Source organism: Puma concolor, chromosome C1, assembly GCF_028749965.1.
Source record: "Puma concolor isolate L17-30 chromosome C1, mPumCon1.1.hap2, whole genome shotgun sequence".
NCBI lineage: Eukaryota > Metazoa > Chordata > Mammalia > Carnivora > Felidae > Puma > Puma concolor.
The window spans coordinates 105,369,171-105,490,777 of record NC_141674.1 but is presented as its reverse complement, the minus strand read 5'-3'; the positions used below and the strand labels follow the sequence as shown (position 1 = coordinate 105,490,777).

The window sequence follows — 121,607 nt, the reverse complement described above, 5'->3', positions numbered from 1 at the left end:
AGAGAGACAGCACAAGCAGGGGAGGGGCAGAGAGACAGGGAGACACAGAATCCGAAGCAGGTTCCAGGCTCCGAGCTGTCAGCACAGAGCCCGATGTGGGGCTCGAACTCATGAAATGCGAGATCATAACCTGAGCCGAAGTTGGACGCTCAACTGACTGAGCCACCCAGGCGCCCCAAAAGGAATGTATTTAAAACAGTAATAGTAAAAGGAATAGTAAAATAATGTATTTAAAATAGGAATAGTAAAGGAAATGTATTTAAAAGGAAAAGAGCTGGCACAAAAACAGACACATAGACCAATGGAATAGAATAGAAACCCCAGAACTAGACCCACAAACGTATGGCCAACTAATCTTTGACAAAGCAGGAAAGAACATCCAATGGAAAAAAGACAGTCTCTTTAACAAATGGTGCTGGGAGAACTGGACAGCAACATGCAGAAGGTTGAAACTAGACCGCTTTCTTACACTATTCACAAAAATAAACTCAAAATGGATAAAGGACCTGAATGTGAGACAGGAACTCATCAAAACCCTAGAGGAGAAAGCAGGAAAAGACCTCTCTGACCTCAGCCGTAGCAATCTCTTACTTGACACATCCCCAAAGGCAAGGGAATTAAAAGCAAAAATGAATTACTGGGACCTTATGAAGATAAAAAGCTTCTGCACAGCAAAGGAAACAACCAACAAAACTAAAAGGCAACCAACGGAATGGGAAAAGATATTTGCAAATGACATATCGGACAAAGGGCTAGTATCCAAAATCTATAAAGAGCTCACCAAACTCCACACCCGAAAAACAAATAACCCAGTGAAGAAATGGGCAGAAAACATGAACAGACACTTCTCTAAAGAAGACATCCGGATGGCCAACAGGCACATGAAAAGATGCTCAACGTTGCTCCTTATCAGGGAAATACAAATCAAAACCACACTCAGATGTCACCTCACACCAGTCAGAGTGGCCAAAATGAACAAATCAGGAGACTATAGATGCTGGCGAGGATGTGGAGGAACGGGAACCCTCTTGCACTGTTGGTGGGAATGCAAATTGGTGCAGGCACTCTGGAAAACAGTGTGGAGGTTCCTCAAAAAATTAAAAATAGACCTACCCTATGACCCAGCAATAGCACTGCTAGGAATTTACCCAAGGGATACAGGAGTACTGATGCATAGGGGCACTTGTACCCCAATGTTTATAGCAGCACTCTCAACAATAGCCAAATTATGGAAAGAGCCTAAATGTCCATCAACTGATGAATAGATAAAGAAATTGTGGTTTATACACACAATGGAGTACTACATGGCAATGAGAAAGAACGAAATATGGCCCTTTGTAGCAACGTGGATGGAACTGGAGAGTGTGATGCTAAGTGAAATAAGCCATACAGAGAAAGACAGATACCATATGTTTTCACTCTTATGTGGATCCTGAGAAACTTAACGGAAACCCATGGGGGAGGGGAAGGAAAAAAAAAAAAAAGAGGTTAGAGTGGGAGAGAGCCAAAGCATAAGAGACTCTTAAAAACTGAGAACAAACTGAGGGTTGATGGGGGGTGGGAGGGAGGGGAGGGTGGGTGATGGGTATTGAGGAGGGCACCTTTTGGGATGAGCACTGGGTGTTGTATGGAAACCAATTTGACAATAAATTTCATATATTGAAAAAAAAATAAAAGGAAAAGAGCACAATGAGTTGTACACTTAAAGATGGTTGCGATGGTAAGTTTTACTTACATATTTTTTTACTGCAATTGAAAAAAAATTTTTAAGGGAGAAGAAAAGACCTTAGCTCTTAAGGGTTTTATGTGCAAGTTATAGAAAACGTTTAAGAAAGAGACAAATTAGGGGCGCCTGGGTGGCGCAGTCGGTTAAGCGTCCGACTTCAGCCAGGTCATGATCTCGCGGTCCGTGAGTTTGAGCCCCGCGTCGGGCTCTGGGCTGATGGCTCAGAGCCTGGAGCCTGTTTCAGATTCTGTGTCTCCCTCTCTCTCTGCCCCTCCCCCGTTCATGCTCTGTCTCTCTCTGTCCCAAAAATAAATAAACGTTGAAAAAAAAAATTTTAGAAAGAGACAAATTCATTTGTTACTTACACATCCTTATAACATGGAAGATAATGAAATACTTGCAATATATTTCTTAGGTTAACCTAACCAAGACAAGGAAAGGAAAAAGTACAACACAAAAAAGAAAAACTCATGTCAATCTCACTTATAAATACCAAAATAAAAATTCTAAAGCAAATATAAGCAAGTTAAGTTCAGCAGTGGATTAAAAAGAAAATAGATCGTAGACATCTGCTAGACCATAAAGCTCCAGGAGGAATCTGCCGGGTCCCTAATACATGCCAAATGCTTGACATATATTACGTACACACATTTTTGTTGAACCGAGTGAATTGAATTAACCAAATAGGTTTAATTCCAGGAATGCAATGTGAAATGTATGGTTGACATTAAGGAAGATGTTCATTATACTGAAAGAAATAAAGAATAAGAAGATAATCTTGTAAGACGCTGAAAATTCTTTTGATAAATCTCAACTCCCCTTCCGGATAAAAGCTAGTCTAAGCTAGGAAAAGGAAGTTGCCTTAATTGAGGGCCATCTGTTAAAAAGCTTAATTAAACATCGCACTTTATTATGAAACATTAGAAGCCTTTCATGAATAAGACGAAAATGGCTGCCATACCTACTGCTGTTCGACAGTGATCTAGAGGTTTTAGCCAATGTAAAAAAAATAAACAAAAGAAATAAGTGCTAGAAAGGAGACAAAAATTATTATATGCAGGCAATATGATTGCCTATTTAGATAATCTAAGGCAACGAATGAAACACTAATTAGAATTAATAACAGTGAGGTAAAATGGCTCCATATAAGATAAATCAACATCTTCCTGTATGCCAGCAATAACTAATGAAAAAAATGTAATGGGAAAAATATCCCATTTATAAGAATAATAAGAATATACACCCAATAAGAAATATTGACTTATATGAAAAATATTGTACATATTTCCTGAAAGACAATTTAAAACATTTTGAATAAATAAAGGGATAATGTAATCTTGGATGGGAAAATTCAATATTACAATGATGTCAGTCTTTCCTATTAATCTGTAAATTCAATGTAATCTCAATCAAAACCTCAGTGGGAATTTTTTTGGGGGGGTAAGGATTTGACATATGAAGAGAGAATATAGAGAGGGATAGACAATTAAGAAAAATTACTTTCAGAGAGCAATGGGTAGCAGATGAAGTTGCCAGGACTTGCCGTGTCAAATGTCAGACTGTCAAGAATAATTAAGATAGTTTGGTAATGCCAAAGGTAAGATGAATAGATTAGAATAGAGTAGAATGCACAGAAACAGACCCATGTTTAAATGGAAAGGTACTCTATGATAAAGGTTATATTTTATTTTATTTATTTATTTAAAAATGTTTAATGTTTATTCTTCAGAGAGAGAGAGAGAGAAAGAGAGAAAGAGAGAACATGAGTGGGGGGGGGGGGGCAGAGAGAGAGGGAGACAGAATCTGAAGCAGTTTCCAGACTTTGAGCTGTCGGCACAGAGCCTGATGCGGGGTTCAAAACCATGAACCGTGAGATCATGACCTGAGGTAAAGTCGGACGCTTAACCAACTGAGCCACCCAGGCACCCCAGTTCACTATTATTTTCAAAGGCCTGGACAGAACTGTTTATGTTGCTTCCATTTAAATCTTACCTAATGAATAATTCAATTCTAGGAAGGAACTAAAGACATATTAGCTCAAATTCTTCAGTTCTGTGGGTATTGTTAAATTGTTGTGGGACAAATATTTGTTAAGTAAGATGAGTTAACGATTGTAATCAGTATGAAAATCACTTTAAGCATACCTTAATTTCATATTTTTCTTTCTGGATTCACTCCCTCGTGAATCATTCCATTAAAACAATTTTTCTCATATTCACCACAGCTTTTTTTAGGATCATAAAAATGTCAGCAATACAAAAATGATTGATTCCATAATGATGGCTTCATTCTTGAGAATATTGAACAGTCTCAAAAGTTATAACGATGAAGAACATAGAAACATGGTAAATTCTCTCAAAAGAACAATAGATGAGCAAATATCAGGCATGGATGTTTCATGGGGGAGGCGGTGTGATGTCATGAAAAGACACTAACTTTGAACCCAAAGCAACCAAGGTCTCAATCTCAGTTTTACTCTAGCACCAGCTGTGTGTGGCTTGACTTCCTAGACTTTAGCGTCCCCATCTGTCCAATGGGTATATTGTTAGCTACTCTGCAAGTTTGTTTCAAGATGTGAATTAAACCTCTACCTAGCACAGCCCCTGGTACACAAGGCACGTTAATTGAGCACCTACCACTATTGCAACCATGAAGCAGACTTAAACCTTACAGGAAGACAGTAGAAGAATACACATATGGTAGCCCCAGTGCTAAGGGTATGGTTGGCATGTGGGTTTTCTCTTTTCTAGAAACTGGAGCCCAGTTGGCTAACAGTTCTGTGTTAGAGGCTACAGGGGATGTTCTACTAGATGTCGCTGTATTTTGTAAGTGAGGGTGCCTGTGTCACTCACACTTGCACACTGTGTTCTTCTCCCTGAGGCCCAGGCTACCTTTTTCTCCCCAGATGCTGCACCTTTGGGTTCAATCTCTCCCAAGCCTGGCTTTGACTGGAATACTGTGTCTCTGATTGCTCATTCCTCCCAGGCCTTTTGCATTTTAGGAATTTATTTATTTATTTTTTTAGAGAGAGAGAGTGCAAGTGAGCAAGGGGCAGAGAAAGAGAAAGAGAGAGGGAGAGAGAGGGGAAGAGAGAGAAGTGGGGGTCACCCAATGCAGGGCTTGAACCCACTTAATACAGGGCTTGAGCTCACCGGGTGTGGGACTCGAACTCATGAACTGTGAGATCATGACCTGAGCCCAAGTCAGATGCTTAACAACTGAGCCACTCAGGCGCCCTTAAGAATGTTATTATAGGGACTCCTGGGTGGCTCAGTTGGTTAAACGTGTAACTTCAGCTTAGGTCATGATCTTACAGTCTGTGAGTTTGAGCCCCATGTCTGGCTCTGTGCTGACAGTTCAGAGCCTGGCACCTGTTTTGGATTCTGTGTTTCCCTCTCTCTCTCTCTCTCTCTGCCCCTCCCCCACTTGCATTCTGTCTCTGTCTCTCTCAAAAATAAATAAACATGAAAGAAAAATTAAAAAAACAAAAGAATGTTATTATGAACCACTATGGGGAGTTACAAAGAACAGGCACTGAGAAATTACAAAGCACATGAAGGTCTTATAGAAGTGATCTTTGGAATTAATTTTGACATAGTAACTCTAGGGTGAAGCTCCCTGTGATAAGCAGAATGATGCCCCCCTCCCAAAAGATGTCTACATTAGGATTAGGATCCTTGGAACCTGTGAATATGTTGTGTTAGATGGCAAAGGAGAATTAAGATTATAGATGTCATTAAGATTGCTAATCAGCTGAACTTAAGATGGAAAAGATTATCGGTGACTATAGTTAACAATACTGTATTATATATTTGATAGTTGCTAAGCAGTGGATCTTAAGGGTTCTCACTACAAGAAAAAAATGTAACTATATGAAGTGATGGATGTTAACTAAACTTATTACTTGACTTATATTGTGGTAATCACTTTATAATATGTATATATATCAAATCACTATTTTGTACACCTGAAACTAATACAATGTTGTCTGTCAACTATATCAATGAAATTGGAAAACATAAAAATAAAATGTTTGCAGTTCAAAAAAGATATCAAGAATACTATCTGGGGGGGCCCAATCTAATCACAAGGGTCTTTAAAAGTGGCTATTTAAGGAAAATATTCCAATTATTAGAAACGATTTTAGGAATGACTGATTCTGATAAAATAGTTCTGATGACAACCAAAAAGTTAGTATGTGTTGAGTTAGTATGTGATTTGTTAAGCAAAATCCTTTTGAACTAAGCCGTAAACGGGGCAATGCTCCTTGAGACCCTTTAAGGAGAGTTACGAGTTTAAAAATTATTTTCAAAAAGTTTTCAGGTGAGTGGGGGGAAGGATTAAATGGCTGATGGGTATTAAGGAGGGCACTTGTGTTGAGCACTGGGTGTTATAGGTAAGTGATGAATCCCTAGTCTACTCCTGAAAACAATATAACACTATATGTTAACTAACTAGAATTTAAATAAAAATTTGAAAAAAACCCCACAACCCCCCCCCCCAAATTTTTAGACATGATATGCCTTTCCCCCCCACTCTGTTGATATTATACTGATGGTGCAAAAGCAATGGTAGGTAAAACCACTAGTCTCTTAGCACAGATTAAGCGCCAAACTATACCATGCAGTGGTCATTGTATTCTTTAGCAGAAACAAAGGGCGGGGAGGAGAGACAAAGAAGGAAGGAAGGAAAGGAAGAAAAGGAAAGAAAGAAAGAAGGGAAGAAGGAAGGAAGAAAATGAAAGAAAGAAAGGCCAGTTTCACTTAAGACTGATCTTGATGAAGCAGGAGAAACTATTTTATTAAATGTTGACCCCTGAGGTAGGTGTGTTTTTGACATTCTGGGGCATGAAATAAGAATGCAAACACTTCTGTTGTATACCAAAGTGTGATGATTGTCTTGTGGAAGAGCCTTTGTGCAATTGCTTGAATTGTGAGCTGAACTAGCTACATTTTTGGCCATGGATGCTATTTTTACTTGAAAGAACACCTGATGGGACTATGGCTGAGACAGGTATATGGTGGACATTTCTTGAAAATGAACACAGTGAGCCTATCACTTCAAGGTAAACAACTGACCAAATCTGTTGCCAATGATAAAATCTGAGCTTTCAAATATAACAATTTTGGAAAAATTGTATCTGCCATTGTGAACTTGAGACCTTCCTGATTCTCAAAGATTTTCTAATCAGGGGCACCTGCGTGGCTCAGTCGGTTAGATGTCAGACTTCAGCTCAGGTCATGATCTCATGGTCTGTGAATTCGAGCCCTGTGTCGGGCTCTGTGCTGACAGCTCAGAGCCTGGAGCCTGCTTCAGATTCCGTGTCTTCCTCTCTGTCCCTCCCCTACTCGCACTCTGTCTCTGTCTCTCAAAAATAAAAACAAGTTTTTTAATTAAAAAAAAAGATTTTCTAATCAGATCATATTCATAAACGAATTATCTTGCTATTATACAATGAAATGTGTTAACATTTGGAAGATCTGCATAATTCAGCGACCCAATATTTTTGACAGGACCAATGCATGATGTTACAAAATAAGCATGACTAAAAGATCTATATTCAAAGAGCAAGATGGACTCATGGGTTTTAATGTAACAGTGTGAAAAGTTCACAATACATGCTTTCAGATTCCACATTGCAACTAACCTTTTAAAAACTACTACTTGTTGGGGCGCCTGGGTGGCTTGGTCGGTTAAGCGTCCGACTTCAGCTCAGGTCATGATCTCACGGTCCGTGAGTTCGAGCCCCGCGTCGGGCTCTGTGCTGACAGCTCAGAGCCTGGAGCCTGTTTCAGATTCTGTGTCTCCCTCTCTCTCTGCTCCTCCCCTGTTCATGCTCTGTCTCTCTCTGTCTCAAAAATAAATAACGTTAAAAAAAAAAAAATTTAAAAAAAAACTACTACTTGTTGAGTTTTGGGGTAGTATCAAAGAAGAATACTCAACCTTTTCCAACAACATATCACAACAAATTGATTGTAGAAGTGGATATGAGAGAGAATCCAGATATTGTCCGCTAAGCCATGTATTAAAGAGATTTGCAAAAATGTAAAATAATGCCATTCTCTAACTAATTTTTTATTTTGGAAAATATAGTTATTTTTCTTAAAATATGTTATCCATTTTAGGCTCCTGTGTGGCTCAGTCAGTTAAGCTTCCGACTTCAGCTCAGGTCACGATCTCACAGTTTGTGAGTTCGAGCCCTGAATTGGGCTCTGTGCTGACAGCTCAGAGCCTGGAGTCTGCTTCAGATTCGTGTCTCCCTTTCTCTCTGCCTCTCCCCAACTTGCACTCTGTCTCTCTCTCTTTCAAAAATAAATAAACATTTGGGGCGCCTGGGTGGCGCAGTCGGTTAAGCGTCCGACTTCAGCCAGGTCACGATCTCGCGGTCCGTGGGTTCGAGCCCCGCGTCGGGCTCTGGGCTGATGGCTCAGAGCCTGGAGCCTGTTTCCGATTCTGTGTCTCTCTCTCTGCCCCTCCCCCGTTCATGCTGTGTCTCTCTCTGTCCCAAAAATAAAATAAACGTTGAAAAAAAAAATTTAAAAAAATAAAATAAAATAAATAAATAAACATTAAAAATTAAAAAAAAATGTTATCTATGTTAACATATAATGAATTTATTTTAAATGAATTAATAGTTTAAAAATATCTCAGTTTTAATTTTTAATATGGTAAATATCAATAGTTATAACCCACATAATCAAAAACTCTTTGAGGTCCTCAATAATTTTTTTAAAAAGATTATTTATTTATTTTGAGAGAGAGAGAGAGAGTGGGAGAGGGGCAGAGAGAAAGGAAGAAAGAGAGAATCCCAAGCAGTCTCCCCACTGTCATGGTGGAGCCCGATGCAGGGCTCAGATTCATAAACCATGAGATCATGACCTGAGCCAAAATCAAGAGTCAGATGCTCAGCTGACTGAGCTACCCAGGCACCCCTGCATGCTGATCTTATGATGAAAGTTGCTAAAATTAATTACATAATGAACACTATTAGTACTTTAAATCATGGTGACATTTTTTAAAGGCAGTTAAGTAAATATAAAACAGTGAAACCGCAGTATTCAAAATATGCTACTGCAAAGAAGTCAAAGTCTACATTTATATTTATATTTTTGGCCTGATCTAATGCCGTAACAACACCATAAACATACAAAAAACTCAAGAGGTTGCATTCAAGCATTGGAACACAGATTTCTAGATTATTCTGACAGAGTCCAATTATGCTAAAAGCCAGAGGGATGAGCCGCTTCAAATGTTGGCAGAAATGATTTCTTTTTTTAAAGTAGCTCTGTCAGCCGAAGAACAGAAAAAGGACAAACTTGCTGAATGAGGATGGGTTGGTATAGGCCAGAATTCCTGTCTTAATTCTGTACTTGGCATTTCTGCTGTAGCTCAGAGAGGCCTAAGTATGTGGGAGATCTATAGGCCTGTCATCTTCATCAAACCCAAAGTGCTTATGTGAACAATTTTTAAGTTCTAACTGCAAGTATGGTATGGGTTAGGACCTTAATGGATAGCAAAGGAAATGTAAGATTTTGGGTTTATTATTATATTTCAACAGACTGCTTTGGTTACCTAATCTATGAATTGATCATAATACCTCCTCATCAAATCCCATAGACATATGATCATCAGTGCCAAACTATGTATATGAAAACCTTTTGAGAAATGAAAAGTGTTAAATGAAAGATTTATTATTAATAATAATATGCTTAGAGACATTTTGGTATTGTGGCTTTGGAGTTAGACTGGTCAAGGCTTAAATTCTGGCTTTACCACTGAGAATCGTGTAAAGAAACTTGAAATAAATTTCTTTAGCCTGTGTGACCCTCAGTTTTGTCCAGTAGAGTATATATAATACTATTTACCTCATGGACTACTGTGAGGATTAATAAAGTAAAGTGCTTATTACATAATAAGTGTGCCTAACCATAATAAAGTTTTCTGTTATCAACAGCTACGATAATAATTATCCTAATGTTAATTTTATACCATAATGATAGGGGTTAGCAGAGACTAAAGATACCTCATATCCTGCCCTGTTATTTACCACAAGCCAGTTCTTTGAGGCATAGAGCCACTTGGGTGATACTGAATATCATTTGAGGACACAGCTAGGATTCTTATCTTCCCCCAACTATTTCACTTACTTGTCTGGACAGCAGGGAAAAGAATGAGGTTTGATGGCTGGAGGAAAAAATAGTTTGTCCTCAAAAAGGCCCTATATAAAATATGCATAGTATTGATTAGTAGACCTTTTCTGGGCAAAAGTTTAAAAGGTGGTAGGGAGAGAGAATCTTAAGCAGGTTTCATGCCCAGTGCGTAGCCGGACATGGGGCTGGGACTCGCAACTGAGGTCATGACGTGAGCCAAAGTCAAGAGTTGGACACACGCACACACACCCACACACACAAAAAAAGAGTTGGACACATAACCAGCTGAGCCACCCAGGTGTCCCACACATGTACATGTTGACTCACTGTTGTACACCTGAAACGAATGTAACTGTGTGCCAGTACCAGTAACTGTTTAAGGAAATGGGCTGGTGGAAAACGCAAAATTGTGTTTATGGGTGTTCTTCACAGCATTATTTATAATAGTGAGATAGAAACAGCAAGTTAAATATGTAACAATAGAAATTGCTTAAATAAAATATGGCCTAGTCATAGAATGTAAGAATATGCAACTACTAAAAGTCATACTGGAGGTAAAAAACTCAAAAGTCTTCAGGTGCTTAGCCAGCAAACTAAATGTGCAGTGCATCTGAGTATAAGGCCGCTAGTGAGTGGTCTGTGTTTAACCGGACAGTTACTGCTCCACCTGATGGCACTAAAATTCAAATTATAAAACAATACTATTCTGGTTGACAAAAGGCAAAGTCTGAATTCTGCCCACAGGCTTATCAGCTTGAAACATCTACTGGTGGGGAATATTAAAGTGTGGGAAAATATACATGGTATACTTTTTTTTTTTATTTAAAAAAATTTTTTTATGTTTCTTTTTGAGAGAGAGAGAGAGACAGAGTGTGAGTGCGGGAGGGGCGGAGAGAGAAGGAGACACAGAATCTGAAGCAGGCTCCAGCCTCTGAGCTGTCAGCACAGAGCCCGACGCAGGGCATGAACCCACAAACTGTGAGATCATGACCTGAGCCGAAGTCAGAGCTTAACCGACTGAGCCACCCCAGGGGCCCCTACATGGTATACTTCTAAGTGACAAAAGAAAATAAGAGAAGGACAGGTAAAGGATGATTTCAATATATTTTTTGAAAGTATGTGTGTTTATAGACATATCCCTCTCTCGTCTGTTGGTTGGTCTGTCTTATCTATCTGGAAGCATATTTGTCAAAACAATAATAGCAAACATTTACATAGACCTTACTACATGCCGGGGATTGTTTTAAGCACCTTACACACGTTAACTCATTTAATCCTCAGAACAATAATAGATACTATCACTACTTCCATTTTACAGATGCTAAAGCTGAGGCACAGAGAGGTTAAGTAATTTGCCCAAGTTTACACAGCTTGAAAGTAGTAGGGGTGGGATTCAAAGTGAGGCAGTAGAGTCTGAGCTCTTAACTACTATGCTATGTTAAAACCAAAAAGGTTTGACTTGTTTGAGGGTTTTTTTTTTTTTTTTTGGCATAGTTATTATTTTCTTTATGTGGTCTTTTTTTTTTTTGGTGGTTAAATTTTTTCTATAATAACCATGTATTTTATAATCAGAAAAAGCACCATGTTTTATGAAAAGTGTACACTTATTGCCTAGGCTGGTGTTCCCTTTGGCTTCTCCAATTACTGTTCTCTATTAATGAAAATTAGTTTGTCTGATCTGCTACCTGAAACCTTATGCCCTGAGGAAATAAAAAAAAAATAGGACAGATACATTTTATGGAGGTGGAAGGAAGATCACATCAGTAAAGGCTCTGTGGGACATCAGAAGAGCATTGAGCTAGAAACAGTAAGACTAGGTTAATGACCGCAAAGTGGTGGCTGTCCCTGCAGATAAGTTTTGTTTGGACCTGGCCCTATACCTCATTTAAAATATGGTAATATTATTTAATGTATCACGTTCATGTCACTTGACATTTTCTTTATTTAATAAATATTCATTAGATCCCTCTTTGCTAGGCACAAACAAATGTGCAATGAAAAAATCATATAAGGAACCTGTAACTTAGTAAGGGAAATAAGGGAATACTAGAATATGATCATTACCAGTGGGGAGAGCTTAATGATTTTTTTCCAGCTTTATTGAGATATAATTGATATACAACATTATGTAAATTTAAGGTGTACCAGGTGATGATTTCATACACGTGTATGTTGCAAAATGTTTACCACCATAGGGTTAGTTAACATTTCTGTCACCTTACACAATTACCATTTGTATGTGTGTGTGGTGAGAATATTTAAGATCTACTCTCTTGACAGAGTCTGACTGTATAATATAGTACTGTTGACTATAGTCCCCGTGCTATACATTAGATCTCCAGGGAGAACTTCATTTATCCGAAAAGTTTTGACCCCCTGCCAGTGATTAACATGTTCCAGGTACCGGGAAGATAGCAAATAATGAAACAAATAGTCTCTGTCCTCAGAGAGTTTACATTCCAACATTGAAGACAGAAAAGTAATTACAAAGCAGTCTCTCATAAAGGCACAGAAAAAGGAAGAAAATGCTCCAGCTCAGATTATAATCTGGCAAAGCCAGGATACCAAAAACCATACTAATTAGCACCAGAAAAGAACATCATAGGGCATTCTTAACTTGTGAACACATGTGCAAAATATGAAATATTAGCAAAGAGAACCAGCAATGTATTAAAAGACCAGGCAGGACTTATTCAAGTTTATAGAATGTTTCAATATTAGAAAGTCTATCCATAGAATTTAGAATATTAATATACTAAAGAGGGAAAGATCATTTTAAGAGTTGGATAAAAAAGATTTGAGAAAACGCAATGCCATTCCTGAATAAATAATAAAAATTTTTAGCAAAAAAAAAAAAAAAAATAGAAAATTTCTTTAAAAAAATTAAAAAAAATTTTTTTTAATGTTTTATTTATTTTTGAGACAGAAAGAGACAGAGCATGAATGGGGGGAGGGTCAGAGAGAGAGAGGGAGACACAGAATCCGAAGCAGGCTCCAGGCTCTGAGCTGTCAGCACAGAGCCTGACGTGGGGCTTGAACTCACAGACCACGAGATCATGACCTGAGCTGAAGTCGGACGCTCAACCAACTGAGCCACCCAGGTGCCCCTAAAAAAATTTTTAAATGTTTATTTATTTTTGAGAGAGAGGGAGAGAGTGGGAGTGGGGGAGGGGCAGAGAGAGAGAGATTGGGAGACACAGAATACGAAGCAGGCTGCGAGTTGTCGGCACAGAGCCAGAAGCAGGGCTCAACTCACAAACCATGAGATCATGACCTGAAGTCAGACGCTTAACCAGCTGAGCCACCCAGGACCCAGGCACCCCAGAAATATAATATTTCTTAACTTGATTTGAGTTCTTAATGTATACTCAGACATTATACTTAATGGTGCAACTTCAGAAGAATTTCCAGACAAGAAAATTCATCACCACTAATTCAACGTTTCTTAGAAATCAAACCAATGCAATAATGTGAGAACAATAAGAGGTATACAGACTGGAAAAAGAAAATGTGTTTATTTGAAGATGGCATGATGATCTACATAGAAAAGAAAAGAAATGGGCAAACTATTGAGCCCCGCAAAAGGCCTCACACAGATAGTACGCAGCCTGCTTGGGATTCTCTCTCTCCTTCTCTCTCTGCCCCTCCCCTACTTGTGCTCTGTCTCTCAAAATAAATAAGTTAACTTAGAAAAAAAAAGAAATTATTAAGTGAGCAGTAAGCACTATGTTCCCTACAAAAAAAAAAAAAAAAAATCACATAGCAGGGCCTGGGTGGCTCAGTCAGTTGAGCTTCCGACTTTGGCTCAGGTCAGGATCTCACTCACAGCTTGTGAGTTTGAGACCCCTGTCGGGCTCTGTGCTGACAGCTCAGAGTCTGGAGCCTGCTTCGGATTCTGTGTCACTCTCTCACTCTGCCCCTCTCTCATGCTCTGTCTGTCTCTCTCTCTCTCAAAAGTAAAGAAAACATGAAAATGATTTAACTTTTTTTTTTTTTTTTTGAGACAGGGAGAGACAGAGCATGAACAGGAGAGGGTCAGAGAGAGGGAGACACAGAATCTGAAACAGGCTCCAGGCTCTGAGCTGTCAGCCCAGAGCCCGATGCGGGGCTCAAACTCACAGGCCATGAAATCATGACCTGAGCCGAAGTCGGCCGCTCAACCGACTGAGCCACCCAGGCACGCCATATGAGAACAATTTAAAAAGACCCACATAGGGGCGCCTGGGTGGCTCAGTCGGTTAAGCCTCTGACTTCGGCTCAGGTCATGATCTCACAGCTTGTGAGTTTGAGCCCCACATCGGGCTCTGTGCTGACAGCTCGCAGCCTGGAGCCTGCTTCAGATTCTGTGTCTCCCTCTCTCTCTGCCCCTCCCCTGCTCACGCTGTCTCTCTCTCCTTCAAAAATAAATAAACATTTAAATAAATAAATAAAAAATAAAAAGACCCACATAGATTAGCCATAGTAAGCATCAAAAGGTATCAATTACAGATACTGCAGATACTGGCGGCCTTTTGCAAGAGCAGTTTCCATGTACTGGTGGGAAGGGAAGTCAAATGGAAGCAGGCTGCCAGTGAATGGAAGGTGAAGAAGGAGAGAACAAGAGATGGGGTGTTACACTTTGAGAGAGGCTTGCCTGTGAGGGAGATGCAGGGTCCAGAGAATGTTTTATGGGGCTGGGTTTTGTTTTGTTTGCTTTTAGATGAGGGTGATACGGGCTGAATGGAAGGATCCAGGAGAGATAGAGTAATGAAAGATACAGAAGAAAGAAGAGAAAGGGAATACTAATGATAAGAGTTCCCTGAGGAGGCAGCAGGGGATGGGACTTTGTACAAAATGGGGTGGGGGGGTGGGAGGGGTGAGGATTAGGGGGATTAACCTTGAATAGAAGAGGCATTTCCTTTAAGCCCCAAAGGAAAGGCGTTTAACCAGAAACTTGTCTAAGATGAGGATTTATTCAGCTGTGCATTGTTTTGTGAGTTCAGGGTCTGGAGGTGAGGGAAATGCCTTCCACTCACACCAAGGCCTCAGTTAGTTTTCTCTGTGAAGTGGGCAGTTTGGTCATCTTCTGAGAAGGAGCAAGGTGACAGTTATAAAGGGAAGATGGTGGTGAGTGTTGGGCATAGTGACTGAAGGAATCAGAGAAAAGTTCTAAATTTTAAGTTGATACTTAAATCTTTACATGGTCCACAGGTATAATTTTCTTCTCTCTGTTTTTTAATGTTTATTTATTTTTGAGAGAGAGAGAGAAAGTGCAAGAGGGTGCCCAAGCAGGGGAGGGGCAGAGAGAGGGGGGCAGAGGATCCGAAATGGGCTCTGTGCTGACAGCAGAGAGCCCAATGTGGGGCTCGAACTCATGAACCATGAGCTCATGACCTGGGCTGAAGTTGGATGCTCAACCAACTGAGCCACTCAGGTGCCCCGCACAGGTTTAATTTTATCCCTTTATGCTTAACATGTAGTAGCAGAGAAACTAGCTTTTGGGGATTACATATAAAATAGGGATAAGAGAGAGCCACGGTACCAATGGTTTCATTATGGAACCCAGGGTCCTTGGAGGGAAAGTGTTGCTAAGAAAGTTCAGGTGGACTCAGAGCAGAAGAAGACATGTAAGAATGTAAGACTGTTCTGGTGGCAAAGGACAGGTGTGGAGAGTATGGGAGCGGGACAGCTGGAGGGGTAAGAGATTGCTGCAGGTTGTGGATTACTAGACTTTAAGACTTCAGAGACGACAGTGTGGTGCAGTAAAAAGAGCACAGGCTTTGGAGAACCCATTGTGGCTTCCTTGCTATATGGTTTAGGAGAAGTTACTTAAATCTCTCCGACCCTCTTTCTTTATATGAAAAATGGGAAGGCAGGACAGTGCTACAACCAAATTGCTTGTCCCCAGAGACTGTGCAGCCTGAAAGAATGAACGACCTCTGCTGTAGGCAGCTGCAAATAAATATATTCCTAGATTTTCTTTGGGTTAAACTCCCAAAACTTCTGGAATCTTCAGTAAGCTCATTCTTGAGCTATTGGTAGTGCAAATCTAAAACAACTTTGAGTTATAGGATCATATCTGCAGTCATTTGTTGCATTTACTTATCTGCTGGAGATAAGATTTTAGAATTTTGAGAACAACCTCACTCGAGTTACAATGCAAGTGTAGACATGATCGTTAGCATTCCAGAGCCTGCCAGTGTCAGAACCAGGGGAAATGGGTTTGTTTAATCAATCAATTGACAATTTGTGAGTGGATGGTCACCCTCTCAACATGCCACAGAATTTATTTTATCAATGAAAGCTTCTTGTTCAACTTGTTACAATTTTGATAAAAATGATGATTTAATGATCTGCCTAAACAAATACATTTCCCCCATATCTTGATGAGACTTGGGAAGAAAGCTGGGTTTCCTAACTCATCATTAATTATTCATGATATTTATTGACTAAAACTGATACTAGAGATTACTAATACATAATTTTAATTCATAAAAACAGTACAATCCTTAATTTTTCTTTTACCTAGTATTTTCTCCTAATCTGGTTTTGCCCAGGTCCTCCTGGGAATCACAAAACCTTGTATCAGGCCAAATAATCTTGGTAGAATTTAATCCAGTAGTTAGTATAGTTTAAACAGGGCTCTCTAGAGCTTGTAATGCCTGCTTGTGTTTCATTTTATGGTGTCTATTATATCAAGGATATCATTGACAACTGCATCCTTGCCAAACTTGTTTGATTTAAAACAATTAACTCTTTGGGGGCAGAACGGTTACGTATAGTGGATTTAGTGAAAACACGAATGCTATTGAATATTATCTACTATCTAATAAATTAATAGATGTTTCTATCTAAGGGCATTCCATGTCAAGTTATGGTTTTGTGATTTGGGTATTGATCTATTACTTTGGCTGCTTCAGAAAGCTGCTTATTTTTTTCCTAGTATTTTCTGTCCATACAGGAAATTGTATGGAAATGTGTCTGAGAAATTCTTTTGCTAGTTAACATCTCAATAATTTGAACTTACCAAATTAGTTGAAGAAGTTTCTTTACTTTTCGACTTGAAATCTTCCATGATAGAATAGAACAGAATTTATATATTTTGTAGGGAAGTAATAAAGAAAAGAAATATTTCCAATTTGGAATTTTAAGAAAATGCACTTTTTCTTGGCACTCTTCTTTTAGCACTAAAGAATACTAGTCGAGTAGCCATTTATTATAGGGAAACTTCTGTGGTAAATGAAACTGGTAATGTTGAGCTGATCCCTTTACATTTTGTGCCATGGCTTACCTATTACATATCTCTATGGTATTGTGATTATTTATTTCCTCTCTGCCTCCCCTTCAGAGGATGAGCACCTTAAAGTTAGGGATAATAGATGAGGTTTTGTGGTGATGGTAGGGTTTGGAGCTGACGGCCAAAAAGAATTCTTGAAGATGCCTTTAGTGCAAAAAGGTGATTTTACTAAAGCATAGGGACAGGACCCATGGGCAGAAAGAGCTGCCCTGGGACCCTGAAGAGAGACTGATTATATACTTGGGGGTCAGGGAGGTAAAGTCAAGAGCAAATTTCCAAAGGGATTTTCATATGCTAAAGAAGAGTGCCCCAGGATACTGGAGGCCTAGCTATTGTCAGGCTAAGGCTATTTCCCTCTAGCAAAGTGTTAGCATTAAGACAGTAAGGAGTTCCTGGAGAAATGTTTTACTCTGCCTGCCTCAAACAAGTATTTGTCGATGGGCTGCAGGTTATAAGGAAGTTTAATTTTACCTGCCATTTCCTTCAGCCTTTGTTCCCCACATCACTATGGAGGGGAGGGTGATATTAGGGCTCCAGGAAACTGAGTCTATAGGTTTCTGGAGATTGGGCTATTGATAAGATTGCCTTTTTCTTGCAATTTACTAAGATATTTGTAAATGTGTCCTGCAGGACTTGTTATCTCTATCAGTGAACCATTTGTTTTCTTTCCCTCCTTTTGTTTGTGGGCAGCCAGGAGTGCCTGAGGATTATCACACATACCCCACCTGGGGGGGGGGGGGGGTGCTAGCTTGTACTTTGCCCTCAGACTGCCTTATGCTCCCTCCTCAACAATGACCTAATCTTGTACCCCTAGAACCTAGCTAATGGGGTGCCTATCACATATAAAAAGCACTCAATATGATATGTTTGATTTACAATACATTTGATTTATGTTATCTGAAGACTGAAAGTCAAAGATTATTTAAGCAGAAGCACATATGATTAATGGCATACATTGGTTGTACATATTGCATAGGTTTGAAATAATGATATAATCTAGAAATTTAAAAATGTTTATCTTAAATAAAAAATTTTCAAATATAAATATATTTTCGATTGCATATTACAGAAATCCAGCCCCCCCCCCCCCCCCCCCCGGGTGGCTCAGTTGGTTAAACATCCGACTCTTGGTTTCGGCTCAGATCATGGTCTCACAGTTCATGAGATCGAGCCCTACATGAGGCTCTGCACTGATGGTGCAGAGCCTGCTTGGGATTCTCTCTCTCTTTCCCTCTCTTTTCTGTCCCTCCCCTGCTCTCACTGTCTCAAAATAAGTAAATAAGCTTAAAAAAAATTACAGAAATCCCAATGGAATGAATTTAAGCAAAAAAGGGAGATGTATTGGCTCATAATGCCAAACTATGGAAAGGGCAGTAGTAGAGTTGTTCTCATTGATCATTGGCTGCAAGAACTTTGGTATCATTTCTTTCTCTTCACTTCTCACCTCTGCTTCTCTCCGTGTTGGCTTTAATCTTTTAAGTTGCTCTGAACATATTTCAACCATAGCCTTAAGTAGCTCTGAGCTTATACCCTTAAGACCTCATAACCTGAGAAAAATCCAGTTAGAAAATCCCAGGAAGGGGCTCTGATAGGTCAAATTTGGGTTATGTGTCATCTTTGTGCTAATCACTGAGGTCAAGGTAGATGAGATATTATGTTTAAAACATGGGGCGCCTGGGTGGCGCAGTCGGTTAAGCGTCCGACTTCAGCCAGGTCACGATCTTGCGGTCCGTGAGTTCGAGCCCCGCGTCAGGCTCTGGGCTGATGGCTCAGAGCCTGGAGCCTGTTTCTGATTCTGTGTCTCCCTCTCTCTCTGCCCCTCCCCCGTTCATGCTCTCTCTCTGTCCCAAAAATAAATAAAAACGTTGAAAAAAAAAATTAAAAAAAAATAAATAAAACAATCTCGGTCAGGATCTCATCTCTGTGACATTGGAAGTGGAACACTGTTATTGGCAAGTCCCTCCAAAATCACAGGGTTGCAGTAGGAAAGAGACATTTCCCCAAAGTAAACAAGTACTGTTATAGCCAGAAAAAACAATAAATATTCATTGCATGGCCTATGACACATATTTCTAGTTTTTCTCTACTATTTGTTCTGCCTTTCTTCCCTACTAAAATAATCTCTCATTTTAACTTGGCAAATGGCCACCCAGAATAAACAATACATTTATAAGCTTTCTTTCTTTGCAGCTGAATGTGGTCATGTGACCAAGTTCTGGCCAATGGTGAAAAACAGAAATATTGTGTGCAACTTCAAGGGAATGTTCTAAAAGGAAGGAACATGTACTTCATTCCTTCTTTTTCCCTTTGAAGAACGCTGGAAAGCTCTTACTCAAGGCCTCACTCAAGGCCACTCTTGCTTCAGATCTCTCCAGATCCCTTTGCAGCCCTGTAACTAGACTCTCCCAGCTCTGCTTCCCTTCTGCTGTTTTGTCCCAAGTATGAACACAAGCCCTTGACCACATCTCCTTCTCCAACCATGTAATTTTTATGGAAGCTTCCATGTTCTTATATAACTCCATTTTCCCACCACAGTGGTTTCTAGGCCTGGACACCTGACCTAAACATAATATGTCACCATCCCCCACACTGGACAGATTTCATTGCTCTGGCAATGGTCACCTGACCCAATATGGTCCAATCAGAGCCCTTCCTCCAGATTTTTAACTTAGACATGGAAAGCTGGTCTCAGGGATTCTCTGGTGGAGAGCATTGGGAGATGTGAGGCTCTGGAGTTGTTATTACCTCTTGTGTGAAAGAAGCCAGTGTGTATTGTGTGAGAATAAAGCTCAAAAGTAGAAAGAAGTCATGATGAAGCCTGGGAGAATTCTGGAAACATTTCAGTCCTTGGTTTCAGTCAGTCCCTTCTTCTTGAGGTCACTCGTATGTACAGATTTATATCCCTCTACTACAGAAATTTGTTCTGTATATTTTTACAACTCTTGTCACATAATGTCATTCAAGCTAAATTCCTAAAAGATCAAGAATAATTTTTCTAGCTTTTGTGAAAACCAGGGAAAACAGCAGATAGATCAATGTCTTTAACTCTCTTTAGTGTTCTTCATCATGCCATCTGTTCCTAGGTTTTATCACCTTGTACTCAAAACCCTTATCCTCTTTATTGTTCTCTTCCTATTTAAGCTAATGTCCCCTCATAAGCCTGTGAGATCCTTTATTCCCCGGAGTGTAGAGGCAATAATCAGGGACAAGCTCCTGCCAGAAAAATTGTTACCTCAGGCATTATAACTTGACCTGGTCTCATCATTTTCTTTTTATTTCTTTTAAAAATTTTTTCATGTCTATTTTTGAGAGAAAGAGGCAGAGAGTGAGGGGGGAGGGGCAAAGAGAGAGGGACACACAGAATCTGAAGCAGGCTCCAGGCTCTGAGCTAACAGCACAGACACCTCAGTGGGGCTCGAACTCATGAACCATGAGATCATGACCTGAGCCAAAGTCGGATGCTTAACCAACTAAGCCGCCCACATGCCCCTGCCCTGGTCTCATCCTTAACAACAGAAATGAAAATGGCTCTAATTGAAGGGTCTTAGAAAAGCTAAGCAAGGACTAGATTTAATTTGTAGAATGGAGTATTTATTCCATTGCTCAAAAAATGCTTTTGTGAGGTGCGTGGCTGAGTCAGTTGAACGTCCGACTTTGTCTTGGGTCATGATCTCACAGTTCGTGGGTTCAAGCCCTGCATCGTGCTCTCTGCTGACAGCTCAGACCCTGGATCCTGCTTCAGATTCTCTGTCTCCCTCTCTCTCTGCCCTTCCCCTGCTCACACTCTGTCTCTCTCTCTCTCTCAAAAATAAAATAAAACATTAAAAAGATTTTAAAAAGTGCTTTTGTTAATATGCTACATAATGGCGCTCCATTGAGAGATGAATGCCTTTCATATCCCTGGCACTGGGCAGTAACTGATGTGTCAAAGTTAGGAAGGAATAGAAACTAATATAACATTGCATGTCAACTAACACTTCAATTAAAAAAAAAAATCTGGGAAGGAATAGTATTGCTCTCAGCTAAAGGAGTTAAATTCTGTCTTCACTCGCTAATGTGGAGGAGGAAGTAGGAAATGTTGATGTCACTCGGTCAGGTCTTCTATACCATTTAGTATTTAAAGTCAGTACTTTCTGCTTCTGCTTTTAGAACATAGACCAGGAAAGAGGAGTCTCTCTGTCTTTTCTAATTCCCCACTGCCAGCTACCATCTAATTTGTGATAAACCTTGTGCCACAACAAAGGCAAACAATAAAATCTTATTAGACGCCTGTGTTCTTAGCTGCAGCTCGTGCTGTTGCTGCTGCTACTGATGAGAATGTTCTGATCTTTCTGATAAGAGACTCCTCAAACTCTTCAGTAACAGACCATCTTGAGATGTCTCTTTTTTCTTTTGGGTTCTTAAAAATACATACCATTGGACATAAGATCATCTAGCGAGATATCATAGAGCTGAATAAAACTGAGGGTAAATGGAGAGGGACTCCTGGCTTGCCCAGCAGAGAGACTCCCATCCCTCGTTAGTGGTTTGCAGAGTCTGTTCTAGAGCGCTGGCGATAAGACGTCATTGCATGGCCTGTGGTTTCTCTCTCTCTCTCTCCCTCTCTATCTCCCTCTCTCTCTCTCTCTCTCTCTCTCTTTCTCTCTCTCTTTTTGTTGTTTATTTATTTTTGAGAGAGAGACAGAACGTGAGTGGGGGGAGGGGCAGAGAGAGAGGGAGACACAGAATCCAAATCAGGCTCCAGGCTCTCAGCTGTCAGCACAGAGCTAGACTCGGGGCTTGAACTCAGGAGCTGTGAGATGTTGACCTGAGCTGAAGTCAGACTGAGCCCGCCAGCCGCCCTGACCTGTGGCGTCGCTTTATGCCCATAAGTCTACTGTCTGCATTTCCAATGAGCTTCGAGGTAATGTACTGTTGCTGGTCTGAGAACCAATGAAGTACATGCTCTGCTCATGTGAGCCCATGTGGATGCGGCTTTTCTAGACCATCCTAGTTACCAAGGACTGGAATTGTTCCCTCAGCCAGATCGGTTGTTTTTCAGACTCAGGCATATGATTTTATAGGATTTGTCATAGGTGAAGACTGTGGACTAACCCTGACTCATCACTTCCATTCTGAATTCTAGACTCAGTCTGGGAAGCAGGAAGAAAAGTAAAGAGAGAGGAGGGGTGGGTGGTGCGGGGTAGAGAGAGAGGCCAGATTTTTCTTCATTTTTGAGTAAGAAACTGTTGTTGCTGCAAAATGACTGTTAGATGGTGTATTTGGTGGCAAAAGAAAGTCTAGAGGAACCACTGTGTTTGTAATGATGAATTTTAAATGTCCACATTTAAATTAAAATTTAAACGTCTTTCCCTTCTGCCTCTCTTGAGGAAAGCTGAGTTTGCTGGCAATATGCATGTTTTAATAATCTTACATGTTTTTCATTAATATTGTCGACTAATTAATAGATTGATTTCATCATCTGGAAAGTATTCATTGAGCACCAGAGTCTGAATTCCACCAGGCTGGTGCCGTCATGGAGCACCAGCAGGTTGCTGCTCTTTCGCTAAACCTGAAAGGTTAGTGGGCTTAGCCCATGTTTGCTCATCCCATAAAAAGGCCTCTGGCGCAATGATTAAACTCCAGCGCAATGATTAAGGCAGGTATGAGGTGAAAGGGTCCACTGCTACAGAATGAAATAGACTGAGTTCCTGACCTTTGATGTCATCTTCTATTTTTGGCTCTGAATTTGACCCTTGGACTTCATGACAAGATTTTGCTTCTCTAGATTAATACTTAACCCCTGCCACACCTCCCCCAAATATAGTTTTACACTCACCCTCCGGCTTCATTCCTTGCAGCTGCTGTGAGTATATACCTTACTCAGGTCTTCCTGGCCCCTAGGACCTGAGCCCAGCCTGCCTTCCTCCCCATTGGAAAAAAAAATCAGACATTAAAAGCCTTAACAATACACTATTTGATACAACAAAATGGAACATATTTCCTGTTAAAGTATATAAGCCAATAGGGGAAAAAATCTGAGCCACTTAAAAAAAATGATTAGGGTTTTTTGTTTTTTTTTTTTTCCTTTTGAGAGAAAGGAATATAAGAGTCAACTCATTTGCTATTGAATAAAACACCTTTTAAACTATGTACTTAAAAAGTACATTACTTTTGACTTACCAGAGGCTGGTCAATGGAAATGGGAGGAGGGAGATTGAGGCCAAGGTGAGGGGAGGAGGATGGGAGGAGCAGCCCCAGCAGAGACCAGAGCTTCACTAGACAAGGCCAACTAGAGGCCAGCATCCACACCCCTGTTTGGAAACTAGGAAATCAACAAGTGCCAGTAACTATTTTGCTACACCAAGCATTGTTAGGAAAAGTGTGATCTTTAGATACAGATCATCATTTGACAGGGGCCTACTTGGTTTTAGAGAAAATTTTCTAGGTAAGTCAGTAGCTGTAAATAAAAATCTAGGTTTATAGTCAAAGTTTTAATCAATAGCAGAGAAGAATATTTTGTCTTTTTAAAAAAATGTTTATTTATTTATGTTGAGAGAGAGAGGAGGAGCAGAGAGGAGGAACACTTGGGAGGAGGAGAGACAGAGAGAGACAGAGGGAAAGAGAGAATCCTAAACAGGCTTTGTGCTGTCCGTGCAGAGCCTGACATGGGGTTCAATCTCATGAACCACGAGAGATCATGACCGGAGCCGAAATCAAGAGTCAGACGCTCAACTGACTGAACCACCTAGGTGCCCTTGTCATTTTTTTTTTTTAATTTGAAAGTTGAATTGGTTTTATTAAGTGATTCACGAATTGGACAGCATCCCACCTAGCAAGTAGAGGGGCTCTCCATCATATTTTCCCTTAAATATATGGTTCTCTAAACCCAAGAACTTTTTATTTTAAATAGGCCCACCTCTGACATTTGTGGGGCCTGGGGCAAGAGTATAAGTAGAGACACATATACTATATATCTAAATATTTAAAAACTAACACCTTGTTAGATAAAATTTTTTTGAGTTTATTTATTTTGAGAGAGAATGAAAGCATGAGTGGGGGAAGGGCAGAGAGAGAGAGAATCGCAAGCAGGCTTCGAGCTGTCGGTGCAGAGCCTGATGCAGGGCTTGAACTTATGAACCATGAGATCATGACTGAGCTTCAATCAAGAGTTGGATGTTTGACTGAGCCACCTAGGCGCTCTGGGGTTATGGCCAGGAATATGGCAGCGTAAGGTGAGCTGGCCCATTGCTGATAAAATTTACCCTTAGGACTCTGGACCTAGGGAAGAGGCCCTCATAGGCCCTGGAAGCTGGCTCAGAATATTGGGACTGAGAATTCCAGACTCCCAGGCACCCAGAGGGTGCTGCTCTAGAAAGGGTTTCTGGCCTCCAGATGTGCCTGTCTCCAGATTCTGTGGACATCTCAACCTATAGGAAGAGATAATGGCCAGGGGAAGGTCAGAATGATGCCTTTTCAAGTTCAGGGCTCAGAGCAGAGATGCCCCTTGTGTGGGCCCGAGTGGTATGATTTGTCACCTGGGAATCACCCTTTATAATTTCTACTCTATTACTAATACCCTGTCCTTGTCTTTTGCCTCTTTTCTTGTCTACTGTCTCCCCTTAGAACACACAGAAGTTACCTATTCTTCCGCTCAGATACTAGTTTTACAAAATAGGACACAAGAATGGTGTCTTCCATTATTTCTCTGTTTGATTCCAATTCCCTCCACTAATTATCTGGGACCTTTCTTATTAGCAAAGTTTACCCATGGGAGGCCTGTCACGGAAGAAAGAGTGTGCGTGTCAATAAGTCTTGGGCAGAGACATAGTGTTTTCTTTTTACTGAGGAGAAGGCCTTTGGAACTGTTCTCAGGGTTGATGGCAGATTCTACCCCTTGGGTAGAGGGGCGGTGGCCCCAGAAGCATTCACACAGGAAGAGGAGAATCCTGCCTGCTGGCCACAGCTGGAGGACCAGAAAATGCATGATGGACCAGGCCTCTAAGCAGACCATTTTATTTTATTTTATTTTATTTTATTTTATTTATTCATTCATTTATTTTTTTAAATATTTATTTTTGAGACAGAGAGAGACAGATGATGGGAGGGGCAGAGAGAGAGGGAGACACAGAATGTGAAGCAGGCTCCAGATTCTGAGCTGTCAGCACAGAGCCCGATGTGGGGCTGGAATTCATGAACCTCCAGATCATGACCTGAGCCAAAGTCTGACGCTTAACTGACTGAGACACCCAGACGCCTGTATTTTATTTTTTAAAGTTATGTATTTATTTTGAGGTGGGGGGCCATCAGAGAGAGAGGGAGAGACAGTATCCCAAGTGGGCTCTGCGCTGTCAGCATAGAACCCAACTTGGGGCTTGATCTCATGAACTGTGAGATCATGACCTGAGCTGAAATCAGAGTCGGATGCTTAACTGACTGAGCTACCCAGGCGCCCCTGAGCAGACCACTTTACAATGAAAGGAAAATGAGTGGTGCCTGGGTGGCTCAATTGGTTGAGTCTCTGACTCTGAGTTCTGCTCAAGTCATGATCTCACAGCTTTGTGGGTTCAAGCTCTGCATTAGGCTCTGTGCTGACCAGAGCCTGCTTGGGATCCTCTCTCTCTCCCTCTCTCTCTCTACCGCCCCCCCCCCCACGCTGTCTCTGTCTCTCTCAAAATAAACTTAAAAAAATAAAGTTTATTAAAAAATGAAAGGAAAATGAAAAATGAACGTCAATACCATCACCACATATGTATTTATTTAGTACTCATATAGTGGGCACAGAGTACCACACAGGGCCCCTGTCATACTCACAGGGTGAGAGAGTAAAAAGGGAATACACACGTTTCACCGAATTGTAACCCATGTTGGTGTGAAGGTTACAGTGAGATTCAAAGGAAACTGCCTGAAACCCATTCTCCAGTAGGGTTAAGAGCCCCCTCCCCGACTCCAGGGATTCTGGGGGTAGGGGGTGTCCCTTATGCTTTTCCTTGTTACTGATTGGTTCAATGGATGTATCATTTTATTATCTCTAGTGTGCTGTTGCTGTTTTACATCACATTGTCCCAAGATGCAAATCAACTTCTTTAATTTTCCCCAGAAAATACTCCTCACACAGGATATTAGTGTATGTGTTAGGCTTTGCTGAAGATTTGGAGGCAATGGGGAAGTTTTAAATGTTTATTTATTTTGAGAGAGAGAGAGAGAGAGAGAGAGAGAGAGAGTGTGTGTGTGTGTGTGTGTGTGTGTGTGTGTGTGTGTGTGCAAACAGGGGAGGGGCAGAGAGAGGAAAGAGAGAATCCCAAGCAAGCTCTGCACAGAGCCCGATGCAGGGCTCAATCTTACAAACTGTGGGATCACGACCTGAGCTGAAATAAAAAATCAGACGCTTAACCGACTGAGCCACCCACTTGTCCTGGGGAAGTTTTATATTGCTGTATTACTTGGTCTTTTCTCTTCCGTTAAAGACTTCTCATTTTCCTGACCGTGGGGCTTCCCTTTTATAATTTGATTTTCCTTATTGTATTATAGCCAAGGACCCACTGATGTGTCCTTCTGAATTATGGATCTTCTGTTTTAGTTCCCATCCTGAGACTCAGAAGAACTGACAGAGGCTTACAATGGCCACCTCTCCCTTATTTCAACTCTGTGAGGGGAAGGAGGCAGCGTGAGGAATGTTTCCTTTGCTATATAAATTACATCATCTCCTTTAAAAGGCAGCATCTATAGTCAGTTTGGGTTTAACATTTTTTTTAATGTTTATTTTTGAGAGAGAGAGACCTACTGAGAGAGAGGAAGACACAGCATCTGAAGCAGGATCCAGGCTCTGAGCTGGCAGCACGGAGCATGACACGGGGCTTGAATCCACAGACTGGGAGATCATGATCTGAGCCAAAGTTGGATGCTTAACCAACTGAGCCACCCAGGTGCCTCAGTTTGGACTTTAAATGACAGTATTTTCTTTCTCAGTTTACACAATGGTCCTAAAGGAATGTGTAATCTCTCTAAACTCTTTTAGTCCCTCAGGGGTATTTAGGGCCAACCACATTTAAAATAATAATAATAATAATACTTATTACCATAAACATATTACAATACATAAGTGTAATTATAATTATATAATATTTTATTTTATATTATCAGGCACTTATAATAGTAATAATTATGACAATAATTATTATTGGCAGTAGATAAATTTTTCTTCAAGGACAGGACAATTGAAGGCTTTTGAGCAAGGGAACGATTGACCAGACCATAGTTTTTAGGTAGGGCCTGAAGGGTGGTAAGAGAAGAGAGAGATTAAAGGCAAGAGAACAGTTGAGGAGTTATTTTACAGTACTTTCGGTCAGAGGTAATGAGCTAAGACCGTGGTTGTGGAGAATAGATGTAATGACTCAACACAGAGGTATTAACAAATGGATTCAGACATTAAAAAACAAAAAACAAAAAGCACCTAGCCTAAGTTTAAGCAGGGACACTAGTGACAAGCTGAGTCTGCATGGTAATCTAACTGTAGTTTTGTTATTTGTCCAGTGGGTAGGGTACCCACCGGAATAGGCCAGAGCAACGCCAGCCCACTGGGCTGTGCTTTGGTGTTAAGTAACCATCATACCTTCTGAGTGTTAGAAGCTACTTGCTGCATAAGGGCCGGTAAACACTAATCATCTAGTGAAGGAGGGGAGGAAGAAACTAAAAATCAAAAGGAAAGTCTTGCAGGAAGCAGGAAATCAACAACAAAGTGTACTGTAATGGGCAGTAATAATTGGCCCTTTCAGCTGCTTTCAGGAATGAATGTCTGTAGTCAAAGGTCACATTGTCTTTTTATAGTCTACATCACCTTCCATCTTTCTTCCTGTATAAGGTAAAGGACATGTGTCAAGCAGAGAATGATTTGGATTACTAATGTCTAGTCTTGCTCATGAAAGCTCCCTAAGGGCAATGATTGTATCTTTGCATGCCTTACACATGGCGGGGGCTTAAAAATATCAACAGAATTCCCTGAATTGTATTAATTCCCATTTTGTTGAGCTTTTGTCCCTCCTGTGGAGGATCTAGACAAGGAGGCCAGCAGTCTGGTGCTTTATTCAGTATCCTTTACTGGCAAGTAAGAGCAGAGCTCTCCTGTGGGGAGCTAGCCCACTTAGAAATTATGGCAGGGCCAGCATCCCTGATTAGTGCTTGTGACCTTTGTCTAACTGGGTCTCGTTATTCAGCCCTTCAATTTTGCCTTCCTTTCTCTTCCCATAGCCAATGCTTTCTTTTGAAATGTCCCTTGGGTCTTACACTTTTCTCTTGGGTGCGTCTATAGTACTTTACTCATTTATAGATCCCTCCTGAGTTCTTGGTCTTGTTCTACCAATTTTTTCTGCCTTTAGGGCTTCATCTCATCCTCAACTGAGAAGGTTCCCTAACACATGAGGGTAAGTGTAACCCAAGGTAACCTAAGTTGTGGCGACACTTTTCAATTCCAGATTTTTTTCCAGCTGAAAAAACTATCATCTGTTTACTTCTCTGTGGGGAGTTGCTATGATCCGCAGGCTTGTTCATAGACCATAAGTAATGTGGGAACTAATGCTGATCAGCTTGGTAACCTGGAGAGTGACAGAGGGCACATCACTGAGGAAGATTCTAGTAGATGCCAATTAGATATAGTCATTCAACCACAGAGTTCTCTCAGGCAGGAATAAAAGCATATATGTATAATTTAGAAAAAAAAAATGTAGCATGCAGTACCTAAAGAGCTCAATGTGCACTGTGAATCACATAAAAAGGGGCAGTTTGGTGCAGTTTCAACATCTTCTATCCCCTGAATGCTCTGTCAGTTTCCAGTAGCCTGAATTTGGCCTGCCTCCCAGTGCTGACCTAGTCAGGGGACACAGTGACTTAGTCACTCCATTCCCCGGCCTCTCCTCATTGCCTCAGCCAATGTTTTGGCTGTCTAATTATTTGCTTTTCCTCCAAACCTGAGGGTGTGTCACCTGTGAAGTGGAGATGAAGCTGACCCACCTGGCTGGCATTCTGATCAGGTAAGGTTGCATCTGCTCTCTTCAAAGCCTCAGGAACTGGCTTCTCTTCCTTACCTACCTATTGGTAGGCCTCTGAGGGCTACACGAAGCCCATTCTTACATCCTCAGGGGATTTGTCAGGACCAGAATAGGAACATACCCAATCTTGCCAAGAGCCCTTTAGATAACGTCCTAACACAGCTCTCCTGGGAACCAGCACTCACAATAATTGAGAGCTGATAAATCCTATTTAACAACAAAGTACCTCCAGTGATCTTTGGTGCTCAGAGGGCCTGGCAGCAGGGACTTTCTAGCAGAAAGTTCTCCTAATGCCTAATGCTAGGAACCCTTTAAAAACAGTGTCACTGAACTCTTCTCTCTGGCTATTTTATTATTCCTAGGTTTTTTCATTAATTGATTAAATAGCTGACTTATTGGTAAATACCTGTGAAAACTAACAATTCAACCCAACTCTCAGATTCCAATTGGTGAAGACATTCACAGCTTAGGATTTTATAGGAAGTCTTTAAAAGGAGATTATACGGGTTGGGCCTTGAACTCTAGGGAGAACATTTATGGACCGAAGAGAGAAAGTTGAGTGGTAACATGGTTGTGTGTTCTTACTGGCTTGCACTTGATCGCACATCTCTTGTCCAATTCTGTGTTCAGTGACATCACATTAGTAGCATGAAATTGTCAGGGGCAGGAATATTTACACCATGGAAATTGGTAAATGTTCTAACTCAGGATTTTTTCCTTCTGGAAAGCTGGTCGTTAGTATTTACCAGCACACCAGTGGTGCTAAAGGATGTAGAACACGAATGTAGAGACGGAAATTAGCAAGCCATACTCTGGAGTTAGGATTAGTCTGGGGTCAGGTTGTGTAGGATCTTACAGGGCTGACAAAGGAATTTTGACTTCATCCTATAGATATTGAGGAGCTGTTGATGGGTTTTTATTAGTTGAGATGCTTTCGGTTACAAGTGATAGAAAAACTAAATTCAAAATGGCTTAAACAATAAGGAAGATCTATTATCTCATATAATAAATATTTCAAGGAAGACCACTCAGGATTGGCTAAATCAGCAGTTTGCCCAAGACCCAAATTCCTTTCATCTTTTTGCTCAGCCATCCTTAGTATGTCAGCTTGTCCCTTAACTGGAACAGCCATTCCAGATTCAACAAGATTCAGCGGCAGAAGAGAATCTTTTCTTATTTCTCTGAGTCTCTTTTTAAGATTGAGAAGGTCAAGCAGATTTCCTTGAATCTCACATTGGTCAGAACTTTATCACCTGCCTAAACCAAGCACTGACAAGGGGAATGGAACCTCACAATTGGCTTAGATCTATCAGTGTTTCCCCATCTCCTTCCCACTCAGCCTCTAGTCCTCCACTGGAGCGAATCTCCCCTTGAAGCCCATGATTATGTACTGAAGGGTGGCTACTTGAACATAATCAGGGTTCTATAAGCCAGGAGGAAAAAGGGGGGATGGAAAATATCAATGAAATATTTTAGGAAGCATAATCTAGCAACGATGCACAGATAGAGGGCCTAGGAATACAGAGACCCAGGTATATATTATGAGTCTGGATGTGACTCTATAAAAGGAGTCTGATATGTGCTCCCAAAGCAGCGGCTCTCAACTGTCCATTCATTTATTCATTCACTCAATATTTAATGAATGGCTACCATGGGTCAAGCACTGTGCTACATACTAAGATAAAATGGTGAACTTATAGAGCTTCACAATCTAATGGATGAAGCAAATATCAATAAAATAATCCACAAGTAAATGTAAATTTATAACCTGGTCAAGTGTTACAAAGGAAGCCAGGATATTTGTTTTCTCTTTTTAAAGTTGAGATAAAATTCACAGATTTTAAGTATATAATTTGATGTACATGTGTACATTGTAACAACAAGATATAGCACATTTCCATCATGCTAGAAAGTTCCTCTGTGCCCTCTTACTATTCAATACCCACACCCCACAAAGGCAACCATGGTTTGATTTCTAGTATTTCTATTATCATGGTATTATTTTTATTATTATCTATTACTTTTGCCTATCCTCAAATTTCATATAAATGGCTTCTTCTGGTCAACAAATGATTTGAGATTTATCTATGTTGTTGTGTTTACAGGGAGTTCATTTTTTTAACTTGTGTTCCATTCCTTGATCAATTTATTTGCCTCTTTTTTCTGTTGGTAGACATTTGAGATGTTTCTAGTTTGGGTCTGTTATGAATAAAGTGGTTTTGAATATTCATGTATAAGCTTTTTTGGGATATATGTTTTAATTTCCATTGGGTAAATACCCGGTAGAATTGCTGGATAATAGGGTAGAAATGTGTTTAACTTTATAAGAACCATGCACGTTAGAACTAACAAAATGAATTCAGTAAAGTTGCAAGATACAAAATCAATATACAAAAATCTGCTGCATTTCTATGCATTAACAATGAACACTCAGAAAAAGAAATTAAGAAAACATTCCCATTTACAACTGCATCAAAAAGAATAAAATACTAGGAATGAACTTAATCAAGGAGGTGAAATACCTGTACACTGAAAACTATAAGACATTGAAGAAGACACAAACAGAAAGATATTCCATGCTCATGGGGTAGAAGAATTAATATTGCAAAATGTCTGTACTTACCCAAAGCAATCTATAAATTCAATGCAATCCTGTCAAAACTCCAGTGGCATTTTTCACAGGAATAGAAAAACAATCCTAATATTTGTGTAGAACCACAAAAGACCCTGAAGAGAGCTAAAGCAATCTCAAGAAAGAAGAACAAGGCTAGAGGCATCACACTCCTTGACTTCAAACTATATTACAAAACTGTTGTAATCAAAACAGTAAGGTATTGGCATAAAAACAGACACATAGATCAATGGAACAGAATAGAGAGCCCAGAAAGGCAACCATACATCCATGGATAATTAATATATGACAAAGGAGGCAAGAACATGGAATGGGGGCAAGGACAGTCTCTTCAATAAATGTTGGGATGGGCGCCTGGGTGGCTCAGTTAGTTGACCATCCGAGGTCACAATCTTGGGGTTGTCAGATCAAGCACCACACCAGACTCCACATTGAGTGTGGAGCCTGCTTAAGATTCTCTCTCTCTCTCTCTCTCTCTCTCTCTCTCTCTCTCTGCTCCTCTTCCCCACTTGTGTCTCTCTCTCTCTCTCTCTCTCTCTCTCTCTCTCAAAAAAAAAAAAAAATGTTGGGAAAACTGAACACCCACATGCAAAAGGATGAAACTAGATCACTATTTTATGCCATACACAAAAATGAACTCAAAATGAATTAAAGACTAGAATTTAAGACTTGAAACCATAAAACTCCTGCAAGAAAACATAAGTAATAAGCTCCTTGACATCGGTCTTAATGATTTTTTGGGTCTGACTCCAAACAAAAAAATAAACACTAAAAAGCTTCAGCATAGCAAAGGAAATCAAAATGAAAAGGCAACCTACTAAGTGGGAGAAAATATCTGCAAATCATCTATCCAATAAGGAATTAATGTCCAAGACATATGAAGAACTCCTACAACTAAATAGCAAAAAAAAAATTACCTGATTAGTTAGCGGGCAGAGGATTTGAACAGACATTTTTTCCAAAGAAGAAATACAGATGGCCAACAGACACATGAATAAATACTCAACATCAGTAATCAGGGAAATGCAAATCAAAATCACAATGAGCTATCCCCTCACGTTTTAGAACGATTACCATCAAAAAGAAAAGATAACAAGTGTTGGCCAGGATGTGGAGAAAAGAGAACCCTTGGGAACTGTTGGTGGGAATTTGAATTTGTGGAGCCAGTATGGAAAACAGTATGGAGGTTCCTCAAAAAATTATAAATAGAACTATATCCAGCAATTCCATTTCTCAGTATTTATCTGAAGAAAATGAAAACACTAATTCAAAAAGATATATGAACCTTATGTTCATTGCAGCACTATTTACGACAGCCAAGACATGGAAACAACCTTAAGTGTCCAGCGATAGCTGAATGGATAAAAAAATTATGGTATATGGGATGCCCGGGTAACTCAGTGGGTTAAGCATCTGACTTCAGCTCAGGTCATGTTCTTTAGGTTTGCAAGTTCGAGCCCCGCATTGGGCTCTCTGCTGTCAGCGTGGAGCCCGCTTCAGATCTTCTGTCCCCTTCTCTCTCTGTCCCTCCCTTGCTCGTGCGCTCTCTCAAAAATACATAAACATTTAAAAAATAAAAAAAACCTGTGGCATACATACATACATGTATATATATGCAAATCTCTGTTATATATATATATATATATATATATAGATATAGATATAGATATAGATATAGATATAGATATAGATATATATAGATATAGGAACACTGTTCAGCCATAAAAAAAAAATGGAATCTTTCCATTTGTGACAACATAGATGGACCTTGAGGTCATTATGCTAAGTGAAATAAGTCAGACAAAGACAAGACAAATATGATATGATTTCACTTATATGTGGAATCAAAAAAAAAAAGAAAAGAAAAGAAAACCACCACCAAAACAAACGAAACAAAACAAAGAAAAAAGTTGAGCTCATAGATACAGAGAATAGATTGGTGGTTGCCAGAGGAGAGGGGAATGTTGGGATGGGTGAAAAGGGTGAAGGAGGTCACAAGGTACAAACTTTCAGTTAAAAAACAAGTTACAGGACTGTATATAAAGCATGGCAACTACAGTTAATAATACCATATTGCATATTTGAAAGTTGCTAAGAGAGTAAATCTTAAAAGTTCTCATCGCAAGAAAAAACATGTAACTACGTGTGTTGATGATGTTTAGTAGACTTCATGTGATCATTTTACAACATACACAGATATTGAATCATTATGTTGTTAACCGAAGCTGCTATAATGTTGTATGACAATTATATCTAAAAAAAAAAAAAGAAAGAACTGTGGATATTTAAAAAATATTCAGTTTCATGGTTTTCAGTCCCCGAAATTCTGAGTTAGACTGTCTGAGGTTCCTAGGCATATACTGTGCGTTGTTTTGAAACTCCACAGAATCACTGGTCTAAATTATGGTGGTGGTAGTGGAACGGAAGTTATTTTGGTTTGGTTTTCTGTTCCACCACAAAAGCATTTAAATGCAAACAACTGCTGTTTTTTTTTTTTCCTGGTGAGCTGCAAAATAGCTTTCTCTGAACATTACCCTCCCCCCCCCCCCCCCCCCCCCATCCATTAGCCACAGTATTGAAACAGTCTCTTCCTTTTAGTTTCTCCGGTGAAATGCAAAGCTCTATATTTTCAGTTCTTGCTTAAAGTGAAGTGAAAGCTCAGGGAACTCCTTGGAGCAGCTCTGTGAATTGCTAAGATGAGTAAATAAAAACATGCCCTTAGGATGGAAGAGAACTTGGTACTAAATGGCAGATGAGGGTGTGTGGCTGGTACACTGGTAGGATTTTCTCTGCCGCTTTTACCTTCATCTTTTTCCTATTCTTTTACCTGGCAGCAAAAAATAATCTGCTGTGTTCTGGCAGCTGACAGTGATATCAGACAGTTGCTTCTGAATATTCAGCTTACTGACGGCCCAAATGGCTGCATATCACTACAGAAGAGGTGAGGACCTGACACGTGGGAATAGGAAGAGAGTCACTTAATGGCTTAGGGGCTGGCTGAGCTGGGACCAGAACCCAGGTGGCTTGGCTCCCATCCTGGCTGACCACACCGCTACCCACACAGCCTGGGCTGACCCAAAACAAGCAGCCCATTGAGCAATCGCACAAACAACAATGAGTGATGGACGGTCAGAGCAAGAAACAGGCACAGAGCAACTGCAACCCCATCACTTCCTGGCCCCTAAATTTCCAGGCAAGCCTGTAAAAAGTGTGGTTACTTAATTGAGTTTGGCCCAGCTTTCAAATTTGGAAACTTTCTGTGGTCACTGCCAAGTAAAGGCCTGCCTTGTAATGAGGGTGGAGAGTGCCTTTGAACTCCGTACCTGGTTCTAATAACGCAGTGGTAGTGGAATTAAGACTGGAAAGAAATAGTTAACAGATGAGCATAACCTCGTCCTGGGAGGACTTTGGTGAAACAAAACCGCTTTAGCTTTTTGAGGCTGCTCCTTTGTGACTCTGTTCTCCTACCTCAGATTTAGCCAGCAAGTGGTGGCCGTGATCAGTGGAGTTCAGTTAGAATCAACTTAGATGACCAAGTCTCATTCTACCCTCCTCCTCAAATTTGCCACTGAACAGCAGCCAAAATTCGTAGTCCCCGCACGTTTGAAGCCCAGGCCAAATGGCTCTGCTTGCCAACTTGTACTGTTGGTCCTGGGTGTGCCTCCTGCAAGGCACTCTGACCTGCTTGGCCTTGGTATGGCCTTAGGCCCAGCCCTGAATCAACTCTAAACCCTGGGTGTCCTCAGGAGATAGAGCTGCCTGTCTGGGCAGTTTCCTGTTTCAGATGTCCATTTTCTAGTCCGGAGCTGGATAATTCCAACAGGTCTATGCTCCACCCCTCCCATTTAGAAACTGAGGACTTCAGGAAGTACTGAGGGGGAAAGTCGAGTATAATACAGTGTTTGTTTTTAAATAGGCCTAATGGGCGCAATTTAGACAATAAACATTTTTAATATGCAGATCAGGTGCCACAATGTTAGGAATCTGAATTAAAATTCAGGATTTCTTTGGTCAGATTACAGCTGGGGCTGGCCTCATTTTGTGTTTGTCATAAAGAGGTATTGATTCAATGGCTCTGCTCTCCTAATATTTAGTTATACATTCAACAAATATGGAAGGTCTGCTTCTATATTTTGAAGAACAAAGCTCTTATAGCCATAGCCTATTATAACTCACAGAGCACACATGTGAGTTCTGTTTCATAAAACATAGTTGCATGTGTTTTACTAAAGTGTAAGAAAGATCCTTGGTGCCTGGAATTATATCTTTAAAATTTTTTTTAATATTTATTTATTTATTTAAAAAAAATTTTTTTTAACGTTTATTTATTTTTGAGACAGAGAGAGACAGAGCCTGAGCAGGGGAGGGTCAGAGAGAGAGGGAGACACAGAATCTGAAACGGGCTCCAGGCTCTGAGCTGTCAGCACAGAGCCCGACGCGGGGCTCGAACTCACGGACCGTGAGATTAGACCTGAGCTGAAGTCGGCCGCTTAACCGACTGAGCCACCCAGGCACCCCTAATATTTATTTTTGAGAGAGAGAGAGTACAAGCAGGGAAGGCAGAGAGACAGACAGACAGACAGACACACACACACACCCTACACACACGTTTCAAAGCAGGCTCCAGGCTCTGAGCTGTCAGCACAGAGCCCCACGGCGGGTTCAAACTAACAAACAGTGAGATCACTACAAGAGCCCAAGTCGGAATGCCATGCCTAATCGACTGAGCTACCCTGGCGCCCCTGGAATTATGTCTTCTTATACATTTTTGTGTCCCCAATATCAACACAGTATCTTGCACATAGTAGGGACTCAGTAAGTATTTGTTAAATTGAATTATGCTGGAATGCTGTTAAAGGGCATTATCAAGAACAGCGATACTCGACTTCTTTCCATCAGGCTAACAGTCGGAGGCGGACATGCCCACAGGGAAGGGTATGTTCACTTCACGAGTGATTTAAGGAGACTTGCAAAACTGGGTGGAGACTGGTCTGGAAGAAGTATGGTTAACTTTCCTCTGGTCAGTCCAGAATGACTGCGCCGAGTAACTAGAACTTCACTGTTCTCGTTCCAAAGTATTATCACCCCTCTCACCTTTCCAGAACTATTCGCCGCTTTCTGCTTTTTCCCCAAAGGGCTGGAGCCAACTGACTCTACCTCAAAGTCTCAAGAGCCCACCCTGCACTCCTGCAGCTCCGGTTCAAGAACTCTCCAGACCCGAGGCCTTAGGAACGCGGTCCTGGAAAACATGGGGTCACGCGCGGGGCAGGCGCCAAACTGGCCACAGCTAGGGGAGCGGCACTAAAGGCGGGGCTGCTACGGGGCGGGGCGGGGCGGGGCGGGGCGGGAGGAGGCCTGGGGGCGGCTTGGGTGTCACCACCAACACGCTCCGGCCGGAAACTGGCGCTAGTTTCCGGCCGGACGGCCGAAAGCCACCGATCCCGAACCAGCTGCCGGAGCCGTAGTGGCGACGGGGTGTGGAGGAGGCAAAAAGCCACTGGGGGAGGCCAGTCCAGATCAGTGCCGTCTGGCTCCGGCTCCTGATCCTGTGCGGAGCAACAACCGCGGTCGCAGTCTCCGCCGCCGCCTCCGCCTCCATCGTCGTCGGGGGAGGGGCCAGCCGGACCCCGGGGTCACAGCCGAGGAATGAGGAGAGGCGGCCGGGCCCCGCGCTCCGCCCCGGCCTAGGGCCTTGCCCCGGGAGCCGCGAGGGTAACGGAGCCCCCTGCCCTGTCACCTTCCCCCGTCTGCTCCTGCCCTTCCCGCCTCTTCAGGACTCCCAAACTCTGACCCTCCGATCTCCACTGTCCCCCTTCTCCTTTCCGATGATATTTCACCCGGAGCCACCGCCTCCGGTCACCCTCTCCTCGCCCTGACTGTTCCTTGCTTGGCCCCAACCTTTTCCCCAGTTACTCCTCCCTTTCACCTGCGTCCCGCGTTCCTAGCCCCCCCGGCCCCGTTCCCGGCCTCCCTTCCTAAGCTGTGCTGGGCAGTGTGGACGGTCCTCCCTTGTCAGCGAGACTTTCGGGAAGGGATGGTGGAGTTTTAAGGTGGTTGGAGTGCAGGCTACCCCCTATCCTACCCGCAGAGGAGGATAAAGTTCATTGTAAAAGTCTCAGTATAAAAGTACAACGAAAAGAAAACAAGCTTGTTCTTCCCTGTAGAGAGCCAACTGAGATGCGTCCAGTAATGGAGGAAGGGAGCGAAAAGTGTGCGAGTGTGAGAGCGAGGGAGAGGGGGAGAGAGAGAAGGATTGATTGATTGATTCTAGGGCAGGCTTATGAACTTTAGAAAAAAGAAAAGTTGCTCTGAGCCGATGGAAACTTTAGAAGCTTATGATGAGTAAGCCGTGGGCTGCGTGATCTCACTCCTCTTCTCATAATTACTAGGTTAACGGTGTGGCTCCGGTCGGGATGGAATGGGATTTGTTTACTGGGCCGGCGTATTTTTAGCTTGTCGGCTCACAAGGACCAGAGCTCTGAGTGTCTCCGAGTCTTTCCGAGTCTCTTTCCCTCCCTGCCTCCCTCCCTCTCTGTCTAGGTAGTCTGTCTGACCTAGGTGGTTCCTCTGGGCACAATACAGATACAGAAATTAAGTTGAAAGAAGTGAACTGGTGAAATTGAGAGTCTCCCCACACTCTTCGGGGGATTTCCTTTTCATAAATGCAAAGGCGAGAATTAGCAGGACTTTGACTTTTATTTTTGTTATAGTTTGATAACTGTGTATACAATATGCTTTTTAGAAAAATCAGATGCTGATCATTTTTCAGTCTTTGGCTTGTCATACTTAGTATATTTATTTAGGAGGTCTTGGAGGAGGCTGGATCCTTTTGTGTTTCAGAATCTATTTCTAAGGTGGGAAAGGACAAGAAGAGGGAGTGATAAGGCTAGTCCAAAAAGGATAGCAAATCCTACATTTTAAATATTTAGAAAATTTCCTTCCTAGTGAATGAGATTGCATTCCTGGTGGGGTGAGAAGACAGCAGGGACTTCTGCTGGGTGACTTGGGAGACTCACACTTGTAATTAAACGTTTGCTGTGCGTAATTTACAAACGAATATATTATACTCTTTGTCCTCATTGTTTTTCTGAACAGTTCTTTTAAAGTTTAGTATCCAACCTGCTCTGCTAGTCTATTGATATTTTGAAGGCTGAACAGAACTGTAAAATAAATGAAATTGATGTTGCTCATCTGGCGTCTGAATACCAGTCTTGTTCTAATTTCCACTAGCTACCCGGCATGTCTCAGAGTACCTCCCTGAGTAAGTGGCCAGTTACTATGTACTTAGTGATCACAGATGAATACAAATATTAGCTCATGCTAGGAATAATTGAGAAAGTAAATATGCTGAAAAGATCTTCCGAAACTGAAATAGATTACTTTTCGATTTTATTCCATTCTGGATTATCAGCACCTTTCTGCCGATAATTATCCATTAACATGAATAATTTAGAATTGAACAGATATCCACTTTGGGCATTAAGCATTCAAGCAGGAAGGAAAGATGGAAAGACGATAATTTCCAAACCATTACTAATTTTTTGTTGTTGTTGCCTCACTTGACTTATCCCTTTCATTTAATGCCAAAGACTCCCTTGTGGAAAAAAAAGTAAACCTTTGCCAAAGAAAGGGCTGTCTGTTGACTTGTATAAGGCAGGCTGAACAGTAATGAATGGTAATTGTTAGTTGGACTTGATAGAGTTATGTCACCAACAACTTGGAAATATTCCTGAAGCTTTAGATCCTTAATCTCCGTCTTTTGGGACCCCTATTGAAAAAAGATTTAATTTGGAGGGTAACATCACATTTTTAAAAACCACACACACCCTCTTTGACTATTAATCATTGTTTTAATTTGTGAGTCGGTTGATGCCAGTATTAGTGATGTCTGGGAAATTCTATTTATGTCAATGAGATAAATTAGGGAAGATTTCTGAATCAGCAAAATTTGAAATGGAATTGGAGACTATGGATTAGAGTCCTAAAGAAGCTTGACCTGTGGAGTTAGATAGAACTTGGTTCAGATCTTGATTATGGTTTTTACTATGTGACCTTGGACAATTTACTTCTACATTCTTATTTATAAAGTATGTATGAGCATTCAGGCAAATGAAATAGTTATTCTTTATTAGAAGTATACAAAGAGAAAAGAACTTCCAGGCAGAAAGTATGTTTATATCTATTTATATCAACTTCTACATTTATTATTCTGTGGCTGGTGGGATGGGATGGGGCTGCGGATTGAAGCAGTTGAATAAACCTAGGAATAAGCAAAGGGCAGCCTAGTAGTCTACCACCATTCCCATTTTGCAGAAGGCATCGTTTGGGTTTTTGATTCAATATATGTAACTGAGTGAATTATGATGGAATAACAGTATTAAAAATAAATTTTCAGATTGTTATGGGGATACTAAGTGCCACTTGTGAAAGTTTTAGAGCTTCTCAAGCATGGCTTAAGCATGCTATGGATTCTGGAAGATTCTTGTAAGGCTTCTTGTAAGGAGCACCTCCTCTTCTTACCCCAATCCCATCGAGGGAAAATCCTGAGACAGTGCTTTTGAGGTGTGCCTTCAGGAATGTCTTCCCTGTGGGAACTTAGGAGCTGTGAAATCTTCTCATCAGCCCCCAATAAATTCAGAGAATTAAATTCCGTGTAACTGGAATAAACATGCAGGGCAGTTTTATGAATGCCTGAATTCAGTAGATTTTTTAATATGATAGAAGAAAGTTTTTTTTTTTTTTTTTTTAATTTAAGTAAGAAATACTTGCTGAATAATGATTGAGCACTCTTGTGGAGAAAGCTGTCTCCAAACTCCAGTGGTGGACTTTGGGAATATAGAAAAGATATAAAGATGGGTGTCCTTGCCCTTGGGACATGACTCTATATACCCATCACAATGGGTATATAAAAAGGGACGGCATACTGTTATAAGCTTTAACATTTAGAACACAACATGTAAATGAAAGCAAGTTTAATGTGCTACAAATGGAGTATGTAGAGGCTAGAAAAGTTGAAGTAACAAGGTAAGATTCCGTGAGATCAATTAGGAAAGATTTCTGAATCAGCAAAATTAAAACAAATTTTTTTCTTTAATGTTTATTTCTGAGAGAAAGAGAGAGAGAGAGAGAGACAGTGTGTGAGCAGGGGAGGGGCAGAGAGAGAAGAGGACACAGAAACCAAAACAGAGAGAGAGAGACAGAGAGAGAGAGAGAGACAGTGTGTGAGCAGGGGAGGGGCAGAGAGAGAAGAGGACACAGAAACCAAAACAAGCTCCAGGCTCTGAGCTGTCAGCACAGAGCCTGATGCGGGGCTTGAACCCATGAACCAGTAGATCATGACCTGAGCCAACGTCAGACGCTTAACCGACTGACCCACCCAGGCACTCCCTGAAACAGCAAAATGTGAAATGGACTTGGAGGCTATGGATTAGAGTTATAAAGAGGAATGGCCAATGGAGTTAGATCAAACTTGGTTCAAATCTTGACTGTGTGATCTTGGACAGTGTCCGTCCTTATCTATGAGATACATGTGAGCATTCAAGTAAATGAAATAGCTATTCTGTGTTAGGAGTAAAAGAAAATAAAAGATCTTCCAGACAGAAAGTATAGAAGGTACAGTGTGCAGTGATGATGTGAATGACTAAGCTGTGTTTGTTGGGGGAATAAATGAGAGGGGCTGGAGAGAATGTGGGTGGTCAAGTCATGGGTAGAGCAGGCAAGAGGGTGGAGGGGACTCAGAGGCCAGACTCTGTTGGGTGTTGATGGAAGCGTCAATAGAGTCATTGTAGGTTCTTGAACAAAGGATGGATTTAGTGAGAAGTATTGAGCCTTCTAGTCCAGGAATTCAGGGACAAGGAGTCAGGCGGCCACCGGTACATTGTAACTTCAGTTTCTCTCCTGGACCATCTTGGTGTAAAGGGACCATCCAGGAGACAGGATTCCTTGTAGAAGTTTTTGTGTCCACACACCTTACTCACCATGCTGAGCTCTGCTTGTGCCTGTCTCTTATTGTACTGGCTTGTGGGTTATGGCTGGATTCTCCTAAAGAGCTTATGGTAAGGACAGTGTCATGTTTTAGGTGCATTTAACTTTCAGTTATCTCTGCTATTGTAGGGCACACTAGTATATGTAATTCAGAACTTAATATGGAAATTTCTTGGTTTGAAAATGCATTATTTTTTAAGCCAGATGTGTTTTATTTACTTATTTTTAAAGTTTATTTATTTTGAGAGAGAGAGAGAGAGTGAGAATTGGAGAGGGGCAGAGAGAGAGGGAGAGAGAGAATCCTAAGCAGGCTCTGTGCTGTTAGCATGGAGCCCAATGTGGGGCTTGATCCCAGGAACCATGAGATCATGACCTGAGCTGAAATCAAGAGTTGGATGCTTACCGGACTAAGTCACCCAGGCACCCCATAAACCAGATTTATTTCAATGTTATTGAGGATCATACTAATGCTGATAATGAATTTGCATTCCTAAGCCTATGTTACCTGATGGTGAGGCGGGTATATTGATGGCAAAGAAGAGTCCACCTTGGTTTAAAGATTTTCCTCAGAAATCCTTTAAAATGGATAGTTAAGACTGGACTATACTGAGTATGTTAATGAAGATGAATTTCTTTTCAAAATCTGTGCAAGTCCAGTATGGCCACCTAAGCTGTCTACCTTATGCCTGAGAGTGATTTATAGATGATGCCTATGTTGTAGCCAGAATGAGTCCTCACTCATGGTATATCTGGAGGAATCCTATCGTGTTGTGTTGCCTTGTTGAAGATGAATGAAGGTAGCTTTTTCGAAGGACTTGGGCTTTGTAGAAGCTTTTCCAGATATCAGCTCTGCTAATAATCTGTCAGGTTTTTCCTCCTGAAGTAAACTTGTTTGAAAATCTGGCCAATTAAAAAAAAAAAAGATATGGGGAGCAGTGTCCACATGTAATAAACAAAAAAATCACACGGCTGTTCTTGCAACATGTTCTTTCAGTTGACTTGCTTGCCTTCACCACTGCCTTCCCCCACCCCTGCCTTCCCCCCTACCTTCTCATAGTCATTACCAAACTATGTGCTTATGATGTCATGAGCACAGGATTATTATTTACTTCTTGAGTCAGGAGTTGTAGTATTTATGAGTGGAAATCAGAGGTGGAAGTCAGGAATCTTAATTTATACAGTTTAGTTCAGGATTATTTTCAGTTGTGTTTTTTAGGATTATGTCTCATCTTTTTATTTCCTCTAAGAAATAATTTTGGATAGGGAAAATTATTAAGCTGTTATTTTTAGTGACCTGCTTTGAGTTTAGTTTTATGCTGGTTACTGCAGAGGATTAGGAAAAATGATTTTGTGCCTTTGGAGAGTTTGCAATCCAGTAGGGAGTAAGGGGTATAAGGAGGAGTGAATACCTGTTAAGCCTCTATTATGCCAGACAGATGAAACAAAGAAAATGTGAAGTTATTATTTTTAAAGATTTTTTTTAGTGTTTTTTATTTATTTCTGAGAGACAGAGAGAGAGAGAGCAAGCAGGGGAGGGGCAGAGAGAGAGGGTGACACAGAATATGAAGCAGGCTCCAGGCGCCAAGCTGTCAGCACAGGGCCTGACATGGGGCTTGAACCCATGAACCGTGAGATCATGATCTGAGCCAAAGTCGGACACTTAACTGACTGAGCCACCCAGGCACCCCAGAAAATCTGAAATTATATTATTGATTGCATAGTACAGACCTCATACCATAGAATGTACTTGGGGAAGAGCGCTCAGGTAGTTATTAATATCACAGAGAAATTGTAACTTATTCCAGATCTTCAAAAAAGAAAATTGTGTCAGTTACAAGGGGTGAAGGTGAAGCAAATAACAACAACAAAACCATTTCATTTGGAGCTGAGAGGGATCAAGCAAAAGCCTGGACCAGGCTTGGGTGTTCTTGGGGCAGTGATGAGACTGTCCTGAGTATCAGTGAACAGTAGTGACATGAGGTGCTTAGGTTGGTTTGGAGCTGTGTTTTATAGGGGTCTTATAAGGCAGGCTTATCAGTTGAGATTTTAAAGGATAGAAAATAGTGAAGCACTATGAATTTTTGAGGAGGATACTAATATGATAGTAGGAACCAGATTGGCTGGGATGGAAGGGAGATTGGCACCCGGGGTGTGTGAGGTGATGAGACCTGAGTTAGAGTTGTAGAGGGTGCGATCAGGAGAGAAAAGGGGGAAAAAGAGATTGTGAAGAAAAATTGAAATCCGTGAGGAATGGATGTGGCAGATGGAGAGTGATCCATCAAGTATGACCATGACATTTTTTAGCCTGGGTTCTGAGACATCGAGATAAGGAATGTAGGAAGGTTTCCTCATTTTTGGAGGGAATTTGATGAGTTCAGCATAAGAGGTATCGGATATAAAGTGGTAATGGAACGTCCAAGTGAAAGCTCTTCTAGTTCCTAGAGATGAGCCTGAAGCTGGTGAAGCTGGTGGAGAGTGGAGGACGAGGTTAGTACAGTTGCAAGTGTGGTTTTGTGGTGCATCAGCATGGATGTAGTGGCTGTAGCCAAGAGGATGAATAAGCTCTCTGACGACTAGGGTTTAGGAAAAGAGCAAAAGGCCAGAGATAGTGGTAATGATACACTAATACACTATTCTGTAGGCTTTAGGCCATTTTAATGGACTTCTTCCTTGTTCTTCCTTCCCCGACTCCAACAAGCATCCTTTGAATGCCTCCTACCTTGTAAGCACTGTCTTAGGCACCGAGGAAACAGATGAGTCAGACGAGGTCTCTACCTACAAGGAGTTTATGGGTCCAGGGGGAGGAGACAGATGCATAAATATATAGATGTAATGAAGTGTGGTAGTTGCTGCAATAGAAGTATGTAGGGGGGATTCTAAGGGCCTAAAGGTCTGTTCTGCCTTGGGCATGCAGAGGTTGGAAAGTGCTTCCCAGAGGAGATGACATTTGAGCTGAGTCTTGAAAGATGAGTTAAGGGTGTACCCTATGGAAGACGGGGAGAGGTACACTCCAGGCCGAGCAAACAGCATGAACAAAAGCTTGAAGGAACGAAACAGCCAGACTTCTTCAGGTAACTTGGGACAGCTTTAGCTTGTGCTGCAGTAAATGATGAGCATTTCAGGGTTTTTAAGCATCGGGTGATAAAGTTTCATGTTCTAGAAAGATTATTTTGTCAGTGGTGTAGGGGGTGCATTGGAGAGGAACAAAGCAAAAGCCTTTTTAAATACCTTCATTATGCTTAACAGTAACACATTTGTTACTGAATGATCCTGTTTGTAGACTCCTAGAATCTGAGAACTACAGGAACTGTTTCTCATTCATTTTCAAAGGGAATACTTGAGATTTACTCAGGATCACAGAAGTAGTTTTGTGATAGTTTGTTCTGGAATTCAGTCTTCAGTGGCCGTAATGTGGTTGGTGGTTAATAAATGTCATTTCACCTCTCTAATTCCCTCACGTCCCATTCCAGTGTTTGTTATGTCCTGCCACACTGCATTGTGCTAGAAGACATTCAAGTCCATTGTTGTTTTTCTCAGTCCAAAGTGAACAGTGGTATTTTCCCAGGTCTGACTGAGGAAAGTCTGCCCCGAGAGTACCTGGGAGAATAGGGACTTTTGACCTGGGGCAGTTGGGTGCCCTGGAGTGGAATAATTTGGATGTTAGGATTATTCATCTGTAATGATTCAGATGTAGAAGAATGTCAAGGTATTTGTTTTATTGAGTGTGCAGATGTAATTTTCTCTCCTGCTAAAGTTCCCTTCAAGTTGTTTTTTAAACTTAATTTTAAATTGTGCCAATGAAACTTTGGTAGAAGAAATGGGCTCTAATAAATTGGTTACCTCCAAAAACTATGTTTATCTTTATTTAAAAAACATAAGATTTGACATTATACTTGTATTCTAAATCTTCCTTTCCTGTGTTTTTAATTTCTTTGGGTATATATATATATATATATATATATATTTTAAAGTAGGCTCTAGGCCGAGTGTGGGGATTGAAGTCACAGCCCCCAGATGAAGAGTTGCATGGTCTACCGCCTGAGCCAGCCAGGTGCCCCTTCATTGGGTTTTTGTGAAAGGAAATTGTTGGGTTTAAAGTGCTAAGTGAGAGTGAGAGTTTGGGTTTTTTTGTATTGTAGTCATTTTGCTGGAGAAGAACAGGATAGAAGGATATCTTGGAGGTCCTTAGATTCCCTTGGGGGAACTTGGGACACAAGGGGATGTGAAAGGATGGATACGTTCCATTGATAAGTCTTCCTCAAAACTTAACTGAGTTGTGATTTCTTTACTCTTTTCTGTGGGCTCTGTCTCCATCTTCTCTGGAGACGGGTCTGGGTTTGGAAACCGTCCACTTTGGCAGAGCTGCCAATTCTTAATTCTTTCTCAAGTGGGCAAGGGTACATTCTGTTTTTGTTTGTGAGTGTTTGGGGGAGGGGGAGGGAGAGAAGGCACAGAGTAACTACTCACAGTGAGTCTTCATCTGAATTCCTATATAACTGGAAGTTTCCTTGGCTTTGTTTTGGGGAGATGACTTGGTAACACCGGCATTTATGTTGTGTGGGAGCATGGTTGTCACTTCCCTCAGATGTCTGATTTAGGATGGCCATAAAAAAACTTCCTTCTTGTCCTTATCTGTCAGCCTTCGCCCCGCCCTGGTCTGAGTGCCTTTTGTGCACACTGCCGGATATTAAGCATCCCGTTCAGTTTAGAGCTGAACTGATTGAGTGTTCCCTGAAAGTTTAGGGAAACCATCTTGCTCCTGACTGTTATGTTTGGGTTAATGACTCCAGTATTCTTCCAGTCACCTGGCCCTTTCTTAATTTAAAAATTTTGAGTAATGAGATATTTTGAATATTTAGAAAAGTCCAGGGGAAAAAAACTAACACATTTTTGAGCCCATAACCGAAATTTAATGGATATTAACATTTTGTCATATTTGTCTTGGATCTCTTACTCTTTTTAAGATATAATGTTAGATGTAGCTAAGGCCTCCTCTGCATCCTTTCCCCTTTTTTCTTTCTTGGGAAATGCTTACTGGCCTTATTTGCTATGTATCATTCAATTTCATGTTTTATACTTTATATTTTTAATGTATTATATATACATAAACAACATATAGCTTTGTTTTGAAATCTTGCATAAATAGAATTGAACTGTATGTATCCCTTTGCAACTTTTTCTCTCAACATTGTTTTTCATCCGTCTACACGTAGATCTAATCCATTTACTCACCTAATCTTTAAGCCTCTTTCCTCCATTGCCTTTTTCACTTGTCCTGTGAAAAAATATCCTACCCATTAAAGTCCCAGTTTAAAGCATGTCTTCCATGAAAACTTTCCTGATTTTTTTTCTCCAACAGGAGAGTCCCCACTTCTGAATTCTCCTGTCATTTTATCCATACTTGTCTGGTAGTAGTTGTATATTTTTGTATTTTTGCTTATTTGTGCCCTTGGCATGCCATTTCTACTACACTGTGAGCTCCTTGACAGCAGAGAAGTGTCTTTTATCTTTGTATTTTTCTTGGGGCTTGCCACAGTAACTCATACATGGTAGGCATTTAGTAACTGTTAGTGACTAAATGGTTAATGAATAAAAAAATAAAGACAATCCTTTGCGTAGGTGAATTGTTAGTTTAATTAGGAGCGTGAGAGTGGGCCCCCATGAAAAATCGAGCTTATAAAAGAAAGATTCAGCACTGAAAATTACATAAAATGCACATAATTGGGTGAGAGTAGTCAAGACTAACTTCCTGCAGGAGATGAGAGCAAACATTCCCTGAGAGATGAAATGGGAATTGATCGGTGATATCATCCAATGAGGAAACTCCTGGGAATTGATCCTGATGGCATCTGTGAGGCACTGTGCTCCTGTGGCCAGCCTCATTTCACTAGCTATCAAATTCTGCTGTTGTCATCAAGGTCTTGACACCCTCACTGGAGATGGGACACTGGCTGTTGAGAAAAAGCAGCCTCTCTGTTCACTTAATAAACACTGCTGAGAACCAGGAATTCTTTGGCATCTAAAGAAGAAAGTCTGATATACCCATTCGTATATATGCTTTTAACACTTCCCTTTTTTTATTGAAACCAGATTGAATCTCAGCAGAATATTTTGAAGCTTTTAATTCTAGAAGGTATATTCCCAATATAACATCGTTTTGGCCTCATAGAAGTTCTTCCTTCCCCCACCGAGTAGAAATTAAATATTAAGTGGAACTGTATGAAATTGCAGTTTTTAGGTAAAAGCAGTCAAATATTGGCAGTTGTGTATGGTCAGACCATATATATCCAGTCTTGATTTTCTCCTGGTCTGCAGAATTTTGTGGACCTTTTTGAAGTGGATAATCCCAAGTCCAGTTTTTCTTTTGTAGTTATGTTAAGCTCAAATTTTTTAACATTTTTTTTTTTTAAGTTTATTTATTTATTTTGAGAGTTGGGGGAAAGGGACACAGAGAGAGAAAGAATCCCAGGCAGGCTCTGCACTGAGCCTGACAGGGCTTGATACCACGAACCTCGAGCTCATGACCTGAGCAGCAGTCCAATCGGATGCTTAACTGACTGAGCCACCCAGGCGTCCCTTAAGCTCAACTTTTTAATAAAATGTTTTTCAGCACACATTTAGTATATTTTTCAGCACACATTTAGTATACTTGGGAAGGTTGTGGGTAAATGTGTGAGGGTTGTAGGCCAGAGTACACTGTGAAAAGTAAGTCCGAGATAAAAAAACTTTTGCTCTCAATAGTTAGGCAGAATTGATTGAGTTGGCTTTAATGAGCATAGTTTCTTTGAATAACTGACAACCCCTCCCCGCCCCGCCCTTCCTGCCACCCCCATGTCTTCTCTCTAGTCTTGATAAGGGAGAGCTTGTGGTGGGGAAAACCATGGAAGAGAAAATTACCTGTGGCCCTTGATTGTATTTGGAGACTTAGCAGGGAAGAGGGTATGAGCCCTGGCTCCTAGTACCAGACTCTTACTTTGTAAACTCCAAACAGTTCTTAGGTTAAGGGGGGCAGGGGTGGGGGGGGGGGGAGGGAGTGGCGGGGCGGAGCTCAGGAAGTGGGATGGAGAGCAAAGACACAAAGATAGGGGGAGTTAGCAGTATGGAATAGGATTGAGGAACAGGAATGGAAAAATAAGGATAGGTTAAAGAGGGTCTGTTTCCTCTTATCCTTCAAAACCCTGTTACAAGTCTTTATAAACCTTGTACCTTGACTATATCCCAATTGCCTCCAGGCCACATACCTACTTGGAAAACATCATATATAGAATTCAGCTTTGAAAGTATTGGTTTTGTGTTCAAAAATGGTTCTTTGAGAAGTCAGGGTCATTTTAAATGAGTTGGTCTACTATTGTCCTTTGAATCATTAATAAATGACATTGAAGGAAAAGAAAATCCCTCTGAGCCTTTAGTATGAGTAAGTCTTGGTCTTTACGTGAAGATAGTCTCCTGTGAAGAATTGAGGAAGCAATGGTCTTTCATTCTATCGTGCTGCTAACAAAAATATTTTGGACAGCGAGTTCTCATCTATTTTCAAAACTTCCTGCTCTTATGAATTCCTTTGTATTTGCTTACATCTTCTTTGAATTAAGAGCTCACCTGGCTGAGTGTTAGAGTACTCATTCATTTTCTGAAGTTTTCCGGACATTACTAAGGACACAATTATCTGACATGAAGAATACTTGGTCGTGTTTAGTGACTGGGGATACAGACTTCCCATACTCCTCAGAATCCTGAAAATAGAATTCGAAAGTTAGACTTAATATTTGCTGCATCCTAGTTTCTTTGGTTGCCTAAAATAAATTCCTAGCTGTTTGGCACAAGGTGACCTCTCATTTTAACATTAAATTCCTTCTCTCTCACATCATCTTTGAAGTTTTTTGTAATATGCCAGTTCATTATGGAAATTAAAATGAAAAAAATTGTCTACACAAATTTCTCTTGATGTTAGCTGCCAGGTTGAGACTGAATTCCTTTCTACTGAATACCTGCTGTGTACTGGAATTTGGACAACATGCTCTAAGGAGATGCCAAGGACGTGTTACCCCAGTAAATAAACAGATAGTAGGAGAATCAGCCCCTCGGGAATTCATGTTCTGTGTTAAATGGGAAATAGTTATATATACATAAATACGTATATAGAAAAAATGTGAAAAACAAATAACAACTGCAAAGTAGTATGTATACCATCATACAGCATTTTAGAACCTAAAGGAAATTTACATATTGTCATCATTTTCTAGGTAGGGAAATGAGGTCCAGAAACTTTGACTTGTCTAAGGTAGTAGTTACCATTAACAACAAACATTTTATTGAGTATTTGCCCAATGAGAAGTTAGGCCTCGGTATAGAAAGAGTTCAAGTCAATCAAGAAAAATAATTGTTGTGAAGACTGAATATTTGCATAGAAAGATAAATAGTAACACAAAGTCATGGGTGCTAAGTGTCAAGTGAGGAGTACTGTTATACAGAATAATATAGAAGTTTTTTTTTTGTTTGTTTGTTTTGTTTTTTTTTAAAGTAAGCTCTTTGCCCAGCCTGGAGCTTGAACTCACAACCCCCAGATCAAGAGTCACATGGTCTACCGACAGAGCTGGCCAGGTACTCCCTGGAATTATATAGAAGTTTAGAGTGAGTAGATAAGGGGAAATTTTACACTTAGGGTAACCTAGACCTTAGAGAAGAGAGAAAACGGTAATTTAGAGGGGAAGGCATTAGAGCAGTGCGTATTTAGAAGGCATTTAAGGCATGGAACAGTGAACTGAGGCCACCTTGTCTTGAGGACAGAGCAAGTAGATGAACGAGATAAATAAAGTTGGAGAGTTAGGTAAACTGGAGAGGGCCTTAAATCTCAGGCAGGGAAATTTGGTTTGTACTTACAGTGAAAAATCCCCAAGCACAGAATTGTACATGTAAATGAATATTTTAGGAAAATAGATTTCAGTTATGCAGTGTAAAATGGAAGAAGAGAGGCCAGGTAGAGACTGTTATAATAGTCCTGGGGAAAAGGAGTCTCTACAGGGGTGATGGTAATGGACAGAGGGAAGAGATTTCGAGTGATTTTGAAGAAAAAAAATAGACTTTGGTAACTGCTTTTATAGTAAGGGGAGATGATAGTGCATATGTTCTCAGTCTGGATTATAGCACTAGAGGAGCTGGGTTTGGTTGGTTTTTGATACATCTACTCTGCAAAGGGATACCTTGGTGGAAGCCTTTGGAGAGGACTGAGTCTGGCCCAGTATTCTCAGTACTGAATATGTAGTTTAAGTGACCGGTTTAAGTTTGCAGACTTCCTAAGTTAGTAGAACTTGGCTCAGAGCCCATTCTTTTGACTGTTGTTCAGTGCTCTTTCTACTATATCCTATTGCTTAAGAAGAGGTGGGTCAAGTGGTTAAAAATGAGGAGATGCCTGGGAAGTGAAATGGGAAGTCAAAGACCACATTATGATGAGGTTTAACCACAAGCCTTTTCAGTTCTGCATAGGTTTTCCTTCTCTTCAGACACTAAATGTGTACACTGTTGGGCTCATAATGCAACAGCGACCCGCATTCCTTAGAGCCATCTTCTGACATTCAGTTCTTCGTAGTCAAGGGAAAAGATTCCTTCCGATTTTGGATTTAATTGTGTTGTACTCTCTGACCTCCCATTTTGAAGATGAAATGTCTTTTCCTTTGCATGTAGATAGGATGCTCTGGTTATAGGCTGTAGGTGAGGTAGCCTCAAAGGCCCCATCAGTCTTTTTGGAGTAAAGGGAGGAGGAGAGTTTTGGACCCAAATCTTTTAAGCTTATTTACCCCTGTCAGCAATTAAGAACAATTTACTTACACAGGTCTTATTACCTAAAAAGGTCAGGAAATACTGTGAATCAATAGAGTGTCTTCGCTAATAGGAAGTTTTAGAGAACTGAATAGCCTTCTAAAAAATCCTTTATATTTGCTTTTTAAATACATAGTCTGGTATATTTAAGATGTGACTCAGTCTTGCTTCCTTTCCTTTCCTTTCCCTTCCCTTTTCCTATTCTGCCAGGCTTTTATCTGCCTGGTAACCGATACCTGAAGACTCACAATAGCATTTTCTGGATCAGCTAACATTTATTATGTACCTACTACAAGGGTCTATTATTTATTTGTTTATTACTATTATTTTTTTTTAAGTTTTTATTTACTTATTTTTGAGAGAGAAAGAGAGGGGGAGGGAGGGGAGTGAGTGCACGAGCGGGGTAGAGGCAGAGAGAAATGGTAACAAAAGATCTGAAGCAGGCTCTGTGCACACAGCAGAGAGCCAGATGTGGGGCTCGAACTCACGAACCATGAGATCATGACCTGAACTGAAGGCAGACGCTTAAACGACTGAGCCACCCAGGCGTCCCACAAGGGTCTATTATTTAATTTCATCTGCCAAGATGAAATATTCCTGGATCTTATGACTAGGGCCCTAGTAATAAACATTTTCCAGTGCTTGGCTTCTACAGTTCTTACCCCACATATTTATTTATTTGGGGGGTGGAGGGGCAGCGAGAGGGGGAGAGAGAGAATCCCAAGTAGGCTCTGCATGGCCAGTGTGAAGCCGGATGCGACCCTAACTGACAAACTGAAAGATCATGACCTGAGCTGAAATTGAGTCGGACGCTCAACCAACTGAGCCACCCAGCCACCCCGATTCTTACCTATTTTAGTCTTTGCCATGGCTCATCTGTTATAACTTCTGACCTGGCAGGGAAGTGAAGGGAAGAAAATTTTACTATTTAATAGTGAGAGCCTACTGTGAGTTATGCTAAGTACTTTATATATCACCTCACTTAATACTCATAACAGTTCCGTAAGATAGATATTTTATGCCTATTTACAGATTAATTCATCTAAAATACTTACTTTGTTTATATATTTATTATGGTGTTAATAAAATATTTATTAATTCAGCCAAGATATTCAGGTACTGTTTAAGGTGCTGAGGATAGCACAGTGACTATCAGATGAGGTCCCTGCTAAGGCACAGAGAAGTTAAATAACTTGCCCAAGGTGACATAGCACAAAAGTGACAGAGCTAAGCTTTACGTATAGATCTGGTGGATTCCAAAGGGAATGTATGTAACCACTATAACATGCTACCATTTACATATATTGCATGTTCTCTGTGATTACTTAAGTTATAAAGATAGGTGGGACTTCTAGTATTTCTTTGTTTAAAAAGATTCTCCACGAATCCAAGAAAGAAATCTATCTTAGTGCCAACAAGCACACCTGCCCAATGATGCTTTTCCTCTCTTCCCCTCCCCCCTTCCTACTCCCTCTCCACCCACTCATACCTGGGTATAAACTGGACAGTGCCACCTGCTTTGGAATTTGGATGTGTTTGTGTTTTGAGGACTGGGAGAGTTTTGTTTGTTTCTTTGGCTTCCTGAATGTTCCTTGCCCACTTGCAAGTGCTTTCTTGTAACATGATGGTGAGTAATATGTTGTTAATGTTGTAATGTGGTCATACCAGTTGGAATATTTTTTTTTCTTTTTCCCCCAGTTCTCTCTGTTGAGTATGTGAGTAGGGACTCTTGGGTCAAACTTTGGCAGTTCATTCAAATAGAGAAGGCTTTCTATATTTGGAGGACTAGAAAATAGTCTCGAGGTTGGGAAGACTATTAAAATCCAGTGTCTTCTGCCCAGCTGAAATTCAGTTTTGTTAGCATTCTAGGTTTATTCTTTAGCTAGTGTGATCCAAGAGAATACTTGTTTTAGATCATGACCATTATCACCAGGTGCCATATCTAGGCTAGATGGTTTTTGTTCTGGAGTTAGGAGCTTAAAAACAGGCACACAGGTTTTGTGGTAAGCATTACCTGGTAGGTCAGAAGCATTAAAAAATGATTAGGTCTGTGAGAGTGAGAATCGGTGTTCCAGTTGAGTTCTAGGGATTAATTAGATAGGGTGAAGGGGGCTAGTGTTAGAAGTGGTTTTGGGGTCCCAAGTCAATTAAGAGTTGGGATTTATGAATATCTGTGCAGGACACATAAGGTCAGTGAGATGATTTATGTGGATGTGACTAACCTAGTGCTTGGTCCTTGATTGGTGCACAGTAAATATTTGTTAAATCTTTAAAGGTACTTGAATGGTGAGTGTTGTCAGTTTGTCTTTCTGCAGCAGCTTTCTCATCAGTAAGTATTCCTTCTTTAGAAAAATATTTATTGATCCTTTAACTGTGAGTAAAACATTGGGAAAGGGATTGGGGTATTGGAGATTTATATCAGATTCTTGCTGAAACTGCGGTCTTAGCATGTACAAATTGAATCAATTAGGCCTAGCATTTAAGGGCATAATTTAAGGGGAAATTTGTGATTTTGCTTTGCTAGAGTCAATCCTATGCTTTCTTGATAGAAATAGCTTCTTGATCCTGTGATAGAGTTGAAACTGCTTGCTTTTCAATTCCAGTTAAACTGGGTTCGATTTTTCCTGTTTGAGATAGTTGCCTATGATGTTTCCTTTTATTCTCCCTATTTTTTTCAGTGACTGAAGTAATACATTTGAAAGTATTTTGTGAACTGCAAAGCTAGCAGTTGCTATCACCACCACCACTACCAATAATAATGCTAAAAATATTAATGGGATAGGACTCATTTTAACAAGGGTTGATTTCCTGGATTAATTTCGAGGAGAAAAACTCAGGACCATGGGATATTTGCTAAATGACTTATGTACTGATTCATACTATTTGTACTTTTTGTGGAAGAGAGAAGGAAAAGCAGAGACCTGTTACTCTGAAAACTTAGCATGGGGCTATGTCATCATGAAGGGTTGCCTATACTACTTAGACATACTCTATTGTGGCAAGAAAGGTAAATAGGATTTGTCATATGTTTGACTTCAGAGGCTTCTCGTACATTCTACTGAAGTATCTATCTACATAGGAAACAATTCATCCTAGTCTGTTGGTAAGATCAACCACATTCCATTATGGATCCTATACTGATAAAATGTCTCTGCCCAGGACAGTATGGCCTCCCAAAGTGGTAAGATTAAGGAAACAGTACCTTTGACCAAATTATCTGGCTAGTTGTTACCATCAAAAGCCTTTACAGTCAACTTCTGATGATTGTCTTTCTTGGAGAAGAACGTGTGATTTTAATTCAGAAGAGCAAGTTGTTTAGTAAATTTGAAAGACGCTTACTTTACAAGTTTACATCTTTTTCTGTTTCTGGTGCCTAGAACTCAGTAAATCTTTGAATAAAGGAAGTTAGCTGATACCTATCTTGGGGTTTTCTCTGGAACCAGCCCATCAGATGAATCTCTAGGCTGTTGGCTTATTGGTTTATGCATCCCCTTCACTTAGCAGACTGCCTGGCACAGAGTGGGTCCTTGCTAAGTGCTTATTGAGTGATTGAGTCAGGAGGTTAAGGTTTTCATTACGGGAGAATTGCACTGACCTGGTGCTGTTGTGCTGATGGTGGCCCTTCCAAAGAGGAGGAAGAAATGTAGCTTTCCTACAGGTCAACGTGAATCAAAGTGAATGTGAGGAAAGTGATTGCTAGGATGCTTGCAGGCATTTTACTTTTTCGGACAAGGAGAAGTAATGTGTTAAAAGTTGATGCTTTATTTCTCTCTTGGTTTTTATTTTATGTTTTATTCTGTTCAAAATTAGTTATTGCTGTGATTTCATAACAGCATAAGAGTACTATGTTATAGCTTCAAACTGTCCATAGAAAAGAAAAAGAAAATCTATCTCTTTGTCAACACTTAATTTTATCCTACCTTGTTCCTACAGAATTTCAGGCCTCAGAGATGTAGTGATAGAAGAATATTTTCAAATCCAGTTTATATCTCTAGTGGTGATGAACAAAACAAAAACGATGATTTGATTTTAGCATGCCTTCCTGATTGTCTAATGTAGATGATTGCCATTAATATGGCTTGCTTAAGTGATTAAATTTCCTAATCATATATCTTTTTCTTTGGTACACATCTGTAGAAGTGAGAGATTTAGCTGGGTGGCAGGAAGAAAGGAAGTTTTCATAGATAAATCCACAAAGGGATCACATGGAAAATCGAAAGTCATCGGTATATGTAAAGCAGGTAAAGATTACTAGTATAGGAATCAACGGATTTATAGTCCATACACAGCATTAGTTAGCTCTGTGACTTTGGGCAAGTCACTTAATCTCACTCACCTGGTTCTTATACCTTCGTCTGTAATTTGAGGGTTTGGAATGAAGTGATCTCTGATGTCCTGGTTTTAAAGTCATAATTCCAAAGTGCCAAACAAGGAAAGCAAACTGACTTTCTGCACCTCACCACCAGGCTTATTCCACATAAACCCCAAATGTGAAGGGTTAATTATGTAAAAATAGAAGTGTATAGTCTACATTCCTAAATAGACTAGAATTGTCAGATTGTATTATATGCTCATAACTAATTTTATGTGCTTAAATATAAGAGGCTTGGTTGCTTTTAAAAGAAAAACTATGGGGCGCCTGGGTGGCTCAGTCGGTTAAGCATTCGACTTTGGCTCAGGTCATGATCTCTTGGATCGTGAGATCGAGCCACGTGTCGGGCTCTGTGCTGACAGCTGCGAGCCTGTAGCTGCTTTGGATTCTGTGTCCAGAGACAGATTCTCTCTCTCTGTCCCTCTTCCGCTTGAGCTCTGTCTCTGTCTCTCTCTCAAAAATAAAACATTTAAAAAAATTAAAAAAAAATTATTACTACAAAAGGCACAACATACACAAATGAAAGAGACCCAAATAATGCTCAGGAAATCTTGGGTTGGAGTTTCTGCTTCTTAATGTTTATTTATTTACTTTTGAGAGAGAAAGAAAGAGAGCATAGGTCGGGGAGGGACAGAGAGAGAGAGGGAGACACGGAATCCAAAGCAGGCTCCAGACTCTGAGCGGTCAGCTCAGAGCCCGATGCACAGGCCTTGAATTCACAAACTGTGAGATCATGACCTGAGCCGAAGTCGGGTGCTTCACCGACTGAGCCACCCAGGTGCCCCTGGAGTTTCTGCTTCTTAATTCCAACCCAGAAATAGAAATATGTGTGTATTGGTAGAGTTCGTGGGGAAGTGGGGAGGATGGTGGTGGCCGGTAGTGTGGATGAACGTGGGTAGTATTTAAAAAAAATTTTTTTTAGTGCTTATTTATTTTTGAAAGAGAAAGAGAGCACAAGCAGGGGAGGGGCAGAGAGAGAGAGGGAGACACAGAATCTGAAGCAGGCTCCAGGCTCTAGGCTCTGAGCTGTCAGCATAGGGACACGGGACTCCAATCCCACCAACCATGAGTTCATGACCTGAGCCAAAAGGGGATGATTAACCAGCTGAGCCACCCAGGTGTCTCGGATAGTATTTTTAATAGCAGAATATTAAAGAATTCTTTAGTCTGTGGAGTTTACATGGCTAGACTGATTTGATTTTGCCATAATCCCCCGGAGAACTGATACGAACCCTGTATTCAAATTCAGAATACCTAGGTCCAAGCTCCTTGCTATCTGGGTATCATTTAAGCTTTGTAAGCTTCTCTGTGTGTATGTATTTTCCATCAGAGAAGAGGGGATTAAAAATCTCAAAGAGTATTTAATTTTTAAAATTTGTATTAAATGAGGCCGTATTTGTGAAAGTGCTTTAAAAACAAATCACAGCAAGCTATATTCAGCCATATGTTTGTTCATATAGACCTTGATTATATGTGTCTGTGGGGTGAATGATGACATTTGGAACCAGTAAATAATTCACAAGCCTGTTTTAGATATAGATTAGTTCTCAGTCATCCATACACATGGACTAGCATGAATAATTTAGAACTACAAATATTTGTTGGTCATCTACTATGAGCCAAGAAATTTTTTAGTCCTGGTTAGAATGTTTGTTTTCAAAGTTTATCATTTTGAGAGAGACAGTGCATGAGCATGCATGGGGGAGGGGCAGAGAAAGAGGGAGGGAGAGAATCCCAAGCAGGCTCTGCTCTGCAGGGAGCTCGCTGTGGGGCTCTATCCCATGACTGAAAGATCATGACCCGAGCAAGATTGTGACCCGAGCCGACATCCAGAGTTGGAAGCTTAACTGATTGAGCCACCCAGGTGCCCCTAGAATTTTTTAAAGCATAAAAGAAAGGTGCCAACCTCAATGATTTTAATTCTATCTAGAATGCATGTTGTTTTCCATCCTGATGATCTCTTACACATACCAATTTGAGAAACTTCCCTAACCCATCCAGGTAAACCAGTTGTTCTTATACCTCTTCCTACCCCACTGGGCACAAATAACATGTTTAGGTTTCTTCCAGCAGCCTGGAGTGCCCTGAAGGTAGGGCTGTGGCTTCACTTGTATCTCCAGAAGCCCTAGGGCAGTGCCTGGTACATGGCAGACCCAGCTTGGTAACTTTTGATTGAATGACTGACCGATAGTCAAATTGAGAGATAAGATGTATCAGGAAGTAATGTTACAGGGCAGTATTTGATAACAGCAAGTGCCAGTGAATGTTGCACATACTGGGCCTACAGGAATTCAATGAGGTCTAGGTATGGCTGGGACAGGTAGAGAACTTTAAACATAATGATAGTAATAAAAAGTATCTTCCTTTGAATGGAGTTATATAAATTTGTAAAAGATACATTTCTTTTTTAATTGTTTGGGGCTTTTAAAAACTTAGTAGTTGTGTGCTGAAGGAAGTTAATTTATCAGAAGTTTACAAAATGAGTAAATTTCCTGTGGATAACTAATTATAGATACTCAGTAATTAAAATTTTTTTTCCTTCTGCTATTTCTCTCCTTGAATAGATGTTCTGTAATTGATGGCAAAATGACCAATAATTAGGAATCAAGAAGGGGAGAGAAGATTGTCAGCTACTAAATGTTTGTGGGTTGATCCTAGAGAAAGAATGTGTTTTATTATGATGCCAGCCTCTGTTGATTTGTAGTATTTATTTTTTCTCTCATGTCAAAAGTTTAGTAATCAGAATCTTTAAGGACTTAAGTAGAACTTTTATTTTTTACAGACTATTCTTTTAAAAGTTGAATTTAATGAGACTCAAACCTTGAACTATCGTTGACCCTAGCTGAAAGGGAAAAGAAAAAATTCATTGTGTGTGGTAAATAGAAATACTGGTCTGGATCTAAGAAAATAAACATTATCATGATTTCTGTTTCTATTCAAGTTTCTGTTGTTGTGCCAATTTTATGACTCTCTCTGCCCTTATTTTTCTAAAGGTCACTTCCATTGTACAAGTCTTCCGAATTATTAAATTTCCCAAATAACTGTAATCCAAAGAGCCTTTTATCAGTAGCACTAAAAAGAGAAATGCGAGTTCATAAGGAGTTCTCTGTGAGCTTCTCCCTGATCTCTGTATTAGCATTTGGCTGTTAATAAATTTGTCTCTTAGAGATTCATTTCTACTATTTGTGGGCCTGATTTAAAAAGCTAGAAACTTTTTTTTTTTTTAACGTTTATTTATTTTTTTGGGGACAGAGAGAGACAGAGCATGAACGGGGGAAGGGCAGAGAGAGAGGGAGACACAGAATCAGAAACAGGCTCCAGGCTCTGAGCCATCAGCCCAGAGCCTGACGCGGGGCTCGAACTCACGGACCGCGAGATCGTGACCTGGCTGAAGTCGGACGCTTAACCGACTGCGCCACCCAGGCGCCCGGAAACTTTTTTTTTTTTAAGTAGGCTTCATGCCCAGCACAGAGCCCAGTGTGGGGCTTGAACTCAAAACCCTGAGATCAAGACCTGAGCTGAGATCAAGACATGGACACTTAACTGACTGAGCCACCGAGGTGCCCCCAAAATCTAGAAACTTTTTAAAAAATAGTTAAATCTTGTTCTTGTTCTGCATGTACCACTGATAGTGATAAAGCCACAGGACCAATTCTTGAGTCCTTACTGGCCTGTATCCACACAATAGCATATGGTAAACCAATACATTGTTTGGGAATGGTAAATTATATGATAGAGTTTTTTTGGGTTGAGTTTTTTCTCTTAAGTTTGATTTAGGGAGAGAAAGTGGATTTTCCTTGGGTATACACTATAGTGGTGGTAGAAAACAATCCAGAATTGTGCAGGGTGAGTAGGAGGAGATGTAAACACTTGTTTTTGTCCCCCCAAAATAGACAACATGCATGAAATTAAGAGAATATTCTAAAATCTTTGAATCTGGAATGAATAGAGTAGTAAGGGGGCAAGGTGGGGAGGAAGGACTGGTAGATTAAAGACATTAGGGTTTCAGTAAATATGTGTGAATTTGCTATTCCTGGAAATTTGGGAATAAATGAGCTATTCAGCTGTGTCTGTATGTCCGGGAGAGTACAGATAGTTTTCTTTTGCCGTTATTTTTGAGGGACCGTCTGGTAGAAGGTACAACCAAAGGAGGCCCTTTGTGAGTTTTCTTTGAGGCTCAAGGAGTTGAAAGACACTGGAATGGGAATGATAGACTGGGTCCTGTGTGCGTGTGTTGACTGTGCCTTGGAAATGGCTGGGAGACCGGAAGGTTTGTTAAGGAGTGGTGAGAGCTTTTGGAGGAAAGATACCACGAGCTGTATTGGGTAGCAGTGGAGTGAGGCAGAGTATGTGGGGGGAGTTAGGCAGAAAGAAGGCAGCTGACCTTTTTTGAGGACTTACTGTGTGTGTTAGGCACTGCCCTAACGTATCTTCGGTTATTTAATCCTACCAAGAGGTCTGAAATGCAGATATTTTCTCTGTTTTATACATAAAGAAATGGAGACACAAAATGGTTGTATTACTTACCCATGATAACATAGCCCTTAGTAGTAGACTGGGATTTGAACCTAGATCTGCCTGAATCCAGAACCATTTCTCTCTCTCAGTGTGGTGTTGAAAAGAGTTGAAATAGGGCAGGTGGACGGCACGTGTTTTTTCAGTCCTCCGCGCTGGATGGGGTGTGCTGTAGTGCCAGGTCCGGCTGGGTTCATGAAAATCCTGGTCCTGCCGCTTCTTACCTGTGTAATCTTGAGTGGATTCCCTAACCTTTGTGAGCTTTGGCAACTTCATCCATGAGGTAGGGTTAATGATACAAACAAACCCCTTCGTGTTGCTTGGATGTTAAAGTGAAATAATGTCTGAAGATTTAATGCATGTTACTTCCTGTCACTTCTTTTTTTCCTTTTAGAGCCATCTTATCATCTCTGGGTTGTAACATAGGTCTACACAGGTCTCTTTCGTATGGAATTTGGTCATGTTCTCTTTTTTCTAAGAAGGTTATATTTTGTTTCTTTCACTTGGAACGATCCATATTAATTAAAAACAATCTGGCAACAGAGTCTTTCCTTTTTCCCCTCCCACCTAATCAAGAATTGTGTGAAATTTCTAAGGCTTTTTGTCCCTCCTCTTTCTCCCTGTCTGGATTCCTTGGGACTGACATCATAGACATGGAGGAGTCTCTGACCTTTGAAAATTCTTGACAGCCTTAAGTGTTGTGGTTTTCCAGTGAGTTTTGGGAGGAGTTGGAGGGGACTCAGACACAGCTGTAGTGCATCACTGGAACCGGGAGAGGGTATAATGTGAGAATGTGGACGCTTTGGGGGAACGTGGCAGACGAGAAAATGTAGGGTCAGTAGTTTCTCAGACATTTTAACATAGCTCTGTTATCTATAATCGGTATTTAATTTTGGGTCATTTTTCTCTGTTACTAAGTAGTTGGGCCCTCAGACCATGCAGACCGAATGTAATATTAGTCTGAGTTAAACAGTGTTTAAGGAAGAGAAATTTGTTGCAAATAAGATCATATAACAAGCACATGTCTTTACAATGACCACTGTTTTAGATTTACCTGTTTACAACACTGATTATCTGATTATCATCCATTCTAGTGTGTGTGTGTGTGTGTGTGTGTGTGTGGTGGAAACAAATGTGTAAATAAATACAAGTACTCTGGTGTGATAAATAATATAATAGTGGTAGAGTACCAGGTGCAGCAGCAAGGAGGGAGTGGGCAACTTAAGTTGGGAAGCCAGAGAATGTTTTGAAAATAAGGTAGTACTGAGTTAGTCTTATAGAAGAGATAAGAATTCACCTGCTAGGCCATAAGTCATTCCAAGCAGAGGGGACAACATAGGCAAAGGAACTGAAATGTGAGCACATGGTGTACTTGGGGAACTACCAGCACAGAAAGGGGAATGGTGGCAGGTGAATAAGGCAGGAGGGTCAGGGAGAGCCAGATTGTGAAGGAATCTTAAGTTTTAGTCATTGAATAAGTTAGAGCAGTGAGATATAATACATATTCACATTTTAGATTGACCAGCCTCCATAAGCAAGCAATGCCTGGAGAGAGGAGGAGGGAGAAATTAGGAAGCTGTTTCCTGGAGTGCAGGTTATGAAAATCTGAGAGAGAATAAGAGTTGTAGCTTATGGAAAGTGTGGGATGGATCGGAGAAATTTTAAAGGGAAAACGAGTAGCACTTCATAATGGACTATTTGTGAGTGAGGATAAAGTAAGAGAGAAGTCCAGGGTGGCTCCCAGGCTTTTGTGATTGGATGATGGGGGGAGGGGCGATGGTACCATTTGCTAGAATAGGCATACTGGAAGAGGAGTACTTTGGAAGGGGGAAGGACAGAGAGGAGAGAATGAGATTTTTTTTTATTTAAAAAAAATTTTTTTTTAATCTTTATTTTTGAGAGAGAGAGAGACAGAGTATGAGCAGGGGAGGAGCAGAGAGGGAGACACAGAATCCAAAGCAGGCTCCGGGCTCTGAGCTGTCAGCACTGAGCCCGACGCAGGGCTCAAACTCAGGAACCGTGAGATCATGACCTGAGCCGAAGTCGTACGCTCAACCGACTGAGCCACAGAGGCGGCCCCTGAGATCATGTTTTTATGTGCTGTGTTTGAAGGGCATGTAGGAGGTGAGGTGGAGAGTTTGGGGCTGTGAATACGTTTAAGGTCATCAGCATCGAGTGCTGAGGGGCATGAATGATGTTTCTGGTGGAGGTGATATAAAATGAGATGAAGGCCAGAGGTAGAGCCTTGGGTGCACTCACCCTTGGTGCAGGCACAGGAAGAGGAGTCCGCGAAGGTGACCAAGACACAGAGCCAGAGAGGCAGGAAGAGTGACCAGCGTCAAGTGCTACAAAGAGAGAACACTTCAGATAAGCAGTAAGGGTGATTGTGATGACCTTACTGTAAGTCAGTGCCACTCACTTTCCTTCAGTAGAAGCACATTTTGGCAGGATGAGCACTGCACCTAAGGTGAGGAAGTGGCATCAGTGGATGTCGTCGCTCTTAAGGAGTTTTGCAGGATGGAGGAGAAGAGCAACCGGCAGGTGGGGACAGGGGAAGAAACACGAAGGAATCCCTTTCGCCTTGTTTCATAATTTTTTTCTGTGAAGTCAGAGGCAAGATCACATGTCAGGAATAAGGGAGGTGATGAGGATTGGGTAGGAGAATGGTGGAGGTGTGGGTCAGTAGCCAAGAAGATGGGTTGACTTGTACCAAAGTCAAGCGGAGACAGCAGTGTTTCATTGAAAGTAATGAGACTGGATACCATTAATTTGTAGTTGGGTTGCCCTGCGTGGTTATGTGATCTCGTCTTGCTCAGGAACCTCAGATAGCAGAGAAGTTGAATGGGAGAGCCATCCATATCGGGCCAGTGAACTAGACGGACAGCAGAACTAGGCTTTTACAGGAAAAATAAGGGATTGGTCTTTGGGTTCATATTCAATTAGGCAAGAAGGGACAAAGTAGCATCTATCCATTTTTCTTCATCGCCACTGCTGTCATCCTAGTCCAGCTCACCATCACGTCTTTGCAATAATTTCCCAACCAGTTTCCTTAAATCCGTGTGTTCCTTCCACATTCTTCTTCTCACTACAACCAGGGAGATCTTTTGATATTTCAAATCTGATCATGCCCGGTCCCTACTTCCAACCCTTCAATGGCTTCTCGTTACTTTTAGGATGAAATCTCAATCTTTAACAGGGTCCACTAGGCCTCTCCTAATTCTCATTTTGTACCATTCTCACCTCTGTGTTTCTTCCTACCACAGAACGTTGAGCCAGGTTTCCTCTGCTTGGGGTTTTCTTTCTTTCCCAGCTTGTCTCCAATTTCTACTCATTCTTTGGTCCTTAGATGTAATAGCACTTCCTTGGGAAAGCTTTTTCTGACTCCCTGTAAGAGATAATACCCATTTCCTGGGCATTTCTTTATTATAATCTTCTATGAAATTTTGTGGGTTTTTTTTTTCCCCTCCAGACTAGAATCTTTGTGAGGATAAAGATTGTATCTATCTAGTTCATTGTTGTGTCTCTAATCCTGACCATAGCGTACCTAACACATAGTAGACACTCCATGATTTTTGTTGAATTAGTGAATAAGGTGAATAAGGAATTGGATGTCTTAGTCTGAGGTGAGGATATCTTGAATTAAGAGAGAGGTTTAGTAGTGGAGAGGGAAGGCTGGAAGCAAGATGAGGTTGTAGCCAAAGTAAGGTGTTGGAAGTTGAAAGTACAGAGGTGCAGTAATTTTAGGAGATGGCAGGGTCCAGGACTGGGGCGTTGGAGTGGAGATGGAGGTCTTTGCATTTGATGAGATTATGAAACTCTCTGGCAGAAACGTTGGATGGATTGTGCAGGTGGGTGTCAAAATTGCTGAGGAAAACAGTAGGATTTAAAGTGAGAGCAATATAAGGCAGGAGTCTAGGTCTTTAATAAATATGAGCGAGAGGCTCAGCCCTTTCTTAGAATTCAGTGGGTAAGAATCAGGGTCATTTGGGGTTCAGTAATGCCACAGTGCCTTGGGAGGCAGTGTGGTGCAGTAGAGAGAGCGTGTGTCCAAAATATCTGGGTTGAGACTTTGGGCAACCACCTGACTTTTTAAGCCTTATATTTGTTTATTTGTAAACAACCCATGTTTCTGTGAAGAAATGCTTTCTCTAATCCTTTTCTATGAAAATGCCATCATTCTTGGGAATAGATTTTATTGTTCCAGAGAAGAGAACAAAGGCCATTATGTGAAAGTTACAGAGGGAGGTGGGCTGGTGATTTAGTTTAGAAAAGCGTTTTCTCACAATTAGAGTTGTCCAACAATAAGATGGACATGTGGCAAAGGAATGAGTTCTCCATCAAAGCTTGTATCGATGTGGAGGCGGGCTGATTTCTCTGTCAGAGATGTGATAGAAGGGTTCCTGCATGGGGGCAGACACTGGATTACATAATCACTAGTCTTGTCCGCTTGGAGGATTGGCGGGTTTTGACCCCAGTTGAGATTTGTCTATACATGATTCAATCAACAGATGTTTGAGTGCCTCCTCTGCTTTGCGTGAAAGTTTGGAAGCCAGTGTTTTCTTTTCTTCGTTCCTGTGTGCTGAGACAGAGCCCAGGACTGTGTGTCTTAGTCTGTGTTGTGGATATTTCCCATTTGGAATTTGAGAAGCGCAAGCCCGGTGTTGCTGGTGATGTAACAAAAGCTACTGTCCTCACCTGGTGGGTGGGGTTAGGGTGGAGTCTGTGGCCGCACCTGGAGGCATCAAGTACAACAATGTGCTGCCAAGAAGTTTGGTTTAGTGAGTTGAATTTTTTAGCAAGTAATTCTAGATAACCGTTGGATCTCTACATTACTTTCCAAAACTAATTTTTGAAAAGAATGACCCACTATGTTGGCAAATGAGATCTGTAATGCCATGGAATGGCATTGATGGTTTTCACTGGTTTCTTAGTCACAGGAGCCTGTGTCTGGCTGGGTGGGAAATTGCCTACACGTGTGTGGCTTAATCAACTCTTGTCTCTTATTGCTGACTGCCGTTTGTGTGTTTATTGTACATCTCCCACATTCTTTCAGAAAGTTATTAGAGTGGCTTTCCTAAGTTCCTTTGCATACTTTTTTTTTTTAAGAGAGAAAATTGAAATTCATTTTGCTGCTCTGCTCTTGGTTTAGCATTCGTCATGCTTTTAAGTTATTTGGGCTGCACCCATCTCCTGTGACCTCTGAGACAAGGACTAAAATGGTCTTGGAGAAGAAATTCTTCTCTGTATCAGGGGAGGGGGAAGCCACCATTCATTTATGAATTCTGAAGGGATTGAACTCTTAAGTATAAATTGTAAGAAACTAATTATAACTTAACAGTTTGAATTTGAGGTATGTTGGGCCAAAAGTTCCTTATGCATTGGCAGCCTTTTCTTACAATTGTGATACTGAAGTGGAAGGAAATTAGACATTGATGATATGTAGACCGAAAGAGAATGTCAGGATCATGTCAGGCTGTAGTGAACTGAAGTTCATTTTTTTTAACCCTGGAAAGGATCTTAGAGGTCATCAAATGCAAGTCTAGGATATACAAGAAGCAACTGAAACCCTGTAAGTAATTTGACCAAAGCCACCCAGCTAACATACACAGGTGTAGGTCAAAATCATACGATCCGAGGGTGGTGGAAGTAGTAACAGAAAGGAGAGTTTCTGAAACTTGGGAAGATGGATTAGGACCATCTAGAAATAGAGGGATTATATGAAGCATGAAGGACCCTGGAATTTCTTATCTGCTAACTTAAGCCAAAAATTGGTTTGGTGGTGGCTAGTGTGGAGGTTCACTGAGTCATTTAATCATTTACTCATCAGGCATTTACTGACTGCCTACAATATTGTAGGTGCTGTGCTAAGTGTTGGGGCTACAAATATGAATAAAACACGCCCCTGCACTCATGGATCTCTTGTACTACTGGAATCGTACAAGAGAGAATACTTTGTATTTTGCCCTCTCTCAAAAAATTCAGTGTCACCAAGTTAGTGACCTACTGGCTTTATGACCCACAAATCATCGCTGTTTATTTGCCTTAATATTTCTAAGGAATGCAGAAAATCAGGATCTGATCATACCACTGAACAAGCTGTGTCCTGGGGTAAGGGGCGTTTGAAGAAAAAGTATCTGAGTCACCCTTAGACTTCAGGTTGTTTAGGAGAAGATGTTTCTGAAGAGAGTCACCCGAGTCACGTTTTACCTTTGAGAATTCTACTTTTGGCCTTCCCCAAAAAAGCAAGAGATTGGTGGGTGTGGTAGGACAGGTGTGTTACGGTTACTGTAGGAACAAGCCGTCTTCTCCAGAGAACTAAACCTGTCTACTGTGGCCAAATTTGGTTAGAGATTGTTCTTCACTTTGTTATTGCTTCCGCAGCTGGGACTGCCAACTTCAGAGGAATGTGGATTGGTGCCAGGCTATCAGGTCAGGGACAGAATTTCTGCCAAAGTCAAGTCTGAAAGAGGAGATCTTTTTCAGGTGAACTTATTTGGTTCATTTGTCCTGGGTGGAGAAAGGCATGTTTCCTGGGTTCATGAAGTCAATGGACAAAAATGAACTCTGTGTACCTTTGGGATCTCTACTCTGCTTTGTGTAATAGCTTATTGTTTCATTTTGAGTAGTTTTAGCTGTCAGTTTGCTCCTTCCGTGTCCACAGCCAGGCTCAGAACACTAGTCAGCTCTAAAGTTATTCAGTGTATAGTATTCATTCAGCAAATATTTACTGAGGGCCTGTATGCCAGGCACCATGCCAAGTGATACATGATGAGGATACATTAGTGAACAAGACACACAAGCACTCAGCTTTTAAGAAACTTAAATATTAGAGGAGGAGACTAGACAGCAATGAATTAAAATAATTTCAGGGTATAGCAAATGCCAGGAAGGAAATAAACAAGGTGGGGAGTTCTTCAGGGTGGGTAGTCTGCTGTTTCCTTCTATTAGTTTGGGTAAGCAAACTGATGGAGGGAAATGGAATACTCTAGAAAGAAGAAAAGCATTGAGAGTGACATTAAGTTTTGTGATTAATTTAGTAGTTAAGAAATTAATGGGGAATTAGGAAAGTAAATGTTGCTCTTCATAATAAATTCAACTGAAATGAATGAGGCAGGATAGTTTCCCCATTTGGTTAGGAAGCTGCGGAAATTGGGCTGTGATCATCCTGTCTCAGTGTAATTTGAGCCTTATGTGTTTATTTCCTCCTCAGGTGGAGGGCTGAGTTTTGATCTATGTCCACCCTATCTCAGCTGCCTGAAAGTACTTAATGATCACATGACCCTGGACATGGATGCTGTCCTGTCGGATTTTGTCCGTTCCACAGGCGCAGAGCCTGGGCTGGCCCGAGATCTCCTGGAAGGTAAGGAGTCATGAGGGGAGCATGAGAAGAAAGTAAAAGACTATAGTGGGGGCGCCTGGGTGGTTCAGTCAGTTAAGCGTCCAACTTTGGCTCAGGTCATGATCTCGAGGTTTGTGAGTTCGAGCCCTGAGTCTCTGTGCTGACAGCTCGGAGCCTGGAGCCTGCCCTCCCCTGCTCACACACTCTCTCTCTCTCTTTCAAAAATAAACATAAAAAAATAAAACATAAATGAACAAAAGGCTATTGTTAGGATGACTTGGAACAGTTTAAAGTGATCCGAAAGGTACTTTGTATATGGCAGGCCTTAAATTTAAGTTGCTTCTGATGACTTTGTGTATGACTCACCATAATTTTAAAATGCAAAATCCCCTTTTTACCTTGAATTTTGGGGGTGGCTTTCTCCACTGTCAATTTGTGCTATGGTAATGCAAGTGAAATTTTATATTAGTCCACTAAGAGCGTAATTCTAGATCTGTAAGGTTTCCTCTTTATAAAAATGACTTTTGGGTTTTTGTATTTGGAATCATCCGTGGTTTTGTTTCTTTTCTTCCCTAATTTGTATAGATGGTTCTTTGTAGAGTGAATTAAGTTAATGTTTTCATTTTGCTGCCTTCGTTTACTTATATCTGTATATACCCATAAATGTGAACATTCTAGACTTTAAGATCCTCAAGGCTTGGAATCATGTCAGTAGGATCCTTTGCTTAGAGTCATAATTAACAGATGTTTTTTGACGATGGAAGTATATAATGATACAAATGGGTAAGCCTGTGGAGGAAGGGGCAGGTTAGGTTGTTAGCCTTAGCAAGGTGTGACAATTTGACATTTGCTTCTACCTGTTAATTAGGAGATGGAAGGTCTGGGTTTAAACTCCAGTATGCTAATTCAGGATGACTCTGCCCTTGACTGGCATTTTCAGTTTTATCTCCTGCCACCTTCTTATGTTTCAGCCTGGCCCCACTTGTCACCTTTCCCTGGTCACATTATTTTTGAAGTCTGCAGTGTCTCTTCCTCCTTTGTTCTCCCCAAATTCTCCTCATCCTCCAGGATTCAGCTCAAAGGCTTCCTCTTCCTTTTGTAACATGTGTTGAATGCTGTACGCATTCAATATGTGTGAGGTACTTGAGATAAGATTATTTTATTCTTAAAGTCACTCTGCATTATAGGTTTTATTATCCCACTTTACAGTTTTAAAAACTGAGGTTCAGAGAAGTTAAGGAGGATCTGAACTCAGACAATATGGTTTCAGAGGCTGGCTCTTCACAATTATGTTACAATTAATATTGATGTAACCCCCCCCCCCCGCACTCTCGCTTACTCGCGTGTGCACACACACGCGCGCACACACACACTTCTGTGTTATGAAGGAAAAGTTGAGGGGGTAGTATGGAAGTATAAGAGAGAAACCTAATTTAGATGTAGGATACAGAAAGGCCTTTCTGAGAAAGTGACATTTGAGCTGAATCCGGAAGAGCGTGTGAGGGTAGCAAGACAAAGGGATGGACAAGAGAGTGTCGATACAGAAGCTTACGCAAGGACCCCAAGATGAAAGAGAGTTTGGCACGAGGTAGGAGGAGTGGAGCAAGAGTGGTAGGAAATGAGTAGAGAGGCAGGAAGCAGAATACGGGGGCCTTTGTAGACTGTGGTAAGAAGTTTCCATTTCATTCTGTGTTCAGTGGGAAGCTGGTGAAGCGTTGTAGTCAGGGGAGTGACATGATTGGATTTGAGCTTTGGGTGAAGGCTATAGAATGGATCGGAAGATGGCCAGAGAAGTGGTCGACCCAGTTAAGTCTGTTGCCACAGTTGAGGTGGGAGATGATAGTGGTGCTGTGGTGGCAGTAGAGAGAGAAGTGGATGGATTTAAGATAGGATTTCGAAGGGAAATCAAAGGGCCTGATCTTCATTTTTCCCCCTGCCTTTGTCTTTCTCTCTTGCTTTTTCTTTAAAAGCTAGCTTTGGTTGTAGTGTAAGGAAAAGATTTGAGAGGGGAGATATTAGCAGAAGAGAGACTAGCTGAGCCCCTCCCAAAGACCAGGGGATGATCGTGAGACGTGCATGGGACAGTGACAATAGAGATGGGCAAGAAAGAACAGATTTTGAGAGATGTGTCATGAGCGCAAACATTGACTAGGTAGTGAGGGAAGAGGAGTCGGGTTTGAGTAGTGAGGAGCTGAAGACGAGGCCAGTTTCTGGCCTGGAGGGCTTGTGATGCCATTACGGATTTGGGGAATATAGAAGAAGGAGACAAGCAAGTCTTAGGAAGGAGGATGATGAAGGGGGGTGCCTTCGGTTGGTGGCTCAGTCAGTTGAGCATCTCACTTTGGCTCAGGTCACGATCTCGCGTTTGATGAGTTCGAGCCCTGCCTCGGGCTCTGGGCTGACAGCTCAGAGCCTGGAGCTTGCTTAGGATTCTGTATCTCCTTCTCTCTCTGCCCCTCCCCTACTCATGCTCTGTCTCAAAAATAAATAAATGCTTAAAAAATAAATTAAAAAAAAAAAAAAGGAGGAGGAGGATGGACATTCAGTTTTGGACAAGCTGATTGTTAGGAGGATCTGATTTTAAGGAGTCTACCACAGAGTTGGAAATGCAGAGTCAGTGTTCAGTACGGTGTTCTGTATTTCCAACTGTGTGGTAAACCTTCATTCGTTCGTTTGTTGAGTCAGGAAAAAAGTCCTCATTCTTCAACAAATATATATTGAATACCTACTATGTGCCAGGTTCTAGGTGCTTGAATAAAACAAAACTGGCCTTATATTATAGCAGGAAACACAGTCAATAAATAATAAACATGATAACCAAGTCATTGGAAAGTATGTTATAAGGTGTGAAATGCTATGGAAAATGATAAGGGAAATGGTGAGATAGGTTGTGATTTTTACTTGGGTAGTCAAGGCAGGCCTAATTAAGAATGTGACATTTGAACAAATACCAGAAGGAGATGAGGAGTTGTCTATGTAGAAAAAATTGAGGAAAGAGCCTTCTAGGCAGTGGGGATAGTTGGTGGAAAGTCTAAAGGTGGGAGCAGTCTTAGCTGTTTGTAGGAACGGCACAGAGGCCAGTATGACTGACGCAGTGTGAGCAAAGGGAGTTGGAAGAAATAGTGAATGTAATGGTTCAGAAGTAAATTCATTAGGCATTAATGATTCATGCAGCTTAACTGGAGAATTATGATATCAAGACATCACAGCAACAGCAATAAATATATATATAAAGCTTTCTGTGTACCGGGGCTTTTAATTCATTTATCTTCATAACAGCCCTGCATGGAATCATCTCCATTTTCATAGTCAGGGAAATTGAAGCACAGAGAAAAACCTGGAAAAGTAGGCCAGGTCATAGAGGTGCCTGGGTGGCTCAGTCGGCTGAGCGTCTGACTTCGGCTCAGGTCATGATCTCAATGGTTTGGGGGTTCGAGCCCCACGTTGGGCTCTGGGCTGACAGCTCAGAGCCTGGAGCCTGCTTCGGATTCTTTGTCTCCTTCTCTCTCTGCCCCTCCCCCGCTCACACTGTGTCTCACTCTGTCTCCCAAAAATAAATAAATGTAAAAAAAAAAAAAAAAAAGTAGGCCAGGTCATAGAAAGCCTTGAATGTCCGACACAGGAGTCTAGAATTTATTCTGTAGGCAGTGGCAAGAAATTCGCGATTTTGATTGTGGAACTGAAATGATCAGAATTGTGCTTTAAGACGCCTGGGTGGCTCAGTCGTTAAGCATCTGACTTTGGCTCAGGTCATGATCTCATGGTTCGTGAGTTCAAATCCCACATTGGATGAGCTCGTGCCCCACATCGGGTGAGCTCGAGCCCCGCTTCAGGTGAACATGAGCCCACTTTGGGTAAAAAAAACCCACGAGCCCCCACTTCAGGTGTGCCCTGGTTCATTCTCTCTCTCTCTCTCTCTCTCTCTCTCTCTCTCACACACTCTCCCCCCCCCACCCCACACCCACTCTTTGCTCACTTGTGCCCTCTCTCTCAACAACAAAAAAAGAACTGTGCTTTAAAAAGATTAATCTCATGTGATACTTTAGAGTGGATTGATGGGACACTGGGTGATAGGAATTGAATTAAGTGGGTAGCAGATGGAATAGAAGAGAAAAAAGTGTGAACGATTATGTCTTAATGTGATTTATTGAGTAATACAACTGGAGAAAGCAGCAGAAAAATCTATTATGACAAATCTACCATTTAGGGTCTTTTCTTCAGTAGAGTAGTGATTCTTAAATTTAGGGGCAGTTAACAATTCCTTTTGGTAAGCTGATGACAGCTGTCAGCTCCTTCTATAGAAGAATGCACATACACAGTTTCAGATGGTCTAGGACGTCCTAGAGCATGTCTAGGCTAAGAACTCTCTGGATCTCAGAACTAAGAGACCTGGGCTTTTGTCGTACTTGTCCCTGGTGCAAACTAGCTCGTTCTTTCTTTAGGCTTCCTCTGTGTTAGCTGTCAAACAAGGTCACTAGGTCTGCGTGGGCCCTTTCAGTCCAGAGACAAAGTGTCAGTGCTCACAGAGCTGACTTAGCAAATAGACAACAAGTAAATAAATAAATTGTGATACCGCACAGTGAAGTGTTAATGAAGAAAATTAAAGCAGGGTAAGAATTGGGAGAATGATGGACACGCTCATGAGCACATGCTTGCTAGTTTTGAGAAGGTGGTTTGAGTGATCGTTCTAGGTCTTTCCTCAATCTCCCTGTACTCTGAGCACCCAGTTCCCTTTTTTGCTTTGTCTCCTGCCAGGAAAGAATTGGGACGTGAGTGCCGCCCTCAGTGATTTTGAACAGCTACGTCAAGTTCGTGCTGGGAACCTGCCGCCACCCTTTAGTGAAGGGAGTGGTGGCTCCAGGACCCCTGAAAAAGGGTTTTCTGATAGAGAGTCTGCCCGCCCTCCCCGGCCCACCCTACAGCGGCAGGATGACATCGTTCAAGGTACTGGGGTCACTGAGGGGGTGTTTCTGTAGATGGAATAGAAAGGAAGAGAGGGGACTGCTGAATGGAGTCATCCTTTGGAAATGACCCTATTCCTCCCCTGCCAAACTGAGGTGGCCTCAGTGTGTCTCGGTGCATTATGGGGATTACGCTGTATGAAGGTACCGCACTGTCTCACTGCATCTTGAATATTACTCTGTAGTAAGGCCCTTTGCAGATACTGGGAGAGAACTAGAGGAAGGAGAACAATCTAGTTGTTGTGATAAGGTACATAAAGGTAAAATTCAAAGGATTATGGCCATTTACCTCTTTGGTTAATATTTGTCAGTGTCTATCAAAATTTAAAAATGCATGCGTACTCTGACTCAATTTGATTTCTAGAAATTTATCATATATGTGTATGTGCATGTGGGCGTATATATATGTCCTTTAAATAAATATATACATGCATACATAAATAGACACATACACATATGTAGCATAAAGCTTGGAAATGAAAGCTTGAAAAAAAAAGGACAAGTTAAAGCTTGAAAACAGCCTTTAATGTCCATTAAATAAATTAAAATCTTCTATGTTGTGGAGTACTCGGCAGCCATTGGAAAGAATTAAGTAGAACTTGATGTGCTGTTTTTGAAGCATCTCTAAAATCTACTGAGAGAGGTAAGATGTAGTAGAGTTATATGGTGTGTTCTTGTTAGTGTTTTTTAAAATGATTTTAAAAGCTGTATGTGCTTCTGTGTGCATAAAAAAATTCTAAAAGGATCCAAAAGTTTGCTTCGGGGGAAGGGATCAGAAATTTTGAATATGAGGGAGATTTCTTTGTAATACTTTGCACCTATTGATGGTATTTTGATTTTTTACCATGGGCTTATGGTACTTTTTATTTTTTTATTTTATTTATTTTTATTTTTATTTTTTGGTACTTTTTAAATACTTGAAAAAAATGGTTTAAAAAAGAACATCACTATGAAATAACTTTAGACAACTCTTGATTGACTTTGTGTGTCATCTCTGGCAAGTATTGTATTAAGAACTACTTCCCAACATAATTTTTAGCGATTTTAATAATCTTGATATAACTCAAGCCATGCAAAGGAATTGTAACATGACACTGAGCAGATTGTGATCACAGGATATCTGCTGGGGAATTGTAAGTGCCATGTAATTGAAACAAATGAAATGATTGGGGGCACGGTCTATGTTATTGTCTTTCTCTGTGGCATGTTAAGTGAGAATGACTGTACCTCTACAGTTCTGATAAATATGAGTATCGAGAAAAGTTGTAGTAAATAATGTAAGTAAATGATATTGATGGTAGATGAGAAAGTTCCCTGGTGATTTATCATTAATTTTCTATAATGGAAATGCTTTCCTATGTTCTCCAAACAGTGAGAATTATCAGAGTGATTATTTGATTCAGTCTAGCCAAACGAAAGCCCCACTTCCCTTATTTCCTCTTTTTCCTACCAAACAGTGACCAAGTTGCCAACTGAATGAGTCCCTATTATGTTGGGAAATGGAATTGAAAGAAGATAGAATCATGGGGAGAAGTTCAGGCAAATTCTCTTAAAAAGGGTAGAAAGAGGAATATATATTTGGTGCTAATATAAGTGCTTGCAAAAATACTACTTTCTAGATTTCTCCATTTGTATTTGGCTTGAGAAAAAGGGTTGGGAAATGTGGCAGCCAGTTAGATTCAGAGTTAGCCCCCGTGTGCTAGAAGAGGTAACCCTTGTCAAGAGGTAACTATCACCATGTGAGTGGAAAGTTCTCTGGGCTGTGTATGTTCTAAGGTAACTCCATTTCTCATTGCAGAAAAACGCCTGTCTAGGGGCATCTCCCACGCCAGCTCCAGCATTGTTTCCCTGGCCCGATCCCATGTCTCCTCCAATGGTGGGGGTGGGGGGAGCAGTGAGCACCCCCTGGAAATGCCCATCTGTGCCTTCCAGCTTCCAGATCTCACTGTGTACAACGAAGACTTCCGCAGCTTCATAGAGAGAGACCTTATTGAACAGTCCATGTTGGTTGCCTTGGAACAGGCAGGTCAGTGAGTGCTTCTTTTCCCAGGCCCTTCCCTCTGCTTTCCACCTGGAGGCAGCCACGTGGAGGGGCTGGCCTTGACCAATAGCTTCCAGTCTAAGTGTGGGATCTGACTGCAGTCAGAGTCAGGAATCAGTCAGATAAACATGCACCGAGCTAGGTGCTTCTTCTCAGGACACATATTAGACACTTTCCTCTGGAAATTTCCTGTTTGATGGAAGGGAAACCAGATATACACATGAAAGGCCCAGTAATCAATGCCTAAAAATCCAGACATGGGGAGAAAAATACAAACGAATTACAGTTGGCTCTGGAACTCCTTGTGACCAGAAAGACCCAAACTATAGATGATGTACGATGGTGATTAATTTAGAAGATCCATTTGTTTACATGAACCTTTCCCAAAAGATTTATTTGCCTTTACAATTGTGTTTATCTTAAATTATTGTTAAAATTAGTTAATATGATGGGTTGGGGCTGCTGGGAATTCTGGGAAAAGCTAGTCAGGTATTAAAAAACTCCCTTGGAACCTTTCCCAAAAGATTTATTTGCCTTTACAATTGTGTTTGTCTTAAATTATTGTTAAAATTAGTTAATATGATGGGTTGGGGCTGCTGGGAATTCTGGGAAAAGCTAGTCAGGTATTAAAAAACTCCCTTGGAAGAAAGACTGGGGCTAGGAAGTAGGGGCCTGGGTAAGAAGCTTTCATTTTTCATTCGGTAACTGTGTGCATCTATTTATACTTTTTTAAAAAGTTAGCACGTTATCTGGCTTAGTGACATTATAGGCCAATTTTTCTTTCTGTAGACTTTTCGGTAATTCAGGAAAACTTTTAAGCATGATTCATAAAATATTGTCCTCATATGAATAATGGGTTGGCAATTGTGGATGACTGTACAGGACTGAGACTCATTTTCTTAGGTGTTTCATGCACTTTGCTTGTTGCTCATGTTTTTAAAGTCATACCACATACAAGCTGACAACGCTGACTGTCACGTATGCAGATGATACTTACATGACACTTGGACTACATGCTTTGGTTTTTCTTTTACTGATGTTGGGTTTGTGCTGAGATTCACCGGCACAATATTCCCTGGTCTCCGGCGCAGAGTGAAGGAATCAGAGCCAGAGCGAGTAGCCAACACAGATTTCAACCTGTGACTTTGGCCTCCTCATCTAACGCAGAGTTGCTCAATCTTAGCACTGTTGACATTTAGGACCAGATAATTCTTTGTTGTTTGAGCTGCCTGGTACATTATATTACGTTTAGCAATCTCCCTGGCATCTACCCACTAGATGCCAGTAGCATCCCCCCTACCAATTGTGACAACCAAAAATATTTCCAGATACTGCCAAATGTCCCTTGGGTATCGATGAGATCAGTGGTCCCCGTGTAACAACTGCTGATCTAACCAATCATGCTCTCCAGCTTCTGATGGACTAGGTGTAAGTGACGAAGGTATAAAGACAAACAGAGATGATTTTATTCTGGGTAGGCTTCCTACCCAAGTTTGGGTGGAGGCAAGTTGGGAGTTGTTTGAGGGCAAGGGGGTGGGAAGGATAATCTGCTCCTCTCCTTTTCCTCCTTTTTCTGTAGGGCGTTTGAACTGGTGGGTGAGTGTGGACCCTACCTGCCAGAGGCTGCTTCCTTTGGCAACTACTGGGGATGGAAACTGCCTTCTCCATGCAGCCTCCCTAGGTGAGTCTTGAAGATGGTGTTCCATACCCTCTGAAAGCAATAGAATTAAATCTCATGTGCAGGACTTGATCCAGCTAACCTTGATCTTAAGCAGAAGTAATGATACAGTGCGTGTGTACGTGCTCGTGTACGCGCTCGTGTGTGTGCACATGCACATGGGCATGCGGGACGGGATGGAGGAGAGCTCTGCCCTGGATTTTCAGCCTTGTTCAGAGGACATATGGAGAAGCCAGGACTTAGCATGGGTCCCGCTCCAAGAGCTGCCCCCCAGAAGTAGTGAGCAGCAAGCATACAAGCGCTATAGAGCTATGTGTGGATATCATTCTACTTAATGCTTACTCTTCTGGTATATAAAAAAGATGTGTTTTCATCGGTTTCTGGGATATTTGCTTACTTTAATTGTACAACTTATTTATAATTCAATGTCTTTTGCCTTAGATCTTTAAAAAGTCTTCATTTTCCAACCATCCCTCCAGCTTTGATGCTGATGGCCATGTGCCAGACCCGTCTTATCTGCTGCTACCCTGTATTTTAGTTTGTTGGACTTACATCAGGAATAAGGGGCTTTCTATCAGGAGTTTGTAGGACGTGGTATATTCCCCCACTGTTAAGTTCTTGAAGTTCCTGAACCTCCAGAGTGGGAACATCTTTTCTTTCATGATTAAGTCGCTCTCCCCTATGTCACAGTGGGTTCTTTGAACCTGGCCTTCAGCCTGATTTCCTTCATGCTAGGGTATGTGCATCATAATTAATAAGTGGTGTGAAGTCATGGTAAAGTGTCCTACTGATATGTTTTCTTGCCACAGGCATGTGGGGTTTCCATGATCGGGACTTGATGTTGCGTAAAGCTTTGTACGCACTGATGGAGAAAGGAGCTGAGAAGGAAGCATTAAAACGGCGCTGGAGGTGGCAGCAAACACAGCAGAATAAGGAGGTGAAGGAGTTTGGGTGGGAGCACCTTACTCCCCAGAGTTAGCTACACAAAATGCTCTGTGCTTCCCAGTAGGCAGTGTCTTCTGGGGTTTAATCAGTTGGCGCTCCTCTTGTAATCCTGGAAATTATAGAAAATGCAGACAATGCCATAGGGCCGATGCCTGCCTGATACAGTCATGAGAACTAGTGTGGGGAAGCCGAGACCTATAGAGGAGGTAGCTAATGTTGTGCTTCTCATCGGGTAGGTGCTCAGGAAGCCTTCAGTAGCAGTCTTTTGCAAAATAAGATAATGACAAGTCCACAGGATTTTTGTATTGTTTTGGGTTTTTTGGCCTCTAATAAGGCTAGACCAATTTTTAAGGACTTCTGTGTTTTCAATCCTTATAAAAATGTAAATGCTTAAAAATGTTGTTGGCTGTATGTACTATTTGCTTTTCATGTACTCTGTTTGAAAATCTTAAAAACATGCCTGTTAAATTGAGTTTTAATTGTACTTTTCAGGGGTTCAGCAGATGTTGAGACTGCTTTTGTATAAGAAAGTAACAATGGACTGTTTGTATTTTCTGTGTACTTTCCATCCCCATAACAGGGGTTGGGCAAACTATGGCCTATGGGACAAATCCCACCCACGGTTTTATAAAACAAAAAAAAGAAGAAAAATTTATTGGAACACAGCCCTGCCCATTCATTTATGTGTGTTTGTTTATGTTAAGTGCTTTCCTCATGTAGACTAGAACAGCAGCAGAATAGAGTAGTTGCATATGGCTCGCAAAGCCTAAAAGATTGACTGGCAGTTATGACAGAACAATGAAAGAGTTTGCCGACCCCTCACTTTAATATAATAATGATTCTGTACATTTCCATAAAGATAACAGGTCTCCCTCTTTCCTTTTCCTCTGGTTTTCTCTGTCTTCTGTGTTTATCTCATGCTCTTTGTGTGTCTTTTTTTTTTTTTTTTTTTTTGCCATTTTTATGGCTGGGTGCTCTGGCCTAAATATGGGATTGTCTTTTCAGAAACTTTCCTTTTTCTTTCCATCTTCTTTCTTGTCACCTTTTATTGCTGTGTCATAACTGGCCATTGTATAGAACTAAGAGGTTTTGTCTTGTTTTTTTTTTTAGTTATTAGAATTTTATGTCCTGAAGATTGAAATATGTAGGTAGAATGTGTCATGTTTCTTTCTTAAAAACAAAGAACCGTCGTTAAAATTAGGATAGTATTAAGATCAGAGTGCTGTCTTTGATCACCCAGTCTTCCCCAGAGGATTCCTGAGGGGAAATAGATGCACAGGGGTGAGGCCAAGTGGACGGCCCTCTTCACTACCACCAAATCCCACGCTCCCTGGTTAGCTGACACGGACCTCGTGGAGAGCTCCTTTGGCCTGCGCCAGAACCGGTCTCGAGTTGGCCTTCTTCACCACTGACTTCACTCCATACCCGAACCTTACATTTGCCTACTCCAGAGTCCAGAAAAGGCCAGACTAGAGCATTTAGCTATTAAGTAAAAGTTCGATACTGAAAATGTAGCCTAGAAAAGTGTTTTAGTTGAGACCATTTAAAGTATTATACAGCATCTTGGACGTGGGAATGGAGGGAGGTGTGAGGGACCGAGGGGTAATCAGGACCAAATACCACACAAACTAAATTGGTTTTGATTTCTCAGGGCTTCTTGTTTTGTGTTGAAATTGGTGTCAACCAATTCAGTGAGGATGGGGTGCCTGACTGGCTCAGTCAGTAGAACATGTGGCTCTTGATCTCGGGGCTGTGAGTTTAGCCCCACGTTGAGTGTAGAGATTGTTTAAATAAATAGACTTAAAAGAAGAAAAAAATCAAACAAACCAGTAAGTACATTCTCAGGCTAGAAGGGTACACCATCTAGTGGCTGTGTGTATAAAAACAGGAAGCTGAAATAGGTGAGAGGAAGACGGAGAGTGACCAGAGCACCCAGTATATATTGCCTGTGCATTGTTCTTTTTATTTTTAATAGAAAACTTTGTTACAGAATTTTACAAACAGAAAATAGCTTTGTCACTTTTTTGTTATTAAGATTAAATGTGCTTATAACAGCTCTTTAATTCTAAAATTTGTTCCTCATGCCCTTCATGTTTCCAGTGTGATTCTTTCTACTCTGTCAATGTGCGTTTAAGCAGTATAAACTCATGTAAATATTAGCGTAAGCCAAATACAATTAACAACACAGACTCATCTCCCAAATTATCATGTATACTCTAAAGCCAAATGATATTTTTAAATTATTTGTATCACTTCTCCCATTCCTTTGCTAAAAATTATAGTTTCATTCAGCATGCATTTCTCGATTACTGATCACATCATAGGCACTAGCATGTTGCCTAAAATGTGCTCCTGGCCCGTAAGAGTAGTAGTAGGAGACCGACATGTAAATACATAATTGCACCAGGGTAACAGGTTATGGTTTCTGTGATGAAGTCTATATAGCAGTTGAGGAGGGAGACCACAAAGGCAGGAGTGGATCTACCCGGAAGATTTAGGAAAGGCTACAGAGAAGAAAATACTTGAATTCTGTCCTGACAGTGGAGAAACTGTTCACCAGGTGGCAGGGAGTAGGCTGCTCCAGACTGAAGGAACAAGCTAGACGAAGGCTCAAGCACAAAGTAACACAGTGCATTCAAGGAATTACAGATAATTAAATGATGCCTTCGAGAGGTGGGTAGGGGCCAGGAAGTGGACTTTGTATGCTATACTTATGGAGTTTGAGCTATATCTAGTAGGTAATGACGGTTCTGAAAAGAATTTGTGACAGGACGCAAACATCAGATTTTAATTTTGGAAAAATCTTTCTGTTAGCATTGTAGGAGGTGGATGAGAAGAGTGCAGACTAGAGTAGTGATACCATTTAAGGGTCCATCACAGTAGTTCATGCTTTATAATTGTTGACTAAGGAATCCAGGTGTGGAGTGGGTACAAGGAGGGGAGCCTTTGGTACCCTCCCTGGTTTCTAGCTTGGGTGTTTGGCTGTTACTCTGTGCTCTTCACTAAGTCAGGAATACAGGAGGAAGAGTGTGGTGTTGGAAGAGGTAGGAGTTCAGTTTTGACTCCATAGAGTTTGAGATAGTCACGGGCAGGTAGCCATCTTCAGTAGGCAGCTGGATATGAATATAGAAATTAAGACGAAGTCTGGACTGGAGGGGACATTTTAGAGTCCTGAGCATATAGATGGCAGTAGATGAGATTATGGCAGTAGAAGAAATCACCCAGAAGGGAGCAAGGCTGCTGATATTGTTGACACAACACCAATATTGCTAGGGTGGACAGAGTTGAGAGAGACAGGAGAAAGTAGTATTGTGGAAGCTAAAGGAAAAGGAAGTTTAACAAGGAGTTGAAATCTGTGTGAAGGCTGAGAAAGATGAGAACCAAAGAATCCACTGAATTTGGGAATTAGAAGGTCATTATCCTTTGCCAGAGTTGGTTAGGTGAAGTCAAGTAAATGGGGTAAGGGGTGTAGGCTGAGGAAAGAAACAGAAGCTAGACCACAATGGGCTGGAAAAGAGTGGAAGAAGAAGAAGTGTGAGAGAGAGCCGAAACTTCTGTGGATCTTGACTAGGAAAGGGAGAAGAGTTGTGACTTTGTAGTACACATTATAAGCCAAGGCCAAGAGAATAGGCAGTGGGACAGTGTGACTGAGTTGAACAGCTACTGCCTTGAGAACCTAGCCTCTAATTGCTTCATCTCTCCTGCCTGTCTTTCACACAGTCAGGGCTGGTTTACACAGAGGATGAGTGGCAGAAGGAATGGAATGAGCTGATCAAGCTTGCCTCGAGTGAACCCCGCATGCATCTAGGTACCAACGGAGCCAACTGTGGTGGGTAAGTATGGCTAAGTGGGGGAGTAGAAAATAATCTTTACTGAGTCCTCAGTGTCCGAAGAACTTGAGGCTAAGAGGATTGTTAGAAGGAAAGAGAGGGGCCATTGCAAGGGCAAAGAAGGGTGTAACAGCATGGTATGTTCTAGGAACTACAAGCAGTTTGGCGTTGCCAGAATACAGAGTATGTAGTATAGAGTGATAGACTAGGCTGGGTAACCACAGTTTCGTGTGCTATGCTGAGGTTTCTGTTGTGCCATGTTAAGGAATTAAAACCATATCCTATCCAGATGTTGAGAAACTTCAGGACAGACAACTCTCTTTCCTCAATAAATACGTTGCAAGGAAAATAGAAAGGGAAAGGGAACCTAAGTTTAAAGACACTTAGACAAATCAACTAGTGGGAACCTATGGACATTTATGACAGTTGGGGAAATGTAAACAATGTCTACATGTTTGATTATTGTTAAAATTTTGAAATGTGATTATTTATGGTTATGTGGTTGTTTTTAAATATCTTTTATTTTTTAGAGATAGAAACTGGAAATTTTATGGATGAAATGATATGTCTAGGATTTGATTCAAAATAATCTGGTGGGGTGGGGGTGTGGGTGGGAGTTAACAGGGAAATAGATCAAAGTCTAGGTGAACACAACCTTGACCATGTGTTTTATAATTGTTGAAGCTGGGTGATGGACACATGAAAGTCTAGGTGTAATATTCTTTCTAGTTGTGAATGTTTAAAATTTTGAAATTTTCTGAAACACAAAGTTAAAAATGATAACCTAGCCAAACTTTATTGTGCATAAGAATAATCTGGGAGACTTGTTAAAATGTAGATTTGGGAGGGGCGCCTGGGTGGGTGACTCAGTCGGTTAAGCATCCAACTTTGGCTCAGGTCATGATCTCACGGTTTGTGGGTTCGAGCCCTGCGTCGGGCTCTGTGCTGACAGCTCAGAGCCTGGAACCTGCTTCAGATTCTGTGTCTTCCCCTCCCTCTGCCCCTCCCCTGCTCATGCTGTGTCTCTCTCTGTCTCTCAATAATAAATAAACGTTAAAAAATTTTTTTAAATGCAGATTTGGGGACCTTTACTCTAAGGAAGTCCAGTTGAGTTGGACTGAGCTCAGGCCCAGAAATCTGCATCTGTCCCAAGCACCCAGTGTTGAATAACATTGCTTCAGGGGGCAGGAAGCCACTGTATTGTGCGCATGCGAGTGACGGGAGCCAAAGTCGTGTATTTGAACATACTGCCAGCAGAGTGGGTGGAGAAGTGGAGGGCAGTGAGACTGGGTACAGTTGTGGGAATCCAGGAGAGAGGGCCATGGGTGTGACTAAGCAGTGGACTGCAGACAGGCCAGAGGAGGTAGATACAAGAGACACGGAAGAGATGGAATTGGTCAAGCCCGGTGATTAACTGAAGATTAAAGGGTAAATATTTCCCAGATTTCTGATTAGGCTACTAGTAGATGGTGAAGTGAGATACTGTTCTTCACGGAATGGACCTTGGAAGAGGAATTTTTGTTTCTTTTGTTTGTGTAGGACATGATGCATATGGTATGTGGGTGGTTGTAGTGGGTAAAGCGGAACTACACAGCTGTGTACTGAGCTATAGCGTAAAGCGAATTGGGGAAGGCTGTTGAACAAGATTGGTTTTAGCAGAGGGATTACCTCCAGATTCCTAATACAACTTTTAACTTTAGGGCCTTCAGATCTCTTTTCTTGGATTTCCCATCTGTGAAATGGGATTAGAAATAGCCATGGTAGCATAACATAATCAGGTATGTCAGTGGCAGCTTTAAGATGAGAAAACCAGGAAAGGACATTCCTCTTTTTTGTCTTTGCACAACTGATCTTCAAGGGCGTCTTGTTGTGTTTTCTTCCCCTTCCCCTCCACAATCTCCTCTCCTGTAACTCTAGGGTGGAGAGCTCAGAGGAGCCCGTGTATGAGAGCCTAGAAGAATTCCACGTCTTTGTCCTTGCCCACGTACTTAGGAGGCCCATAGTTGTTGTGGCCGACACCATGCTGAGGGACTCTGGTGGGGAAGGTGAGTCAGTCCTCATGCCCTGAGCACCTTCTGTTTGCAGAGCCTTGGCTGAGCACTGGGAGGAGGGAAGGAAGGGGCTACGTAGACCCCTGGGGAGAAGCAAGGTATACATGAGAACAGTGCAAAACTCTCAAGAGATTAAGAGCAAAGTGGTTGGGATTAATTGATGAGGCTTCTTAGGAAAGAATGATGAACAAGGGGTTAGAATTAATGAAAGGGGGGAACTCACTTGGTAGAGTGGGTGTGGGGATTACCCTGTAAGCAGGAACACATCCTGAATAACAATCTTTGTGGTTTGCTGCAGCATTTGCCCCTATTCCCTTTGGGGGAATCTATCTGCCTTTGGAGGTCCCAGCCAGCCAGTGTCACCGCTCCCCTCTGGTGCTCGCCTATGATCAGGCCCACTTTTCTGCACTTGTGTCCATGGAGCAGAAGGAGACCGCCAAGGAACAAGGTGCTGAATGCAGTGTTAGTGTCTGTGGTGTCTTTTGGTGCTTTCTTCTCACTTGGAGAAACTGAAATGGGAGAGAATGTAGCAGGAAAGAATTAAGTGACACGCAAACCCAGACCACGCACATTGATACGGTTTTACTAAGCTAAAGATAAACCGGGGTTTTTAAATTAAAAATAAATACTGTTTTTAAGAACAGCTTTGGGGAGAACACAGTAACCTGCCTGTATTTACTGCTCCCCATTCTGGAGTAAAGAGTGAATGTATTAAGGACACAGAACCTTCCAAGTGATGCTTTGCTGTATTTGCCTTATTCCTCGAACCCACATTAACTGGCAAGAACATCGTGAGTGTTCCTTGACTGACTGCTGGGGAGTCATGGAGATTAGTGGCCTAAATTGTGTGCTGGCTCGTAAGGGGAAACCAGTCTGTTCATTTTTAATGCCTGGGGATTTCACTTGTGAAACCTGAGAAGCGAGCTCATTAGAGACCTGTGATACAATTCAGCCTCCTTTTTAATGAAGTTCGTTTGTGTTCAGTTGCCTTCCTCTCTCCTCAAGAAGACTCCTTGACGACATGTTTCTTCCTCCCCAGCTGTAATCCCACTCACGGATTCGGAGCATAAGCTGCTGCCCTTGCACTTTGCTGTGGACCCTGGAAAGGGCTGGGAGTGGGGCAGAGATGACAGTGACAACGTCCGATTGGCCAGGTGAGGCAGGCCCACCTGCTAGGTGGCTGCAGTCTCTTCCACAAAAAGCGTCCATTTCCCTGGGAATTTCTCCTCAGCCCACAGGGAAGACAGTTACATCTTGACTCCAGTGTTTTGGGGAAGATGGAAAAGTGGGGGACGTGTTGGGCACCAGGAATCTTGCAACATGCAGCTTGCCTTGTCTTCCCACGAAAGAGATGGGAATCTGGGATCTCAACTTGGTCTTTCCTTATACTATGAAGGGTGTTCTGCTGTTACACCCCACAGTCTCCCAAACAGTGATCAGAAAATCAAGATTGTCAAATCATGGGGCGCCTGGGCAGCTCAGTCAGTTAAGCGTCTGACTTCGGTTCAGGTCATGATCTCGCGGTTTTTGAATTCCAGCACCGCATCGGGATCTGTGCTGACAGCTCAGAGCCTGGAGCCTGCTCCGGATTCTGTGTCTCCCTCTCTCTGCTCCTCCCCCGATCGCACTCTCTCTCTCAAAAATAAACATTAAAAAAAAAAAAAAATCAAATCACACTTTTTTCCTAGCCCAAGTGAGAGGGTGTTTGTTTATTTATTTTAAAAAAAATTTAGGTTATTTATTTTGAGAGAGCGAGAGAGAGAGAGCGTGCCTGCGCCTAGGTGTGGGAGGGGCAAGAGAGAGAGGGAGAGAGAATTACAAGCGGGCCCTATGCCACGAAGAGCTGGATGCGGGGCTTGATCTCATGAACCATGAGATCATGACCTGAGCTGAAATCAAGAGTCAGATGCTTAACTGACTTAGCCACCCAGGCACCCCTATTTTAAAAAAAAATTTTTAAGATTGATTATTTATTTATTTATGAGAGTGAGTGAGTGAGTGAATGGGAGAGGGACACAGAGAGGTAGAGAGAGAAACCCAAGCAGCCTCCTCACTGCCAGTGCAGAGGCTAACTTGGGGCCCAAACCCATGAACCATGAGATCATGACCTGAGCTGAAATCAAGAGTTGGACACTCAGCTGACTCAGCCACCCAGACGCCCCTAAAGATTTTACCCTTTAAGTGATCTCTACACCTAACACAGGGCTCAAACTTACAAGAGTCGCAGGCTGTACTGACTGAGCTAGCCAGGTGCCCCATGAGAGGGGTTTTTAAATAATTGGCCAAAGTGGTTTGCTCTGGATTGTTGCCTTTCTGGAATTTAAATAGCCAGAAAGATTTGTTCTCCCTGCCCGTCACCCTCCCCCAAGCCCTCCAGTGGGTTTAGTCTTCTACCTGAGCCCTCCACAGCTTCCAGGGAACAGTGTATGAATATAAAAGTTCTGCCCTTCCCTCTGACACAGTGTTTCCTTCTTTGGGTTCCCTGACCCTGGGGATCCAATTGAGAGGGTTTGATTTAAAAATTCAGAGTTTATGGCTTTTAAAGTATGTTCTCACCTACCTATCAAAAACTCTCTCTTAATATTTATACTAGCAGCAGTAATAATGGCTACTGTTTAGTATTTCCTGTATTCCAGACATTATCCTGGGTCCTTTCCAAATACTGTTTTAATCTTCATAACAACCCTACAGGGTAGATGTTATCTACACCCATTATCAACCCCAACTGAGTTTTAGGGAGGGTGAAGTGGCTTGCCTCCGGGCCATAGAAACACTAATTGGTGGACCTAGAATTCAACCTCATCAGAGTCCCAAGCCATGTAGCCCTCTCCCATCCTATCTCCCAGCTGGCTCATACTGCTTTGCCTTTTAAAGGTCACAGTATGTTTTTAATTCTTTTTCTCCTCCTCACAGTGTAATCCTGTCCCTAGAGGTCAAATTGCACCTGCTGCATGGCTACATGAATGTGAAGTGGATCCCAGTGTCCTCTGATGCACAGGTGAGGACTTCTGCGCCCTCATTTGCAATGAAGGGAAGCCAAGGAGACCTGGTGGTGGTCTCCTTCTGAATCCCTTCCGAATGGTAGCTTGTAATTCAAGGTTAGGAATAACTGGGTAAGTTCCAAACGACACTTTTTCCTGCCTTTCTATCTGTTAGTGCCCTCTGTTTTCCATAGCTCCTCTCCAGCCAAGCTCTACTTTGTGATACTAAAACACATTCTTCAAGAAAAGTTTCCTAGATACTTTGGTCAACTTGAGATGGTCATTACTTTGTCCCAAGCCTTGTATATATAGACCTCTGTGGTGGTGGGTACAAGAGGAGACAGAATAGCTTAAGAGATCTCGATCCAGGAGGTTCGGAGGCTGTCATCATTATGCATAGAGCAGGAACACAGGAGCAAAGGCAAACTGATGGACTCCAGTGCTGAATGTCTAAAAGTTGGGGGGATGCAGAATGGTCAGACCTGGCTATGGTTAGTCAAGACTTCGTTGAGATTACCTCTGGGCAGAATCTGGTATAGAGAAATTTATAACAAAGGACACACTCTAGTGTCTATGGATATTCTTCCTCCTTACCCAGAGGCCGTGTATTGTGTTAGTTGCTCATTGCTGCAGAAGAGCCTCAGGCTTCACTTTGACATCTCCTTATTACAGGAGGGAGTCAAATTGCGGGGGCGAGGTAAAAGTTAGCTAGTAGACACATCGCTCCCTGGTCCATGGGAGAGCTGACTGGAGCTGAGAAAGGACAGTGCCCTCCTAGGTAACCCCTCGCCTGCCATGACAGCAGTCCTTCTCTGAAAGTAGGCAGGCTCTCCAGGGATGGGGTTTATAGGGGGGTTAGCAGCCCTTTTCCACCTGGCTAATGCCTGTAGCAACGCTGCAGCGAGCCCCATGACCCAGAGGTATGAGCTAGGGTCCCCAGGGACTTCCCTCAACGAGACCAATGGGACAACCATAACACTGCTCTAATTTCCCCTCAGGCTCCTCTGGCCCAACCTGAGTCCCCCACAGCCTCAGCTGGAGATGAGCCCCGGTCCACTCCTGAGTCTGGGGAATCAGACAAAGAGTCCATCGGTAGCAGTTCCACGAGCAATGAGGGCAGCAAGCGGAAAGAGAAGGCAAAACGAGGTCGAGAGAAAGACAAGAAGAGAGCAGACTCCGTGGCTAACAAACTGGGCAGCTTTGGCAAAACCTTGGGCAGCAAGCTCAAGAAGAACATGGGCGGCCTGATGCACAGCAAGGGTTCTAAGCCCGGAGGGATGGGAGCAGGGGCGGGGGTAAGCAGCGGCACTGAGACACTGGAGAAGAAGAAGAAGAACTCCCTGAAGAGCTGGAAGGGGGGCAAGGAGGAGGCAGCCGGGGACGGGCCTGTGTCTGAGAAGCCCACGGCGGAGTCTGTCGGTAACGGAGGGAGCAAGTATAGCCAGGAGGTGATGCAAAGCCTGAGCATCATGAGGATTGCAATGCAAGGGGAGGGGAAGTTTATTTTTGTTGGAACCCTGAAGATGGGTCACCGCCATCAGTATCAGGAGGAAATGATCCAGCGCTACCTTTCTGATGCTGAAGAGCGATTCCTGGCAGAGCAGAAGCAGAAGGAAGCAGAGAGGAAGCTCCTGAATGGAGGGCTAGGCGGCGGGCCTCCTCCAGCCAAAAAGCCAGAGCCAGATGGTGGGGAGGAGTTGCTGACTGCCCCTCCAGCAGAGTCCAAGGCGATGGCATTCTCTGCTGGCTACCCCGGGGGCTTTACTGTCCCTCGGTCTACAGGGGCTGGGGTCCACTGCCAGGAGCCCCGGCGGCAGCTGGCAGGGGGTCCTTGTGGGGGAGGCCTACCACCATATGCCACCTTCCCCAGACAGTGCCCTCCAGGGCGACCCTACCCCCATCAGGACTGCATCCCTTCTCTGGAGCCAGGCAGTCACTCCAAGGATGGCGGTCACAGGGGTGCGTTGTTACCACTCCCCTTCCGCGTGGCTGATTCCTATAGCAACGGCTACAGAGAGCCCCCTGAGCCAGATGGATGGGCTGGAGGTCCCCGGGGGCTTCCTCCGGCCCAGACCAAATGCAAACAACCGAACTGCAGCTTCTATGGACACCCGGAGACAAACAACTTCTGCTCCTGCTGTTACAGGGAAGAACTGAGGAGGAGGGAGCGGGAACCCGGTGGGGAGCTGCTGGTGCACAGGTTCTGAGTGGGGGAACCTTGGAGGGCAAGGGGGCTAAACAAAGAGAGTTAAGCTCCACTAATTGGCTCATCAAGACCCAGCCCCCATGCAAATGGGGCAAATGCAGTAACGTTGGTGGGAGCCTGGCTGGAAACTTTGAAGTGGGTGCGCGCTGGAGAGCAGCCAGGCTGGCAAGAGCAGGGCAGGGCCAGACGGTGCCTGGAGGGCTCCACTGGTCCTTTGCCAATCTTGATGGGACTGAGGAAGTATGGGGTGGGGCGGGGAGATGCTGATTCTGTCTCATAACTGCTTGGGTACACCCCAGGACCTAAGGGAAAGAGGGGAAGGTTTAGTGTGTGGGAGTGGGGAGGTGGGCAGAAGTGGGGGGGGGGGGGGGAGCAGGCAAAGGAGGTTCTCAGTCAATAAAAGAAAAAACAGACCAAAGTCCTTGTAGGTTGGAAAAAAGCACATGACGGTGGAGTTGGGAGTGTGGAGGGAAACTGGGAAATTAGATAAATTTGCTATTGGTTTGAATTAAGGTAGGAATTAGGGTTGGATAAATTCTTCCTCCTGAAGGATCTGGAAAGACTAGGCAGTAATGTGTGCTCACAGGTGCTTATTAGGAGGGGGTTAGTTTAAATTGGTTTGTTGAGATGGGAAAGGGAAGAACTTAAAAGGGGAATCCTTTTCCTCTCGAGTTTTATTTCCTTCTAAACAGTCTTGCTGATCGCCCTCTATCTTTTCCTCATCCTTTTTGAGGGCTGAGCCTCAGCTAAGTTAAGATTGTGATTTTTTTTTTAAACGACTTTAATTTTATTTAAATACAAAAAGTTCCCTCTGGGGAAGGGAGGAGTGACAAGAAGAGCAGCTGTGTGGGCTGAATCTTCTCCAGGCAGCGGGTGCACAGGTGATCCTTTTGTAACTACTTAGCAATAACCACACAGCGAGGTTTGAGTGCACCCCGGGAAGGGTGGGAGCAGGACAGACCTCTGGCCGGACTGTTTTAAACAAAACCAAAAACCTAAATAGAACACTACCATCCTCTGCTGCTGCATTTCTGTAGAAAGCAACTTATTTTGACTTTTTTGTTTTTAAGGAAAAGAAAAAGACCCCAGTGAACAAAACCGTTTTAAAAAAGTGGTTGTTTTTGTTTTTGTTTTTTCCTATTTAAGTGATTCTTTCTCCTTCCTCTCTACTTTTGGAGAATGAACTTAACATCCCGGCTTCTTTTGTTAAGCCATAGCTGACCTTAATCTGTGGTTAGTTTATTAAAATAATTAAAAAAATACTTTGTAAGAAGACATATTTTTGATAATAGGATTGATGTTAAAACGCGGGGGTAGGGGTTAGGGGCAATTTATAAAAAAGGTAGTTAGAGAAATATATTTTAGTGAACTGTAACCACAGATCACAGATTCCTCCCAATGAGCTGATATGTTCTTTGGGTTTTCCCCCTTCCCCTGACTCAACCCTTTTCCCCAGGGGGTGGAGTGGGACTATGGACACAGAAGGGGAAGCCCCTTTGCGTTTTGCACAAAGCACAAATCTGGCCAGCCTTCACTCTGGCCAGCACCATTTCTAAGAGCTTTAAACTGGAGAACCTATCCTGGGCCAATTTTCCTTTTTCTTTCTTTTTTTTTTCTGGGGGAAAAAAATCAACTATGCAATTGTATACACTCCTGGGTGCATACGAAGAAGGGGAATAAGTGTACTTAAGTGTCCAGAGTGTTAATTGGGGCTATTTTTCTGTACGTGGATTTCTCTTTTGAGATATGTACTCCTAACCCATCTCATGGACTGTAATCCCCACATTTGCTCTAAACCGGACGAGGGCTGGATGTGTGTGTTGGAGACCTGTAATTGCCATTTGTTGCTTCTGCTCCATCAGGAAAGTTGTCATCCCACCATACCCCTTGGTAACAAAGCCCATCAAGACCATCCTCTTCATTGGAACTGCTCACAATTTAGCAAGGTTACTCTCTCCTCAGCAAACTTGAAGGTCACTTATTTTTTAAATCTGATGTCTGTTGATTTAATAATTTCCTATAGCTATTAATACTTAGGCTTTTATTTGAAAATAGGATGGTTTTAAAGAAGCAATGAGGTCAAAGGAGATAGGTTCCAAAGGAGGGGATGTATATATTTCTGGGCAGGGCTGGGACTAGTAGGAGATGAGCACTTCCCTTGGGTACAAAATGTAAGGAGTATTGAAAAACTCAGTAATTAAGATGAATACTGTTTTAACACAGTGTTTCAAAAATAATGCAAAAATATCCATAATGAATAAAATACCAAAATCTTGAAGACAGAATCCAACGGGACTGAGATTAGGGTGAGGGAAATAAGCTGAATTGAGCAGGTTGAATCCTATCTTTAAAATTTTGATACTTAGTGGATTTGATACTGTGGATTTTTTACGTTGGTGTTGATTTTCAAAAAATACTGCACTAAGATAGTAGGTTGGTTTATTGAGTTTTGGGGCACCCTTTAAATTCTGTGCCCAAAGTGAGTGCCTTGCTCACCTCACTCCGTCTCTGGGGTTAGAACAACACTGGTGAGACTACCACCTTGTGAAACACTGTCCCCTGAGGGCACCCGAACAACAGGTGGCTCCAGCTCACACCTTGCACACTCACCCTGCTTTCCCATAGGTGCCGTCTACCGCATAGGATTCTGGCCTGGATCAATAAAAGTGGAAACAGACCAGGGGTTTTCCCAGAGAATAAAACCAGGAAAGTTTTGATTCTCCACTGGACTGCTGTGTTTGGGTTTGATTTGTTATTAGGTTCTAGTTAATACTTTTGTTTTTAAAAACTGAGGACAAATGAACAAAAACAGAAACTTTGTGTCATGTTTGTTTTTGTTTTGATTTATAAACTAACCAATCTCAATTCCTTTTGGCCTCTTTTCAAATAAAAACCGTGGAAATTCTGGGGGTGGCCTGGGGTGAGTATGGTAAAACAGGGCTTTATTTAGGCCCTATGGCTTTTTATTCAGAAATAAATTATTTTTGTTTAATTTGGGAAGGTAACTATTTATTGAGGCATTAAAAAAAATTCTCCATTCTAAGGATGAGGGACCCTGAGTCCATGGATGTTTTTCTATAGGGATGAGTAGACTGTTTTTGCTTTATTCTTTGAGGGGGTTGTGTGGGATGGAGGGTGAAGGAATAATGCCTGGGGAATGAAAACAGACTCTGGTTGGTTTGTGGTATTTTGGGAAGATGAGGGGGTGGGGGAGAGGTAGGCCCATGCAATTACTGTGCTCAGGAGAAGGGAGGAGAGGGGTCCCTGACGTTGGCCCAAAATGAGCAAGAATTCCTTGGTTAAGGAAGGGTACATGGGTGAAGGGGGAGGCAGATCCCGTAACCCTCGCTGAGGGATGGTATCTCTCAGGCTTAAATAAGTGCACTTAGTTCCTTTAATCCAGGGCACGGGGGGTGTCTACTGAGGTTTTTATTGGAGAAGGGAAATACTTAGGGTTATTTTTCCCCTTTGAAGACAGCACTACCCCTCCACCCTACGTTCTCCACCCCAGCCCTGATGCAGCAAGTATACTATAGGATAGGCCTCCAGATTCCTACCTTAACCTGCGCTCATTTTGTTGAGAGTTAAAAAATTTAATCAAAAGTTTTTCCCTCATACAGGATTCTATCAACAAAATAAAAACATTATATAAAAACATTTTTTTAAAGATTCAATCTCTTCATGGAGTGGGGATGGTGTTAAACTCGGTGCTGTACAGAGCCCTCTCCTGTTGGCTCAGTTTCTTAAGAGAAACTAAAGCTCACAGACCAATAAAACAAAAATCAGCCATGACTTCGTATTATGCACTTGGGAGGTGACACCTAGGCAGGAAAAATGGAGCTGGTTCTGAATGATCTCTGAGAACCTAGCTTTTGCCATTCTTGCTCCTTTCTAAACAACCACACATCTAAGGTTCGTCCCATTTCATCTTTCCCATTAGAGATTCTAAGATGATTGTCCCTGCGTTCCTTGGACACCAGTTACTCTGGACTTTGTGTCCTCTTCTTTCTCCAAGCAGTCAGTGCCCCAGACACACGTGAGAAGACAATTAGAAGCCCCTTCCTGGCCTGCAGAATCACCTGCACCCCAGATTTTTCCAATTTCTTCCCCCTCTCCCCCCAAGGCCCTTCAACTGCAGATTCAGTGACTTGTCCAGGCACTCTTGTCCCTCTCACTTTGTGGATACCCAGCCTGCAAATTGCAGGGTGTTTTGCCCCTGTACTTAAGTTGAGTAATGAAATACTTCCTTATGACGTAGTCCCTCACGTAGACTTTCTCCAAGCCACCGCCCTTCCCTGGCTACGTGGGTAAGGGGCGGTGGAAAAGGGGAACGGAAGCCGGCTGACGCTGGCCGAGGGTAACGTGCAGAGCGGTGGGGGGTGGGGAGGACCTTGGCCTCTTTCTGTGCTTATAACTGGATCTGTGACTCATCTTGTGAGTCACTCAGCTCCACCTCCCTCCTCCAGCTGCCCCTCCCAGCAGCCTTCTCTCTTGGCACAAACCTGCAGCTAGACCAGGATTCTGAAAATGGAAAAATCTGATACAGCCCCTTGCTTCTACATCCTTCCTTCCATCCACTAAAATCTCCACTAGTGTGTGGGGTACCGAGAGATGGTCCTCCTAGGACTTCGCCCTCAGCTGCCGCCCCTTTGCATTCCTTGCGCTGATCCAAGTCACCCACTTTTTTCTGCCTTCTACCTCTTCCCATTCCCTTGATATTTTCCCACTGGATTCCTCTGCTGCTGCTATACCTCAAAATATTAAAGAATAGAATGAGGCTCTTGAATGCAGGGTGGTGGGGAGAAGGAAAGTGGATAATGGGATTTAAAAATTGTGGTTACACAGCTCTTCCTACTGCAAGAGACCTTGGGAAGGATTTTTTCCCCCAAGAGATTGAGGCGCATGGAAAGTAGGTGGGGTTGGGGGTGCTTGGTAGCTTTTAGGACTTCTAGAATAAGGCTTCTGGGCCACCTTCCTAGCAGGTGTATGCCTCTTTGTTCCAAATTAACTTCCTGTCTTATAATATCCTCACTATTTCCATAGTAGCAGCCAAGACAGGGAACTTTTAAAGCCAAGGCCGGAAGGGTGTGTGTGCTGAGGGGAGGAGAGTTGAGTGTCACTTTGGAAAACTGGGGCCCCCACCTAAGGACTGCTACCTCTGTACAGACTCAAAATCAATAAAATAGCAGCTCATTAACCCCTACTTTGTATTTCATTTCCTGTCTTTTTCACATCTAAATGCAGATTTTTGCTTCCGACCCAGGCACCATCAGCTGCAGTTCCTTTATTTCCCTCCTAGGGTCCTCCCCACCCATCTCTGCCTCTCTAGTTACAGGGGGTAAGGTGGGGAGGGGGGGTCTGTTGAACTGATAGAGGTTTTCAGCCCTCAACTTTCAAGGTTCTAAACATGAATCATTAATTTGGAGATCTGGTGTCTGGGTTGCAGGGAGGGGTCATGTACCTAGAATGGGCTCTGGTTTCCCACTGGTGTGTGTGTGGGGGGGGGGGGTAAGATCTTTTCCTTGGGCCTGCCCCAAACCCAGAACTTGCACGTGAACACACCTGTACTTGTGTCTGCATCCTGGAGAGATTTCAAGTTCTCTCCCCAATATTCTCACTGCACCCTCCACATGAGGTATGTTTAATGCTCTCTGGAGAAGAATATACAAAATGCTTTAACTCAACTCCCTCATTTCTTGGACCCCCCCAGGCAAAACTCCCCTGAGGTCCGATTTCCTACTACTTTTGCCAGGTGTGAGGCAGTAAAGAGGCCCGAACTGCTTTTGCATTCCTCCCACCTCTCCACTCCCTTTAAGAAGACAAAAAAATTAAGCCCAAATTATCCCAGGTTAATATTCAGCATTACTGCTCCCCTCAAATAGTTTCCAATGCTCGTGAACAGAAAGCATAAGATTTGGGACTGGGGTAATGAATCTGGGCATTTTTTTCCCCAGTCACCCAGTTTTTCCTCACCTTTTCCAGGCTCCTCCACTTTCTCTCCACTTTTCCAAAATTGTGTGTATTCCCCTTTAAGGGGCTGGGCATCTCTCCCGCCCTCTCCAGAGTCGACTGAAGTTTCCGAGGAGCCTCCTCTGGCTGGGTTGGACACACCTTTCAAGGGACCCCTAATCGAGCTCCAAGCACCACAACCGCTCCTTACCCTAGTGCTGTCCCCCTGCCCCTCTCCCTCACCTACCTCTTCTCAACTACAAGATTCAGCCTCTCCCCAAAGGGCTTGAGCATCCTAAAGGTTTCCCACCCTTCACGGCTCCGTCCCCGGATGGAGCCAGAGAAATGTGGTGGGGGGGCCGGGGCCAGAGTTTCAACATCGCCCCCCAGAAGGAGGAGCCAGAGATGGGGGTAAGGAGAGGAAACTTGGGCTTGGGAGGGAAGGGGACCGTGGGCAGGAGGGGGTGAATGAGGAGGATTGGGAGATAAAAGAGGGGTAAGAAAAAGATCTAGAGGAGGATGGTGTGGTCCCATATCAACTTCGGTTGATGGAACTTGGTCTGTCTTTTTCACAGTCTCAAGTTCATCGTCTCATTACCCATTAACCTGCCCCTCCCTTTACTGTCTGCCAACTGGGTCCTAAACTCCCTGGCAGCCACTGATCTCAGTTTCCCCTGAGAGCCTGAGTGTAGGCCTCCAATGGTGGCTGCTGAGGTAATCCCAGGTCCCAGAATTGGAGAGGCCTGGGGATTAACCCTACACCCTTTGCAGCACTCTGGACCAAAGTTTGTCCAGAGGACTGGGATGCTGGAGCCCAGGAGTCGGCAGCTTGACGGTCACGTGGCCTCTGGATGCCTCCCAGGTAGTAGCTTCCCTTTCAATACTTCCAACCTGCAAAGACTCTTCCAAATTCCACCCTGCTCAAATCTTGCTTCAAACTTCACCAAAGATACCTCTGTATTCTTCTACCCACTCAAAGTGCTTCTGCCTCAGGCTGGCTCTCTTCCCTGTCCAGAGCTGACTGGGAACATGGATCTTGATGGTCCCTGTTTTCTGGACTCTGTTACTCTTTTTCTCATTTACTTATCCAATAAGTATTTGAGTGCCTACTATGTATAAAAGAATACAAATGATTCCCTCCTAAGCTTTCTTTCTAGTGGGGTTAGGGGAGGATCTTAATCTTCCCTATTTGGATCCTCCTGTCTCAGAAGAGTCGGTGTATACCAGTGTGGGCAACACTGGGAATAGTCATAACCTAGCTTTCCTTCTTCCCCTGTAGGGGAGCAGATCCTAGCATGGGCCCCAGGGGTGAGGAAGGGGCTGGAACCTGAATTGCCTGGAACTCTGATCTGCACCAACTTGAGGGTCACCTTCCAGCCCTGTGGATGGCAGCGGAGTCAGGTGAGATGGACAGGGCAATGGAAAGGACAGTTAGTGAGAAATGGACTGGGGGGTCTAGAAGGATTTAGACAAGTGAGACAGGGAGAATTATGCTTAAGGGCTGTCTTTTGAATGTATCAGGGATGGTCAGTTGGGATTATCTCTTGGGAGGTTGGGGGTTGCCAGGGTAGGACAATGAGCAAGATTTCAGGTGTCTTTGGCATCAGTCGTGTGCTTCCTCTAGGAGACTCCCCTGAGCAGCGAATATGATTTTGCCCTGGTCAACATTGGGCGATTAGAGGCTGGTAAGTGGGTGGTGGGGTGTTTGTGAAGGGGCTCACTGGGGGCTCACCCTTTCTCAATTCTCCGAGGGCAACAGGGATGGAGTGGGATGGGCCGGAAGACTGCCTTGTAGAGGGACTCTGACCAATGGCTACACTGCTTTCTAACTCTTGACTTCAGTGAGTGGCCTGTCCAGAGTCCAGCTCCTCCGTCCAGGGTCCCCACTTAAATTTATCCCTGAGGAGATTCTCATTCATGGCCGAGACTTCCGGCTGCTCAGAGTTGCTTTTGAGGCTGGAGGACTAGAGCCTCAAGCCTTTCAGGTAAGAGACCTTCAACCCAAAGACTCCTCTTCAGAGCCTTGGGGATCCTTTCCCTGGTATTCCCACTACTGCCCTATCTTTTACAACCCCTCTCATCATTCTGTCTGCTTCTCTCCTCAAGGAGAGGCTAAAAGCACAAGAGTAAGGGGCCTGAATTCTAGCCCTGGGGTTGCCAATTATCAGGAGTGTGACAGTGGGCAAGTTTCTTCCTTTGAAAAACAGGGAGGGCTGGATGAGACTGTTCCTGAGATTCTTCCCAGAATTCACATTCTGTGGTTCCGTGATTCTGGATGTGTTCTCCTGAACCCAGGCCCCATGACCTGTGGAAGCTCCCTTCCTCAGCGACTGTCTTTGCTGTTGTCCTGTGTCTCTACTGGTGGCAAAGACGGTTGAACAACACATGGGCCCCACTTCATCCTCTACACTTCTTCAGTCTGAGCCAGAAGTCTGTGATGTCCTTTCTTCCACAGGTAACCATGGCCATTGTCCAAGCCAGAGCTCAGAATAGTCAAGTTCAACAGTATGCAGGGATACCCCTGAGCAAGGCTGGTGAGTGAGGGTGCTTTAGGGTAGGGAAAAGGTAAAGAATCTGAGAGAGCAGAGGCTGGCTGTAGACAAAAGAGCTGAGAAGCTCTCTCTGGTTCCTCTTCCTTTTTTTCTGTGCCTCACTCCTGTCCTAGGCCAGAGTTCAGGGTCCAGAAAACCACCTGTTCCCCTCTTGGAGACATCAGAAGACTGGGAGGCTGAGCGGAAAAAGCAGGGGGCCGGGGGCTGGAGGGTCAGCACCGTCAATGAGAGGTTCGACATAGCCACCAGGTGATCCCCAAGTCCACCCCAACCCCTGCTGCCCTACCAATCTTCCCACAATTCTTAGATCCTCTAAAGCTAGGACTTCCCACAAATTCCAGCCTCTAAGGACATCCACAAAGCTTTCCCCCTTACCACCTAGATCTCCAAACTTGAGGTTCCTGGGAATAATGCCCTCCTAAGCAACTTCCTGATAATGACAGGTTGCATTATAACGAGGTCACTGAGCTAAGCTGTGACACACTCTCAATTTCACAGCCTCCCCCGTTACTTCTGGGTCCCTAAGCGAACCCTGGACAGTGAAGTCAGGAGAGCCTTTGGCCACTTCCATCAGGGCCGTGGACCGGTCAGTATAAGCACCAGGGTGATGGTTTGGGATTAGATGATTATGGGGGAGGGAGGGGTCAGGGGGGATCATTGTTGAGGGAGGTCAGTGTGGGGGCAGGACAGGGTGGGGCTAGGAGTTTCTCCCATGGTGATCCTAACCTCCCACCATCTGAAGCGTCTGTCCTGGCATCACCCTGGGGGCAGTGATCTTCTCCGCTGTGGTGGCTTCTATACAGCCAGCGACCCTAACAAGGAGGATATCAGGTGAGGGAAGGTTTGATGAGTAGAATCAAGGGTTGGAGGTTCAGGGCAGATTCGTTCCCTTACGTTGTGACTCCCTCCCTTCCAGAGCAGTGGAGTCGATGCTTCAGGCTGGGCATTCAGATGTTGTCCTGGTGGACACCGTGGATGAGCTGCCTAGTCTTGCAGATGTCCAACTTGCCCACTTGAGGCTGAGGGCCCTCTGCCTGCCTGGTGAGATAACCTCTGGGCCCTACCTCCATCCCAGGTCTGCTGACCCTAACCTGGTTTTTACCCTTTTGCCTGTTACAGAAGAGTAACCAACCCTGCAGCCCAATCCTTCGTTTTCTATTCCACTCTCATCTCCCACAGACTCAGATTTCCTGTCTTCCTGACCTCAAAGTATCCTCTCTCTTTTTTGTAACAGCTTTATTTGCGGACATATAATTTACATACCATAAAACCCACCCTTCGCCCATCTTAAGTGTTTGGTTAATTTTATTACATTTACAAGGTTGTACAACTATGTATGATTCATTTTAGTAGCCTCAGGAGCAGATCCTGAATCATGAATCCTGAGTTCTCCCAATCTCTTTGTCCTTCTGACCCCTCTACTCTCTCTCAGATTCATCTGCAGCTGAGGAGAAATGGCTCTCAGCCCTGGAAGGAACACGATGGTTGGATTATGTCAGGTACTGTCTCATGTTCTAGCTATGTTTTATAATTCAACCCTCCCCAACCTTCTGTTAACTTGAACTCCTAAATGGCCTTCCATTAACTCTTCTCTTTGGTTTCAAGAAGACTCTTTTTTTTTTTGCTGCTCCTTAGAAGGAGGAAGGGGCGGAATTTTGGAGTCTGCGTCTATTCCATCCCATGACCCATCACTCCCTTCCTCCAAGCTTATCATTCTTCTCTCCTTTTTCTCCTCTGCCCCACTAGGTCTTGTCTTCGAAAGGCCAGTGACATCTCAGTCCTAGTGACATCCAGGGTTCGCTCTGTAGTACTACAAGGTGAGTTTCTTGGGTTAACCTACTCCATTCCTTCCTTTTTCCTTTACTCACCCAAGTGGGAGGGAGACCTAGAAGTTTTCCTTGTCCTCTTCTAGTGCTAAGACCTTATCCTGTTACTAGGAACTACCCATGGGCCCTACCTAAATCATTCTTCAGTGCTACCTGTGCCTCACAGTAGTAGTACTACTACTAGCTCTAGTGCTGCTACAGTTTGTGGTCCCTAACAGTAGGGTTATTCATCTTCTGTTCCTCGTACTTCCATCAGTGGATGGTGACCAGGGTTGGGGTGGGAAGAACAATGGAGAAGCTGGTTTGAGATTTGTGATTCTACCTCCTGCACGTGAAGCTGGGTATTTCAATCCAGGTGGAGTCTATGGACTGAATCATTCAAGGTCTTTATTTTCTCTTCTATTTGCCCTCTCAATCCTACCTACCAAAACTTTAACCCTCTGTACCTCTCTCTTCTTCTTGCCACGTTTCCTTTCCTCATTTTCTTCTGCCCTAGTTTCGTGGCCCCTCTTCTTTGTCCCTTCTCCCTCTTTATCACCCAGAGCGCGGTGATCGTGATTTCAATGGCCTCCTCTCTTCACTCGTCCAGCTGCTTTCAGTCCCTGAAGCCCGAACACTGCTTGGCTTCCAATCACTAGTGCAGCGAGAGTGGGTGGCAGCTGGACACCCCTTCCTGACCCGACTTGGGGTAACTGGAGCCAGTGAAGAGGTGAGATCATTTTGGGAGAGTAGTGGGGGGAGGTATTACCAAAGATGTAAGGGGATGAGAAAAGTATATAGTATAATCCACTGGAGGTGAAATCAGGTTAGAAGGTTCCTGAGATTAGGCTAAGCTTGGAGACCTAGATGAATGAAGCACCACAACTCCCTACTACCCTCAATCGGATTTCCATTCCCTGATCTTAGTGGCCCTGTTGTCTGTGTCTCTCGTCCCTCGTCATTGTCATCCTCCTCTTTTAGGTGCCCACAATCCCTCCTAACCTCTTAATTTCCTCCTTCTCAGGCTCCAGTGTTTCTCCTCTTCCTTGATTGTGTCTGGCAGCTCCTCCAGCAGTTTCCAGCTGAGTTTGAATTCTCAGAGTTTTTCCTTCTTGCTCTTCATGACAGTGCCAGGGTTCCTGACACCCTCACATTCCTGAGAGATACTCCCTGGGAGCGTGGAAAACAGGGTGGACAGGTCAGTGAGTTCCAGTTTTGATTTGTCTTTTCTGTTCCTTGAGAAGTACCCTCTGAAGTTTAGTCTTAATTTATGGAAAGTGAGGTCTGTGGATGGGAAAGGGGGAGGTTGGTGCCCATTCTCACGGCTGGACTTTCACCCTACATCTGATTCCCAGAGGAAGAGGTGAGCGTTTCATGATTTCTATACAGACTTGGGAAAAGGATTATTTTGTTTGTTTTACCATCCTTTTTCTTGTTTTCTCTGTCCAGTTCAACTCCTATACACAAATCTATAACCCAGGGTACTGCCAACTCCCTGCTGGGAATTCTGTTAACTCGCAGCTATCTGTCTGGGACTGGGATTTACGCTACAACAGTGAACAGATACTACAATTCCATAATCCTGGCTATGACCCAGAACACTGCCCAGATTCCTGGCTTCCCAGACAGCAGGTGAGATGTCTACACTTCCTAAATTCCTTTGCCTTTCTCACAGGCTCATCCTATTAGACAAGGAGAAGTAGAAAGACACAGTTCCCATGAACTCATGTCTGAGTTCCCCAGGGAAAGCTGCCCCACACTTCCTCTGTAGCTGTCACATATTTTGCTCTTCATGACAGTGCCAGGGTTCCTGACACCCTCACATTCCCGATTAGGCAGAAATCCTAGAATAGCACAGAGGGCAGCCTTCTTGTCCTCATCTTTATTAGTTTTTGTCTCTTACACACATTTTACAAGTTTCCCTAAAATTGACTTTCATGAGACCTGAGGCCTAGTTTGAAGTTTGAAGCCTAATGAGGAGAGAAGATAGAGTTCTCAGGGGGAGGCCTGTAGTTCAATCACTAATGCAGTGTGAGTAGGTGGCAGTTAGACATTCCTTCCTGACCCATTTTGGGGAAAGTGGGGTCATCTAGTTTCTAGGTTGCCAGTTGATTTCTCTTTTCCTTTTAGCCAAGCTTCATGGTTCCTGGACCCCCCAGTTCTGTGTGGCTCTTCTCCAGAGGGGCCCTGACTCCCCTCAATCAGCTCTGTCCTTGGCGGGACAATCCTTCCCTGCTGGCAGTCTCTTCTCGTTGGCTCCCTCGAGCAGCTATCTCCTCTGAAAGCCTGGCTGATCAGGAGTGGGGGCTCCCTTCACATTGGGGGGCTTGCCCTTTACCCCCGGGGTTGCTGCTGCCTGGATATCTGGGACCCCAGATCAGGCTGTGGAGACGCTGCTACTTGAGGGGAAGGCCTGAGGTCCAGGTGAGGAGGGAAGACAGGGATTGGGAGTGGGAGAACGGGCTTGACTACTAAACCAGATGTTTCAGGAGAAAGTAAATGTTTCTAGGAGTGGAAAAGCAAGGGCCTGGGGAGATCGAGAAGTGAAGTACCATTCCTATTGGACTCCAAGTGGATAGGTTTGGGAGTGTGTATGTGGTGGGGATGCAGATGGTTGTTGCTCAGATCAAGTAGAACCTAAGGCATAGCTGGAGGGGGAAGAGAGAATTAAAGATGCCAGCGGTGATGGTAACTAGACTTGTCATGGGGATCACTTGGTAATGTATAAAAATACCAAATCACTAGAATATGCACCTGAAACTAACAGGATGTTGTAGTTAATTATACTTAAAAAAAAAAAAATGATGCCAGTAGTGGACAGAGATCTCAGAAACAGGGAGCTAGAGCTACAATAATATTCCTCTCTGCTTTTCTTTACCCCCTCCCCAGAAAGGCCTCTCAGCTCCCACAATCTCTGGCCTCCAGGATGAGCTATCCCATCTTCAGGAGCTTTTAAGGAAATGGACACCAAGAATATCTCCTGAGGATCATTCCAAGAAAAGAGACCCAAATACCATTCTCTCCCAATCCCGCTGAAATTACTGTCTTTTTTTTTAACCGACTGAGCGACCCAGGTGCCCCTTAATTACTGTCTGTTTTATGGGCATGGCAGAGGGTGGTCCAGAGTGAGGGAGGGTTCTAACCTTCTGATTCTTCTTATCTGGTCTTGCTGTCTCAGCTTTTGACACTCCAGCACTCAACAAGCTCACTGACCTTTCTGTTGCAAGTGTGTGGTGCTAACCTTCTCCAACTCTTGCCCTGTCCTGTTTGGTTCAAGATAGGTTTCTTGTGGTTTGAGGAATTAAGAAACAAAAGCAATCTAGAACATGATAACCTTTTTTCCAGGGCAATTTTATCCCTTTGGATATCCAGCTGTTAAATTGTGAGAGATGCTGTCCATCAGTCTTAACACGATGGCCTACAGACCTCATTCTCACCTCCTCTTGCTGCGTAACTCCAATTTGTTTCTTCCCTTTGGTTTTCTATGGGCACGCAGTGGGTATGGGAGATGCACTGTCTCTTCCAATTGTGTATTTTATACACTGACATTTCTATTTAAGGAGTTCATTAAAGCACAGTATTTATACACATTGCTGACATTATCTCTTGCGTCTGAATAAAAGATCCTAGGTAAGGGGTGACTGTGTGGCTCCCTAGTCAATAAAGCATGTGACTCTTGGTTGTGCTCAAGTCATGAGCTCCTGGCTCTTGAGTGTGAGGTCCACAGCTGGCTCTGGGCTGACAGCACAGAGCCTGCTTGGGATTCTCGGTCTCCCTCTCTTTCAAAAACAAATAAACACTAAAAAGACCCTAGGTAGGAAAGGGGTGGGTGCGAACCGGGAAAGGATGGTACCCATCATATTGTCCTTAAGGAAGTAAGGGGATAGGGCAGGTGAAGTCCACATGCGATTGGGAGAAGTGTTCCCTTCGAAGGAGCAGACGGGCCAAAAGCACACCAAGACGTTGTTGCCGGGCCCAGGGTGTTCTGAAGGTAGAAACAGGCCTCTGGGCTTCAATGTCAACTACTCCTCAGCTTTGGCCACTCTCCATTTCGGAGCCCCAGGTTCCCGTCAGGAGCCCTCACCCCCACCCACACGCAATAGGACTAGGTGAGCTAGACGGTCCGCTTCTTTCCCATGAAGGAAAACCAAACACCTCAAGCCCAGGCTGGGGCTGAGGCCACCGCTGTCCACTGTCCGAGGGTTGTGGGCCTGGGTGGGAGCTGCCTCCGCGTCTTAAGGCAGCAGAATCCCTGGGCGGGGTGGGGGGGTGGGGGGTAGGGGTCCTCAGGACACCCTCCTCTGGGGAACAAAGAAGGATCGTTTGGCAACAAAATATAAAAAAGTAAAGTTTTGTTCTTTCAGCTTTTGAATTTCCATTTTTGGGAGCAGTGTGATCCTTTAGCGTCCAGTACTGCCTTAAGAGGGTCTGAGCATTTGCATCCCGCCTCCCTCGCTTTAACCGCCCTCATGAGCACTTCCTCGCAGGGCCATTGATGGGAGGCGGCCCACCGAATCGCGGGAAGTCTCCGCCGTTCCTAAGATGGCCGCGGCCGCTTCCGGCTCCTCCCCCGCCGCGGCCCTGCCCACTGCCCTCACGTCCGCGTTCGCCCCGGAAGTGGAAGTAGAGTTCAGAAGGCGGGACCGCTGCCTGGAGACGGCGGGAGCTCTTTCGCCATGGCGGCCGGGCCGATCTCCGAGCGGAACCAGGGTGATTGGAGGGGATGAACCCGGAATAGGCCCACGGGGGCTGGCAGGCATCGACTAGGGCCAGCAGTGTTTTCGCCTGGGCAGGAGATCGGACGCCCCCCTGGAGGACGCGAAACCGGCCCCCGTGCCTGCCGGAGGGAGGGTGGCCGAGTGTAGGCTGAGGCCTGTAGGGGTGGTGCTGTCTGTGCCCAATCCCTTCTCCCTTCCCATTCAAAAAAACCCCCAAAAAACAAAAAACCCCCACAAAAAACAAGCCAAACCAAAAACAAAACAATTCACCAAGAGAATTTGTAGCAGAACCTTTAGCTTTCGGAAGGCTTTTTAGTTCCTGGAAAGGGAAGTGTAAGAGTTTAACCGAATTTTCTTTTTTTCTTTTTGCTCCTATACTCCATCTCCACTCCCAATTCCTCCGCCTGTCATCTCCTTCCTGTCATTCTTTCATACTTGGCCTAACCTGCTTCCATCCTCTAGATGCCACTGTCTACGTGGGAGGCCTGGACGAGAAGGTTAGCGAACCACTGCTGTGGGAGCTATTTCTCCAGGCAGGGCCAGTAGTCAACACCCACATGCCAAAGGATAGAGTCACAGGTCAGCACCAAGGTGAGTACATGACAAGAGGTGCGTTTATGTATTGAGGGGACAAACTGCTGGTGGAGGGCTCCAGCAGTATTTATTTATAGATGTTTTGGAAAGAATTCTCCGCAGATTCTTTTTTTTTTTTTTTTTCATTTTGAGAGATAGAGAGTGCGAGCCAGCATGAACAGGGGAGGGGCAGAAAGAGAAGGAGAGTCCTAAGCAGGCTCCACACTGTCAGCACAGAGCCCAGTGTGGGGCTTAAACTCATGAACCTGAGATCATGACCTAAGCCAAAATCAAGAGTTGGATGCTTAACCGACTGAGCCACCAGGAGCCCCTGCAGATTCTTTTAAGCGTAGCCCACAGCTTGTTTCTGGAACCATTCCCAATGGAAACAAAGTCGTTATTTCTTGTGGTTTGGAAGGTGAATGAGTTATACCCCATTTTGAATCACTTAAGTTGTTAATCTCCGCTGTTTTACTTCCCAGGCTATGGCTTTGTGGAATTCTTGAGTGAGGAAGATGCTGACTATGCCATTAAGATCATGAACATGATCAAACTCTATGGGAAACCAATACGGGTGAACAAAGCTTCAGCTCACAACAAGAACCTGGATGTGGGGGCCAACATTTTCATTGGCAACCTGGACCCAGAGATTGATGAGAAGCTGCTTTATGATACTTTCAGCGCCTTTGGGGTCATCTTACAAACCCCCAAAATTATGCGGGACCCTGACACAGGCAACTCCAAAGGTTATGCCTTTATTAATTTTGCTTCATTTGATGCTTCGGATGCAGCTATCGAGGCCATGAATGGGCAGTATCTCTGTAACCGCCCTATCACTGTGTCCTATGCCTTCAAGAAGGACTCCAAGGGCGAGCGCCATGGCTCTGCAGCTGAAAGACTTCTGGCAGCCCAGAACCCCCTCTCCCAGGCCGACCGCCCTCATCAGCTGTTTGCAGACGCACCTCCTCCTCCTTCTGCCCCCAATCCTGTGGTGTCATCACTGGGGTCTGGGCTTCCTCCACCAGGTAATGCTTTTATTCAAAATACTTTTGTCTTGTGTTTGGGGTATGGTGGTGGTGGAGCAGGAGGAAGGACAAAGGACCTGATGAAGGGGGATGTGGAGTCAGTAGGTGAAGAAAGAGGGATTGAGGGGTGATAGTCGTGGTGGGGAAGAAGGCTGTTGAGTTTCTCCAGGAGGTTGAAGTTGTTGTTCAGACTTGTCTAGTATTGCTTCTGACTTTGAAGAGCTGGCAGGAGGGGAAACAGCTTTTCCTGCCTGAAGAGGCCAGATGGAACAGGCTCTACAGACATTCTCTTCTCCCTGTCATTAACTTTTCTTCCATTTTCTCTATAGGCATGCCTCCTCCTGGGTCCTTCCCACCCCCAGTGCCGCCTCCTGGAGCCCTTCCACCTGGGATACCCCCAGCCATGCCCCCACCGCCTATGCCTCCTGGGGCTGGAGGACATGGCCCACCATCAGCGGGAACCCCAGGGGCTGGACATCCTGGACATGGACACTCACATCCTCACCCATTCCCACCAGGTGGGATGCCCCATCCAGGTGGGTATTCTTTGCTGGGAAAGGGAGGGATAGCCTTGGCAGAGGGGCTTTACTGCCACTTATGCTCCTGTCCTTGTCCCTCAACAGTGATAACAATAGCCTCAGAGCTCAACTTTTCTTCAGTTTTTCATATAAAACACAAAATACTGTTCTCTGTTTACTTTAACAACTATCATCCTGTTTCCTTTTTCTGATGTAAGTTTTTCCAGAGTATAACTGTACTTGATTTTTTTTTCTTTTCACTTAAATTTTTTTAACTTTTTATTTATTTTTGAGAGAGAGAGAGAGAGAGAGAGAGACAGAGTACAAGCGGGGAGGGGCCGAGAGAGAGAGAGGGAGACACAGAATCTGAAGCAGGCTCCAGGCTCCAAGCTGTCAGCACAGAGCCCGACGTGGGGCTCAAACTCACAAACAGTGAGATCATGACCTGGGCACAAGTCGGATGCTTAACTGACTGAGCCACCCAGGCGCCCTTCCCTTTAACTTACTTCATTTTTCTTCTCTGATTTCTACCCTAAAGCAGTGACCTAATTGCCAAATCTAGGGGATGCTTCCATTCTTTATCTGGTTTGCCCTTTGGTATACTTGAAATTGGGCATGTTGTCCTGTTTGAAAATCTTGTCTCTTGGTTTTATTGGATTCTTCATCTGTCTCTGACTCCTCAGTCTCAGTCACCTTAATAGGCTTCTTTTTCTCCCCACGTAGCTAGGTTTTTATATTCGGTTCTCTTCTCCACATGGCTCCATTACTTGTACACTGATGCCTCCTAGATAAGTGTCTCTGGTCTGTGACCCTTAATCTTGCTGTGTGATGGACCTCTCCACTTTTCTACCCTTGTCTTCAAACCTGTTCTTCCTCTAGTATTCTTTGTTTTCAAATGCTTAATTGAGAAATCTGAGAGCCATTTTAAACCATTTCCTGTCACCCCACTCTAGATACCAAGTCTTATTAATATCTCTGGCATTGGCCCCACTGCCAGTGCCCTAGTTCAGGCCCTCTTGTACTGATTATTTCACACCTGATTTACTGTAGTAATTTTCTCATGCTTTGCCTCCAGTTTCTCTTTGATCCACTTGCATAGAGTAATTCTAAAACACAGATGCTCACATACCCTTGCTCAAAATTCTTCTGTTGCTCCTTTTTATCTACAGAGTGAAACTCAAACTTATCACTGTGGCATTCTAGGCTTTTCGTGATCTGGTGCCTGTTCATTACTCCCATGACTACATGCTGCTGCTCTGCATTTCTCTGAGTTACTTGTTTTCCCCAAACATACTGTGCTGTTTGATGGCTCTGTGATTGGCGCATGCTGATGTCCTGCCTGGGATGCTCTAGTCTACTTTGTTGTCCACTTGAAAAATTCTTACTTACTCTTTAGAATTAGATCTTTGCTCAGACAGTGTCTCTGCTACCTTCTCAAATCCTGTCGTCACTCTGTTCGTTACATACTTCTGCAGCACCGTGATACTGTGAAAGTCATGGAAGGAGCAAGGTGGGTGGGTTGGTAGTTGATTTGTTTGTAACCTTGGAATGGGGTTGAGGATAAGGGCACTTTGTACCAGCCCTATTTTCCATACTCTTCTTTTCCTGACATCATGTCTTTCTCTATTTTGTTCTCTTTTTCTTTGCTTTTTGTATGCCTTTTGTCTCCTTTCTCTTTGTGTCTGTTTTTTTCTCATAGGGATGTCTCAGATGCAGCTGGCTCACCATGGCCCTCATGGCTTAGGACACCCCCATGCCGGGCCCCCAGGCTCTGGGGGGCAGCCGCCACCCCGACCACCCCCTGGAATGCCTCATCCAGGACCTCCTCCAATGGGCATGCCCCCTCGAGGGCCTCCGTTTGGATCTCCCATGGGTGAGCAGGATCCAGCCACCCCCCCCCATCCCCAAATGTCATACTCTTGCAGCTTCTTTTGTCACGCTCCTGTCCCCTGCCCTTTCTTTTATTTACATTTCTGCTTGTGGTGTCCCTGCCAGTCTTCTCTGTACATTCTCCCAACATCAACTAGTACCTGTTTCCCAACTGTTGATGAAGTCAGTGAACTTTCCTTTTTTTGTGTGCAGGTCACCCAGGTCCTATGCCTCCACATGGGATGCGTGGGCCTCCTCCACTGATGCCTCCTCACGGGTACACTGGGCCTCCACGACCCCCACCCTACGGCTACCAGCGGGGCCCCCTGCCTCCACCCAGACCCACCCCCCGGCCTCCAGTTCCCCCTCGTGGCCCACTTCGAGGCCCTCTTCCTCAGTAATTTCTCATTCTCTTGCCTCCTGTTCTATCTTCCCAATATTTTTTCAAATCCTTGGACCAATCCGAGTTGCTGTAGCTCCTTAGGGCTAAGGCACTAATCCCTCTCAGGCTTTTTTTTTTTTTTTTTTTTTAAGTGTAATTCTTTTCACAGGAGGTTTTTTTTTTTGTTTGTTTGTTTGTTTTTTTTATGTTGGTCCTAAGTGTTTTGCAAATGCACAGAGAAAATAAAATTAAACTCCTTGTTTATTCTTTGTGCTCTTTTCCTCGGCAAAATAACTTCTCTGTTTTCTCTAAGAAGAGACATCAGTATATTGGGAAAAGAATGGTAAGGTAGGAGGGAGCATGCTTATTCTATGTTTTAAGGCTTACATTTAGCTTATAAGCTGGAAACCCTAAGTACCCATGACATAGGGTTTTTGTGAATATGAAGCGAGAACAGAGGTGAAGTTCCTGGAGATAATGCTGGCAAAAACAGGAAGGAACATGCACAAAGCCATCCACTGCAGTCCTGCTTGTAATGGTAGTAGGTTGGAAACCGCTCTCTGTTGGTCAGTGACTGGTTGAATAACTCGGTAAATCTACACAGCAGCGGTAAAAAGGAGAGAGAAGACTACCTACTGTTTTAGAGAGACCTCCAGGATACATTAAGGGAAGAAAGTAACAAGCAGAACAGAACGTCCTATGCTCCCACATCTAACATACGCATTTATTTACATTAAAAAAAACCAGATAAACCAAAAAGGAAATTCATACACTGGGATGGGGAGGGGAGCTAGATTTCTCTGAGCATACTATGTTAAACTTGGTTTACTTCGACACTATGTACATAAATGTCTTACATAATTGCAAAACTGTTGAAATTGGGACCGTTGGAACTCGGTAAACCTACATTTTCTTCCATGCTTTCCCTTCAGACATCATGAGTGAGGAATTTGGATCTTACTCCTATTTTTTTCCTCCTCAGTCCTTCCACACCTGACTTCCATCCCATGGAAATCTGTCTTCAGAGACTTTGAGTAATTAGACCAAATCCAATGGCCCCTTTTCTGTTCTTTGCTGTATTTAATCCTCTTACGTCACCACTTTCCTAAAGTTCTCTTTCTGGTCTATATGACCATGGACTTTGCTGATATCTAGGCAAGAAACAGTGCACCCGGCCCTCTCGTTCTCTTGCACCATTCTTAAAAAAATTTTTTTTAATGTTTATTTATTTTTGAGAGAGGGAGAGACGACAGAGTGTGAGCTGGGGAGGGGCAGAGAGAGAGGGAGACACAGAATCCGAAGCAGGCTCCAGGCTCTGAGCTATCAGCACAGAGCCCGATGTGGGGCTCAAACCTACGAACTGTGAGATCATGACCTGAGCCGAAGTCGGATGTTTAACCGACTGAGCCACCCAGGCACCCCTCTCTTGCACCATTCTTACTCACGTGATGTGGTACCTATAAGACCTGCCAGTGGCAGCTGAATGATACAGAGATGTGCAGAGTGCTTCTGTTCTGGTGTTACCAAGGCAGTGGGCTGACACGTGCCATTATTACGACACAAAATATTCTGGGAGTGTGAGGAAGGGTATCCTGGCATGAAAAATCCGAGAAAACTTCCAGAAAAAAGAGTGATAAGTTCAGATGTAATGTCAAAGGAAGGGTAGATGTTTCCTGGGCGAAGAAGGGGAAGCTCCCTCCTGGTGGACTGGATGCTCCCGAGCAGAAGCCGAGATTGGTCAACAGCACTACAAGTGATCCACTAGAGCTGCATGGCATTGGAGCTAGCTGGGGAGCTCCTGTTGATAGGGCTTCTCTGCCCTTTCTCGTGTGGCCCAGAACCATTCGAAACAGCACACTGAGGCAAAGGGAGGAGGCTGCTTCGGGCTGGAAGCTATTGGCTCAGGAATTCTAGCCGTCCTGGGATCTGCTTAGCGGCCCGGAGTGCTGAGAGAATTGCCCTCTGAGCACCACTGGCAGGGCACACTGGCTGGGAAGCTGCTATCCATGAGGGAAAGCCACAGGGAGGATTTGAGCAAGGGAGTGACCGATTTGCGTTTTAGAACTGTGGTAGTGGTGGGAAAAGATCTGAGGGAGAAGACCGGGCAAGGAGCCAAGCAGGGCATTCAGCAGTAATTTAGGGAGAGATGCAGTCCTCGAGGGCTGTGATAGAAGCCCGATGGAGAGGTGGGGATGCACTGGGGAGGTATTCTAGAAGGCAAAAGAATAGGGTGAGGTGTTAGATTGGATATAGTGGAGGAAAGGGAGAGTGGAATCAGGATGAGAGTATGCAGCAGGAAGAATTTCCCGGGAGTTGGGATGGAAATGGTAAATTAGGTTTGGCATATGTTGACTTTCAGGTGAATTGTGGCACAGGCAAGTGGGGTCACCTAGTGGGCATTTGTCAAAACTTGGGGAAGATTCCACGTGATCATTTCACACAATGAATGGCTAAGGATGCCAGGCTTCTAAATCGTAATGGGCTTAATTGACTTCATTTCAAACAGCACTGCTGTGCAGTTACTTTGATGTGGTCATAAGCCGAGGCACTTGGGACCTAGCATAGTTGGCCGCTGGCTCCGAGCCCAGGTGCCCGCAGCCAGTACTCCAGCAGCCCCAGGTGGTAGCAGGCTTTGTCTCAGTCCCTGTGTCCTTTCTGCCTCCATGGCATCTATCAAATGAACTGACTTCTAACTGATCCTTGGTGAGGACTTCAAGGACTGTTACCCTTATGCTGAAGATTTCTAGCGTGTTTTTTCATATAAGCTCCTGTGTGGTATTTTTGGCTCTTATCTGATAGCATGTTGATGAATTCACACCGTCGAGGAGTAAATTAGTGCCTTTGCTGAATTCCCCACGTCTCTCTTTGGAACCACTATTTCCTCAGGCATTCATTCGCAGAATCTCGGAGCTTTCACTCATTCAACACTAATTTTTGAGTGCCTCCTCCAGTCAATGAGGTTGACTCCCCCAGACTCTCCTCCAGCTCTCCCGCCCCTGGCTCCTGCAGATACTGGTGCTCAGCGGTTCTCTGTGCAGGCCCAGTATTGCTGGTACATTTTAGTACTTCAGTTCACACATCTGTTTTTCACTAAACCAGGGTTTTTCCACTTTTTTTTTTTTTTTTAATCATTGCCCCTCTACCACCACGGCTGGAGACATTGTTTTCAAATTGCCCCCTACCCCCGCATGAAATTTTAAATCACAGATATGCTATATATGTCTTTTTCTCTAAATTTTTATTTAAAAGTGGAGGAGGGCAGAGAGAGGGAGGTTCCAGGCTCTGAGCTGTCGGCACTGAGCCCAATGTGGGGCTCGAACTCTCCAATGGTGAGATCATGACCTGAACTGAAGTCGGACTCTTAACCCACTGAGCCACCCAGGTGCCCCTGTGCTCTATATCTTTTTATGTACTAGGGCCCTTTGGAGGGACACAAACCATTGTAATATCTAAGATTCCTGCTCCCCAAACCAGTTTTTGTCCCCTTTGGGGGGGGGGGGGGGATACCACTCCCATTGAGAATGCGTGGGACCATTGGTCCTTAATGTTTTGTGGGCCCCAGACAGCCCTTTGAGAACATGACAAAAACTGTGGACCTTATCCAAGAAAAATACATACATGCCTGTATTTCCAATATCCTGAAGCAAAAATTACATAAGGTTCATAGATCCCAATCTAAGTATCCTTGTATTACACTGAATCTCTTCAAGAACCCTGAAGGAATCTCATTCTATTAATCTATCTCCCGAGAGTACCCGAGATGCCTGGCATATATAATAATTATAAAAATAGTAACAGCTAATGTTTACTGAACTCTTGCTAATATGCCAGTACTAAGTGTTTAATACTGTACTAAATGTTTATCTCAGTTAATCCTTGTAACAACCCCCCGAGGTAGGTTTTGTTATTACCCCCATTTTAAGATCTGGAAATGGATATTAAGTTATTTGACCAAGGTCACATGCTACGAAATGATAGATGGAATACTTGAACGAAGATCTGCATGAATTCTAGAGCCAGTTGCATAGTCATGTTATACTATATTTACTGAATAGATACTTGTTGAATGAATGAATGTTTTCCTTTGCTATTAACCAGCTTTCTTATAAGATAATCCCTCCTTAACTGGGTTATAAACTCCTAAAGGATAGGAGCTTTTTTTGTGCTTTTTTTGCTTCAATTGTTAGCATCTCTCACTGGAACTTTATGGTATCTTAGAAGTGCTATCATTGACCCCATTTTGTCCCTCAGTTTCCCCATCCTGACAATCTCCTGTGCTTAGAGTGTGGTGGGTAGAAGCAGTGATAGAATACAGGGGGTTGGCTGATGGGTAACTGGGAAAAGAAGCTACACTAGGAAGCTTTATAAGGCAGTGGTTAAAACACCTGGAAAGCTCTAAAAGCCAGAGACCTATATACTGTATGAATCTACTTAAATGAAGCTCTAGTCTAAGACAAATCTTAAATTTTTTTAATGTTTATTTATTTTTGAGAGAGAGACAGAGACAGAGACAGAGCATAAGCTGGGGAGGAGCAGACAGAGAGGGAGACACAGAATCCGAAACAAGCTCCAGGCTCTGAGCTGTCAGCACAGAGCCTGACATGGGGCTCAAACCCACAAACTGCAAGATCATGACCTGAGTCAAAGTTGGATGCTTAACTGACTGAGCTACCTAGGCACCCCTAGAAAAGACAAATCTAATGTATGGTGACCAAAAGGAGATCAGTAATTGCCAGGGATGGGGATATTGACTGCAGGGGCAAGGGAATTTTGGGGGGCAAAGGAAATGTTCTTTATCTTGATCAAGGAGGTGCTTACATGGGCATATACTTTTGTTAAAACTCATAGAACTGTATATTTCATTTTTTTATTTTTAATTTTTAAAAATGTCTATTTATTTATTTTTGAGAGCGAGAGAGCTCAAGCAGGGGAGGGGCAGAGAGAGAGAGAGAGGAAAGAGAGAATCCCAAGCAGGTTCTGTGCTGCCAGCACAGAGCCTGACTTGGGGCTCGATCTCACAAACCACAAGATCATGACCTGAGCTGAAACCAAGAGTCAGAGGCTTAACCGACTGAGCCACCCAGGCGCTCCACAACTGCATACTTTAAATGGATGCATTAAAAAAGCATTAGGTCTCTGAATCTATATTGCCTGGGTTCCATTTTTAGTTTTGCCACTTCTGAGTTGTGTGATCATATCAAGTTACTTAACCATCCAGTACCTCAGTCTCATCATCTGTAAATGGTGACCATCTCATAGGGTTAATGTGGAGGTGGGGTGAGTTCATCAATGTAAAGTAGTGAGAAAAGTGCTCAAGTCAGGTAAACACTCTAATGAGGCTAACCATCATTACCACATACCCACTTATCACCTCCTGGGCCATAGTCTTATTTCCACACTTAATATAAGCCATTGTGGAGAAGAGCTGAGTCTAGGGATAGGAATAATTCTAGACTAAAAATGGGGCAACTCTTAGTAGGTAATTAAATTATATTCTTTGAAACAAATTATTTACCTATTAGTTCAATACTTATATTTAATGGGAATAAGCAGAAATCATATATACTAAAGGTAATAAAATTGAACTTATTTGGAATAATATTTCATTAAGTGTTTACTTAATGAAATTAAGTATATATTGGGGATATAGCAGTAAATATGTCAGATGAGGTCCTTATTCCTTTAGAAATGACAATCTAAGTAGGAGAAGGCAAAAAATAAAAAGTAAACAAAAATAATAATTTTAGATAGAGATATCTTGTAAAAAAAAAAAATAAGGCAGGGTGATAGGATACTGCCTGGGAAGTAGGGAGAGTCATCTGAAGGGTGACTTTTCAAAAAAATTTAATATTTATTTATTTATTTATTATTTTTTAATTTACATCCAAGTTAGCTAGCATATAGTGCCACAATGATTTTAGGAGTAGATTCCTTAATGCCCCTTACCCATTCAGCCCATCCCCCCTTCCCACAACCCCTCCAGGAACCCTCTGTTTGTTCTCCATATTTAAGAGTCTCTTATGTTTCGTCCCCCTCCCTGTTTTTATATTATTTTTGCTTCTGAAGGGTGACTTTTGAGTGGAGACCTGAATGGTAAGGCAAAGATCTGGGAGAAGGGATTTCCAGGCAGCAGGACTGCAAGTGCTAGGGTCCTCTGATGGATTTGCAGTGGGCATGCTGGAGCTGTAGCAGGAGACCAGGGAGGCTGAAGAGATTCAAGGAAGAGAGTTGGGGAGGCAGGCAGGGGCCAGATCCCACAAGGCCTTTTAGGCCTTGATTAGAAGTTTGGATTTAATTCTTAGTACAATGGGAAGGCATTGGAGGATTTAAAGAAAGGGGAGTGGTAAAATCTCATTAAAACTTTTCCTAAAAATTGCAGTTTAACATGTTCAGAAAAACACCTAGGTCGGGAGTGAATTTTTATATATGTATGCACCCTTTTAACCTTATATCATCAAGATGTTGGCACATTTCCAGCACCCAGAGGGCTCCCTTGTGCCCCTTCACAGTCAATTTCCACTTCCTGGTGGTAGCCTCTCTTTTCTTCATCACTGTAGATAAGTTTGCTTTTCCTTTGCACTGTATACAAATGGGTTCATAGAGTATGTACTCCTTTTGGTCCAGCTTCTTATACTCAATATTTTGTTTGTGAGATCTTTTTATCTTGTTGTATACAGTAGTTCGGTCTCTTAAAAAATTGTCAAATAGTATTCCTTATATGAATGTACCACGATTTGTTTATCTAAATGTAACCACTCTTTGGCTGATAGGCATTTGAAGTTTTTGAATCTTATGAATGAAGCTGCTATGAAAATACTTGTACCTGTCTTTTTAAAAAATGTTTATTTTTGAGGGAGAGAGAGAGTGGGAGCTGGGGAGGGGCAGAGAGAGAGGTGGGGACAGAGGACCCCAATAGGGCTCTATGCTGACAGCAGTGAGCCTGATGCAGGGCTTGAACTCATGAACTGCACATTCATGACCTGAACCAAAGTTGTACGCTCAACTGACTGAGCCACTGAGGCGCCCCTGTACCTTTTTTTTTTTTTTGCCTGTACCTGTCTTTTTTTTTTTTTTTTTTTTTTTGTGGGACATATGCACTAATTTCTCTAGGGAGAGAGTATCTGCTAAATCAGGTTTGATTTAGAGGATCCTCCTGACGACTGAGAATAATGGGCAGAGCAAGATTGGAAGTAGGGAAATCAGTTAAGAGGCTATTGTGGCAAAGGACAGAGATGATGGTGGCTTAGACTAGGGGACAGTGGTAGAGAAGTGGTAGATTTAGAACATGTTTTGAAGTAGGGCTGACAAGGCTTGATAAGAGCAAGAAAGGAAACAGGGCAACTGCAAGGTTTCTGGCCTGAACACCTTGATGAAGAGTTGAGAAAGACCTCAGACTGAAGTTTATTTCTGGGTGTTACATTAGAGACGCTGATGAGATATCCATGTGGTGATACTGAGTTGACAGGTGGAGATTTTGAGTTTGGGCTTGGTAGAAAGGTCTGCACTGGAGACATAAATGTGGGAATCGTCACCACATAGACGGTACGAAAGGCATGGGATTACCTGAGGTGACAAGGGAGAATAGAGTAGGAGGAAGGGGGAAAGGGGCCAGGACTGATCCCCTAGGAATTCTTATGTTAATGGACCCAGCAAAGGGGACAGTGAAGCAGCTGGTGAGCTGCAAGGGTCTGTGGTTCCTGGAAAAAATGATGAAGTCTTTCCTCAGCATTGGAAAAACATATACAACCTTTCTCCCTAAGATTACAAGATTTCTATTTTAGCAAGTAAGGGATAAGTGGAGAGTATGCAAAGTCACCTTAAAGAGAAAAACCGGCTCCCTGCCAGCAAGGCTTGGCTGTAACCTAATTGAAAATATTAACATATTTAAATAAAGAATGTATCAACCTGAAGAGGGGTCAGCAATGGAAATCTAGTGAAGGGAGAGTCGCTGAGGCTCACACAGGCATAGCCTTTCCAAGTACCATCCTGGAAAGAGTGCTTTAGCCAACAGAATGAGAATAGTCCAGGAGGATTGGCAAGGCTGCCCATACATAGAGAGGGGAGTGGAGAACTGTAGCCAAGAAGAGTTTTCTGAACCCATTGGCACAGCTCCTTCCTGGGGATGGCCAGATGCCATTAAAGATAAAAATATTCCTGTTCGGTTATGTCATTGTGCATCTATATGTTGACATTCTGATTCTGATTTGGCTTAAAGAAGAGAATGCGCTGGACGTGAGTCTGAGCAACGGAAGATTTCTCATGGTAAATGAATACGTATGTATCATGGCTTTATGTTTCAGTAAAGTGTAAACTTCGTTGGCACAAACAGGTATTTCCAAGATGTAGTTTTGAAGTCTGTGAAACCCAGGCCCACATCCCTATGAGAAATGATGTAAGTATAGCCTTTTTTTTTTTTTTTTTAATAATTAAGTCAGAACAGCCATTTCAGAGGAAATTCCTTGCACATCTTGTTTTCTAAACGTTCGAACCTGGGCCGAATTGCCAATATTCCAAGATGTCCACGAGAATGAGAAAATCTTCTTTGAAAAAACTGAAAAAAGTGAACTTTTGCCTGGTCACCACTTCTCCCGACCAGTCAAGGAAGTACAAATCTAGCCCAGCTCATCAGCACCGATGAACCTCTTTTTAAAAAACTTACCTAATCTTCCTCTTTTTCCTCAATAAAAACGCTGAGCCCACTTCCTGTAATTGGGACACTATTTGGGTTTCAACCTAAACTATGTGCCCTGAATTGCAATTCTGTGATATGAAATAAACACTTTGCCTTTTGAACTGGTTTCTTGTTTTTAGACTGAAACAAGTCTAAAAGTTAGTGGTAAATTCAACACTGCAAACGCCACCTGCGAGCTCTCTTGGGACGCGGCCCACCAGGACTCTTCATGTAACATATTCCAGCATTCTGAAGCCTCCATTTTTATCAAAGTAGAATCACACACTATTAAATCCGAAAGGGAGCTGATACAGCCTCTAGTGCAAGCCTGGCCCTTTCCAGATGAGAAAACTGAGGTTCAGAGAGGCAGAGAACTTGAGCCCACAGCTTATGGAAGTGAGAACCCAGGTCAGTGCACTGTCCAGAGTACCCTAAGCCCTTACCTAGAATAGGGAGATACATTCAGTATGTATATCCCCAAACCACCCAGCTCCCCTCACCTCTGAAGCAGGGTCAGTCACCTAGCGGGATGTCTTGGATCTCTGAGCCCAGGTTGTTGGTACAGGGGCAAAGCAAAGAACTGAAACTAGTTCAATCCTTCCTGCCCCAGAAGCAGGTGTGTGTGTTTGTGTGTGTGTGTGTGTGTGTGTGTGTGTGTGTTTGTGTGTGTGTGTGTGTAGTAAAAGAAATTGGATAGAGCATTGAGGGAGGGAGTCCCTCTTTGAGTCACTGGAGCAAATTAATAGAAGGTAAGGCCTGTAAATCCTGCTCAGCTTCGTCCCCCACTCACCTCTGCTGCTACCAACTGAATGGAGGATGGGAGGTCTGCACTGGTAGTAAATAACCAGGACTGTTTCTGGTTCTGGAAAAAGATGGCAGGGATCCAGGAGTCTCACCTCTTGACAGTTCAGGATTAAAAACTTTGTTATTCCGGCGTTCTCTAAAATGGCCAGGTAAACTCGGATTCTGAGCACTCTGGATCCGGAAGAGGGCTGTGGGAAAGAGGTTTGGCTGGGAGTAGAGGAGAAAGGGAAAAAGGAGGGTGCTTTGGAGGCAGAGAAGCCCTCAGATTTGTGAGTCCTGCCCTACTAGGGATGGGGCGCTGAGAAAGGGTCTGCCTCGTTCCCCACCTCCCTTTCTGCCTTCCCACTTGTCTCCCTGACAGTATTCTTGCCTTACTTCCTTTCATCTTTTATTCGGAACGGGCTGGGAAGGGCTGTGTGTGTTATCTCCAGCTGTGCCTGTGACAGTCCCCTCTGCTGCTTCATCGTTGCTCCCCGGTGCCCTGAGGCCCTCCCCATCCTCTTTTCTTCTGCCGCTCCCCACCCCCCCAACAATGGTCTCTCCCGGTGCTCGGTGGCGCTGGGGGGTTGGGGGGAGGGAGGAGGCGGGCGGAGGCGGGGCCGGAGCGTGGGGAGTGTGGGGGGGGGGCAGGTCTGCATTGCCGCTTCCCCTGGTACCCGGAGCAGTCGACGCTGCCGCCAGCCCCGCGGCCGGGACCCCCGCCCTCACCCGGGACTGCCTTACCCGGGGGCACCCAGCCCAGGTGAGACCCCTCTCTCAAGTCTCTTACCTCCACCCCGCCCGGGGCAGAAGCATCCTTGCCTTGCCTTGCAGCCATTTTATCCTCCGATGCTTTGCTTGTGGGGAGGGTGACCGTCCCTGCTTTAGGGGTGAGGGGGCCGGTGGTGGTTTGAAAGGACATTTAATTAAGTTGCTGTGCTGATCAGAATATATATATGGAATAAGGGTGTTTTTCTTTACCTTAGCCAAGTCCCTAGTACGCTCTCAGATATTGACAGGTTTGGGGGGGAGGAGGATTTAGGTGAGGTAGGGTTCCCTCGAAGTCCAATGCCCTCCTCACCTTGCACGCCCCCCACCCCCGCCATAAGTGACCTTGGCTGGGGCCAGAGAATGGATGCTGCCTCAGTCTGCTCCCCTGCACTTGGGCGGGGGTGGGGGGCAGTGGAGGAAGGGCAGGTGAAGGAGGGAGGGAAGGGAAAGGAAGAATGGAAATGCTGGGTAGAGAGATGGTAAACGACCAAGGTCGGGGGCACGCGTAGCGGGGCGGGGGGGTGGGGGGGTGGGGGGACTTGGGCAGTTGCTCCTGGGTGGGGGGAAGGGGTGTTGAGTGATGATGGGCTCCTGCCCAGAGGCAGGACTAAGCGGGGGAAGACACTCCGAGAATGGATTCAGTCAATTCTAGGGGCTCCTCTGTTATGCCAGAGCAGAGGCGAGACGGGGTGGGGGATGCTGGGGGCTGTCGCGGCAAATGCTGGTAGGGGCGGTCTCTTGCCTTTGCTTGTGGAGGTCTCTCCCTGTCTCCCTGCCCCTGTGTTCCTCTGTTGTGTGCATTTTCAGCTGACACCTTTTTCCCCCTCCGAACTGTGAATGCTTCATCTTCCTAACCCTTGCGGTAGGATGTAGGGAGGAGAGGTGCAGCCTTGGGCGTCCTGGGTGGGGGGCTGAGGCTCAGTCACCCAGCTGTCACAGGGAGCGGTGCTCCAGCACACCCCGCTTCCTGTTACCCTCCCCCCTCTCCGTGGTTGTTTTGACAAGTGACTGCTTCTTAATGACCTTGCCACCTGGGCTAGGGAGGGTTGGGGAATCCGGGTGACCCCCAAAGTCAGGGACTTTGATTGGGGGTAGGGGCTTCTGGACCCTCCTATAATCCAGGGCAGAGTGAGTCCTCCTGAAGGGAAGCATCTGCTCAGGAGCCCCTCCCCCCCTTCTGCAGGAAAATCTCCCTGGCACATTTTTCCGGTCAGGTGGAGCCGGCCAACCTTAAAGGGCCGTGTAACCCGGAGTCTTGTCTCCTATAACCTCCACCTCTCCAAGCCCCATCTCTCTCCCACAGGCTTAGCCACCCTGTGCTGCTTTGGGGGCTAAAAATAGCACCACTTCCTCACCAACTCAAAGAATTTGTCTTCTTTCTCTCCCTTCTGACCTCCTGGCTCATTGGCCCTGGGGGAGCTGGCTGTTAAGACATCCTATCCTGCTGTGGCTCTGGGAGCCTTATCTACCCTCCATGCACCTCTCAGGGGTAAACAGTGTTGATAAACACAGGATGTGGTTCCTGATGGGTCTATTTGTCTCCTTCAGGATTTGGGGAGCCGGGGGGAGATCCTAGATGGGAAGGAAAGGAGAGGAAAGCAAATGGCCATGCAGTGGGGGGATTCCACTTTCCTCTCTTGCATGGGGGTGGGTTTGGGCCTTGAACCATAAAGAAAAGAAGGTGACACAGGGGTCACTGGTTTGGGTCATTGTGGTCCACTGCTTACATCTGGCCTGAGGGGCTAAGGCTATGCTTGCCAGTGCTTCTCTCTGAGCCATGTAGCATTACTTATCCCCTTCTACCAGGGCTACCGTGTGTGCGTGTGACATTTAATGAAGGCCCTGGATGGGTGGGAACAGGAGGCAGGATATTTTTAGGGGAATGATCTCTGATCAGAATCTAGTCCTACTTCTTCTGCTTCTCTGAATGAAGGGGTGGGGGGTGTTCTATGTTTCCCTCTGGAGGATGTCTTTTTTGGGGGGGAGGCCCAAGGCCCCTTCATTCTATACTGGCCTCCTACGCAGTGCGGTATTTGTGGACTCCTTTTTCCTTGACTCCTGGAGGAGGAGCAGAAAGGATTAAGGGGGATTAGGAAAGAAGGCCCTGGAGAAAGGAGGTGTAGCTATAGATCTTAGCCCCCAATGCTGAAAAAGTATGTATTTGATCAGCCATTTCTGTTCCTGCCCCCACCAGGGAAGGGGCTCATGGATGATGTCCTGAAGGAAGGTGGCAGGAGCCAGACATCACCTCTTCTCCATGACCTCAGGTTCCAGGTTTCCCTTTTTTTGAGTCTTCCCTTCTTTGTCTGGAGGGAGACGATGTGGGCCCATCTGCTGGAACTAATTTGAACACAGAGAGGTCTTGGGACTCTGTTTTGGGAGGATACTGGACAACAGCATCCAAGTATGACCCCTACTCTTCCCTTGCTGCTTCCTGTTTCTTTCACATTTTTTTCAGTCTAATAGGAGGGAAGGAAACTAATTTATAGAATATCTACTGTGAGGTTGGATTCTCTTGTGGACTCAGAAAACTAAAGATTATTACCCCCAATTTAAATATAAGGACACTGAGGTTGAGGGAAATTAAATAATTTGCCCAAGAGCAGTTAGCAAGTAAGTGACAGAGCTGGGATTTTAACTTAGGTCACCTAACTGTCATGTGCTTTGCACTGAACCAGCTTTCCCTTGCCAGCATCCCTTTCTGCTCCTTATCCTCATAAGCATCCAGACGTGGCTTTTGTTCTGGGGTCTTGTGAGGGAGTAGAGGGGATCGCACTGTATTATCATCATCACAAAGAGCAATAACCAACATTTCTTAATCGCTTTTTATGTGCTAGGTACTATGGTAAGGAGTTATACACATTATGTCATTTAATCCTTACTTTCCCCTTCTTAAATAAGAAGAAACTGAGGCCTGGCTGTATGGGGAGATGGCCGAGGTCACTTAGCTAGTAAGTGCTGAAGCAAGAAGTCAAACCCAAGTCTGTCTGACCCTGGAAGGGAATTTTCACCCACTGAGAAAACCCTTCCTTGTGGGAACCTGAGGGGAGGACCCCGAGAGCCCCATTTGAGATGCCATCAGTGGATTGAAGTCACAGGCTGGAGGACTTGATTCTCCTTTTACGCATTCTCCCCCCAGCTCTTCCCCCAGTAAGCAAGCCAGACCAGACTAAACCAGAGAATTATGGTTTCTCATATTTCCTGTTTTGTTCTTTGCAGTTTGGTGGTAAAGCAAGGGGTCTGATCTTGATGTGGGGCAGGGGATCAGAAGGAGGGCTCTAGATAGGTGACCGTGACTCTGGAGCATATCTCATAGGCCTGATCTCCAAGGTCAAAGTGAGGGGATTTATACTGAATGATCCACAGCTGGCCCAGGTAGGCATCCCTTTTTAACTGTGTGCAGGCTTGAAGCAAGGAGACCATCCGTATCACATGGTCTTGGTTGGGGCTCTGTATTGGCTTTCTTTA

At 43.2% G+C, this 121,607-nt stretch overlaps 3 protein-coding genes across 9 annotated transcripts; all 3 read left to right on the top strand.

Annotated features, from left to right (window-relative positions):
• The first annotated feature begins 37,202 nt into the window (after positions 1 to 37,202).
• OTUD7B (OTU deubiquitinase 7B) lies at positions 37,203 to 91,515 on the top strand. Its single transcript, XM_086718081.1, has 12 exons — positions 37,203 to 37,519; positions 67,702 to 67,851; positions 72,586 to 72,774; positions 74,590 to 74,817; positions 76,412 to 76,513; positions 77,320 to 77,447; positions 81,176 to 81,288; positions 83,203 to 83,330; positions 83,635 to 83,784; positions 84,376 to 84,490; positions 86,250 to 86,334; positions 87,316 to 91,515. Exons 2-12 carry the CDS (start codon positions 67,767 to 67,769, stop codon positions 88,522 to 88,524), a joined length of 2,532 nt encoding a protein of 843 aa, XP_086574207.1. The 5' UTR covers positions 37,203 to 37,519; positions 67,702 to 67,766; the 3' UTR covers positions 88,525 to 91,515.
• A 2,523-nt stretch (positions 91,516 to 94,038) lies between these two features.
• Positions 94,039 to 102,419, top strand: MTMR11 (myotubularin related protein 11). 6 transcript variants are annotated; one of them, XM_025912079.2, is made up of 17 exons: positions 94,039 to 94,883; positions 95,244 to 95,334; positions 95,752 to 95,873; positions 96,097 to 96,157; positions 96,315 to 96,457; positions 96,928 to 97,006; positions 97,138 to 97,273; positions 97,523 to 97,610; positions 97,767 to 97,855; positions 97,941 to 98,065; positions 98,457 to 98,523; positions 98,771 to 98,841; positions 99,393 to 99,559; positions 99,854 to 100,027; positions 100,279 to 100,461; positions 100,960 to 101,253; positions 101,719 to 102,419. In XM_025912079.2, the coding sequence occupies exons 1-17, from the start codon at positions 94,818 to 94,820 to the stop codon at positions 101,863 to 101,865; spliced, it is 2,103 nt and encodes a 700-aa protein (XP_025767864.1). In that variant the 5' UTR covers positions 94,039 to 94,817; the 3' UTR covers positions 101,866 to 102,419. The 6 variants fall into 6 exon arrangements, 5 of the variants coding, with proteins under 5 accessions (XP_025767864.1, XP_086574212.1, XP_086574211.1 ...); XR_015255086.1 differs by lacking the exon at positions 94,039 to 94,883 and having other exon boundaries at positions 94,905 to 95,334; positions 101,723 to 101,903; positions 102,175 to 102,419; XM_086718084.1 differs by lacking the exon at positions 94,039 to 94,883 and having other exon boundaries at positions 94,909 to 95,334; positions 101,719 to 101,903; positions 102,175 to 102,419.
• Positions 102,420 to 103,409: 990 nt separating this feature from the next.
• Positions 103,410 to 108,008, top strand: SF3B4 (splicing factor 3b subunit 4). 2 transcript variants are annotated; one of them, XM_086718087.1, is made up of 6 exons: positions 103,410 to 103,539; positions 104,010 to 104,138; positions 104,603 to 105,145; positions 105,475 to 105,663; positions 107,363 to 107,536; positions 107,746 to 108,008. In XM_086718087.1, exons 1-6 carry the CDS (start codon positions 103,506 to 103,508, stop codon positions 107,931 to 107,933), a joined length of 1,257 nt encoding a protein of 418 aa, XP_086574213.1. In that variant the 5' UTR covers positions 103,410 to 103,505; the 3' UTR covers positions 107,934 to 108,008. The 2 variants fall into 2 exon arrangements, with proteins under 2 accessions (XP_086574213.1, XP_025767982.1); XM_025912197.2 differs by having other exon boundaries at positions 103,411 to 103,539; positions 105,475 to 105,681.
• Positions 108,009 to 121,607: the final 13,599 nt, after the last annotated feature.

Coding starts and splice junctions, on each gene's coding strand:
- OTUD7B (XM_086718081.1), top strand. CDS start 67,767: ATGACCCTGGACATGGATGCTGTCCTGTCGGATTTTGTCCGTTCCACA. Junction 72,775..74,589: donor GCAGGATGACATCGTTCAAG/GTACTGGGGTCA, acceptor TTCTCATTGCAG/AAAAACGCCTGTCTAGGGGC. Junction 83,785..84,375: donor GGAGACCGCCAAGGAACAAG/GTGCTGAATGCA, acceptor CTTCCTCCCCAG/CTGTAATCCCACTCACGGAT.
- MTMR11 (XM_086718084.1), top strand. CDS start 95,172: ATGGTGGCTGCTGAGGTAATCCCAGGTCCCAGAATTGGAGAGGCCTGG. Junction 97,856..97,940: donor CCTAACAAGGAGGATATCAG/GTGAGGGAAGGT, acceptor CCTCCCTTCCAG/AGCAGTGGAGTCGATGCTTC. Junction 99,560..99,853: donor TAACTGGAGCCAGTGAAGAG/GTGAGATCATTT, acceptor CCTCCTTCTCAG/GCTCCAGTGTTTCTCCTCTT.
- SF3B4 (XM_025912197.2), top strand. CDS start 103,506: ATGGCGGCCGGGCCGATCTCCGAGCGGAACCAGG. Junction 103,540..104,009: donor GATCTCCGAGCGGAACCAGG/GTGATTGGAGGG, acceptor TCCATCCTCTAG/ATGCCACTGTCTACGTGGGA. Junction 104,139..104,602: donor AGTCACAGGTCAGCACCAAG/GTGAGTACATGA, acceptor TTTACTTCCCAG/GCTATGGCTTTGTGGAATTC.